This window comes from Dasypus novemcinctus, chromosome 24 (assembly GCF_030445035.2).
Source record: "Dasypus novemcinctus isolate mDasNov1 chromosome 24, mDasNov1.1.hap2, whole genome shotgun sequence".
NCBI lineage: Eukaryota > Metazoa > Chordata > Mammalia > Cingulata > Dasypodidae > Dasypus > Dasypus novemcinctus.
In genome coordinates, this window is record NC_080696.1 from 47,160,511 (window position 1) to 47,273,235 (window position 112,725).

Below are 112,725 nucleotides of genomic sequence, written 5' to 3' on the forward strand. Positions count from 1 at the left end.
CCAGAACTCCCACTTATAGGAGTTTATCGGACAGAAATACTAGCACAAGGACACAAAGATATTAAGGTGAAGATGTTCTCTGCAACATTAGTCAAAGTATTGTGGACCTGGAAATAACCTAAATATCCATCAGCGGAGGAATAGCAAAATCAATCACTATAAGAGCAACATTAGGGAATGGGACACAGCGACCAAAAAAAAAAATTTGAATCTATGTGTTGACATGGAAAGATGTGGGTGATCCATTGTAAAATGAGAAAAAGTGAGTTGCTGAACAATATGTAGAGTATGGCTCATTTTTCTGGAAAAAAAAATAGATATGTAGATTAGGCATGGATAAAAGACTGGAGGAATAGTCACCATTTAGTTAGCAGCAGTTACTTCTAGAAGTTGGGGAGAAACTATCACTTTTTATTTCACATTCTTCTGTATGTTGGAGTTGTTGGATACAGATTATAAAACACCATTGTGTGTGTGTGTTTAAACCGGTTTGGGGCATACAGAGGAGGAGGAGCTTGGTGGAGCTGCAGCAGCAGCTCTGGAAAAGGGCAGGCCCCTGGGCTCTGCCCTGATTTGCTCTGTGCACTTGGGCCAGCCACCGCCCCTCTCTGGGCCCCCGCCAGACACGTGTTGACAGGGTCGGTGGAGGTGGGGAGTGTGGGGTTGCAGTGCTCCTCCAGGGCACAGTAGAGCAGCCAGTTTTTAAGGCACTATAAGGACCAGAAAGTTCTGGCAATGTTAATGAAAAGGCGTTGGGGGAAGCAGTGTGAAGGTCAGCCTCTGGGTTGCCTCCTGATGAGCGGTCACTGAGCGGGCTGTTCTCACCCATCTCTCAGGCCAGGCCCTGCCTCTGCCCTAAGTTAGAAGCCCTGGCCTGGGCAGCTGCTGCGTAACTTTGAAACAGCCTCCCTCTCCACTGTGAGCTGGGAATCGCCTAGCCCTGGTTCCTAGGTTTCAGCTCTCCAAAGGACAGAGCGGGACCTGGGTCTAGAATCAGCGGTGACTCTCCCCTGGGGCAGTGCCAAAGTAGGTGAGCTCTGGGAGGCAGACTTTGACTCAAAAAAAAAAATAAAGAAAAGGAACTGCCAGAGGTGTCAGACAATGGGGCAGGCTCAAGAGAGAATGAGCTGCTCATCTCTGGGGGGCAACTTAAGAGGAAGTGTCCAAGATAGGGCCTCCATCAGGGAGCACGCAGAGGAGAGAGTTGGGTGAAATGAGCCCTCCCGGCTCATGGTTTTATGAAAAAAGGAAAGTGATTTAGTTGATGCAATCAAGGAAGTCAGCCTTTGAGCTGGCCCTTGGGGAAGGGATTTCAGAGAATGGAAACACGTGACAGCATTGAAAGGGATTTCAGAGACCCTCCCTTCAAGGCAGGAGGCACACCATTATCCCCAATTCACAGGAGGCTCCTGGTGCTGAAGTCACTTGCCCAAGGACACACAATTTATGTTCTGCAGAAGCTTTAAAATATTGAAAGGGTCCCCAGGGCAGGGCCCTTCCAGGAGCCATTGGGTGCAGCCAGCATCGACTTCAGGTCCAGCGGTTAATTAGTAACTGGAAGGGCCGAAGCCAGCTCCCAGCCAGTACGGCTGAACCCAGAAGCTGGGAGCCGATTTGGCAGCCCTGTTGAGTGCGTGGCTGGGAAGGTTGCTGGACAAGTCAGGATTGGGTTTCAGGTCAGAAGGACCATGCAGAGAGAGAGGAGGGCAGAGCTGTGCGCGGGGCTGCTCCCCAGAACCTGAGCTGGGACCCAGAGCTTTCAGGTGAGAGGCTCAGCTGTGAGCAGGACACCTGCCAGCAGCATGTTGCTCTGTCAAACTCACTAGTTACTTAGCTAACTTCCTTCCTAACTTCTTTCTCCTCTCTCTTTACCTGCCTTCCTTCCCTCCCAACTAATTTTCTGCCTCCCTGGTTTTTGTGGGGTTTTTTTTTTTTCATTTTTTTAATTATCTTTTTTTAAAAAAAAAGATACATAGATCACACAAAATATTTAATTTTCTTCCTCCCTAACTAACCAACTTACAGCCTCACTTTTTTTCCACTAACTTCATTCCATCCAATCTTCCTGATATCCTAGGCCATAGGCTTTGGAGCAAGACTGCCTGGGTTCAAATTCCTGTTCTATCATTTATTAGCTACGTGTCTTGATCAAGTCACTTCGCCTCTCCCTGCTGCAGTTTCCTCCTCCTTAAAATAGGGATGATAACAGTTCCTAAGTCATGGAGAAGAGGAATAAAATCAGAGGGAGCTGACACTTGACTTGTACAGGCAGTGATATGTACTGGGCACCAGCAGGTGTGTAAATGAATAAACTACCATAGCATGAAGACAAGTGCAACAAGAGAAGCAAGTACAAGGATAGGAGTGAGGGTTCGTGGAATCGGGAGGTGGTCTGGCAAGGCTTCCAGGAAAGCTAACGAGAACAGATGAAAAGGATTAGCCAAGTAGACCAGATCGGTTGGGGGACTGTTCCAAGGAGAGGGAACTGTGTGACATTCCAGTCAGCAGATCCAGGGGGATCTAAGCAGGTCTTTGTAGTGGTGGGGCAGAAGGATGCAAGTCTAGGCTGGGGCAAATTAGGAACAGTCTTGACGGTTCCTGAAGGGACTTGACTCTTCCTCTGGGAGGTCACAGGGGTCTCTATTTATGGGAAGAGTAAGGGGAAGGTGTTGATGCCCAACCTCTGCCCAGAAGATCACAAGACAGTGGTGCAGGAGAGAAAGAAAGCTTAGGCACTGAGAGATGCTCGGGTGTGGGGGTCATAGTCAAGGTGATGGGGGAGAGTTGGTGGTGGTTGTTGGGGATGTCAAAGTTCCCATCCAGTCTTAGTATTTCCTGAATAGCAGCATCTTGAGAAATTTCACACCATAGTACAAAGATAAAAATTAAAATAAGCTGACCGAAGATATCCCCTGTTGCCATGGGTCATGGCCCTCCAGCCCTTTGTTCTGTGTCTATACATAAATGTAACTGTGCATGCATAAGTCTTTTTTCTTTGCAAAATGGTACTCTGGTACACCTACCATTTTGAAACTTGCTTTCTTGCTTGACAGAGTATTATATATATGTTCCCATTTCTATTAATATAGGCTTATGTATCCATTTTTATTACCCTTTTTATATTTTGCTAGATTTTTAAAAATAAATTTTATTGATACATATTAATAAAGCATACAATCCATGGTATTTGTGTACCATCATTGGTATTTGGTATAATCACGCTGTTGTGCATTCATTACTTCAATCATTAGTAGAATATTTTCATTACTTCAATAATAATAGTAATAATAAACAAAAACTAGACAAAAAACAAAGAACAAAAACAAAACCTCTACCCCGTAATAGTCCCCTTTTAATCTCTTCTGTCCTTCCCCTGTCATACATTGCTGTTATTCTGTTTCTGTCTCCCTAATTTATTGTATTTATATTTTGTATAGGATGGAGTCAACCAATATGTAGTAACTTTTGTTTAGTTTCTTTCATGTAATATATTTCCTTTTTGTACCCTTAATGGAAGATTATTAGTATATTACTATACACCACTGTCCATAGTTTGCTTTGGTTGTATTTTTGCCTGATATTAACATCTTGTAATATTAGGGTACATTTGTTCAGTTTCAAAGAAAAGCAGTCTTATATATACAATATTACCCATACTCATTTCACTTGAGGTTTTGCTATGCTATACAATTCCATGTTACACTTTTTAACTTTCCTCCTAGTAATATACATGACCTTAGACTTTCCCTTTCAACCACTGTCATACCCATATATTAGCACTGCTAGTTACAAACACAATGATGTTCTTTCACCATTCCTATTCATTTCCAAAGATTTACAAACAACCTAATTCTGCACAGATTGATCCTCAGCTTTCCATTCTCTAACCTCCTTCTATTTTCTGGTGACCTATATTCTAGTTACTAATTCCATGAGTTTGCACAATATATTTATTTCATAATAGCGCAGTCATACATTATTTGTCCCTTTGTGTCTGGCTTGCTTCACTCAACATGTCCTCCAGGTACATCCATGTTGTCATATGCTTCACGACTTCATTTCTTCTTATAGCTGCATAATATTCCATCGTATACCACAATTTGTTTATCCACTCATTAGTTGATGGACACCTGGGTTGTTTCCATCTTTTGGGAATCTTGAATAATGCTGCTATGCCTTTGTAGTTTTCTGTCTTTTTAATAGTGACCATTCTAATAGGTGTGAAATGATGTATCATTGTAGCTTTGATTTGCATTTCCCAAATTGCTAGTGACGTTGAAAATTTTTTTCATTTGTTTTTTTGCCATTTGTATTTCTTCTTTGGACAAATGTCTATTCAAGTCTTTTGCCCATTTTTTAATTGGGTCATTTGTCTTTTTATTGTTGAGTTATGGCATCTCTTTATATATCATGGTTATCAAACCCTTATCAGATATCCAAATATTTTCTCCCTTTGAGTTGGCTGCCTTTTCACCCTTTTGACAAAATCCTATGAGATGCACCAGCGTTAAATTTTGAGGTGATCCTATTTATCTATTTTTCCTTTTGTTGCTCGTGCTTTGGATGTAAGGTCCAAGAAACCACCACCTACCACGAATGAAGATGTTTCCCTACATTTTCTTGTAGTAGTTTTATGGTCCTGGCTTTTATTTTTAGGTCTTTGATCCATTTTGGGTTGATTCTTGTATAGGGAGTGAGATAGAGGTGGTCTTTCATTCTTTTGGTTATAGATCCAGTTCTCTAGGACCATTTGTTAAAGAGACTATTTTGTCTCATTAACATGGGCTTGATATGTTCGTAAAAAACCAGTTGGCTTTCAATTTCACAAGAAAAAATTCATAAGTACAACCATCAGTGTCAAGGGCCTGGTGTAATGATCTGTTCTTCACTAGGTACTGCCCTTCTCCTCGGGGGATTCTTACCGCTTTATTAGAGAAAGTAGCAAAATTTCCCAGGATTGGGATTCAATATTTTTTTGATTATTGTGTGGGTCTCCACCCACCAAGACAAAGCTCCATGACCATTTGAACACATTCATATGCCATAGAGGTATGCCCCAGGTGCACCCCTCCATGCACATCCTCCCATCACTGACACCTGCTCCAGTGATCCTTCCCTGCTTCAGTTGTGGCCCTTCTGTGAGTCAAAACCTCCCCAAAAACAAGGCCAAAAAACAAACAAATAAAACTAATAATAAAATTTAAAAATAATAAATAACAAATAAAATACAAAAATTAAAAGTTAAATAATAATAAAGTAAAATTTTTTTCATTGTGTCTTTCATCACCATAATATGTTACCTTTTATGTACAATGACAGTATCTTCTGTATGTTCCCCCAGTACCTTTATTTATTTATTTATTTGCTTTATCTTCAAAGAAGCTTTAGGTTACAGAGAAGTCACATAGAAATATAGGGGATTCCCATATACCCAATCCCCTCCCCTCTCCCATTTTCCCCTATTAATAACATTTTAGGCGGCGGACTTGGCCCAGTGGTTAGGTCGTCCGTCTACCACATGGGAGGTCTGCGGTTTAAACCCCAGACCTCCTTGACCGTGTGGAGCTGGCCCATGCACAGTGCTTTTGTGTGCAAGGAGTGCCCTGCCACGCAGGGGTGTCCCCCGCGTAGGGGAGCCCCATGCGCAAGGAGTGCACCCCATAAGGAGAGCTGCCCAGCGCAAAAGAAAGTGTAGCCTGCCCAAGAATGTTGCTGCACACACTGAGAGCTGACACAACAAGATGATGCAACAAAAAGAAACAAGAGATTCCCATGCCGCTGACAACAGAAGCGGACAAAGAAGACGCAGCAAATAGACACAGAGAACAGACAACCGGGGTCGGGGGGAAAGGGGAGAGAAATAAATAAATAAATAAATCTAAAAAAAAATAAATAATATTTTACACGTGTATGATACATTTGTTACAATTGATGTACAAATATTGAGGCATTGCTACTAACCATGGCCAGTGGTTTACATTATGTTTTACATTTTGCACTGTATACTTTTATAGATTTTGAAAAAATTTAAGATGGTCTGTATCCATCATTGCAAGATATTGCAGCACAATCCCAATGCCTAAAAATGCCTATGCTCAATCTATTCTATTCTTCCCTCTCCCTCCCCTTGGAACCTATGGTAACCCCTAGGTTTTAATTTTTGAAGAGCAAGGGTCATAGTTACATGCAGAAATATTGAGGGCTCAGCATATTGGTCTGTTTTAATATACCACATACTTGCTATGTTCTTAAGAGATTCTTGCTCCTGTAATTGAGAATATAGCAGTACTCCCCAGGATAGGGGTTTAATATTTTCTTGTTTATTGTGTGGGTCTTCACCCACTGAGATAACACACTATAGCAAGATCATAGTATTATATATTGCCTAAGAGTTATCTCCTGAGAACCTCTATGTTGCTCAAATACGGCCACTCTCTAAGCCAAACTCAGCATATAAATGCACTACCTTCCCCCCAGCATGGGACATGACTCCCGGGGATGCACCTCCATGGCACCAAGGGATTATTACTAAGGGTAAACTAGTGATGCATCTGGAAAAGACCTTGACCAAAAGGAAGAAATATTAAATACAAATGAGTTTTTATGGCTAAAATATTTCAAAGTGAGTTTAAAAGTCATTCCAAAGGTTACACCTATGCACATCTCAGGAAGATCTCACTGACTGCCACTGTAAATAGTGCCTCAAGCAGGGGTGCTCCTGAGGGTGCTAAGGACACCTAGACACTACAGGCAGGGCAGACAATCTCAGGAATTTGGCACCCTATCAGTGGGCCTTATTTTGGAATTTATGCTCCCCAGTGTAACAAAGTTAGACTCATTTATAATTTCCCTACACATGGCTCTTCTGCCCCTTTTATTTGAACGTATAATTAGCACTATACTTGTTAAATATATGTTCAGAGACTTAAATGTTTGGTCTTTTCATATGCTGCTTGAGCCCTGAATCTCAGCAGAGTTGCAACACTTCTTTCCAGTTCATTGGACTCACCCAGGACAACTAATAAAAGGATGATGAGAGACAATGCCCATCCCAAAGAACAGAGAATATATACAACTCCAAGCAAGACAGTTCCATCTGCCCCATGGGATTTAAGTTTCCTCTCAGTCAAAAACAGAATGGGCATCCCCATTCTAAAGTTCTCAAGATTGAGGAATGAACAAACATAAGGGGGAATGCAACTAAGGTCTTAAGGAAACTTATTATCGTTCTAGCAGTTGAAAAACTTGTATCATTGATGATATAAAGGCAGTGACCACCAGAGGTTCTGAGGGGAGGGAGAGGGAAGAATAGGTGTAGCATGGAGGCATTTTTGGGACATTGGAATTGTCCTGCATGACATTGCAATGACAGATACAGGCCATTTTACATTTTGACAAAACCTATAAAATGTGTGGGGCAAAGTGTAAACCATAATATAAATTATATTCCATGGTTAGTAGCAATGCTTCAATATGTGTTCATTAATTGTAACAAATTTACCACACTAATAAAGGATGTTGTTAGTGGAGGAAATTATGGGAGGGAAGGAAGTGGGGTATAAAGCAATACCCAATATTTTTTATGTAATATTTATGTACTCTAAAGCCTCTTATGAAATAAAATAAAGTAAAACCAGTTGGCCATAGAAGTCAGGGTTTATTTCTGGACTCTCAATTCTATTCCATTAACAGTGTCTAGCTTTATGGCAATATCATGCTGCATTACCCACTGTAGCTTTGTAATATGATTCAAGATATGGCAGTGAAATTCCTCCCACACTGCTCTTCTTTTTTAGGATGTTTTTGGCTATTTGGGTGCCCTTTCTCTTCCAGATAAATTCATAATTGCCTTTCCTATTTTTGTAAAGTAAGCTATTGGAGTTTTGATTGGTATTGCATCGAATCTATAAATCAGTTTGGGTAGGAATGACATCTTCATGATACTTAGTCTTCCAATCCATGAACATGGGATATCTTTCCAAAACATGGAATATCTTTCCAATTGTTTAGGTCTTCTTTGTTTTTGTTTTTGTTTTTAGCGTTATTTTGTACTTTTCTGCCTAAAGGTCCTGTACTTCTTTGGTTAAATTGATTCCTAGGTATCTGAGTCTTTTTGTTGCTATTGTAAATGGATTTTTTCCCCTGATTTCCTCCTAGATTGTTCAATATGAGTGTACAGAAACATTACTTGTTTTTGCATGTTGATCTTGTATTCTGCCACTTGGCTAAACTAGTTTACCTCAAGAAGCTTTGTCATAGACATTTCAGAATTTTCTAAATATGGGATCATGTCTTCTGCAAATAATGAGTTTTACTTCCTCTTTTTTTTTTTTCTTTTCTCGTTGATCTAACTAGAATTTCTAATACAATATTAAATAACAGTGGGCATTCTTGTCTTGTTCCCAATCTTAGAGGGAAAGCTTTCACTCTTTCCCCATTGAGTATGATGTTGGCTGTAGGTTTTTCATATAGGCCACTTATCATGTTGAGGAACTTTCCTTCTATTTCTATCAAAATTTTGTGTTTTTTTTTGTCAAGAAAGGACACTGAATTCTGTCAAATGCCTCTTCTGCATTGATTGAGATGGTTGTGTATTTTTTTCCTTCAATTGGTTAATGTATTATGTTAATTGATTTTCTTGTTTTGAACTACCCTTGCATACCAGGAATAAATCGCTCTTGGTCAGGTGAATAATTCTTCTGATATACTGTTGGATTCTATTTGCAAGTATTTTGTTGAAACTTTTTGTGTCTGTATTCTTTAGAAAGATTGGCCAGTAATTTTCTTGTCTTATAGTATCTTTATCTGGCTTTGGTATTAGGGTGATGTTGGTTTCATAGAAAGTGTTGGATAATTTTCCCTCCTCTTCAGTTTTTTTGGAAGAGTTTAAACAGGATTGGTGTTAATTCTTCTTGAAATGCTTAGTGGAATTCACCTGTGAAGCCATCTGGTCCTGGATTTCTCTTTGTTGGGAGAGTTTTGATGATTGATTCAATCTCTATGAATGTGATTGGTTTGTTGAGTTCCTGTATTGCTTGTAGAGTCAATGTAGATTGTGTGTTTCTAGGAATTTGTCCATTTTATTTAGATTGTCTAATTTGTTGGCATACAGTTTCTCATAGTATCCTCTTGCAATTCTTTTTACTACTCTGGGTTCAGTCTGGGTTCATTTCTGATTTTATTTATTTGCATCTTCTCTCTCATCTAACTAAGGGTTTGTCAATTTTACTGATCTTCTCAAAGAACTTTTGTTTTTTTTAATTTTCTCTATTGTTTTTGTTGTTCTCAATTTCATTTATTTCTGCTCTAATCTTTATTATTTCTTTCCTTCTGCTTGCTCTGGGATTGCTTTGCAGTTCTTTTCCTGGTTCCTCCAGATGTTCATTTAGGTCTTTAATTTTATCTCTTTCTTCTTTTTAAATTTAGATCAGCACTACCTTCACTGTATCACATACGTTTTGATAAGTAGTGTTCTTGTTTTCATTTGTCTCAAGATATTTAATAATTTCTCTTACTATTTCTTCTTTGACCCAATGATTGTTTAGGAGTGTGTTGTTTAGCCTCCATACATGTGTGAATTTTCCCCTTTCCTGTCTATTATTGATTTCTAGCTTCATTCTATTATGATTTGAGAATGTGTGTTGAGGGAAGCAGACTTGGCCCAGTGGTTAGGGTGTCCATCTACCACACGGGAGGTCCGTGGTTCAAACCCCGGGCCTCCTTGATGCATGTGGAGCTGGCCCATACACAGTGCTGATGCATGCAAAGAGTGCCATGCCATGTAGGGGTGTCCCCCGCATAGGGGAGCCCCACGTGCAAGGAGTGTGCCCTGTAAGGAGAGCCACCCAGTGCGAAAGAAAGTGCAGCCTACCTAAGAATGGTGCCGCCCACATGGAGAGCTGACACAAGATGATGCAACAAAAGAAACACAGATTCCCATGCCGCTGACAACAACAGAAGTGGACAAAGAAGATGCAGCAAATAGACACAGAGGACAGACAACTGGGGTGGGGGGAAAGAGGAGAGAAATAAATAAATAAATCTTAAAAAAAAAAGAGAATGTGTGTTGTATAGTTTCAGTGCTTTTAATATATATTGAGACCTGCCTCGTGACCCAACGTGTGGTTTATCCTGGAGAAATATCCATAGGTACTTATAATCCACTGATTTGGGATGCAACATTCTATATATGTCTTTCAGGTCTAGCTCATTTATCACATTGTTCAAGTTCTCTGTTTCCTTGTTGATCTTCTATCTAGTTGTGATAGCCAGTGATATGAGTAGTGTGTTGAAGTCTCCAACTATTATTGTAGAGATGTCTATTTCTCCCTTCAGTCTTGCCTTGTATATTTTGGGGCACCCTGGTTAGTTGAATAGATATTTATGACTGTTATATCTTCCCGGTGGATTGTCCCTTTTATTAATATATAATGACCTTCTGTATCTCTTATAACTTTTTACAGTTTTTATTATTTATTTTTCCCCACCTTCTTGTTTTTCACTTGCTGTGTCTGTATGTCTTGTTTCTTTAGGAGGAACCAAGAGCCAAACTTGGGACCTCTGATGTGGCAGGGAGGTGCCTAATTGCTTGAACAATCTCCACTCCCTGCTTTGTTGGGTCTCTCATTATGTTTTTCCTCCCCATGTCTCTTGTGTCATCTTGTTGCGTCAGTTCACTGTTTTCTTTAGGAGGCACCAGGAACCTCTGCTCCCTGCTTTGTTGTTTCTCTCATTATATGTTTTATTCTTGTGTCTCTGGTTGTGTCAGCTTGTCATGCCTGCCTGTCACACCAGCTCATGGTCTTCTTTAGGAGGCACCAGGTCTGAACAGTGACCTCCTGTGTGGTAGGCAGGAGCCCAGTCACCTGAGCTACATCCACTTCCTGTATCTTTCATAACTCTTTTGCATTTAAAGTCTGTTTCTCTGATATTAGTGTAGCTACCCTTGCTCTTTTTTGGTTACTGTTTGTATGGAATATCTTTTTTTAACCTTTCACTTTCAGCTGATTTGTATCCTTGGATATAAGGGGAGTCTCTTGTAGACAGCATATAGATGGCTCATTTTTAAAAATCCATTCTGTCAGCTTATATCTTTTGATTTGGAAGTCTAATCCATTCACATTCAATCATATTACTGTAGGGAAGTGGACATGGCTCAATTGATAGAGTGTCCACTTACCATATGGAGGGTCCAGAGTTCAATCCCCAGGGCCTTCTGACCCGTGTGGTAAGCTGGCCCACGTGCAGTGCTGCCACATACAAGGAGTGCCATGCCACGCAGGGGTGCCCCCACATGGGGTGCCCCATGCACAAGGAGTGTGCCCTGCAAGGAGAGCCACCCCGCATGAAAAAAGTGTAGCCTGCCCAGGAGTGATGCCACACACACAGAGAGCTGACAAAGCACAATGATGCAACAAAAAAAGAGATGTAGTTTCCCAGTGCTGTCTGACAAGGCAAGCGGACACAGAAGAATACAGTGAATGGACACAGAGAGCAGACAATGGGGGGAATGGGAGAGAAATAAATAAAATAAATCTTTTAAAAAAATCATATTACTGTAAATTCATTATTTACTTCCACTGTTTTATTTTTTGGCTTTCATATGTCATATCTTATTTTTGTCTCTCTTTTTACTCTTTTGTTTGTTTGTTTTTAGAAGGCATCAAACCCAGGATCTCCCATATGGAAACTAGGCACCCAACTGCTTGAGCCACATCTGCTCCACACACACACATTCACACACAACAATTTTTTTTTATTTTACTTTTTTAAAAAGTTTTTATTTCTCTCCCCTACACTCCTCCCCAGTTGTCTGCTCTCTGTGTCCATTCACTGTGTGTTCTTCTGTGTCCACTTCTATTCTTGTCAGCAGCCTGGGAATATGTGTCTCTTTTTTTGTTGTTGTTGTTGCGTCATCTCGCTGCATCAGCTCTCCATGTGTGTGGCACCACTCCCGAGCAGGCTGGACTTTCTTTCGTTCTGGGTGGCTCTCCTTACAGGGTGCACTCCTTGCGCATGGGGCTCCCCTACGCGGGGGCACCCCTGCATGGCACAGCCCTCCGTGTGTGCATCAGCACTGCGTGTGGCCCAACTCCACATGGGTCAGGAGGTCCTGGGTTTGAACCGCGGACCTCCCATGTGGTAGGCGGATGCTCTATTCATTGAGCCAAGGCTGCTTCCCTCTTTTTACTCTTTTGATCATCCTTTCTGATAGTCTGCCCTTCTATACTGTCCTCCAAGCCTCTCTCTCTTGTCTTCTTCTATCATGCTGTAAGGTTCCCTTTAATGCTTCCTGCAAAGCTAGATTCTTTTTTATTTTTTTAAAAATTCTCTTAGTTTCTTTTTATCTGTGAGTATTTTAAACTCACCTTCATATTTGAAGGACCATTTTGCTGGATAAGGAATTTTCAGTTGGCAATTTTTCTCTTTCACTATCCTAATTACATCATACCACTGTCTTCTTGCCTCCATGGTTTCTAATAAGAAATCCACACAAGGTCTTACTGGGCATCTCTTGTTTGTGATGGTTTATTTCTCCCTTGCTGCTTTCAGAATTTTCTCTTTATCTTTGGCATTTGATATTCTGAGTAGTATGTGTCTTGGAGTAGCTCTATTCAGATTTACTCTGCTTGAGGTGTGCTTCATTTTTTGGAATGTAAATTCATTTCTTTCATGAGAGTTAGGAAATTTTCAGCCATTATTTCCTCTTTCTGCCCCTTTTCCCTTCTCTTCCCCTTCTGGAACTCTCATTGCATGTATGTTGTGGTGCTTTGTATTATCATTCAACTCCCTGTGCCCCTGCTCAATTTTTTCTTTTCTTTTCTCTTTCTGTTTTTCTCTCTCTACAACTTCAGCTGCTCTGTCTTCTTCATCACACTGTTTTTCAAAATAGATTTATTTATTTTTATTTCTCCCCACATCCTTGTTGTTTGTACTTGTTGTACCTGTTCATCTTCCTTATTTCTTTAGGAGGCACTGGAAACTGAACCCAGGGCCTCTTATGTCGGAGGAAGGAGCCTAATTGCCTGAGCCACTTCTGGTCCCTGCTTCGCTGGGTCTCTCATTATGTTTTTCTTCTTGTGTCTCTTGCTGCGTCATCTTGTGTTTGCTTGCTGCGCCTGCCTGTCACATCATCTCCCTGTCTTTCTCATCTTCTTTAGGAGGCACCAGGAACCTCCATTCTCTGCTTTGTTGTGTCTCTCATTATGTTTTTCTTCTTGTGTCTCTTGCTGCATCATCTTGTTGTGTTACCTTGCTGTACCTGCCCATTGCGCCAGCTCACTGTCTTCTTTAGGAGGCACTGAGAACCAAACCAGTGAGCCTCCTATGTGGTAGGCAGGAGCCCAATCACTTGAGCCACAACCACTTCCCCTTTGTTTCTTTAGGAGGTACCGGGAACTGAACCCAGGACCTCTGATGTGAGAGGGAGGCACCCAGTCACCTGAGCCACCTACATTCCCTACTCCATTGTGCCTCCTTTAGCTTTTCTTCTTGTGTCTCTTGTTGCATCATCTTGTCACATCAGCTTGCCACACCTGCCCATTGTATCAGCTCGCTGTCTTGCTTGTCTTATTTTTATCAAGAAAGGATGCTGTATTTTGTCAAATGCCTTTTCTGTGTCAGTTGATAGGATATTGTGATTTTTCTTCTCTGATTTATTAATGCAGTGTTTTACACTGATTGACTTTTTGTGCTGAACCACTCTTGCATGCTGGGTATAAAACCTACTTGATCATGATCAATAATTCTTTTAATGTGTTGTTGAATTCAATTAGAAAGTATTTTGTTGAGGATTTTTGCATCTGTATTCATTAGGGAAATGGGTCTGTAATTTTCTTTCTTTCTTTTTTTTCAATAGTATCTTTACTTGTCTTTGGTATTAGGGTGAAATTGGCTTCATAGAATGAGTTTGGTAGTGTTCCTTCTTGTTCAATTTTTTGGAAGATCTTGAGCAAGATTTGTACTAAATCATCTTTAATGCTTGGTAGAACTCACCTGTGAACCATCTGGTCCTGGGCTTTTCGTTTTGGGGAGTTGTTTGATGACTATTTCAATCTCTTTACTTGTGATTTGTTTGTTGAGATCTTCTATTTCTTCTAGGGTCAGCACAGGTTGTTCATATGTTCCTAGGAATTTTTCCAATTTGTCTACATTGTCTAGCTTTTTGGCACAGAGTTGTTCATAGTATCCTCTTATCTCTTTTATTTCTGTGGGGTCAGTAGTAATATCCCCATTTTCATTTTTTATTTTATTTATATGCATCTTCTCCTTTTTTGCTTTGTCAGTCTAGCTAAGGGTTTGTCAGTTTTGTTAATATTCTTAAAGAACCAACTTTGGTTTTGTTTATTTTCTCTATTGTTTTCTTTATATCTTTGTTTCAAAAATAAATTTCATTTATTCTGCTCTGATCTTTGTTGTTTCATTCCTTCTACTTGCTTTGGGAATCATTTGCTGTTCTTCTTAGAGTTCCTCCAGCTGTGTAGTTAGGTCATTGATTTTAGCTTTCTTCTTTTTTAATATAAGCATTGAGAGCCGTAAATTTCCCACTCAAGACTGCCTTCCCTGCATCCCATTGGTTCTGATATGCTGTGTTATCATTGTCATTCATTTCAAGATATTTAATGACTTCTCTCAAAATTTCTTCTTTGTCTCACTGATTATTTGAGTGTGTTGTTTAATCTCCATATATTTGTGAATTTCCTCCTGTTGTTGGCTTCCACCTTTAATTTATTCCATTAAGAGATGTGATGTGGGCATTTTTGGGACTTGGAATTGTCCTAAATGATATTGCAGGGACAGATGTTGGACATTATATATCCTGCCATAATTCACCGAATGGACTGGGGAAGAGTGTAAACTACAATGTAAACTATTATCCATGCAGTATAGCAGTGCTCCAAAATGTACTCACCAAATGCAATGAATGTGCCACACACACACAAAAAGATCAGAGAAAGTGCTTTGTATAATTTTGATCTTGTTGAATTTATTGAGATCTGTTTTGTGATCCTACATATGACCTATCCTAGAGAAAGATCCATGAGCACTTGAAAAGAATGTCTATCCTGCTGTTTGGGGGTACAGTGTTCTGTATATGTCTATTAGGTTTAGTCCACTTAACATATTATTTAAACTCTCTGTTTCTTTATTGAGCCTCTGCCCACGTGTTCTGTCCAATGCTGAGGGTGGTGTATTGACGTCTCTAACTATTTTTGTGGAGATATCTCTTTCTCCCTTCAGTTTGTCAGTGTTTGCCTCATGTAAATTGGGGCATCCTGGTTAGGTGCATGTATGTTTATGATTGTTATTTCTTCCTGGTGAATTGTCCCTTTTATTAATATATAATGTCCTTCCTTGTCTCTAATAACAATTTTGCTTTTAAAGTCTATTTCATCTGATATAAGTATAGCTACTCCAACTTATTTTATTTTTTATTTTTTGGTTACTGGAAGTGTGGAATATCTTTTTTCAGGCTTTCACCTTTAATCTATTGGTATGCTTGAGTCTAAGGTTTGTCTCTTGTAGACAGCATATATTTGGCTCATATTTTCTTATCCATTCCACGAGTCTGTATCATTTGATTGGGGATTTTAATCCATTAACATTCATTGTCATTACTGTAAAGGCAGTCCTTATTTCACCCATTTTATTTTCACCACTTTTTTTACACTTTCAGTTACTTTTACTCATATAATCTTCATTTCTAGACTCTCTTCCAAGCCTCTCTCACCTGTCTTTTCTTTTCAGGATATAGCATTCCCTTTAATATTTCCTGCAAAGCCACTGTCTTGGTTACAAACGCTCTCAGTTTCTGTTTATCTGTGAATATTCTAAACTTGCCCTTATATTTGAAAAATCATCTTGTCAGATATGAAACTCTTGGCTGGGAGTTTTCCTCTTGCAGTATCTTAAATATTTCATACCGCTGCCTTCTAGCTTCCATGGTTTCTGGTGAGAAATCAGCACATAATCTTATTGGTGCTGTTATGTGTTGCTTTTCTCTTGCTGCTCTCAGAATTCTCTCTTTGTCTTTGGTATCTGACATTCTGATTAGTATGTGTCTCAGAGTTGCTCTATTAGGATTTATTCAGATGGAAGTATTCTGTGCTTCTTGGACATAGATATCTATATCCTTCAATAGGATTGGGAAATTTTCTACCATAATTTCTTCAAATATTCTTTCTGCACTTTTTCCCTTCTCTTCTCCTTCTGAAATACCCATGACATGTATATTTGCATATCTTTTGCTGTTGTTTAGTTCCCTGAGACCCTGTTCAATTATTTTTTTAAAGACTTTTTTTTTTTTTTACTTATTTCTCTCCCCCTCCTTCTGTTGTCTGTTCTCTGTGTCCATTCACTGTGTGTTCTTCTGTGACTGCTTCTATCCTTATCAGTGGCACCGGGAATCTGTGTTTCTTTTTGTTGTGTCATCTTGTTGTGCCAGCTCTCCATGTGTGCAGTGCCATTCTTGGGCAGGCTGCACTTTCTTTTGTGCTGGGCAGCTCTCCTTATGGGGTGCACTCCTTGCACGTGGGGCTCCCCTCCACAGGGGACACCCCTGCATGGCATGGCACCCCTTGTGCGCATCAGCACTGCACATGGGTCAGCTCCACAGGGGTCAAGGAGGCCTGGGGTTTGAACCACGGACCTCCCATGTGGTAGGTGGATGCCCTATCCATTGGCCAAGTCCACTTCCCCCCTGTTCAATTTTTTTCTATTCTTTTCTTCATCTGTTCTTTTGTATGGTCGCTTTCAGAAGCCATGTCTTCAAACTCACCAATCTTTTCTTCTGCCTCCTAAATTCTGCTGTTATATGCCTCTGGTGTATTTTTAATTTCATTTATTGTGCCTCTCATTCCCATAAGATCTGCTATTTTTATATGTATGCTTTCAAATTCTTCTTTGTGCTCACCCAGGGTTTTCTTAATATCCTTAATCTCTTTAGCCATCTCATCGAATTTATTAAGGAGATTTGTTAGAACATCTGTGATTAGTTGTCTCAACTCCTTTATGTCATCTGAAAGTTTATCTTGTTCCTCTGACTGGGCGATATCTTCCTGTTTTTTGGTATGTACTGTAATTTTTTGTTGGTGTCTTTGCATCTGACTTATTAGAAGTATTTATTCTGGGTGCAGTATCTCTCTTTCGTTTAGGGTTTTCTTGTCCTTTCTCCCTTGCTGGTTGTGTAGTAGGAGTCAAGGATGTAGTTGGTGCTGTAAGCTCTCGAGGCTGAAGCTGCTCACATTGCCCCAGGGACCGATGAAGTTTTTCCCACCTTTCTCCTCTGCCAGGGGTAGGGACAGAGCTGTTGCCATGTGTAATAATCCACATTGTGCAGGCTGAGACTATCCTGCCAGGAGATACTGTGAAACTACATGCCCCTTCCTCCTAGGGTGGGGATGGAACTTCAGGTGTGGGCATCAATCTATGCCATGCCCATCCAAAATGATCACAATTGCCCAGGTAGACTGATGCAGCCCTAGCCCACCTCTTTCCCTGCCAAGGCAGGGATGAACCCTCTGGAATGCCCAACAATCTAATTCGTGTGCCCTGAGAGGCTGGGGAAGTACTGTCCCTTCTGCCCTTTAGGAGATGAGGATGGAACCACAGGCACCCAACAGTTCTGTGTCAGCTGGAAGTGCCTTCCATTACTGGAGAGACTGAGGAAACACCAACCCCTCCTGTCCTATTATGCAATGGGGGTGGATCCACAGGTGCCAAATAGTTCAGTCCATGCAGGCTGAAAGTGCCTGCCATTGCTGGAAAGGCTGAGAAAACATGGCTCCCATCCTATCCTATTGGGGTGTGGGAATGGAATCCCAGGTGTCCAGCTATCCAATCTGTGCTGGCTGAAAGCCCCTGTAGTTACTCAGAGATGCTAGTGCAGGTCCCACCAGGTTCCTACTTCCTGGAAGTGGGGCTGGAACTTAGGCTAGGACTGAAATCTGATCTGGTGGAAAGAAGCAGGTCCCTACCTTCACTGTGATTTTCAGTTAGCTCTGCTTCCCCTCACGCCAGGAGCGGAGTTAAAATGGCATCTACTGGCCTCTTTCTGACTTGGACAGGTTGAAAATTTAGCTGTTCTTAGGGTTACACTTTAGCCAGCCAAATTTACTGATCAGTAGCCGAAGTTGGTGGCCAACCCTCTCTTCCTCCCCCATTTTTGGGAAATGGAGCTTCCAACTCCAGCCACAGGAAAACTCTGGAGATGGCTTGCACTGCCAGTAGAGGATGAGCACCGGCCTCCATGGCATTGTGAAGGATGGAGTGCTCTACTCATGCAACTTCACTGCAGATGGCTGGTCTTCTCTTTCCATTCTTTCAATGATGCTACAGGATGCTCTTCTGGTGTCCTGGTCCCCCCAAGCAGGTGCTTTAGATAGCTCTGGGTGATTACTACCTGCCCTTTAGGATGAGCTGACTTTTGGAGGTCCTTACTTGGCCGCCATCTTGTCCCTCCTACCCCCTGATTTACATTTAAAAGACTTGCTCTGGCTTTCAGGGCAGACAGATTATAAAGGGTCAAGGTAGAAGCAGGGAGACAGAGGTGTATTGATTTCTCGTGGCTGCTAAAACAAACTACTGCAACTGCAGTGCCTTAAAACAACAGAAATTTATTCTCTCACAGATCTGGGGGGACAAGACATCTGAAATCAGTTTCATTGGGCAGAAACCAAGGTGTTGGCAGGGCCACACTCCCTTCTCAGTTTGTAGGAAAGAATCCTTTCCTTGACTCTTCCAGCTTTGGCAGTTGTCAGCATTCCTTAACTTCTCCCATCTCTGCCTCTGTAGTCACACTGCCTTCTCCTTCTCTGACTGTCAACTCTCCCTCTGCCTCTTTCTTATAAGGACACCTGTGATTGCATTTTGGGTCCACCCTACTAGTCCAAGATAATGTCCCCCATCTCAAGATCCTTAATTTAATCACCTCTGCTAAATCCTTTTCCTGCCATACATAATAGCATTCACAGGTTCCAGGCATTAGAGTGTCAATGCCCTTTTTTGGGGAGAGGGAGGAGTATTATTCCACCTACCACAAGTAGGGAAGCTATTTCAATAATATATGCACGTGGTGATGTTAGCTCAGGCAGGGAGGTTGCAGCAGGATTGGTGAACAGCAGTGTTTTCTGGATTTATTTTGTAGGTAGAGTCTAATGGGATTTCATGATGGTATGGAAATGGAGTAAAGGGAGAAGCCAGGTCTCTAGAATGAATCCTGAGTTGCTGGCTTGAACTTTTTTTTTTTTTTTGAAGATTTATTTTTTATTTACATCCCTCCCTTATTTGCACTAACTGTCTGCTGTCTGTATCCATTTGCTGTGTGCTTGTCTTCTCTTTTGGCGGCACTGGGAACCAAACCTGGGGCCTCCCATGTGGGAGAGAGGTGCTCAATTGCTTGAGCCACCTCAGTTCCCTGCTTTGTTGTATCTCACATTGTCTTTCCTCTTTGTGTCTCCTTGTTGTGTCATCTTGTTGCATCAGCTTACCGTGCCTGCCCATCATTCCAGCTAGCTGTCTTGCTCGCCTTCTCCAGGAGGCAATGGGAACCGAAACTTGGACCTCCCATGTGGTAGGAGGGAGCTCAATCACTTGAACCATATCTGCTTCCCTGGCTTGATTTTTTGGTTGTTGGTGGTTTTACTTCCTAAGACTGGGAAGACTGAGGGAGGAGCAAGATGGGGCAGAGTAGGGGGAATGTGAGTTGTGACTTCTGTTTTGAACATGGTAAGATTTGTAGCTTGTAGGTATCTAACCAGTGAATTGTCAGGGAAGCAGTGGTTGGATATATGAGTCTGGAGTTCGGGAGAGGATCAGAACTAGAGAGAACACCATCCTCTCTCCATTCTCCATTATAGAAAAATAAATTTGGAAATTGTCAGGTGTAGGTTTATTTAAAGCCACTAAATCAGTTGGCATCACTTAGGGAGCAAGTGTACATAGAGACAAGTTCCAAGGCCTGATCCCTGAGACAGGCCAGTATTTAAGGGAAGAGAAAGGAGGAGAATCCAGACTAGGAGTCTGAAGATAGAGCAGTCAGTGAGGTAGAAGGAAAACCAACAACTCCTCAAGGCAGGTGGGAAAGTGAATGTGTCAGAGCCTTCAGAGAGGTTGAGTAAGAGGACAGAGAAGAATTTAGCCCTGGATTTGGCTCATGGAGGTCACTGGTCCACTGTTTGGTTGGAGTATTAGAAGGAAAGCCTGACTGGAACATGTTCAAGATAGGAAAGGAGAAAAGGGAGTGGACACAATGAGTCCAGTCAACTTTAGGAGTTCAACTAAAAACAAGGCCAGACTAATCAAAGGGGGAGCTATTTTTGCCCATGTGTTCTCTGTGGTGCTCAGGATTGGACATTTAGGCTGTTATTACTGTCACTTTTATTTTGCTGCTATAAGCAGTGCTGCTGAATGAAGGTCCAGCTGGGTCTTATTATTGGGGGAAGAAATGCCCTTGTTCTGGGTGTGTGTTTTATCAACATAACATCCCACCGATGTGTATTAGTTCAACATTTCTGTTTTGTTGAAAGATGGAAAGCTCAGATATTGTTCACTGGGGTTTTCTTTGGCCAGCAGTCCCAGGTCCTCCACATTACAGGACCCCTCTCTACCTCCCTGCAGAACCCCGGAGGCTGCTGGCCTCAGTTTCCTCCCCCGACCAACACCCTCTGCCCCAGCCTCTTGGGTGATTTGCTCTGCGGTGATTTGCTGGGGTCTGGAGGTGATGGTATGGTAGCCACACAGAAAGCTTCAGGAAGGTGGAGCTGGGCCTGGCTCCTTCACCCACTTCATTCCCCAGAATACCTGCCCAGTCCTCACAAACTCTGGGGCACAGGAAGGGACCTTGCAAGTACTTAATTAGTGCCCTGGGCAGCAAGGCCTTCATGAGTTGGGGTGCAGGCCAGGGACCCTATTTCCTGTTCCTTGTGCAGCAGGAGTGTAGTTGGCCAACCAGGCCTGCCCTGGGGACATTGAGAAAGGCTGGAGAGGCCAAGTGCTCAGCAGTCAGAGGTTGGGGCCAGCTGGCCTGAGCCAGGTACCTGGGCTCCAGGTTCTTCTGAAAGCAACTGCAGGTTCTTGGAAGGGGGAGATGGCTGCCATAGCCAAGGTCTCTGGGATCCCATCGTCAGCCCCCAGATAGTTCACATGGGGCCTAGATAGGCTTGGGGTATCATACTTGTTATAGGCGACCCCCTACACACACACACATGAAATATACCATATACACACACATAAGCACTACGACCTATCTGTGCACCTGTGCTTACACACTCACACACATATACTGACACCCACACTCTCATGCAGACACACATACCAACACCCATATGCACTCACGCACAAGCACATTGAGACAAGCACATTAATATACATAAAGTTACACACTGACACACTGAAACATACTACACCAAGAGACACATTCACGCACATCCCTATCCACACTTCATGCCCACACACTGAGAATGCACCAATGCACAGTCACAGGTGCACACACACCCACTGCCTTGGTCACACGGACACACAAACACATGCCTTGATAGACCCCCCCCATGCAGTCATCTACACACAGACTCACACACACTAACTCACACATGTGGACACGGATTGTTCAACACACAGAGCCACAAAGACACTCACATCACACAGACATTGAAGCGCATCTATGCACAAGCCACAGGCACACACACCGCTCGCCCCCCCACAGTCACACACATTCTAGCAAACCCCAAGGGTGGTCTCCAGGGCTCTGCTGGGGCTGATGTCCACCGCCCTCACCTCCCGGGGGCAGGTGATGTCCCCGAGGGAACAGAGGTCTCCGGTCCCATCTTCAGCTCTGCCAGATCCCGCGTGACATCGACCAGCCAGTCCCGTTGCTGCTGCCGGGAGTTCTGAGCTCTGCGCTGGGGCCGGGCCAGCACCAGGCACGGACACTTCAGCCCTTGTTGGGAGAACAGAGAGAGGCTCTCTTGTCTGCTGCCTGTCCTCCGGCTCCGCCTGCTGCTTCTCTCAGCTGCCTCTCCTCAGGTATGCAGGGCTGGGACAGCTGGGGCCTGGCAGGGGGTCAGCCCAGGAGAGGGTGTGGCAGTGCTGCGGGCAGACCTCAGGCTGCATAGATCAACGGGCACTGGCTGGAGCCAGGAGGAAGCCCCTGTTCTGGCAGTTCTGCTGCTCACTCCCTAAAGGCTTCGCAGGGCTGGGCCTCAGAACAGCCTGGACTGGGGGCTCCTTCCCTTCCCCTGTGATCACTTTCTCAGCTTCCAGGCAGGTCATGGGGTAGTGCCACCAGGGCCCCCCTTGAAGACTCGCATGGTCCCTGCCCAGAGAGGCCTGGTCACAGTCCAGTCCCCAGAGGGCCGAGGCTGTGGCCCTGGGATATACAGTGCCCAGCAGCCCCAGGAGCATCTAGTCTCCTGGTGAGATCCCCATTCTTGGCCTTGACCTTCCAAGCAGGGGTGGGGCCGTGGGGCCCTGAGCACCCTGTATCAGGGCCTAGACACCCAGGCCTCCTCCCCACTGCAGAGCAGGGGCAGGGGCAGGGGCAGGGAAGAGACTGTACTCCTGGCTGCATAGATCAGCTGGTCACACCCTCCAACGTTTGCCCTCAGATACCAACCTGCCGTGGTCTCTCAATAGTGCTGGCCCGAGACAGTCCAGGGCACTGGGCAGAGGTCCTTGTGGCAGGGAAATGAGATGATAGTTTGCACAGAGCCAGTCCAGGAGGAATTCGGTGGTGCCAGCATGCCTGAATGGAGGTCTGGGGCGCCCAGCCTGCCACTCACAAACTGTGACCCTCGGCATCTCCCTCTCCTTCCTAGCCTTCAAGCTCCCCACCCATGACATAGGGGGAGGCGGTGGGTGTTCAGACTTTATGTTCTGCAAGCGTCCTTCCAGCCCTGGCCTTCCTGGCCTTCTGGAGCTGTGCTGGGGTCTCCTGCTGGGGAAGGTCTGAAACGACTTCAGGGCGGCGGTGACCTGACCATCCTCTCTCCATTCCTCCCGAGATGTTTGGTTTAAAAGCCTGGGTTCAGGAGCCATAATTTCTTGCCCTATGCAGGGGTTGCTGGCCTCTGGGGTAGGAGATGCTCAGGTTGTGGCAGGTACATGCTTTAGCGAGGAGTGGGAGAAGCCCCAGCTGACACAGAGGGGAGAGTGGCAGTGCCTGAAGCCCTAGATGGATGAAGCTCATAGCCTCCCGACACCAACCCTCTCATGTCTGCTCTTCCCTGTGCCCACAGAGCCCACCTGATCACTCTTACAAGATGGACGCTGGCCCCGCTGAGAGCCCCAGTCCACAGGTGGGTGGTTCTTGGTGCCCCATCTACCCCCATGGGTGCTCACTTCCTCCCAAGGCTGAAAGAATCTGTGGAAGCCCTGGCCAGCCCCATGGGCCACCTCAAGCCAGGGCCAGAGGCCGATATGGGTGGTCACTGTGAGCTCACAGAAATGAGCCTTTTGTAGGGTAAAGACAGACAAGATTTGGGCAAGGGCTCCAAGCACTAGATGGGCTAGAAAATTGTGGGGTTGGTTGTTAAGACACTTAGCTTCTAATCTCAGCCAGCTGCCAAGTCTCTCAGGGCCTCAGTTTCCCCATCCTTAGAGTTGGCACAACAGCCAGCAGCCTCCTGAGGCTGTTGTGAGAAACAGATGAGATGGTAAATGGGTAAATGGATGGGTGAATGGATGCGTAGACAGGTGGGTGGATGAGTAGATGGGTGGAAAGAAGTAAGGAAGGCCCAGCAAGGAAGGAAGGGAAGGAAGGAGGGAGGGAGGGAAGAAATCTAGTGGAGATGTTGGACAAGGGATCAGGGCCTGGGAAGAGGGAGGGGGCAAGAAGTTGGGGCCTGCTGATCTTAATCACCTGTTTCTTTAAACGTCTGATCTTAATCACCTTTTTCTTTAAATGCCTTTAGCCCTCAAGGGCCAATGGAAACATCAATCTGGGGCCTTCAGTCAACCCAAAGTGAGTTCTGGTCTCTACAGCAGCTCTCTTACCTGGCTCCCCTTGTACCTGACTTCCCTTTCCTTGGGAATAAAATCCAGGTTCTCTAGTCCAGCGTATAGAGTTCAGCCTGGAATATTCCCCAAACATCTGCATTGTTAGCAACTCCCTACCCTACCCTTCTCAGGGATTTGGAACCAGATCCTCACCTTCTCTGCAGTTCACCTAGTCTGTCAACTTGATTGTGAGCTCCCCGGGGGCAGGGATGAGCCTTCTCTTAGCTATGAGAGCTTGGCCTCCTTCGGCCGTGAGGAGGCTCTGGCTCCTGGAAAGCTCCCCATATCTTCCACCTTTAAAGTTAAAAAGAATCCAGGGTTTGGTCTCAAACACCGGGTTTCCCAAGTTGCAAATGCTGACCTGTGTTCTTTCCTCTTCTTCCAGTGCCCGGCCCACTGACTTCGACTTTCTCAAAATCATCGGCAAAGGGACCTATGGGAAGGTGAGTGACATGGTGAGGATGGGAGGCCGGGGTCTCCCCTTCTCCAGCCTGTCCACCCCTTGCAGAGAGGGAGCCCACATACTGGCAGAATTCTGGAACCAGGACCAGGCTAGAGGAATTGGGGAATCTGAAGATTGGCAGGTAATTGGCCCAGTGACCACAAGGCCCTACAACTGTGCTTCTACTCAGGTCTTGCTGGCCAAGCGCAAGTCAGATGGGGCATTCTATGCAGTGAAGGTGCTGCAGAAAAAGTCGATCTTAAAGAAGAAAGAGGTACCAGAGCTTGGGCACAGGCATTTCCTCTCCTGTCCCTCCATCTAGGGTGGCCTCTAAAGATAGGCGCCAACTCTAAGGGGTCCATGGAGCTGGGTACAGAAATTTCAGAGGTGGTCACAGTCGGCGGCTAGGTGGTGCCAGGATGCTGACCTTTCTCAAGGTAGACAGGCCACGTTGCCTCACCCAGAGGGCCTCCAGGAGGACCCAGTCCTGCGATTCTCCCGTTTCCTGGGAAACAAAGGACTCCTGGCTGGGCAGGTCTTCTGTCCTTTCAAGGTGCCAGTCACCCCATCCATGAAATGCAGGGTTCACACTTCCCAAGCCTTCAAGCCACAGTCATCCAGGACTTCTAGATGCTTCAGCTCTCTTGAGTTCTTGTAACAAGAACTCCTAACTCCCGTTAGAAGGGCAGAGTAACCCGGGAGAGAGAACTGAAAATCCAGTTGGGAGACTCAGCTGAGGGAGTGATTAGTATTGATAGGGACACCACAGGGATGGGGGTGGGTGGGGTAGGGTGGGGGTTCTTCCCAAGGTGGGCAGCCTTGCAGCTGGCCTTGAAGGTGGGATCCTCTGGTCTGGAAAGAGGGCTAGAAAACCCAGGCAGGGGCAATAGCAGGAGTAAGGCACGACTGTGGGTAGTGCATGGCTTCTTTTCTCTTAGAGATTTTCCCTGGGACTCATTATGGGAATTAATTATTATATATGCTTTGCTTAGCACTCTGGGGCAGTGGGTGTCTGATCCAGGGGCTGGAGCTGTGCTCACATGGAATAGCTGGGGATGAGGCAGGCCATGCTGAGTCCTAAAAACCAGGCAAGGAGCAATAGGGAGGCATAATGGGTGTTTGAGCAGGGGTGTGAGGAGGTCCTGGGTGGGGCAGTCCTACCCCAGCAAGGCCACATGGACTGTGCCAGGGTGAAAGGGGCTGCAGCAGGCTGTGACTTGGACCCTCTCTGTGACCCCACAGCAGAGCCACATCATGGTGGAGCGCAATGTGCTTTTGAAGAATGTGCAGCACCCCTTCCTCGTGGGCCTGCACTACTCCTTCCAGACACCCGAGAAGCTCTACTTTGTGCTGGACTATGTCAACGGGGGAGAGGTGGGTGGGCCCACAGGGAAGCCCCCCTGGGCCGGCTCTTGGCTGGGAGCTATCCATCCCGCGTGCCCACTGTGTACTAGGTTCTGGATTGATCTCACCTGACCCTTATAGCAGACTCATTTTGTAGCTGATGAAAGGGAGAATCAGGGAGGCAATTCACTTGTTCAAGGCCACCCATTCTGTACCTGGCAGAGCTAGGGTTTGAATGCAGTTCTGTCTGACTCCCAGTCATAATCTGTTCCTGCCTTCCCCATGCACAGCTGGCCACGGGCTCACTTTGATGGACCTGGAAAGGTCAATGCTAAGAGGATCACCATGGCTGAACCTTCCAATGCCCCCATTTAACACCTTAGGGTACAAGGCTGGGGTGATCGCGTCACTGTTGTAAACAGTGACTTAAAGCTGACCCAGAAGCACAGCCAGTCTGAGCTGGGCTCCCTCATGAATTTCACTTTGTCTCTCTGGGTAAAATGGCAAAATTGAGGAGACCGCCCATCCCGATTGACCCCAGATTTAACTTGGGTGACCTTATGCTTGATGCCTAATACCTTGACCTGATGCCAAAAGGGGAGTTTTTATCCTCTTATACCCCTAAGATTCCTTATGGGGGTGTAAGCCCTTCCATGCCAGAAAAGTAGATCAAAGTGATTGACCCCTGAGTAGATCTAACCTGGACTCAGTTTGATAGCCATAATCCTTTTATTGCCTGGGTGGGAGGAAGAGCATCCAGGTTCAAATCCCAGCTCTGACAAGTACATGCTATGTGACCTTGGGCAAGTCACGTAACTGCTCTAACCCCTCCCAGTTTCCTCTTACATTAAACTGGCATAATATTTGCTACCTGGAAGGCTGTCATGAGGAAAATGAGATAAGAGATCTGAAAGGGCCTGGCTTGGAGCCTGGGTCACAGTAACTGCTGAATAAATGCTAATTAATCTCGCCTGCTGACACACTGGACAGCTGCGGCTGCTCTCTGGGCAGGGGCTGGCATATACTTTTTCCATATGAGTACACTGCAGCTCAGAGAGGAGGCGCCTCGACTAGCTGCACAGGGTGAAGGTCATGTGGGACCCCCACACTGCACTCTAGAAGCTTGGAGCACCCCAGGAAAGCCTCTCACACTTCCGCCCCCTTCCCCCCAGCTCTTCTTCCACTTGCAGCGGGAGCGCCGCTTCCTGGAGCCACGGGCCCGGTTCTACGCCGCCGAGGTGGCCAGTGCCATTGGCTACCTGCACTCCCTCAACATCATTTACAGGTGAGGCCTGCATGTGGTCAGAGCCAGGCCCAGACCCTTTCTGCTCCAACAGCCAGGGGGATGCAGACCCCTAAATCCTGACGTGATCCCAGTGAACTTGGTGCTTTGAGGAGGAAGAGAGCCCACCAGCTGGGGTAAGGCTGGAGCCTCCTCTTCCCTAGACCCAAGTACCTGTCCTCCTTGGGTCTTCCCTTCCATCTCCATGGGCTCCATGAATGGTCCTCCAGCCTGGGCCCTATGTCCCCCCCTGTCTTCACAGCATGGCTGAGACACCACAGGGCTCTTTTATTTTCTGCAGGGACCTGAAACCAGAGAACATTCTCTTGGACTGCCAGGTTGGTGTGTCTCTGTGTGTGCGTGGGAATGGCTGAATGTGTGTACTATGTGCCCACAAGTGTGGTGCAAGCACTGTACATGTGTGCATATGGTTGGAGGATGCGTTCAAATATGTGTATGCATGTATATGTATGCCTGTGTACCCACATGCACACTGTACCATGTGCATGAGACTATGTGTGCACATGTAGTATATGTGGGGCAGGGGTGGAGCCACGTGGAGGCCAGTGGATTTTTAAGTCCTTCCATGTCTTAGCTTGGGTTCCTGGAAACAGACTCTGAGATGCAGAGTTGGGCACAGAAGGTCTGCTGGGGAACACTAAAGCAATACACCTCACCTGTAGGGGGCTAAGGAAGGCAGGATTGGGCAGAGGGAGAAATTTACCTGCATTGTGTTGCAAGGGAGGCCTCAGCTGATCTTATAGGGGTGGGAGGGCCTGGGGCTGGGGTGGCTTTTCAGTACTGTCCCAAATTGAGGCAAGAAGGCTGGGCCTCTGCGCCCCTGAATCTACCAGTCACTGGATATGGACTTCCCCAAGGGAGGGACGTGGCTTTGGGTGAGGCAATGCCTTGGTAGCAGGAGGGTGGGTACATCAGCCCCTGAAGGAGGACTCTGCGCCGAGCCCTGCAGCATCCACTAACCCCACCGCCTCCACCAGCCTCCCTCCTGCCAGGCTGCCCCAAGGTGTGGTTGCTTTCCAAGTCCCCTGCCCTTTGCCCAGTGGGTTATTGCCACCAGGCCCTTCAGCAAGGGTATTCTGAAGCTGCCACTGTCATAGGGGTTGGGTCTGTGTCTGTGATGAGCTGGGGCAGACAGTGGGATGCTATCTCTCGCCCTTGCCCCTGTGGTATTCTTGGCAACCAGACCCAGGAGCCCTGGGTCTCTGAGTGGACCCTCCAGCCTGTGCCTGGGGCATCAGGCCCTGTGCTCCTGCCCTGGGGTGTGGCACGTAGGGTTTGGGGTTAGGCCTGGCCATACCCTTGACTTAGCCTTACTTCTGCCCCTGCCTTCCCCCATCCTCAGGGTCATGTGGTGCTGACGGATTTCGGCCTCTGCAAGGAAGGCGTGGAGCCCGAGGAGACCACGTCCACGTTCTGTGGCACCCCCGAGGTAAGTGTATGGCTCTTGGGAGGTCAGGCTGTGATGGTTGAGGCCACTGCTCCTGACAGAACCAGCAGATCACAGCTGAGGGGCTCATGCCTTCCACCCATGCCCTCCCCTTGCTGGCTGTGCCCAGGGCCTTTGTTTCTTTGTCTTTATAAGGGGGCACCTGCTCTTGGGGATCCTGGGATGCAGGTCAGCTGCTGGAGGTGCTCTGCAGCAGTGCTGACAGAAACAGAGATGCAGACCATGTTCACAATTTGCAGTGTTCTAAAAACTACTCCAAAAAGTGTAAAGAGGGAATAGGTGGGTGATAGCTAAAGGGTACAGAGTTTCTTTTTGAGATGATGAAATATTTTAAAATTAACTGGGATAATGTTTGCACACATCTATGAATATACTAAAAACATGGAATTGTAGTCTTTAAAATTGTATGGTATGTGAATTATCTCTCAAAACTTTTGAAAGGTAAAAAGAAACAGATGAAAATAATTTCAATAATGTATTTTCATTAACCCGCTAAATCCAAAATATTCTTTCAAACTATAATCAATATAAAATAATTTTGCATTCTTTTTTTTAACTAAGTCTTCAAAATCTTGTGTGTCTTTTATACTTAGAGCCCATTTCAGCTCAGACTGGCCACATTTCAAGTGTTCAAAGTCGCATGTGGCTAGGGGCTGCACATTGGGCAGCACTGCTCTACAGACTGAAGTCCGTGGGCAGCATGAGGGCCTGGCCTGAGAATTAAGATCAGCTCCACCTCCCTCTCCCAGCCATCAAGAGCCTGGAGGGTTAATATTTGTGGGTCTCAGCAGTAAGGTACACATCTGTCTGTCCTCCTAGGGCCTCCCTGCAGCCTTGGGGTTAAAACCCTTCCTTGAGCTCCTACCAGTGTTGGAACTGGGCCCCGAAGTGGTTCTGTGTGGCTTGGACAGATATTAGAGCTGGGGTCAGGGAATGAGGGTGCAGAACTGGGAAGTTCTCTCAACCTGATGTGGGGCAGGCCATTAGGTGGCCTGCTTTTCCCTGTACGCTTGAAAAACTGGGTCTTGGATCTCAGCCTCCTCAGTTTGGTTGTAGGGGAGCTGACAGATGACCTCTCTGAGCAGGAGTCAGATGCTGTTTATGCCTGGGCCCCCCCCCCCCCCCCCCCGCCAAGCCTGAGAGCTCAGCCATCTCTTTCTTGGACACTGCCAGGATGGGGAGCAGGGGATGTGGAACCTCAGCTGGTGCAGGATACGTGGCCTTGACACGTCACCTCCTCCATGTCTCGGCCACTCCAGTGGTGCTGGGGTGCGCAGGCCAGAGTAATGGCAGTTCCTCCTTGTTGGACGGATTGCACATGTACTAGCATATAGCCCTGAAGGAGCTCCAATTTTAGGGATGAGGAAACCATGGCTCTGGGAGATTAAATGACTTGCCCAGGACCCTGAGTAGGGCTTGATGCTGTGGGACGCTGCCTTCTCCCAGACCCACACAGTTCCTCAGGGTGGCTTGCCCGTTGTCAAGCCTCCACTCTTCAGTGCAGGGAGAGCAAGCTAAGAGATCACCAAGCCCTTGGCTTCAACAGAAAGCACAGGCTCTACCTCAGTTTCTCTCCTCTTGTGAGGCATAGATGCACGGTACCACTCAGGGGTAAAAATGACTCATACCTCCTCTCATCTGACCCTTCTATCCTTCTATCACTAAGTTTTCCCAGACAAGTAGGTGCCACATTTACTTATACTTGACCTATTACTATCCCCCACTAGAACTCCCTGGGTTGACACTGATGGACCATTGGATGCCTCTGTACAAATTAGGAAAAGGCAACCCCTCAGGGCAGACTAATTAGAAAAAATACACTTTAAACAAAAATAAAGTCAACTGATATAACTCTATGCAAGGGTTGTGGCTTCGAGAATAGACCACAGCTAGGATTTCAGCCTCTTTTGCCCCTATGGTTGGTACTTCTGTGCAGTGCACAGCATTGTTCAACTGCACAGGGCAGTGCTGCCCCATCTCTTCTTTGGCCCAGGCCCATGGCAAAGGGCCCTGCACAAAGCAGGCCTTGGCTGAGTGAATGCTGAATGAACACATGCACAACCAAGTGAATATCACAGCAGGACCAATCCCTGGTGACCTCTTCTAGGTACGTTTTTTTACAGATGGGGAATCTGAGGCTGGAGGTCTTTCAGATAAATTGTTTTCTCTCAACAGTACTTGGCTCCTGAAGTGCTTCGGAATGAGCCTTATGATCGGGCAGTGGACTGGTGGTGCTTGGGAGCAGTCCTCTACGAGATGCTGCATGGCCTGGTGAGTGGGGCTATAGCCATCTGCCAGGGACAACTGGCTCTGGGAGAGCTGGGGGTGGGTCTTTGCCTTGTACAGCATGCAGAGGTTCTTCTCAGGGAGCTGAACCAGCTATCTTGTCACTCCAGGCAACAAAAGATGGTGCCCAAGTAAATATGAGTATTATACATATTTTTTTCAATAATGTTATTTCAGCACTGTATAATTTACAACATGTTATCTTGTATGTTACTCCTTTGAGGTCTCAAAACTGCCTTGCAGGAAATGGAAATTATCTTATTTTACTGAGAAGGAAACTGAGTCCCAGAGAGGAGAGGTCACAGCACTGGTAGAGTATGGCATCAGCCCCTGAACCCAATCCTAGGCTGCTTGCTTAGATGGAGGCTTGTGTTTTGGCCCAGGCCATGCTTTACTTGGGTGTTTTCACCAACACAGCTTGGTGGATATGAAGAAACAGGCTCTATAGAGTCAGCAGAAGGACTACCTGGCAGAGGAGGAGGGAGAAGAGCATCAGGAAAGAGAACTGGGCCCTGGATGCAGTTTGGGGTCTGGCTCTCAACTTAGCATGTGACTTAGCCTCTCTGAGCCTCAGTCTTTTCATATGAAAATTACAACCTGTGTTAGAGAGAGTGTGAGGCTGGATGGAATGATGAAGCTGAAAGTGTACATTTTGCAAAGTGCGAAGTGCTGTACCTAAGCTGGCTCTGTGTTAAGGAAGGTGGGCCAGCAGATGCTTCTTGGGGCTAATTCTAAGGCTGTCAGGGGAGAGACTTCCTGGCCTTCCCAGCAGCCATCTCTGCTGTGCTGGAAGCCCGAGGTCTCCATCTCCAGTCTGCTATGAGCCAGTGCACAGGACACAGGCTCAATTTTGCTCCAAGACTCCCTGAGACCTGTACCTACATCAACATGGATGGTTCTCCAGCTTTTCTCCCTCTCTCATCAGCCACCCTTCTATAGCCAAGATGTGTCCCAGATGTATGAGAACATTCTGGTCCAGCCACTAAAGATCCCAGGGGGCCGGACGGTGGCTGCCTGCGACCTCCTGCATGGCCTTCTTCACAAGGACCAGAGGCAGCGACTGGGCTCCAAATCAGACTTTGTAGGTGAACGGCCAGCTGAACACTGGCCCCACGTGAGGCTCTGGCTTCCCACAGAGGCTGCCCAGAAGCACATTAACACACCTCCAGCTGCCCTCTAAAACCAGGCACTGCTACCACACTCATTGGGAAATTCATTGCTGCTGCTATTTTCTTCAGTCCAGTTCTTTCACTCAGCCACTACTTACTGAGCCCCTGCTATGTGCCAGGCATTGAGCTAGGTGCTAGAGTTCCAATAGACTGGGTCTCAGCCTTCATTAAGCTTATGGGGTGGGGGGCAGACAACAAACAAACATTATATACAATTATTACGAAGTATGACATGCGTCAGGAAGGAGGCAGGCAATAAAGGGAGGGGGCTAATTCACACTGCCATGGGCAGGGAGGTCCTTTTCAGGGAAGTGACAATTAAACTGAGACTTGAAGGACCAGAAGGTGCTGCTCACACCGCAGCAGCCGGGAGGGCACATTCCAGACACAGGGCTACGCATGTTCAAGGTCCTGCAGTAGGAAAGGGGAAGAGAGTGGGAAGTTTGAGGGTGTTTTGTGCAAGGGAGTGGCATGACTGATTTAAATTTTAAGATGATTCTTCTGGCTTCTGTGCAGAGTGGACTGGACTTGTTTTCACAAATATCTGAGCTCTCATTCCTTGCCAGACCCCAGGCCGGGCACTTGGTTAGGGATGAATATTCAGTCTGTTCCCTTAACACGTTTGTGATATTTAAGTAGAACTTAAAAAAAAAAGAGAGAATTTATATTTATAAATACTATGGGGTGGGGGTGGGGGGGAGGGAAGAGGTGTGGTTACAGAATGCCCCTGCCCACCTTGTCCCAGGAAAGCAGCCAGAACTGCAAGTTACTTTCCCAATCAAGATTTTGGGGCTGGACAAGGCAGCTGTGGAGGGAGATGGAGTTAGTGGGGGCACTTATGGGAAAGGCTGCTTCTGATCAGAACCTTCTTCCTGCAGCTTGAGATAAAGAACCATGTATTCTTCAGCCCTATAAACTGGGATGACTTGTACCACAAGAGGCTGACTCCACCTTTCAACCCAAATGTGGTAAGAGGTCATGGCATTTATTAAAATGAGGCTGTTTAATCTTGTATCATGAGTCATTACATATAATTGAAGCAGACTCGTCTTTTGTTTGACATAGAATATACTATGCTAAAAACGATACTATTTCCCCCATGTCATATAGAACTTTATATTATTTGTAGTGGCTGCCCACAATTCTAATTTTATGTTGGTAACATAATTTACTCAACCATGATCTAAAGATGGGCTTTAGGTTACCTTTTTTTTTTTTGTTTTTTTTTAAAGTATACATTTTTAAGTGTATATCTTTACCCAGAGTTCTATTTCCTTAAGGTGGATTCTAGATGAAGAATTACTAGGTCAAAGAATGTGAACATTTTTAGGTCCTTGATTCATTCTGCCTGTCCACTATGTGAAAGGGAGGACAATCTACTTCCTACCAGCAAGGTCTGCTGGAGAGTTTTTACTCCATCCTCTGCAGCATGTCCCATCATGTTGTTTACTTCTCAAAGAAGTAAAATATGGCATAGCTTATATTTTAATTTATATTCTTTTGCTTTAAGTTTAAAGGTAGATTATTTTTAAATGTTAATTAGCAGAGTGGCACAAATGAAAGGAGCCCACTTGAGATATTTGAGGTTCTTTCAGCCACCTGTATAAGCCCTCTCAACCCAAGCAGTGTGCACACCTAAGAACTGCTAGTGTTAATTAGCTATTTACATTTTTTTCTTTGATGAATTACTTCTTTATGAACATATCTTTGAGCACCAGATTCTTGACTACCGTTGTTAGATAGGATGCACTCCATCCAGGTATCTCAAAAGTAGCTTTATTGGGATTTTAAATATAGGGTAAACTTGAATACACATTCCGGAAAGAGAACCAAACTCAAAACACTAGACAGGGGGAGCAGATGTAGCTCAGTGGAGAGCCTGTTTCATATGTATGGGGCCCTGGGTTCAATCCCTAGTACCTCCAAAGAAAAAAAAATTAATAAAAATTTAAAATTAAAGTGCCAAAGTTAAAAACAAACACACACACACAAAACACTAGACAGGGAGGCAATATAATGTAATGCATGGACTTTAGAATGAGATACTGGAGTGAATACTTGGTTCTGCCACCTACCACTTGTGTGACCTTGAGTAAGTTTTTTAAGCATCCATTTTATTTTGTCTAGGGCCACACAGCTAACAAGGGCCAGGACCAGGATTTACATTCTGGTCTTGGAATTCTGAACCCTGGGTTTGGACCACTTCACCTCATGGCCTTTTTGAAAAGCTGGACATCATGAACTGTTTGGTGCCATAGCCTAAGGTTTCCACTTGCTCACCTGTTTCTTCATAAAAACCCAGGTGGCACAATCTCCTTCACAAAGAGGGTGTATCAGTTAACTCTTGCTGCATAACAAATCACCCCAAATCAACAGTTGCTTAAAACAACAATCTTTTATTTCGTCCACTTTTTACAGGTCAGAAGGCTGGTTTTCTGGTCTGGGCCAGGCCAGTTGGTCTCCTCTGGTCTTCCTCACATCTCTGTTCAGCTAGCTCATCAGCTGGCAGGTGATGATCTAGAATTGCCTCACTCACATGTCTAGCAGTTAGCAGGCAGCTGGCATAACTGGGTTCTCTTCTATGAGGTCTCTCCTATCCCAGCAGGCTAGCCTGGGCTTGTTCACATGGTGGCTTCAGTGTTCCAAGTACAGCGAGAACAAGTTCCAGTGTGCATTTCTCAAGCCTCAGTATGGGTCACATTTGGAATGTCCCATTGGCTTAAGCAAGTCATATGATTAACCCCTATTAAAGGAATGGGAGACAGAATTTGTGGTCATTTTTGCAATCTCCCACACAGGTCTGCCCCTCACATGACAATTTGGTCCCATTCATTTTATATTACCCTATTTTATCTTCTTCATATCACCCATTGATACCCTAAATTATCCATTTATCTATTTGTACACATACTTATTATAAACTCTCCTGTCCCCTGCATAGTATGAGCTCCCTGAAAGCAGGGGTCACTCTATCTTGTTCATCTGTATTCTCAGGACCTTGAACAATGCTTGATAAGTTCAGTAAAGGCATGTTGACTGACTGACTTGCCTGAGGGTTGGTGTGAAGCAGGCAGAGTAGCAGGGGGTTAGAGGACTGGGTATATCGTTAGTGGAGCATGTGTAATAAAATGACTAATTTAAATGCATGGGTGAATGATGGTTAGTAAGGGTGTCCATGAGGCACTCAGAGGGGAGGCTGCTCCAAGGCTTATGGGCTTGGACAGCTGTGATAGTGTTCCTTTCTCACTGTTGGTATATATTCCCAGGCAGGACCTGCTGACTTGAAACACTTTGACCCAGAGTTCACCCAGGAAGCTGTGTCCAAGTCTATTGGCTGCACTCCAGACACTGTGGCCAGCAGCTCTGGGGCCTCAAGTGCATTCCTGGGATTTTCCTATGGTCCAGAGGATGATGATGTCTTGGATTGCTAGAGAGAAAACGCCTATGAAACCACTGGAGTGAGCTGGTATCAGTTAGGAATTATCTTCAGCTGCTAGTAACAGAAACTCAAAATAACAATGGCTTAGACAAGAAACAGGTTTATTTTTTCCCATCATATAAAAGAAGTATGGTGTTAGGTGGTCCAGGGCTGGTGTGACAGCTCCATGGTATTATTTCTGCTCTGCCACCCTTGGCAAACGGCTTCTGAAATTAGGGTTACCTCATTGTGGGACAACTGCTGGCACTTTAGCTATCACATTTGTGTTCTGGGCAGGGAAAAAGAAGAGGGGGAAGAGCAAAAGCGGACCTTTAAAGAAAGTTCCTGGAAGCTCCACCCAATACTTTGCTTACATCTCATTGGCCATTCAACCTTATCTGTAATAAGTTTAGGATATGAGGTTTATTAGCTGGGAACATTGCAACCCCTAATAAAATAGTGGTTCTGACACTAAGGGAGAAGGGGAGAATTTGGGGTAGGCAACCAGCAATCTTTGCCAGAGGGTCTTTTGGTATTTGGATTTTGATCTCTATGCGCAAAAAGAGAGAGGTAACAAGCCTGTAGGGTATTACCCAACATCCCTTATTATTCTGTTAATGGAGACTTGCTTTCTTATGGATAGTGTTGGACATTTGTTATTTGGTTTGGCTGCCCAGCATCAGAATGCCTTTATATATTCAGGGAATACCCTACTTTAAGAACCTTGATGAGGGGCAATAACTACCTCTACTTAGGAGCTGAAAATGCTAGATATGGACGTCCCTAGCCTCCCCTGTTTCTAGGGCCAGGCATGTGGCCCAGGGATGCTCCTGTGCCAGACTTTGGCTCAAGACCTAGTGACACAAGGAAGGGGCTGGGGAGCTCTTGTTTATGTGGTAGCAGTGGTAACTAAACCCACAGAACTGAGTTCCTGGTGCAGAAGTCACAACAGTGCAAATTGTAGCAAGTGATATTCAGCAGCAGCAACAGCTGCAGTTTCCTCATTAAACCAGCCTGGTGGTCATTCCTGGAAGTTTAGTCTTGAGCCGGATTCTCCAACTTTCACAATGATACTGAGAACTTCTGATCCTTTTAACACACTCCTTTTCTACTTAATTGGCTAAAGTTACCTTCTGTGGTCTGCCATTCAGAACACCTGCTTATGCCAAGTCAGTTGTTGGGCTTAACTCTTCCCTGTGCATTATCAATTTTCATTCCAACAACCCCAAATTAGGAACTATTACCAACCCCATTTTACTGATGAGGAAACAGATCAGAGAAGTTGTTCCTTGTTTGAAGGTGACATAGTTAATAAGGGCAGAGCTGGGACTTGGAGCCATCTAAGCTGGCCCCCATGCTCTCACATTTAACCCTTGGGCTGGTCTACCCCTCAAACTGGCTGGTAGGTCCAAGCAGAATGACTGTGAAAATCTCTAATATGAGCCAAGTCAAGAATTGTCTGAACAAATGAGGTACTGGGAAATGGGCTCTTGAAAAGGAGATATTAAAGCAGACACTTATGGTCTGAGCTTGGCTGCCAAATTCATGCTATGCTCCACCTCACATTGTCCCCATATGCTTGGCAGATCTAAGGTCCTGGGGGAGCTTGGGCCTGACACAGCTGGAGTCTGGGGCAGGCATGGTGACCAGAGCTTCCAAGCTACCTAAAGAGCTCCATCTGTTGAAGATTAGTCATTTCTAAAGGTAATTCAGACTGGATGGAATATAAACACATAAGACCACATGAACTTGGGGCACTCTGCACTTGTGGGATGATCACAAACATCACCCAAGACTTAGGAGGCTTGGGTGCTTCAGTTTGGAGGCTACAAGTTTAATCAGACTCATAGTCTGGGATGCTAAGTCAGCTGACTAACTCTTCCCTATTTTTCCTAGAACAATGGGTAGAGCTTCTCTAACATTTCAGCAGACTCCCCATTTGGGTGTCTTCTCAGGAATCAGGACAACCTGCCTATTGATGATCTTAAAAGGAAGAGGCTAATCTTTTCTTGCCACACCATGTGGCCACAGTACCACCAAGCACGGCCTCTGTGTGGGATCCTGAATTCCAGTAAACCTGTGTAAGAAGGAAGGACAAGACAGATCTGAGGGTCAGAGACCATGTGGTCATGTCTCCTTAAAGGGATGAGGAACTGCACTACCAAACCCGTCAATTTTAAATAAACTCAGGGAAATTACTCAGAGGCAGAACCTAGAAACCCAGCCTTATTTCAAAGGAAGCTGGTAGAGGCAATAAAAATACCCTCTTGTAGATCTTAAATCTAGAGAAGGACAGATCCTCCTAGGAACTCCAGTCTGCCTTGGATATCCATAGAAATGTTCCCTGGGCCCCAAACTTTCATTAACTCCCTTTTAGAAACAGCCTTCGCAGTTTTCATCAAGACCAAGTTGTCAAGGAGAAGCAGGTGAGGGGGGCAGGCATAGGGCCCAGAAGCAGGCTCACCTTTTGGCTGTAGCTGTTAAAGCCACCATCACCTCAGGGTTACCTGAATCCAGGCTCCACATCAGCAGGAACCTGGTCCCAAGTTGCCTCACCACCCCATCAAAAGGACCTTGCCCTAGGGAAGGATGGAAGGGACCTGAAGCCATGCATGAACCATCAACCAGAAGAACCTCAAGTGACCCTTGACGTAGCAGGTTGAAGCAGGCTAGTAAGACAGGGAATCAAGAGATGTATTTGGAACCTGGCAAGAAGTCCACGTGGACATCAATAACCCCAAGATGGCCGCTGGAAGACCCTCCCCAGGATTCTGCCACTCATAAGAGGACTTCCTCTGGAAGCCAGAAGAAACCCCAGCTATTCCTCAAGGACTTTATCATTGGGCCCTCACAGGAGATTGATGGGAGAGATAATCAATCACAATGGTAAAGAGCTGGAACTCCTCCCCTGCCTTTAGCAAAGGGGTGGGATAATTAGCAGTTCAAAAAGGCAGGCACCAGGCCTGAGCACTCTCTCTCATGTGCTCTCTAGTTTGTGGACCCATTCCTGCCCTCTGCATACCAGTCTGGCCACATGTGGCCATGCAAGGAAACCTGAGGATTTATAATCTACAATGGGAAATTGCAGCCTGTAAATCAGCCCATTTGACCACTTTCTAACCCCTTCCTCTCTACCTGGGACTTCTATTTTCTCCCATTTCTCAGCCCTACCTGAATAAATTTCTGTGCTAACACACCTGATGTGCTCTTGAAATTCATTTCTGCAGCATAGTCAAGAACCTAGACAAAATCCAGTAACAGGTGAGATTGTTAGTTTCTTATAATTAACATAGGAACCACTTACTTGGTCCTTGTCTACACTCCAGACCTAACTTTGGTTGTGCCTAATGAAAGGTGTGAATGGGGACTTAAAATCTAGGCTGTTCACTAAACATCTCCCCTGCCTCTGGCCCATGATTTAAAAGATTCCTGGCTATTCCTAGCTCCCTGCCTATTCCCTTGTAACACTTCAGTCCTTCCAGTGAAAATACCTCACAGGGCTTTACCCCTTGCAGGAGGTAATTAATGGGACACAGCCCCAATTTGTGTCTCATTGGGGCAGGGCTTCTCTGGACACCTTAGTTCTGTACCTAGCAACTGCCCAGGGATTTTCCTGGAGGAATGAAGCTGGAGGGTCCTGCATAAAGTTGCTGCCATGGGCAGATACTGGGAGCTTTGTGTTAAGGTGATTATAAAGTCAGGTCTTTCCCTAAGCTAAGTAAGTGTAAAATTCTCTCTTCTGTTTTAATCTGTGCTTGCTTTAACTTTGTCAGTCAGCTCGTTGCCTAGGAACTCGTAAATCAGATTTGAGGTTCACCTGTTACAAAATAATGGTGAAAGGTAACCTAAAAATGTGTCTTTAAATGTCAATACTATCTTGCAATTGGATTTGATGTATAAAAGAAATCACGTGGAATTAGTCCAACTGCTGGAAAAGAGGGAAAACTTAGCAATGTTGTTACTAATAAAATTGTTTTAGTTGCTTAGTTAATAAATCAAAGTGCCCAAATTGTTTTTAAGTGGAAACTTATTTGAAACTGTAACTATGAGTTAAGGTTATTATATATATGCCTTTATTATAAAACAGCAGGACAATATCTGAAATTGCTATAACTGGGTGGATTTAGCCTAGACCTACTATTGTGGTGTTAATATTAGGTTATTTACCTTTGTTTATGGTTACTTAAGGTCTAGCCACACCTTGTTTATGCTTGCTATAGTAATGGTAATTATAAACTGAGTTTGCCTTTGTTTATGGTTACTTCAGATCTAACCGCACCCTTGGATATGCTTCCTATTGTGATGATAATCCTAAACTGAGTTTGCCTTTGTTTATGGTTATTTCAGGGATGGCCTCACCTCTGTGATAACTACTCTATTCTCCCATTTGTAACATGACAACTTCTATCCCCCCATTCCCCCAATGGCTCAGGGGAAGGCAAATTTGAGATAACCCTATCTCCTGTCCTTTCACTGATGAGAGTAATCCTGCTTTCTCTCATGACTCCAGGTGTAGACTCTGATTTACCTACTCTGGGCAAGGGCCCAGAGGGATCCCATGACCATTGAGGTTTGTGTGATGGGAATCTTTGGCCCTCCGGGTTGGACGGCCACTCTTCCAATCCAGCAGCTGCCGAAGTCCTATTATCTCCAAGGACTGGGTAGTGGGAGGATCTACCACCTTGAGTGTCAAGAATTCTGAAAGCAGCAGGTCATGAGAAGAAACCAGTTCTCCTTGAGACCTCAGTGAAGTCAGTGAGTATATACTGGAATTAATGTTGCTCATCCAAGGTCTGCCAAAGCCAAAATGGGAAATAAGCAAAGTTCTGAAGTAAAGGAAAATGTAAATTGTATTTCAAAGCACGGGGAACAATTTGTTATACACCAGTAATTAAAAGGAACTAAATTCTTGTGCAAAACTACACGGTCACAGTGCATATTAATTAGATATAGTCTTCAAGGAGATCTTTTAAACGTTATTTTATAGTTAAACTTATTTTGTAAGAGAATAAAAATTCTAAGTAACATCAGTGAGTTGTGTGTTTGTCTAAACTCAGTTTGTGTCTGCCTATTTACTCAGCATAATTTCACACATCAGGATGGTAATATCAAATTAATAAATGAAAATTCTTTTTTTTTTTTAAGATTTATTTATTTATTTAATTCCCCCCCACCCCCACCCCTAGTTGTCTGTTCTTGGTGTCTATTTGCTGCATCTTGTTTCTTTGTCCACTTCTGTTGTCGTCAGCGGCACGGGAAGTGTGGGCGGCGCCATTCCTGGGCAGGCTGCTCTTTTCACGCTGGGTGGCCTTCCTCACGGGCGCACTCCTTGCGCGTGGGGCTCCCCCACGCGGGGGACACCCTTGCGTGGCACGGCACTCCTTGCGCGCATCAGCGCTGCACATGGCCAGCTCCACATGGGTCAAGGAGGCCCGGGGTTTGAACGCGGACCTCCCATATGGTAGACGGATGCCCTAACCACTGGGCCAAAGTTCGTTTTCCAGTAATGAAAATTCTTAAGAGCTTTATTCCAGTTGTTAAAAATTAAATATGTGCTTATATATGTGAATGAATATTCTAGAAGCCCAAATTAAGCTAAGCAGGATGGAAAGGTCACATAGAAAACCAAATATAGAAACTATTGGGAAAGGGAAAAGGTTTTTCTTGAACTCTTTGACCTACCCAGCCCCCAGGCCCTTCTATTTGCAAGAGCTATGAGGGAAGGGCTAGGTATAGCATATTAAAACTCTATCATCTAGGCCGGGGAATTAAAAATCAGTTTGTCCTGTAATTCCCCAATTTATTTATGTATTTATTTATTTTTTAAAGATTTATTTATTCATTTAATTCCCACCCCCCACCCCCCCCCCGGTTGTCTGTTCTCTGTGTCTATTTGCTGTGTCTTGTTTCTTTGTCCGCGTCTTTTGTCGTCAGCGCCATTCCTGGGCAGGCTGAACTTCCTTTTGCGCTGGGCGGCTCTCCTTACACGGTGCACTCCTTGCGCGTGGGGCTCCCCTACGCAGGGACACCCCTGCGTGGCACAGTACTCCTTGCACGCATGAGCACTGCGCATGGGCCAGCTCCACACGGGTCAAGGAGGCCCGGGGTTTGAACCGCAGACCTCCCATGTGGTAGACGGATGCCCTAACCACTGGGCCAAGTCCGTTTCCCGTAATTCCCCAATTTAAACCTTTTGGCAGCCTTATAATATATTCTAGAACCTAGCAGTCAGCCTGCTTTTAAGATTATACATAGTTCTAAAATTTTATTAAAGAAGAGGTTTTAGCCTTCTGTGAAGGAAGGAAAAAAACATTTCCTGCATAGACTTATTTTATTTAGTTGGGATGTAATCTCCCTAGGTTTATAGGATATCAATTAAATAAATTAACATTATATATATTAGATCTTTAAGATGATGGAAGTTTTAAGTTCATGTCTAATGAAATAATGTTAATGAAGAAAATGTTTATCTGTCCTCTCTTAAATGGATAAAGTAAATTTCACTGGTTGCTAATTGTAATTTAACAAGCTTATTTAAAAGTAAAGTAACTAGTCTATGTGGTTATGGTTAATTATAAGGAGTTTGTAAAAGCATCTTCTAAACTGAAGCATTTAAAGGCTAATTCCAGGAAGGCATTATTAATTAGAAACCTAAATTAATGTTAATAATAAAAAGTAACTTCATAATAGGGAAACCTGTCAGATGCTACCTTAGTTTGCATATCTTGATTCCATTGGGAATCTCTGATTTTCAGAAAATAATGGAGAAAGTAGTTTCTCCTGTACTGCTAAAGTAAAATAGCTGTTAATGAACGTAATCATGGTAGAAGGGTAGAAGGAAAAAGTAAAATACTAAAATAGTTAAGTTCATTTGGTATGTTATACTTTGCATTAAAAGTATTTACAAAGTGTATAAAAAACAGGTAAGACTTCAGTACTGTCAAACTTTCTTGTGCATTCATACCAGGTCTCAATACCTTACAAGGTGCCTCTCCATTTGAGTTATCGGCTAGGTTGGTCACTGACCCCTAAAACAATAATGGTATCTACCACATCTCTGATTATGTTCATAAAGTAGATGGAAAAGTATGTTGCTGTTTTGGACTCCAGCAGTAGCTGGTAGTACTCGATATGGCCAAATTTACAATAGACATTGCCTCCAGACTGCCTTTGTTTCACAGTGCTGAAAGGGCACTATGTACCTGGTCGGTGAAATACTGGAGCCCACCTTCCTAGCTTCTCTCTAGGGCCAAAAATGCTGCAACATGCAGGCTATGTGAAGGATATACCAAGTGGAACAATGATTACCAGAGTGATGTGAGTAGAATTTAAACACAATTGGCATTATGGCCTACTACAATGGAGAATAACATGTATGGAATTGCAAACCTGGAGCTTATATCTATTAACTGCAACTCAGAGGAACTTGTGCATTGATTAGTATTAAGTACTGTTCCTATATACCTAATGAATATAATATCTCTTCTATTCTAGATCATGTGCAGAGGGATAGTGAAACTGTTAAAAGTCCTAGTATATTTAATTCATTTTCTAAGTAATTAATGAATGTGCCTATAAGATAAAGGAAAGACTCTCTTAAGTACTGTCTAATTTTTGCTTGCCATATGCTTGTCTTATTACCATACTGTCTTTGTGTGTTCATGTCTAGGGCAGTGCCTCTTTTTATACCTCTCCTAGCTGTTCTAAGCATAATCACGACAGTGGGAACTGTGGTTGGTAGTTTATACCAAACCCAGCAGGTCTACCACAATCTCTCCCTGGAGTTAACCAACAGCTAAAAGAACCCAAAGAAGAATGCTGTTTTCCATCAACTTTGGGAGGATGCAGGCTCTAAAGGCACTGGACTTTCTTACTCTTGTGTTCCAGTATGTCACTGCTGCTCCCATCCTTTTTGGGCCTGCTTACCACCATCTTCTTTATCGTTTTAGTGTGACCACGTATCTTCAAAATTCTAAGTTTATTTCTTCCAGAATCAACGCCTTATTAGTCATGTGGAGGTTTCATCCAGCTCCAATCACAGTGCCAGACTCAACCATGGTAGAATAGCCAAAGGGTTTTACACCTTGTCAGATAGGGCCTACTCTCCCTAACCAGCAGGAAGAAGCTATAGAAGAATGACCATCGCCCTTCAGCTTCCCCTTAAGATAAGGGTGTAAACTCTCTGAGGCAGGAGTTGAGGCATGTTAGTATAGAGAAAGGGAAGTCTTAGAGGTCACAGCTGAAGACCAGGCAGACCTAGCAAATCCTGCCTGGAAACCTCCTGAGGGGAAGGCTGCCAGAAAGACTCCATGAGATTCTGATCATGAGATCTCATTTGGAACTCTTTCCAGGGTAAAGGGGAAGCTCTGAATACCTTTAAACAAAAACATCACCATTGGCCTCCTGAAAATTAACAGGTGTGGCAACCAATCAGAACAGCAAACAGCTGGGGCCCCTCCCCAACATTATGAAAGGAGAGAAGGAAAGACTTTAAAAAGGCCTGACCTGGGGCCCCACACACATAACTCATTCTGTAGCATGCCTGAAGTCCATGTCTAGGACTGTGTAGTCTTTTCTTCTTTCTTAATAAAGTCTTAACTCCCTTGCCTACCCTATGGCATGTCTTAAATTCTTTTATGTGACGCAAGCCTAGAATCTCTAGAAGCACAGAACCCAGAGTCTTCTGCTAACAGTTTGTCACTTAATTCATGGTGGCCATATTTTTTGGTTTAGGAACAAAAGGAGACTTTCTGAGAGGATTAGTGTGTGCTAGTGACTTTACTGCCTTTTTTGCCTCACTTAGGCTCACTCTCTTTCCCTCTATTTTTGCCCACCAGCCCATGCCCCAGGAATTATGGGATGAGGCTGGGAGATCATGGGAAAAACGCCAATGACACAGACCTATCAGAGATTAAAGCTAGTTTAGGAAGTACTGATAACCTCCGATATGTGATGAAGAACTCTGAAAAAAACAACAACTCTGATTTCCACCTTCATAACATCGGTTAATTGACAAATGTGGAACATGACCAGGGAGAGGCCCAAGTTCCAAACCACCCCCTTCCAATAAAAGGGAAAAAAAAGTGGAATCATCAGGATGTCAAAAGTACACAATCAGATATGGGTTGTGAAACACATAATGAATATCTATTCTAAGACTGTAAAATCACTAAAGATTTAACCAGGATAGCAAATAAACATGAAAAAAAAACCCACTGCAGTTGAATTGATCATGCTACGCCTATATTTATCGAGTACTCTCTTTTATATGCATTATCTATAATCCTCACAATAACCCAGCATTTAAGAATTATTAACCTCACTTTATAGATAAGGAAACACTAGCTTAGAAAAATTAAGCAACTGTTTAAGGTCACGCAGCCGGTTGAGGCAGAACTGGAAACTGAACTTAGTGGCAGCTTTTTCTAAAGTCCTTTCCCTTTCTATGACCTCCAGCAGCAGAAGTGCTCAGGGCAGGAACTCTTTTGGTCTTCTAGTAAACACTGATGACTGCATTATCAGGCAGAAAAATCCCAGGCACTGACTGCACATGAGGCAGAAGGATCCCCAAGCCCTGTCCCAATCTTCAAGGGGCAGTGGGAATATAGTACTACTTCATTTGTATCCCTGCCTGCAAGTTATATTTATCCAAATGTGCACCAAAATACAGCATCTCCAGGAAGAGAACTCTATCACTCTGCTCTCCACTATCACTCTCCAGTGACAGTAGTTGTGAAAAGGCAACAAGAGTTGTATAATATCCTACAATTCTTTGTACATGTTGAAACTAACAAAGGTAAGTCAAAATCGTCAGACGTCCGCTTCATCGGTATGGGCTAGCTAGCGAGGCTGCAGGAGCATTGCACACAAGTCCACACCTCTCTAAAGGCTGGCACGGAGCACTTTACAAACAGTGGCTTGTTTGTGGTTACATGCGTCCAATGCCTTATTTTCATGGCGATGGCAAGGCAGTCTGTATGTGGCAAATGCCCTTCCTCAAGCCTTGCCTAATGAATACCGCTCTTCCTTCAGATTCCTACCCAATAAAAGCGCTTCCTTTCAGATTTTCTGCCCAATAAGGGTGACTTTCCTTCCCAGCTCCGGGGCCTGACAGCTCCCTTAACAGAGTTTATATTTTTACATTTCTGTAGGCTCTGGCCAAGGTCTAACTTCCCGCCCGTGGACGCCCAGGGGGCAGGTTCACCGCTTATCCCTGGTACTCCACAAGGGCCTGGAACTGTGGGCGCTCAATGATGCGGAACTAATAAAAGAAAAAGAACTATATCGTATTACCATTTAACCTGTCCATCCTTTTCCTCGTCAGCCTCCTCAGGAAGCCTTTCTGGCTTCGCAGAGCGCCGAACTCCTCACTACGCGACTCACGTCACCCACAGCGGGTCCTCTTCCCAAGCCTGCAGCTCTACGCCTACGTCCCTCTGCTCCTTGCTAGTTTCTTTGGGGCGTAGCGGAGTTTGGGCCTTTGGTACATACCAGGTTTTTATCAATTTTTAGTGACGACTTATATTAATGGACAAATTAAATGTCTTTGGCGAAAAGTTAATCTTCTTGTCGTTGGATTTACCTCCCAGCCAAAATAATGGTACAGTCCAACCTTAGTCCCGCCCTCTATTCCTCCTTCCGGCCGTCAACCCCTGTCGCAGTTCCGTGGAGCGAAAGCAGGTGTCGAACTGGTGACCGTTCGATGACGTCATCACGCCGCTCCGGATGTAGATCCGCGTCCGGGTCACGCTCTCCCAGCGCGTCTGAACGCCTCTAGGGTTGCTAAGCGGTCCTTGGATACCTGGCCGCGGGATGCTGGGTGGCGTCAGGTGAAGATGGTGGACACTGGGCCTCAGGTAAGAAGGGCTTTGACTGGGATGTGCCGGTCGGCCATTGGGGCGGCGTCGGAGCCGATGAGGGCCTCGCCAGTCTGCCTTCGTGGCCTGTGGGCCTGTCTTGTGGAAAATCCGCTGTACGCCGGGTCTACTAAGGGGGGTGCCAGTATAGGCCTGGATGCCAGAGCTCGGACTGGGCCCGAATCTCCGTTGCCTCGGGTTGCACAGAGGCTTAGCCGTCCTGCGGAGTGTGAAAGACGGTTTGCATGAAGACTCCTAAAGATCTTGGTCTCTGTTGTGTCGTTGCTGCTATCCATGGTCTTTCCATCCATCATCTGGGAAATTATCTTGACCCGTGGAATTATTGAAGAGAAAGTGAGAGGATAGTGCTATTCCAAATATTGGTCTTTTTTTATTTTTAAAATTGTTTTCTAGCCCCGAGGAAACCCAGTTCTGGGTAATTCTGACAGACCAGAAAGCCGGATTTGTTGCTTTTACTAGAGGCTGGTCTACAATAAGCTGTTTACTTTAAGTGTAGCTTTCATTACTCTCTCCTTTTAGGAGCCATGAAAGTTCAAAAGGAGTTTATCCGCCTTTCCTAGGAATCCTGCTCCTAGCAATCTGTCCAATGGGAATAAGCCATTAGTGGCAAAATGCAGAAATATGTAAATTCCAATAATATTTATCATGGAAAAAAATTGCAAAGATGTCCAGTGAAATCAATGGTTGAATTCGTTATGGCATAACTACACAACAGATCATGCAACCCCTAACCTAATCACGAAAGCTTCTTTTAGGAACTTGGAAAAGCAGAATATAATAGTGTAGGTACACAACATGAAAACAAGTGTGCATACGAATGGGAAGGAACATAAAAAGACAGCTGTGTCGGTGGGATCATGAGGGGAGTTTTTTTTTCACTTAGCTTGACAAAATGATTTTAAAGTTTATCTGGTAGAATAGATATGTGAGACTAGGCAGGAAAATTACGAAAATTAAGGATGATAAGGGAAATTATAATGCCACCAGATATTATAATATTTTAAAGTGATAGTAATTAAAATAGTGTGAAACTGGGCAGGAACTCATAGGCAGACAAAGCATAATGGAGTTCAGAATAAGACCCAAATATATATTAGATTTTATAGAGTCATGGTGGCATTTCAAATCAGCATAGAAAAGGTGGATTGTTGTTGTTCAGCTTGCTAGTAATTAAGAAAAATCATAATGTAGCTCATTTTGAGCACAATAATAAATTCTGTGTGGCCTTAAATTTAAATGTTGAAAAAGAGTTACATGAATGTACTCAAAGAAAACATTGTTGGATGTATTTATAATCTAAACATGGCAAAAGCCTTTTCAAATATGTCACACAGTCCAGAAACCAGAAAGAAAAACATTTATACCTTGCTTTATAAAAGTTAAAACTTTCTGTATGGCCTGTAAAAAATCAAACCAAAGCAAAAGAGCTACCAGAAGCTGAGTCTAAAGACAAATAAAAGGAAGAAAGTATTTGTTTAATTATCAGTTAGAAAAATATGAAACTCAATAGAGAAAAATGACAGCAGGGTACGTGAGCAAGAAACTCAGAAGAAATACAAAGGCCCAATATGCATAGCAAAGAAGGCTATCACACTAATTAAAAATGCAAACTGTACTATAATGAAGGTTGTTTTTTGGCCTGTTTTATTTGCAAAAATGAAAAGATTGAGTGGAAACAAATTATATTGTGTCAGTGGAAATATAAATTAGTACAATATTTTGGAGGTCAGTTTGGAAATAATTTACTTAGCCATTCAACAGGTAGGAATTTACAGATAAGCAAAATGCACAAAAACATGTTCAGGGATGTTTGTAGTATTGTTTGATGGGCAAAAAGTTTTGGAGAAAAAACAAGGTGCCAGTCAGTACATGATTGGTTAAATGTGTGTTGTGAACAGTGCATATAGTAAGATCGTAGTTCTTAAAATATAGTTATAAGTTAATAAATGCAATTAATAGTAAGGAATCAGGTTGAAAACATGGTCTGAGGACACAGGGTAAGTGATGGCAGGGCAGGGTCATGGAGGTGGGGTGGTGGGAACTGAGAGCAAGAGACAAAAGTTCGGGGTGGGCTGGGTTTAGCCTTAGATTTTTGCAGCTATGATTATGCATTTCTCTTTTAACTTTTGAGAATTATGGGGTTTCACAGCTAGGTTGCCCCAATATATTTTTTCTCCATAAAATAGAGGAAGTGCAAGGCAACTATTCCTTTTGGGATCTTTCTTGTACAGGTTTTTTTTTTTTTTTTTTTAGATTTATTTTTTATTTATTTCTCTCCACCTCTCCCCCTCCCCACTCCCAGATGTCCATTCGCTCTGTGTTCTTCTGTGTCCACTTGTATTCTTGTCAGCAGCGCTGGGAATCTGTGTCTCTTTTGTTGCATCATCTTGCTGCATCAACTCTCCATGTGTGCAGCACCACTCCTGGGCAGGCTGCACTTTTTTTGTGTGAGGTGTCTCTTCTTATGGGGCGCACTCCTTGCGCATGGGGCTCCCCTATGCGGGGGACACCCTTGCCAAACAGGGCACTCTTTGTGCGCATCAGAACTGTGTGTGGGCCAGCTAACCACACTGGTCAGGAGGTCCTGGGTTTGAAACCTGAACTTCCCATGCGATGGGTGGTTGCTCTGTCAGTTAAGGCAAATGCGCTTCCCTTAGAATATTGTTTTATTGTCCTCTTTCTGATCCCTTCTTTTTTTCCTTAAGATAACCATGGAGAAAGAGCCTCGGAGCACCATTCTTTTCAATGCATCCAAAAAGGAGATATTTACTACCAACACTGGCTATAAATCCATGCAGAAAAGACTTCGGAGTAATTGGAAGATTCAGAGGTAACTGTGTGTACTCTTTTTCTAAGTGATGATAATAGCCTGCTGGTAAAACTGAGAAGTCTTTCTTTTACTTATGTAAGATAGATTGTTTAGGTCAGCAGAACTCAATTTAAATATCATTCAGAAGTAAAGAACATTATTAAAATATCTCTTTTGAAAACTGGCAATTAGCATATCATTAAATTGTTTCCCAAATCACAAACCAAAAAATTGTTTTAATTATATATATGCAGTTTTTTAAGAGGTTAGAGGCTTTTTCAGGTTCCTTTTGTAATTGATATTAAAGCCATGCAAATATATTAATTTGGGTCAGTAATTCATTTTAGAAAAAGGAAAAATGAGAATAAAATGCAAATATCTCACTTCTGGGAAGATGGCATCAGAGTAGGTAGGCAGGGCTCAATGCTCTTAAAAAACAACGGATAACTGTAGCAAATATAACATTCACATGTAAAAAGATCATTGCCGGGGAAGGGGGAAGAGGGTTTGATGTTGGGTATATGGGAGTCCCCTTTATTGTATATGTGACTTTACTGTGATCTAAAACTTTTTGAAGACAAAATTTAAATATTAAAAAAAAAACAGGATGTAGACATGAGGATGGAATGGAAGAGATTGCCTTTCCACTGTACATATGGGACAACACCTAGTACAGCGATCAAAGGCAAAACATAAAAAAAAAAGTTTTATGATATTTTTCATATTTTAATACCCCAATTTATTTTTTACTTTATTTTAGTTTTTTCTAAATTAGTATGTATTCTATTTCTAACCTTAAACCTGTCATTACTATTTCATTTTCCTACTAATTGAATTTGGCAATATGTTAGGCTTCATTTTTGAAGAAGTTTTGGATCACAGAGAGGTTCAACTGTGGCAGGGGAGGAGCACTGGTGTGGAGTGTGATTGATTGGGGACACATGGTTGGGAAGGACTTCTCCAGGGCATGTATATAAGATATGTAAAAATGATCAGATATTCGTTGGGTATTGTCATAGTAGCTAGAGTTACACACGACAACTGAGGGAGTACGGAGTTCCCAGCTCGGGGAGCTCTGTCTCATTCCCCAATGGAACAACAACAGTCCCCAAAGTGAAAGGGCAAAAAGCAGTGAAGAAGGATGGTCTGATGATGGGCCCTTGATACTGATGACTATGCTTATGAGCCTTTGTGCTTGAAATTTCAACTAGGCCTAGAGCTGCAGGGTGCCTAACAGTTATCTCCTGAGAGCCTCCATGTTGCTCAAATGTGGCTACTCTCTAAGCCAAACTCAGCAAGTAAATGCATTACCCTTCCCCCAAGCATGGGACACGACTCCCAGGGATGAGCCTCCCTGGCGCCAAGGGATTACTACCAATCACCAGCTGGTGATGCAACTAGAAAAAGACCTTGAATAAAAGGGGAAAAGTGAGCTTATATGGCTAAGAGACTTCAAAATGTTCAAAATGAATCGGGAGATCATCAGAAGGGTCGCGATTACGCATGTCTCAGTAGGATTCCAGAGACCAACAAAGTAGATACAACCCCAGGTACTGGTGCTCCTAAGGGCTACAGAGACACACAGGTTCTTTGGTCATGGCAGATAACTGTGGAGTACAGTGCCTTTTCAGTGGGCCCTACTTTGTAATTTGTGTTCCTGAGTGTGATGGAGTTGGACTCAGATGTGACCTCTCTACACATGCCTCTTCTTCCACTTGTACTGAACCTGTGGTTGGCGCTGGGGTTGGTGTATGCACAGGAGACTTGAATCTCTTGCCTATCCATGTGCCAGCTGGGCCCTGAACCTTAGCAGAGTTGAAATACCTACTCTCTGGTTGTTTGGACTTACCTAGGTCAGCTAACAGGGAGGTGAGGAAGGTCAACCACCACACCAGGGAACCAAGAGAGTCTACAACTGCAAGTAGGAGAATTGCAACCATCAGCCATGTGGGATCTAAGCCCCCTCATGATTTAGAGATGGAGTGGACATTGCCATCCAGGGTCCAAAGGATAGAGGAATAAAATTGGATTAGAATGTATTTACTGGTATTCTACTATAGAACTATTGTGATTTTAGCAATGGAAGAAATTGATGTGGAGATGGTGGTCACCAGAGTTGCTGAGGGCAGGGAAAGGGTAGAAGAGGTGTGGTGTGGGGGCATTTTCGGGACTTGGAGTTGTCCTGAATGATAATGCAGGGACAGATGCTGGACATTACATATCCTGCCATAATCCACTGAATGAACTGGGGGAGAGTGTAAACTACAATGTAAACTATAATCCATTCATTGTAGCAGTGCTCCAAAATGCATTCACCAAATGCAATGAATGTGCCATAATGAAAAAGAAAAGAAAAGAAAACAATGGAAGGAGGAGTGAATGTGGCTTAAGTGATAGAGCTTCCTCCTACCATATGGGAGGACCTGAGTTCAATCTCTGGGGCCTCCTGGTGAAAAAGAAGAAGAGAAAACGTGCCCACATGGCAAGCCAGTGCTTGTGCAGGTGCCCACGTAGTGAGCCAGTTCCTATGTGAGTGCCTGCATGGTAAGCCAGTGCCCACTTGAGTGCCCGCGTGGTAAGCCAGTGCTGCGCAAGTGAGTCATGCAGCAAGATGATGACTCATCAAAAGAGAGACAAGGGGACTGTCAAGGTGAAGTGCAGCGGAATCCAGGAGAGAAGGCGCAGTTGACAGGGAACCTTTCTCTACATCAGGGGTCTCCAGGATCAGATCCTGGTGAATCCTAGAGGAGAGAAAATGAGAAGAAAAAACAACACAGACAGCAAAAACAGCAGGGCAAGAGGAGGGGATGGGGAAGAAATAAATAAATCTTAAAAAAAAAAAAAAACAATGGAGGAAGGGCAAAAAGCTGTCCAAGGAAATGTCTTTGGGGATCTTAGGACAGGAGAGTGCTACACATTTCCTGGAGGGTCAGGGATGGAGAGATGAAGTTGAGGCAAAAACTATGAGTTGCTGGCTTCTGCAGCTGGGAACAGCACCTGTTCCCCTCTTCAAGGTGAACAGCCTGTGTAAAACCCATGGCTCCCTGCAGCATACTGAGACGGCAGCAGACATCTTCCTTCCTGGGAAGAGTGTGAGTGTGGGAAAAGGCAGAGAGTGGTTTCTCTTGTTTGAGTTTGGCCAGCAGAGACTGCTTTGAATCTTGGTTCTGGCCTGACCAGAATCCTGGGCAAGTGGGGGTTGAAAGAGATACTGCTGTGAAAAATTCACCAGAGAGTGCCATCTACTGTCAGGTTGGGAAATTGCAGGAAAAAAACAACTACACACTTTTTGGAGACTCTTAAGTCCCAAACCCTCTGGACCTGACCTGTGCCACATTAGTGGGCTCCTGGCTCTATTTTGATAACTTAAACTGGGCAAATATAAAAAACTTAGAAATAAATTGAACCTAAAATCAAAGAAGAGCTATGAAACAAAACCCCTAGGCAAGAAAGAGAAATTGACTATCAGATGAATTCACCAATATAATCAGATGCCTAGACATCAGCAGAAAATCACCAGCCATACTAGGAAAAAGGAAGAGATGGCCCAGCCAAAGGAACAAACCAAAAATCCGGATGCCCTAACTGCACATCTGAAGGAACTAGAAAAAGAACAGCAAACTAATACCAAACCAAGCTGAAGTAAGGAAATAATAAAGATAAGAGCAGAAATAAATGAAATTGAAAACAAAAAAACCCAATAGAATGAACAAAACCAAAAGTTGGTTCTTCCAGAAGGTCAACAAAATTGACAAACCTTTAGCTAGATTGACCAAGAAAAAAAGAGAGAAGATGCAGATAAATAAAATCAGGAAGGCTAAGGAGCCCCAAAAAGCCAAAAGTATCTTGAAAAAGAACAACAAAGTTGGAGGATTTTAAAGCATATTACTTAGCTACAGTGGTGAAAAACCTAAAAGAAAAACAGTATGGTACTGGCTTAAAGATGCATATTAACCAATGGAACTGAAATGAGAATTCAGAAATAGACCTTCACATCTACACTCAAGTGATTTTTGACAAGGCTGTCAAGCCCATCCAGCTGCGCCAGAATAGTCCTTTCAACAAATGGTGCCAGGAGAAGTGGGTATCCATATCCAAAAGAAAGAAAAAAGTCCCCTATTTCACACATTAAACAAAAATTAACTCAAAATAGATCAAGGACTTAAATATAAAAGCTACAACCATGGAAGTACTATAAGAAAATATAGAGAAACATCTTCAAGATCTTGTGGTAGGTGGTAGTTTCTTAAACCTTACACCGAAAGCATGAGCAACAAAAGAAAAAATGGATAAAAGACCTTCTCAAAATTAAACACTTTGAATCTTCAAAAGACTGTCAGGAAAGTAAAAAGGCAGCCTACCCAGTGGGAGAAAATACTAATATTTGGAAACCACATCTCCAATAAGAGTTTGATTTTCATTTGTGTAAGGAGATCAATTCCATGATAAAAATGCAAGCAACCCAATTTAAAAATGGGCAAAAGACCTGAATAGACATTTGTCCAAAGAGGAAATACAAATGGCCAAAAAAACACATCAAAAGATGTTCAATATCACCATCTATTAGGGAAATGCAGATCAAAACTACAATGAGATATCATTTCACACCTTACAGAATAGCCATTATTAAAACAAAACAAAAAACCAAAACTACAAGTACTGGAGAGGATGTGGAGAAATAGGAACACTCCTTCCCTGTTGGGGGGGGATGTAGAATAGACTGTAGAAGACAGTTTGGCAGTATCTCGAGAAGCTGAATATAGTTCTGCTGTATGATCCAGCAATCCCGTTACTAGGGGTATATTCAAAAGAACTGAGGGAAGCAGATGTGGCTCAACTAATAGAGCATCTGCCTACTATATAGGAGGTCCAGAGTTCGCTACCGAACTCTCGAGTGCTGTGCCACGCAGGGGTCCCCCATGTAGGGGTGCCCTGTGTGCAAGGAGTGAGCCCTGCAAGGAGAGCTGCCCCACGCAAAAAAAGGTCAGCCCGCCCAGGAGTGGCTCCGTACACATGGAGAGCTGACGCAGTTAGATGACGCAACAAAAAGAGACACAGATTCCCAGTGCCACCTGACAAGAATGCAGGTGGACACAGAAGAACACATAGCAAATGGACAGAGCAGACAATGGGGGGGAGGGGAGAGAAATAAAAATTTAAAAAACTGAATGCAAGGACGTGAACTGACATTTTCATACTGATGTTCATAGCAGCATTATTCACAATTGCTAAAATATGGAAACAACCCAAGTGTCCATCAACTGATGAATGGATAAACAAAATGTGGTATATACATATAATACTACTTAGCTGTGAAAAGCAATTAATTTGGAATGCCTGTGATAACATGGATGAAACTTGAGGGCATATTGTTGAGTGAAATAAGACATAAAAGGATAGATATTGTATTGTCTCACTAATATAAATATGATACTAAATATGCAAATATGGTAATACTAAATATGATGAGTAAACTCGTGGAGGTAAACTCTATAGAGTATAGGTTACTGGGAGATAGAATGTAGGTTGAGAATGGTAGCTGATGTTTAATGTATGTAGAATTTTTAATAAGGCTTATTGTAAAAATGTGGAAATGAATAGAGTTGATGGTAACACATATAGGTAGTATAACTAACACTGCTGATTTACAAATGTGATTGTGGCTGAAAGGGGTAGTCTAGGGGCATAAAAGTCAGTTGAAAGGAAGCTAGAGGATAATCTAGGGACTTACTGTATAATAGTGATTTCGGTGGTGGATGAAGATTTTGCTTAATAGTATAAATATAATAATGTTCTTCTTTTACCAAGTATTAAGAATATGGCAATACACAGGAAAATTACAACTAATGTAACTTTTGTATGATAGTTAACAGTAATATTGAATTATTTTTGCAGCAATGGCAAAGAAGAAATTATGTCAATTCTAAGGGACAACAATAAGGGGATATAGGGGGTATGGGATTTTTCCTTTTGCAGTAATGAAAATATTCTAAAATTGACTGAGGCGATGACAGCATAACTGTGTTGAAAATGAGGGCCACAGAATGTACAATTTAAATGGATTGTACAAGGCACGATACTATATAACACAATGAATCCTGTAGTGGAAGGTGGACTGTGGTTAAAACAAATAAAAGAATATTTTCTCATGAACTATAACAAATATATAATACTAATTCAGGGTGTTAATCAAGTGGATTGGGGGAAAAATACACCAAATGTAAAATATGGGCTATAGTTAGTAGTAATATTTTAATGATGTTTTTTCATAGTTTGTAACTAATGTTTGACAACAATGCAAGATGTCAGTGGTGAAGTGATGCATGGGAGCCCTGTATGATGATATATGCATGTTTGTTTTATAATTCACAACTATTACTATATACTTATTATGTATGTTTGTGAATATGAATGATTACTTCAATAAAATTTTTAAAATGTGGATATCTTCTGTGTGTGTGTTTACTGGGTCCTAGGGACAAGTATCATAGAAGCAAATGGTAGCAGTAATTAGGTCATTGGAGGACTTCCCTTTATTGTAGCATAATTTAATTTGGATGCCTAAATGGCTCTGGGACAGGCCTGTAGAGAGGATTCTCATTTGGGAAAGAGGACCAGTTACTTCTAAGCCCTTTATCTCTGGGTCTCTGGGACTTATAGTTCCAGATAGTTTACAGGCTTAAGTAATTCATAAATTGTTTTAAATTATGGATCTAACATTTGCTTTTGAAATCATATTTCCAGCTTAAAAGATGAAATCACATCTGAGAAGCTAATTGGGGTGAAACTCTGGATTACAGCCGGGCCAAGGGAAAAATTTACTGCAGCTGAGGTAAAAACTACTGTAAAGCATGAATATAGGGAGATGGTTAGGAGCATGAGCTCTGAAATCAGAGTTCCTAGATTCAAATCTCACATCACCACTTACTGAGTAGCCTGCCTTAAGGGAGTCAGTTCATCTCCCTTTTTTCCTTATCTATAAAAATGGGAAGTAATTGTAAATACATCATGGACTTATTGTGAGGATTAACCAAGATAATCCATCTAAAGTGTTAGCACAGTGTGCCAGACACATAATGAGAGCTAATTAAGTATTACCCATACTACTTTGCTATAATATTTTTGCTTGGAAAATAGGAAAATTCCATTTAAAATTAAGCTGTTTCTCTATTTCATGGAAGAGACAAGGACTGATAAATGCAGAACCCAAGCACAGCAAGAGCCTATCTCCCAGAGACTTGTACGAAGTGCCTTAATTTTCAGGGGTGGCTGTGAGGAGAAGGGAGGTTAAGGTGGGGTTGGGCCAGAGTAGCCCCTAGACTGAGACAGGCCAAGGTATCCTGCTGTTTCACCAGGCTGGACCATGAGAAGGAGAGCAAGATCCAGTCCTACATTTTTTTCCCTTCCCCAACTTTGTGAAAGAAGAGGAAGTATCCCAGGAGAGAAGCAGACAACATTTATTATTCACCATGATTTGGTCAGTCAGTGGCCTTGAACAGAATTCCCCCTTGGGGGTGCTATAAAATACTTTTATCCTGATATCCTTGGGGGCTGTGAGGAGAGAGCAGGAGAACTGTGAGCTTCCTCATTAGGAAAACTTCATGATAGTTTTCTGCTGTTTGCTTTTCATACATCAATTTAGAAATTATCAATTCACTTTTAGTATTTTGAAGCCTTATGCTTAATAACGTGTGGAAATTCTATGTAGAGAATAAATTTTAAATTATCCTACATATATTTGAATCTGAGTGCCTTATAGATTTGAAATATTTATTTTCCAGCTATCTAAAATGTCTCGTTCATAGTACTTCAGACAGTCTTTTGGGTATATTCATAGATTTTTTTTTTTTCCTTTGTATAGTTTGAAGTCCTGAAGAAATATCTTGATGGTGGTGGAGATATTCTTGTAATGCTAGGAGAAGGTGGAGAATCCAGATTTGACACCAATATTAACTTTCTACTAGAAGAATATGGAATCATGGTTAATAATGGTAATTTTAAAAAATAAATTTCCTATTTATTGCTCACCTCATAATACTCTCAGCTCAGTGGTACAATGGAAAAAGCTCTGGGCTGAGGCTGTACGGGCCTGCATCCTGGTCTTATCAGCAATCTGAGCCTTCTGGGCCTGGTCTTCTTCTGTTTATAAAATGACCCCATCAAAGAAAGTGAAGAGAGTGATCCCAGCAAGAGACTGAAAAGACAACTCACAGAGTAGGAGAAAATTTTTGCAGATCATATATCTGATGAGGGACTTTTATCTGTAGTATATAACTCTTACGACTCAGTAAAAAGACAAATGGCCCAATTAAAAACTGGGCAAAGGATTTGAACAGACAATTCTTCAACAATATACAAGTGGTCAGTAAGCACATAAAAAGGTACTCAAAATCATTAGCCTTTAGAGAAATGCAAATTGAAACCACATTGAGATACTCTTTTGCGTTCATTAGAATGGCTGTAATCCAAGAGACAGATCCACGTATTCATGAACAAGTGTTGATGAATATGTGGATAAATTGGAACCTTCATACACTGCTGTTAGGAATATAAAATGGTGTAGCCACTGTGGAAAGCAGTCTGGCAGTTTCTCAGAAGGTGAAACATAGACTTACTTTATGATCCAGCAATTCCATTTCTAGATATTGAAGAGGAATGTAAGCTTATGTTCACACAAAAACTTGTATATGAATGTTCGTAGCAGCATTATTTATAATTAAAATGTCGAAACACCTCAAATGTCTGTCAATTGATCAACAGATAAAAAGAGCTATAGCCTTACAGTGGAATATTATTCATCAATAAAAAGGAATGAAAACAGGGAGCAGATACAGCTCAAGTAGTTGAGTGCCTCTTTCACCTGTTCGAAGTCCTGGGTTCAGTCCCTAGTACCTCACCTTCTAAAAACAAACAAAAAAATGAATGAAAACGTTATGTGGGGAGTGGATGTAGCTCAAGTAGTTGAGTGTCTGCTTTCCATGTATGAGGTTCCAGGTTTAATCCCTGGTACCTCTTAAAAAACAAATGAAAAAACCCGCTCTCATTGGGGAGTGGAGGTAGTTCAGTGGTTGAGTGCCTACTTCCCATGTATGAGGTCCTGGGTTCAATTCCCAGTACCTCCTAAAAACAAACAAATAAATGAATGAAAATGTTATGTGGGGAGTGATGTAGCTCAAGTAGTTGAGTGCCTGCTTCCCATGTACGAAGTTCCAGGTTTAATCCCTAGTACCTCTTAAAAAACAAACGAACCAAAAAACCAACTCTCATTGGGGACTGTATGAGGCTCACTGGTTGAGTGCCTACTTCCCATGTATGAGGTCCGGAGTTTAATCCCTGTACCTCCTAAAGAGCAACAACATTACGTTAAGTGAAAGAAGCCAGTACCAAAAAACCACATATTGTATGGTACCATTTATATGAAATGTCCATAATAGGCAAATCTATAGAGACAGAAGGCAAATTAGTTGTTGCCAGGGCTAGGAGGAGGAGGAATGGCGTGTGATTGCTAATGGGATAGTGAAAGTGTTATAAAATTGATTGTGGTAATGGTTGTACAACTCTGAATATGCTAAAAACTCTTCATTGAATACTTAAAATAGGTGAATTTTATGCTAAGTGAATTATATCTCAATAAAGCCATTATAAAAAAATAAGAAGGATTGGAACAGAGTTCCAGGGTTCCTTTCAGTTCAAAGTTTGCATGAATTTAAAATCAAATGTATTCCTAATCTAAAATAAACTTTCCCCTTTTTTCCCCTTAAAGATGCTGTGGTTAGAAATGTATATTACAAGTATTTCCATCCTAAGGAAGCTCTAGTTTCCAATGGAGTTTTGAATAGGTAAGCATGTTGAAAGCAGAAATGTATTTTTCATCTTTCTTACATTTTCTTCATTGTTCTTACTTGAATCTTTCCTTATTTCCTTGCATATGTTCTTTTCTCTGTTCCTTTTTCCTTTCTTGCCTTTTTATGATTGTATTACTTTTTCCCAACTATCAAATTACATTCTTCAAACTTTTGAAACCTTCCTCCACATTCACCTTTTTCATCAGTTAAGATACTTTCCGTTGCAAGTAACAAAAAGTATTCAAGTGGAATTAAACAATAAAGAGACTTTATTGATTCATATAATTGACAAGCCCAGAAATAGAGCAGGCTTTGAGTATGGATTGACCAAAAGATTCATGGTGTCATCAGGGCTCCAGTTATATTTCTTTGCATTTCTCTCTTTTTTTTAAAAAAGATTTATTTATTTTTTTAATTCCCCCCCCTTCCCCCGGTTGTCTGTTCTCTGTGTCTGTTTGCTGCGTCTTGTTTCTTTGTCTGCTTCTGTTGTCGTCAGTGGCACGGGAAGTGTGGGTGGCGCCATTCCTGGGCAGGCTGCACTTTCTTTCACGCTGGGCGGCTCTCCTCACGGGTGCACTCCTTGCGCGTGGGGCTCCCCTACGCGGGGGACACCCCTGCGTGGCATGGCACTCCTTGTGCGCATCAGCACTGCGCATGGGCCAGCTGCACACAGGTCAAGGAGGCCCGGGGTTTGAACCGTGGACCTCCCATGTGGTAGACGGTAACCACTGGGCCAAGTCTGTTTCCCTGCATTTCTCTTGATTCTCCTCTCCTCTGTGTTTGGGCTTTATCAAGTTTTAATATTTCCCAAAATCACATCCATATGCCACACCATCTAGGGCAAGAGAGATGCCTTGATCCTAGCTTTCCCAGCAACAGTAGTCCTGATATTTACTCTGCTTGGGCTGGCATAGGTCACATGTCCATCTTGAACTGGTTACTGTGGCAGAGAACATAGGATGCCCTGATGGCATAGCTAGGCCTTGCTCTCCACTCTTGGAACCTGGGATAGAATCCATTATTTCTGAACCCCTGGATCCTGAAACATAATTAAGGGGCTTTTGGGAAGTGGGACATGAATACAAGAGAGAACCAACACCAGATGCCCTTTGTCAACTTTTTCCTGTATCTGAAATTATTCATTCCATACTTGAATTTGCTATATGCCAAGCACTCTATTGGATCTAAGGATACAGAGATAGCTAGAGTATAGAGTTTGCTCCCAGGATCAAGAAAGAGGAACTGATCCTAATATTTTTTAGGGAGGTGGGTACATTGTACTTTATTGATGGTACATGATAAGATAGGGCTCTCTGAAGTCCTCCCCTTCTTGAGAGGGTCTCGGATAGAAGCTGTGGAGGATGGTTGAATCTCAGTGTTGGGAGATCACGTTGGGGTTAGGACTTCCCAGCAGCTGACAGCTTTTTTCTTCCTCTCATGCTGTTGTTGGGGCTGATGGTCCAGGGGGCTTTTACTTCTTGTAGGCCATGTGGACCATAGGTCTTCCACTCTGTTGCTGTAACTAAATTCATTTGTCATACCAGGAAATGAGCTTGATGAAGTGATTTTTGAGGGCAGTGCCAGCTCCAGCATCAAAAGTGGAAGAATGGCATCACTGTTAAACTTGCAAGAGACAACCTGGTCTTCACTGTAGCCCAGGATGCCCTTTAGGGGACCCTCTGACATCTGCTTTACCACATTCTTGATGTCATCATATTTGGCCACTTTCTCCAGAAGGCAGATCAGATCTATGATGGACACATTGGGGATGGGAACATCGAAGGCCCTGCTAGTGAGCTTCCCATTCAGCTCTAGTATAATGTTGCCTGTAGCCTTGGCGGTGCTGGTAGATGCAGGGATGATGTTCTGGGCAGTCCCATGGTCATCCTGCCACATTTTCTTGGAGGGGCCATCCAGAGTCTTCTGGGTGGCATTGATGGTGTGGATGGTGATCATGAATCCTTCCATGATGCCAGAGTTGGTGGATGATCTTGGCCCATCGTCCCAGGCAGTTGGTAGTGCAGGAAGCATTGCTGATGATCTTAAGAATCATACTTCTCATGGTTCTTGACCATCACAAACATGGGGGTATCTGTGAAGGGGCAGAGATGATGATTCTTGGCGCCACTCTTAAAGTGAGCCCCAGGCTTCTCCAGGGTTGCGAAGACACCAGTGGACTCCACAGCATATTCAGCACCAGCAACACCCCATTTGATGTTGATGGGATCTCGCTTCTGGAAGATAGTGATGAGATTCCCATCGATGGCTTCCTGTTCTCAGCCTTGGCGGTGCCTTTGAACTTGCCATGGGTGGAATCATACTGGAACATGCATGCAGACCATGTTCAATGAAAGGGTCATTAATGGCACCAACCCATACTTTGCTGGAGTTTACAGCAACCCTGGTGACCAGGTGCCCAGTATGGCCAAATCCTATTCCAACTTTCACCATCATGTCTTATTTTTTTTTAAGATTTATTTATTTATCCCCCCCACCTCCAACCCGTTGTCTGTTCTCTGTGTCCCTTCGCTGCACTCTTCTGTGACCGCTTCTATCCTTATCAGTGGAACCGGGAATCTGTGTTTCCTTTTTTTTTTTTTTTAAGATTTATTTATTTATTTCTCTCCCCTTCCCTGCCACCCCAGTTGTCTGTTCTCTGTGTCTATTTGCTGTGTTGTCTTTGTCCGCTTCTGTTGTTGTCAGCGGCATGGGAATCTTTGTTTCTTTTTACTGCGTCATCTTGTTGTGTCATTTATCCATGTGGGCGGCGCTATTCTTAGGCAGGCTGCACTTTCTTTGGCACTGGGCGGCTCTCCTTACGGGGCACATTCCTTGCGCGTGGGGCTCCCCTACATGGGGACACCCCTGTGTGGCACGGCACTCCTTGCGCGCATCAGCACTGCGCATGGGCCAGCTCCACGTGGGTCAAGGAGGCCCGGGGTTTGAACCATGGACCTCCCATGTGGTAGACAGACGCCCTAACCTCTGGGCCAACTCTGCTTCTCCTGTTTCTCTTTGTTGCGTCATCTTGCTGTGTCAGCTCTCCATGTGTGCGGCGCCATTCTTGGGCAGGCTGCACTTTCTTTGGCGCTGGGCGGCTCTCCTTATGGGGCGCACTCCCTGCACGTGGGGCTCCCCTACGCGGGAGACACCCCTGCATGGCAGGGCACTCCTTGCACGCATCAGCACTGCCCATGGGCCAGCTCCACACGGGTCAAGGAGGCTCAGAATTTGAACCGCAGACCTCCCATGTGGTAAGCACTCACCCTATCCTTTGGGCCAAGTCCACTTCCCACCATCATGTCTTGAGGATGTGGCTGACACTGTAAGAAAGCATGCGGCTGTCAAACTGGGAGGAGCAGAGAACCAATCCCAATTTTTTTTTTGATCCCCTCCCCTTGCAACATTTTGCATGCTTGCTGTGTCCATTTCACTGTATGTTCTTCTGTGTATTTATATTCCCCTCCCCCCTTGTGGCTTGCTTGCTGTCTGCTCTCTCTGTCTATTTGCTGCAGGCTCTTTTGTCTTCTGCTTGTCTCCCTTCTTTTGTTGCCTCACCTTTGCTGAGTCAACTCTCCACAGAGCACCGGCAAGCCTGCCTTCACAAGGAGGCCCCGGGATGCGAACCAAGGGCCTCCCATATGGTAGATGGGAGCGCATCTCATTGAGCCATAGACGCTTCCCCCAATCCTAATATTTTAATACTAACTTTTGTGAACTTCCCAAGGGAGGCGTGGATGTGTAACTGTACCCTTATTTCATTTCTAAAACTTGTATCATGAAGACAAGTCCTTGCATGCATCTGTTTATACTTACTATTAATGAATGCAGTGTGAAATTTCCAGAATTTCTTGTTTATCAGATTTTCACTTTTTTCTTCAAGGGAAATTAGCCGAGCTGCGGGGAAGGCTGTGCCTGGAATCATTGATGAAGAGAGCAATGGAAACAATGCACAGTGAGTGTGCTTTCTAAGGCTCCCTAAAGAGGACCTATTTGTCATTTTGAAGAGTTTTCTTTTTCATAATGAAAAGAGTTTTCATTCTGGTTTACAGAATGAAATTTGTAAATAGGATACAGAGAGGTTACTTGTCCAAGCTCACACCACTAATAAGTCAGACTTAGATTCAAACCTAGGTAATCTCCTCTAGCACTTATACTCTGAACTTTTGCTCCATATTGTTATTTTAAATAATATTGTGTTTGCTATTATAAATAACAAAGCACCAGTGAACATTTTTCTAGGTACAATTTTTGTGCCCTTGTCCAGTATTTTCATAGGATAGATTCTTAGCATTGGAATTTTGGGGTCAAGGATCATTCAGTTGATGTGCTGCCAAATGTGATATGTTGCAAAATCACCCTCCAGACAGGTTTTACCACTTACAGTTCTGTGAACACATCCCTTTTTCTTCTTGTCAGTGTGGAATATTCTAGTGAAAATGCTAGCTCTTTAATTTGCATTTCTTTGATTATTAGTGGATGGGGCAACCTTTAAAGTCTGTTGGTCAATTTTATTTCTTCTTTAACTTTTCTGTTCTCTGCTTTGCCCATTTTTCTATTAATAGCTTGTCTTCTTATTTAATTATAAGGCTCGTATATGTTTTGCAAGTATTTTTCTTTTCCTACTTTGCAACACGTTATCTTAAATATTTTGTGGGATTTTTTTCCCTGTGGAAATTTTTTTCCACACTTTTGCATAGTTAAAGCATAGTATAAAGCTCTAATAATTAAAATAATGTGATATTCACACAAAAACAGTAAAAAAATAAAAGTCTAGAATCAGATCCAAAACATAAATTGATGGGAGTTAGTGTATAGCAAAAGTAGTAGCATATCAAATCTTTGTGGAATGAATGCGATAATTTTGGATAATAAAAACACATTTCCTTTTTCATACCACACCCAAAAATACATATAAATTAATGATATAAATGTTAAAAATGAAACCATACAGTAATGAAATATAGGCAAGTATTTTATAATCTTACAGTAAAGAAGACCATTTTTAGTATAAAAATGTCATAAAGGAGAAAAATAAATAGTTTTCACCACCTAAAAATCAAAACTTCTATATAACAACATGTAGTCACAGTGTGTCAGCACATCTAGTTGGTGTAGGTGAAAGGGCTGCAGATTGGAATTAGAAGTTTTGGGTCCACTTCTTGACTCCATCTCTTACTTGCAGGGTCACCTAGGGCAAAATAACTGTTAGCTTTTCTTTCCATATCCATGTATTGGGGACAATATTACACTTACAAAATTTTTTTGGAGTGATACTTAGTGAGGTGATAATTATGGAAGTGCTTTGTAAGCTATAAGGTATAGATTCCTACCTTTTGTTGTATTGTTACTTTACTTTGTAGTTAACTGTAGTGAAGGGCAAACTTCTAGTTATTTCTTTCCTGGATCATGCAGGAAACAGTTCATCCTCCTAGTAAGTAGTTGTCCTTAGAGCTTTAGATGGTTAACTGGTTCTCCATTGCACTTTGAAACCTATTAGCCTTTTGGAATCTCAAGTTCCCTTTTAACTTTGTAGTATTTCCTTTTTCTTTCCCCACATTGCTGTTGCCACACAGGCTTTATTTTATTTTATTATTTTTCAAAGAATTATTTATTTCTCTCCCCCCACCCTCCCCACCATTGTCTGCTCTCTGTATCATTTCTCTGTGTGTTCTTCTCCGTCTGCTTGCATTATCCTTGCAGAACTGGGAAACTTCGTCTCTTTTTTGGTTGTGTCATCTTGCTGCGTCAGCTCTCTGTGTATATGGTGCCACTCCTGAGCGGGCTGCACTTTTTTTTCATGCATGGTGCACTCCTTGCACGTGAGGTCCCCCTAAACGGGGGTGCCCCTGCATGACAGGGTACTCCTTGTGTGCATCAGCACTGCGTGTGGGCCAGCTTACCACATGGGTCAGGAGGCCCTGGGTATTGAACCCTGGATGCTCCATATGGTAGGCAGACGCTCTATCAGTTGAGCCACGTCTGCTTCCCCTGACTTTCTTTAAATTCTTTAAATCTGCTCAGGTTTTTCTCACTTTGGGGCTTTATATATTTTATTCCTTCTTCCAGGAATGCTGTTTTCCAAATTTGTCACCCAATGAATCTTATTCATTCAAGTGTGGTTTGGAAAAGACCTGTTTTTGTTTTGGGGCAAATGTTTTAAGTCTTATGCCTAAAGTTTTATCAAAATGTCAGTCTGGTTGATTTCTTAGTAATAATAAAAGAAATAGATGAGTGTAAGTAATAACTGAGAAGTTTTTATTGTATAACTGAAGTGTCCATTCTTCTATGGGCAGCTCTTGATTTCCTTCAGCTCCTGGCCTGAAACTCATGGGCTGCACTTCCCCTTACTGGGAACTGCATTGAGAGAGATGGAAAGGGGGAGAATGGAGATTGTGGGACAGGCACTACCTCTCTCTCATGGTGTGATGACAGAAGTCATAGGGATAAATGAAACTTTACTGAAGTACTGGGAAAACTGACATTAGAGGGAAGTAATTTTAAACTTATGTTAAAAAGAATTTTCCTGAGAACTTAGGGAAGAGGGAAATTGAAATCTTTATAGGACATTCCTGATGAATGCCCCTCAGTTTCTAACATTATTTTCTAGTCCTTATATCTCTGTGTACTTCCTTCAAACCTCTATCTTTGCAGAGCTCCATTTTTTTTTCAGTAAAACCCTAGCCCCTCCCACATGCTTTGGACTTATCTCAAGACTGCTCACATGCCCCCAGGAGTAACTGTTCTAAGTCAGGTTGAGTCAATATGGATTCTCTAGGTTTTTGTTAGGACAGTGGAGAGTAAGTGAGGGATTCCAAGTCAGGTCTTCAAGGAAGTGGCCTCACCAATGTGGGTAAATATACTTATTTATTCATGTAATTCATGTAATCATTTACCTGACAATACATCCTTCTAATCATAGACATTAATTCTAAGAGAACATCAGCCAGATCTATAAGGAGGAGGAAAATATTTACCTCTAAGATATTATTACATGGTGCAATTAGAGTTCTTTTACTTCCTCCCCACCCTACCTCACTTTTTTCTTTTCTTTCCCAGTTGTGGCCTCGGGACTAACTCAGAATAAGAAGCTGGTATCCTGAAATGTCTTTTGTATAGTTCTGATTCAGTTCTTAGATGAGGCCCCTATCTCACCCTCTATACCCCAAAGGGGCTAGTTTAGTTCTTCCAATTACAGTTATTTATACTTTCCTGTTAATTTACATCCATATTTCTTTAAATACTTTGATACTTGTAGCTAGAGTTATCCCAGTTTCGGGGTTAAAAATTGAAGCTTAGAGGAAATTTTGTGTTTGGTGAATTGTTCAAGAAACACTTAGATTATCTTCAGAATTTTTTTAATTCATTTTTTTTAATTGCATATGTGTTTTTAATTTCTTACAGGGCTCTCACCTTTGTCTATCCTTTTGGTGCCACATTGAGTGTCATGAAACCAGCAGTGGCTGTTCTGTCCACAGGCTCTGTCTGCTTCCCACTTAACAGACCCATTCTGGCTTTCTATCACTCTAAGGTACAGCCTTTCTTAGCTCAGGGGTGTTACTGAAATAGTAAAAACTACTTTACCATTTCTAGAATAATATTATTTATATTCTCATTGGTCTTCATGAAAATTCTGTGAAGTATTATTTCTATTATCCACATTTTAAAAATGGGGAAACTGACTTGTCCAGTAATTGATGGAGTCAGGGCTTGAACTTAGGTCTTGTTATTCTGAAGCTTTCCCACTACGGCACAAGACTACCTGTTTCGTAATTCTTAAAATAACTTTTCATCTTGACTAGGACCACACGTTCTCACTCTCAGTATAAAGGGAATCCATCCATTCAGGGAAAAGTTGCGTTAAACTATACCAAAGTACACAGAATCATGTTGCTATTATTTTAGTTTATCACAGAAAGACCTTACCTGAAGACCATTTGTCCAAGTTCTCATGCCGGAGACCCACAGGAACAGTTTGTCCCAGAATACATGCCTCTCTCATTATGACCCTTCTTTTCCACTGCCTTTTAATTCATGTTTTGCTGAATTTACTCTCATCTGTCCCCCAAGACTTAGAATTCCCTAGCTGACATCCCAGTTTTCCCTCAGAGACCTAAATGTTTCTAGTTCTTCACAGTTCTCTTTTTCTTTGTGAACCTGGGTATTTTCTTTCCCTCTTTAAAAGCTCTGCCCTCTTTTTTTTTTTTTTTTTTCATCTCTTTTTGTGTGTGAGAACACTATCTTATTTAGTCAGAGTGCCATACCATCTACTTCCTCTGTAAGACCTGAAAAAGATAAAAACAGGATAGCTGGTGGTGAAGGTGTAAGGTAATTCACATGCTTAGACAGAATTTCCCTTGCATCTCTTTCACAAGAGCAGAAGAATAAAGTATCAAAATTCATGTGAGGCATACATTTGAGAAGAAAAGTGTTCCTCTGGCAAAAGAGGGTATGCAGCCCACAGAGACATATGATGGCTCGGATTCAGGAAAGGCATCTCTGGTTTTCAACACCTGGACAAATAGTTTGCTTTCCCAAGTCACAATTGAGTTAATCTTTCCAAGCTTTTCAAAGCATCTTTCAGTTTCCCCACGAGGTCCTGTAATTGTTCTGTGGTACAACTAGAACTAGTTTCTGGCTGGGATCCCGAATCAGTGTTCTCTGTATTTAAGGTTACCAAATATGCATCTTAAACGGTTGATTGGTCTTTATCTGATATTCCAAATGCCTAGAAACCTCAGTTACGTGAGGGAGAGATCTGCCTAAGATTCTACTATGTGCAAAACAGTTCTATCAAATTTAGTCTTCTAGATAAGTGCTTAGAGTTGACTTGTCAGCTCTTTGCTTTCCTACCTCCAGTATACAAGTGGCATTTGCTGCATGACAATGTTTTAATACCACTGGGTCAATATATTTTGTTTTAAGCTTGGATGATCTAGCCTGACCTCGTCAGCCTGTGCATGCAGCAGGCTCTGGGAGGCTGTGCACAGCACGAGTGCAAAGGTGCCAGGCCCAAAGGCACTAGGGTCAACCAGCAGCTGGAAACCCTTCTGCATGCCCTCCATGAGCTCCCTGCCCTCATTTTATAAGGAAGTACATAAATGTCTGTGCAGTGTTTGAAAGATGATAGTTAAATGCAATTCATATACAATTATTATGGTAATTAGCCTCTCCCAAGACAGCTGGAAATATTTTGTTAAAGTTAGGATAAAAGATTATTAAATAATTCAAGATGTGGAAATAAATTGTTCCTATCAGTTTATAGGGACAGAAGTAATGAGACATGACTTTAAGGGACATTAGTTTAATGCTGGAACTATAATTATCTGATTTCTTAGCTGTGCACAGAGGTTTTTTTCTACTCAATCAGTAGACTGTTGGGGCATATAGAATTCTGTGCTAAGTATGGTGACACTCCTAGAACTCATAAGATTATCATCTGCCCATTTATTAGCTATTTAAAACTCATTTTCTCCTCCTGATAGGCTTTTAGTCCAGTCTTATAAACACAATCTTTGAGGGAGATTGTTGCCTGTCCCTCTTAAGTTCATGAGATTTATCAGTGCTAGCAGAGAGAGGGGACCACTCTCTATCCTTCTAGAAACTCTGAGCAGCCCTGGCTAGTACTTGGGGGTTTTGCCCCCTTGCCCAGTGCCACTGCCTTCATTGCACTTGTCGTGGATTTATTGTGATCCTTTTGAAGTCTGTCTTTTTTGTTTTAATTTATGGAATTGGTGTATTTGCATCTTTTGACAAGTCTGGCTTGGATGTAATTCTTTTTCTAGTGCCATTATAACTATGCTTGTTCCCTGAATGTGATATAACTAGAAAAGCTGCTATCATTTTATATTTTTAACATTGTACTATTTTCATTGCAAAAGTACATGATCATCATAGAAAACTTGGGAAAATAAGAGGTGAAAAAGGAAAAAAAGCTTCCCTCATGTTATCTAAGGCAACCTAAACTGACATTTTAATGATTTTCTCCCACTTTTGCTTGTATCTCATTTTTATTTGTTTTCTTCACAAACGTTAAACTAAGATAGCTGTACAATGTATGGTATCCTTTTTTATTTTTTAACTTAATGTTGTGATAAAAGCATTTTCCCATGTAACTGCGAACCTTTTTAATATTTAACTGAAGGTGGTTCTGTATTTTTTTAATCATTTTTCTGTGATTGAACATTGGATTTATTTTTTATTTTTGTGATTAAAACTATAAAGTTGTGTATAGAATTTCTAGTTTATTTCAGACGACTTTGCTGCAAATATTGACACTTGAGCAGCAATATATAAAAGAACTTACTTCACAGACTCCTGACCAACACTCCTTAGTTATTTTTTCATACTTTTATGAAAAATACTTTTTGTTTAAAATTAGTAATAATAGTAAGAAGTTTCCTTATTAGCCAGTTACTTCCTTTGTGAAGTTTTCATGCTCATAGCATAGCTTCATGTTTGGATCTTAGTTTAACACTGTTTTTGGTATTCATAAATGTCTTTATGACTTTATGACCTTTTCATTTAATTTTATAAGTCTTAACTCTGGAAAGATTGTTTTTGGGTTTATTTTTTCTTTTTCCTTTAAGATATGGTCTTTATCTGTAAGATAGCTACAATGGGAAATGCTGTAGAACACAATCTGCATTACTTTTCATAAAAGTCAGAAGAATATCGAAGTGTCTAAAATGGGAGGCTGATTGGAGTGTAGTTGTTGTTTCTAGGCTGCTAAAACCTTGAATGTGAATTGGCACTTGAACAGTATATGCTAACATGATTCCAATTATAAGTGTTTGAGGACTAGGATGTATGTGCCACATTTTGGGATCTGAGTATCTGACAGTGCTTTGATTGTCATTGATAGAACCAAGGTGGGAAGCTGGCAGTGCTTGGCTCATGTCACATGTTCAGTGACCAGTATTTGGATAAGGAAGAAAACAGCAAAATCATGGTAAGCTTTTTTCTTTCATATTAATGTCTAATGTGTAGATATGATTTTAATGTCATTGATACATTTATCATTTAAAAAATACTGGTAAGTTAATTTATTTATTCAAAACCAGCTATTCAGAGCCCATTATATGCCAAGCACTAAGAATACGAAGTTGAATTAGACACACTCCCTGCTTTGAAAAATGTTATAGCAATATATTGAGAGAGAGTGCACACAAGAAACAGATAAGTAAACTCAGAAGGATGTGTCGAGTGTTTCTAAGCATACCAAGTTGGGGTAGGAGCTGACCTTGGAGAGGTAGTGAAGAACGAGCTCAATAAGGGCTCTTGTGCAAAGCAAAGGAACTTGAACTTTATGCTGAAAGCCATGGGGAGCCTTTGTAGCATTTTCAGCAGGCATGGGCAATGGGCATCATCAGATCTGTGTTTTAGAAAGTATCTCCTCTCCAAGCTATGTGGAAAGTCAGATGAAGGAAGCAGCCTACAGCTGATTAGGAGGCTGGTAGGCTCAGCCAAGCAAGAAGGCATGAGAATCTGAATGAAGGTAGTAAAGGTGTGGATGGAAAAGAGGGGTATGCATAAGTGATATTTAGGTGGGCTTAGGGTGGCAACTGACTGACATGGGGAATGAGATGAAGGCACTGCAATTGCTCTGTCAGAATAGTGCAAAGGGAATATGTGGTGTGAAAGATGATAAAGTAGGAAGCAAATGTCTTTCCAGTATGTGCCAGAGCTCTATGATGTTGTGATTCTAGTGAGTCACTTGCCAAAGGAAGAAATGTCCACTGAGCCTTTTCATTAATGAAATTAATTTCTTCAGCTTTGTAAACTTTAATTGTTGTATTGAGAGATTTGTTAAGATCTTGTTTCTGTGGAATCCATATGAAGTTCCAATGCCTATAGACATATTCTAGAAAGTAGATATACTCTATTTTTTAAAAGTTTTAAGTTTTGGCTGTCATCAACACTTAAACAGGTATTGCTTCAGGATTGTAAACAAGTCTGAATAATGTTTTGTGGTTAAGAGATTAGAGTATCCTGTTACAGTGATGAAAGGCAAAACGTCAAAAACAAAGTTTTATGATATTTTTCATTTTTTAATACCCCGATTTATTTTTTACTTTTTCTAAATTAGTATGTATTCTATTTCTAATTTTTAAATGTATTATTACTATTTCATTTTCCTACTAATTGAATTTGGCAATATATTAGGCTCCATTTTTTAAGAAGTTTTGGACCATAGAGAAGTTCAAATATGGCAGGGGAGGAACACTGGTATAGGGTGTTATTAATGGGGGACACATGGTTGGGAGAGAGTTCTGCAGGGCATGTATGTAGGGTATATAAAAATGTTCCAATATTCGTTGGGTATTTTCATAGTAGTTATACTTACAAACAACAACTGAAGTGCTGAGTTCCTAGACAGGGGAGCTCTGTCACATTCCCCAGTGGAACAGCAACAATCCTCCAAGTGCAAGGGCAAAGACCAGTGAAGGATGGTCCAATGATGGGCCCTTGATATTGATGACTATGCTTATGAGCCTGTGTGCCTGAAATTTCAACTAGGCCTAGAGTCGCATTATGCCCAAGAGTTACCTCCTGAGAACCTCCATGCTGCTCAAATGTGGCCACTCTGTAAACCAAACTCAGCATGTAAATGCATTACCTTCCCCCCAGCATGGAACATGACTCCCAGGAATGAGCCTCCCTGGCACCAAGGGATTACTACCAATCACCAGCTGGTGATGCAACTAGAAAAAGACCTAGAGTAAAAGGGGGATAATAGTGAAGACAAATGAGTTTATATGGCTAAGAGACTTCAAAAAAGAGATGGGAGGTTATCAGAGGGGTCATCAGACGCTCTTAGGCATGTCTCACTAGGATCCAAGAGATAGCCAAATTAGATACAACCCCAGGTACTGGTGCTCCTGAGGACTACAGAGACACACAGGTTCTATGGTCATGGCAGATGGCTTTGGAGTTCAGTGCCTTTTCAGTGGGCCCTACTTTGTAATTTGTGTTCCTGAGTGTGATGGAGTTGGACTCAGATGTGACCTTTCTACACATGCCTCTTCTCTCACTTTTACTGAACCTGTTTTTGGTGCTGGGGTTGGTGTATACTCAGGAGACTTGAGTATCTGGACTGGCCATATGCCAGCTGGGTCCTAAACCTCAGCAGAATTGCAACTCCTATGCTCTGGTTCATTGGACTTACCCAGGTCAGCTAACAGGGAGGTGAAGATGGTCAACCATCACGCCAGGGAACCAAGAGTGCTTATAACTGCAAGCAGGAGAATTGCATCCATCAACCATGTGCGATCTAAGCCCCCTCTCGATTTAGAGGTGGAGTGGACATCACCATCCCAGGGTCCACAGGATGGAGGAATAAAATATGGAGTAGAGTGGACTTACTGTTAGTCTACTATAGAACTGTTGTTACTCTAGCAATTGAATTGAAGAAACTGTATCATTGATGTGGAGACAGTGGCAACAGTAATTGCTGAGGGCAGGGAGAGGGAAGATGAGATGTGATGTGGGGGTGTTTTTGGGACTTGGAGTTGTCCTAAGTGATATTATAGGGACAGATGCTGGACATTATATATCCTGCCATAACCCACCGAATGAACTGGGGCGGCGGGCGCAGAGGGAGTGTAAACTACAATGTAAACTATAATCCACGCATTGTAGCTGTGCTCCTAAATGTATTCACCAAATGCAATGACTGCCACAATGATGAAAGAGGTTGTTGATGTGAGAGGAGTGGGGTGGGGTATGGGGTGTATGGGAACCTCTTTTATTTTTTTAATGTAATATTTTTTGTGATCTATGTATCTTTTTAAAAAAAGGCAATTAAATTTAAAAAATTTTAAAAAAGAAAATAAGAGTACCCTAAGATAAATTATAAATGGCTAATAGTAATAGTGGCTTTAGGGTAAAGAAAACCTTTATACTTTCATATGCTTTCACCAAGAGACAGCTTGCTACGCTTTTCCATATAACTGTCTAGTCTTTCTCCCTTTATCATTTTTTCTGGATTGATTTAATTCTATAGTGTTGACCCTCTGTTTTCTCAAATAACCAAGTGTCTAACTTTTGTTTTTTGTTTGTTTTAAATCCAGGATGTTGTTTTCCAGTGGCTCACTACAGGAGATATCCATTTAAACCAAATTGATGCTGAGGACCCTGAGGTAGGAGATTATATGTTATTAAAGAACTTTTAGATGAAAATGAATCCAGCTGCTCAGCTTCTCTTCTGACAGTATAGAAATTTATATGATTTCTTTTATCTGTGAGACAGATGGATTAAAGTGATGTTTTTTGGGGAGATGAAGTCCTTATTGTAAAATATAAAATATGAAACAAATTATATAAATAGTTGGAACTTAAAATATGATTCCTCGCCCAAACTTCCAAAATTGGTATTTATAGAGAAACACTTCTTTCTTCTTTCTTTGAAGACTTTATTTTTTTTCCTTTTTTTTGTCTTTATTTTTTAATGTTACATTAAAAAAATATGAGGTCCCTGTATACTCCCCCACCCCCTCACCCTACTCCTCCCACAATAACAACTTCCTCCAACATCATGGGACACTTACTGCACTCAGTGAACACATCTCTGAGCACTGCTGCACCACATGGTCAATGGTCCACATTTAAGTTTACACTCTCCCCTAGTCCAGCCAGTGGGCCATGGGAGGACACACAATGTCCAGTAACTGTCCCCGCAGTACCACCCAGGACAACTCCAAGTCCTGAAAATGCCCCCACATCACATCTCTTCTACCCACTCCCCACCCCTGGCAGCCTTCATGACCACTTTCTCCACCTCAGCGCCACATTTACTTCCATCACGAATGACAACAATTCCAGAAAAGAGCATCAGCAAGTCCTCTCCAATCCATACTCCACTCCTTCATTCTGTGGACCCTGGGATGGCTATGTCCACTCCACCTCTGTATCAAGAGGGTGCTTAGATTCCACTTCAGTGATGGATGCAGTTCTCCTGTTTGCAGTTGTAGGCACTCTTGGCTCCCTGGTGTGGTGGTTGACCTTCTTTGCTTCCCTGTTAGCTGTCTGGGGTAAGTCCAGTAAACCAGAGGATAGGAGTTGCAAGTCTTTTGAGGCTAAGGGCCTGGCTATCACATGGACAGTCCAGAGATTCAGGTCCCCTGAGTATGCACTAAATCCCAACACCAACCACAGGTTTGGTAAAAGTGAACAAAGATCACATCTAAGTCCAACTCATCACGCTCAGGAACACAAACTCCAAAGTAGGGCCAGCTTGATGGCACTGAACTCCATCTGTCCCATGACCATAGAACCTGTGGGTCTCTGTAGCCCTCACAAGAACCAATAACTGGGGTTGTATCTACTTTATCTGTCTCTGGGACTCTGTTCAGGTGTGCGTAAGGGCAACCCCTCTGATGACCTCCTGGCTCTTTTTTGGAGACTCATAGCCATATAAACTCATTTGTCCTTTCCATTTCCCCCTTTTATTCAAGGTCAAAAAGCACTTTTAACTCCTGATATTAGATGTAGGCTGAGATATTCTGCTGGTCTGAGTTGACCCTTTTATTCAAGGTTGTTCTCCAGCCACATCATCAGCTGGTACTTGGTAGTAATCCCTCAGTGCCAGGGAGGCTCATTCCCGGGAGTCATGTCCCATGCTAGGGGAAAGGCAATGCATTTACATGCTGAGTTTGGCTTCAAGACTGGCCACATTTGAGCAACATGGAGACTCCCAGGAGGTAATTCTTAGGCGCCCTGCAGTTCTAGGCCTAGTTCTTATTTCAGGCACACAGGTTCATAAGCATAGTCATTAGCATCAAGGGCTCATTGTTGGACCATCCTTCCTTATTGTACTTGGGGGAGTGTTGCTGTTCCATTAGGGAATGCAACAGAGCTCCCCCAGCCAGGAACTCAGCACTCCCCCAGCCGTTGTACCCAACTGTAACCACTATGAAAATATCCAAACATTTTTATGCACCCTGCACATATACCCTGGAGACCTCCCTCCCAATCATGCGCCCCCCCACCAATAACCCCCACACCAGTATTCCTCCCCTGCCACCATCGAACCCCTCTGTGGCCCAAAACCTTCCTGAAAGTGAAGCCCAATATATTGCCAGGTTCCATTAATAGTAAAATGGAATACAGTAGTGGGTTTAAAGGTTAGATATAGAATACATACTAATTTAGAAAAATTAAAGTAAAAATAAATTGGGGTATCAAAAATTAAAAAATGAAAAAACTTTGTTTTTGATGTTTTGCCTTCCATCACTGCAATAAGTGTTTCCCTGTATGCACACTGGCAAGGCAACTTCTTCCATCTCTTCCTCAGTGTCTACATACTTTCTTTTTCTTTTTTTTCTAATTATTAAGCTTGTCTTCACAAAAGTTTTAGACCACAGTAATTCATATATACAATATACGGTACTCCCACATATTCAACATCAGACACTTTGTCCCTTCCCCAGCAATAATCTTTTTACATGTTCATGCTATATTTACTGCAACTGATGTACAGATATTGAGAAAATAGCTTTCAAACAAGGTTACACTTGGGTTTACATTATGGTTTATATTTTAGACTATACAATTTTCTAAATTTTTAATTACGTTTTACATTATGATTTACATTTTAGCCTATAGGCCCCTATACATTTTTGGTATAATTTAACATGTCCTATATCCATCCTTGAATAATCTTGTGGAACACTTCCATTGCCCACAGTTATACTGATTCCACCTATTCAATACCTCTTTCCCCCTCCCCTCAGGGCCCACAGTGACAATCACTCTTCATTGCTTGAAGGGCCATGTTCAGAGATACTTGGAAGAAAGTTGAGGGCTTGACATGCTCGGCTGCCCTAATGCATTGGGAGCCACCATTTCTCTCAAGAGATAAAATTCCCTTTATTTGAGAACATCAGTCCTCCCCAGGATGTGGGTATACCTTCACTCTCATTGTATGGGTCTCCATCCAATTATATAACCCACTATGACAAGATGAGCACTCACATACTCCCTAGAAGCCTGTTCTGTGTCAGATTCTCCCCTTTAAGCATCTTAAACAGGTAGCCTTCCTTATTATATTTTTGAAAAATTTTTCTCAGCCATATATTCTAAACCCCATACCTGACAATCTCCTATGTTCATATGTTCCCCCACCCTCCCCCCAATTTCTTGGGCCATATTACCCATCCTCTGCTCCCTAGCCCCCCTCAAGCCCACAAAGCCCCACCCAAAGGTATCCCCATGTCCCCATTTTATCCCTTCGCTATACAAATAGTTACCTCCAGCTTTAAAGATCATTTTTTCAAGATGAAACAAAGATCATCAGAATTTTAAGTTTTAAATTATAATTTTGTTGCCCTGAAAAATAAAAATTCTAAAGGTATTATGATAATTTATCATACAAGAGTGGAAAAACAGGCTCTGGAATAGGAACCAAATAGCCTGAATACTTGGTCTGACTCTGCCACTAGCTCTTTGACCAAATGAGGCTATTTTTTTACTTTTGTGTCCTTTCCCCCCATCTTCAGGACACTAATACTTGTGCTCTTTGCCTCACAGGGTGATTGTGAGACCTAAATTAATAAATGTGAATTTACTTACTGACCTGAAAAGTATAAAAAGTGATTTATCTATAAGAATTTTTTAAACATTTGTACTTGTATACCAGCCATTGTAAATCATATGCTTCCACATAAATCATCTTAATCTTCAGAACAGCCCTGTGAGGTAGGTGGTCTTTTCCCCTATCTTATGGTGGAAGAAACAGAGATTCTGCAAAATTGCGATGTACTTAAATTGCAACTAAGTGCAGAGCCAGTACCACGCCCAAATTTCCTGATTCGAAGTCTGCTTATTCTCCATTTGCTTCTCTGTTGCTTAAACTTGGTAGTGTTAGGAAAATGACTTTTTGGAAAGACAAGGCAATCAGAGATGGTGGTGCAGTATCTCCTGTAGACAGGGGAGTCCCTATCTACAAATTTTGCCTTATAGAGAAACTTTAAGCATGTGGATATTTTGCTTAAATTCCTCATGAAAAGTGATTTAAGCCCCAAGAATAAAATTTGCTTTTCAGATCTCTTAGAACCCAACCCTGATTAGAGAGCATTTTTGGCAACTGCCTATCCTAACTAGAGTGTTGTATGTCAAGGAAAGCAGCGCTAAAAGATGCTGCAGCTGTCCCTGTTCTGGGTACCACTTTGCTCCTGCTAGGTTTCTGTCATTCCTGCTTTATAGTTGAGAAAATAGAAATAAATTCTTCAGGGTCCCTGCTTAGATTAATATGTGGCCAAGCCATCATTAACATGTCAGGCTGATTCTGGAGCCTTTTCTACTTTTCTGTTTACTGCCCACCACATACAGCCCTGGACTAGTTCAGGGGGAATGCATCAGCAATGGAAGACAATAAAGTAGTGTTTTTAAGGCCTTTCTCTAAAACTGTGCATTTTCACCTATCTTCCAGCCTTGAAACCTTACAAAAAATGTACCTTGTATTTTAAGGTTCTGGAACATAGAATGCCAGATCCAATAATAATGCAAAGGAAGAAAATCTGAACTTCCTAAATATGATTTCAGATCAAATCTTGTTACATCGGAATGGTTTTCAAAACCAACCCACCAGGGAGTCGATGTAGCTCAAGTGATTGAGTGCCTGTTTCCCATATATGAGGTCTCATGTTCAATCCCTGGTACCTCCTTAAAAAACAAAAACAAAACAAACCCCCCAAACCAGCTAACAGTTCAGTTTCAAACATTATTTGGTAAAATTAAATGGCAACTCAATAGAGTGCTTAAGGAGTTTCTATAACAAGATTAAACTTCAAAATCTACCAGAAAATGAAGAAAACCAGTGGTGCCAGGAACTCTGTTATGTTTTTAGCTGGACTTCTAAGGCTTTGATAGTCTTCTGAACTAGGATTTTGTAGAAGGTCTCTGTGCAGAGAGGTAAGAGAGGCACCCTCAGGACCTTGGACTTGCTGAGCCCATTACTGATTTCGGTGCTCTCTTCTAGGTGTGTATCCTGGTGCAATGTCTTTGTTACTTGCTCTCACCTGCAACCCTGTCATATTAGAGAAAAACAGCCAAATACTGTTGGAAAGGATATTTGTGTATTCTCCTGTGTTTCCTGTCTGAAAAAGAGTTTGAGGATTGAGGATACAGATATAAGTGAGCCTGTTTGTCTTGACTTCTTATTATCTTTGTAATGCTCAAGCATGACTCACCAGGTGCTGGAACTAGAGAATGTAGAACAGTATGTTGCAGGTGACTTCCGAGGACCAAGTTTTAAAATATTACCTGAGTTGACCTTCTCAAAAGAAAAGGCTAAATGCCATTCAAAGGGTCAATTAGGAGCATCAATTTATTTAAATTAGAATTTAATATATATTTTAAATCCTTAATGTAAAAACATAATTCAGCATTCGAAAGTACACACAGTGAAAATTCTTCTTATCTTTACCCCAGCCACTTTGTTCCCCTCCTCAGCGACAACATTAATGGTTTCTTATATGTTCTTCCAAATATTTTATACATATATATGCAAATATGTGTGTGTGTACTCTCCTTCCCTCTTCTTTTACACGAAAGGTACTTATATGCACTGGTTATATAAACTGTCCCACACCTTTTTAACTTACCAGTATGTCTTGGAGATTTTTCCATATTTGTACATCAAGAACTTTCTTGTTTTGTTTCGAGGCTGTATTTTCCACTGTTTGAATGCAGTATATTTCAACCAGTCTCCTGTTGATACACAGTTAGGTTTCTCTGGTCTCTTACTATTCCCAACACTTACCATGTGTCATCATTAAGGGCTCTACTCATACTGGAGGAATATCCTTGTCTAGGTGAGAAGGCTTGGCTTGGCTCGCATCTAGTGTACAAGTGGAAGGGTTGCCTTTGCTGGGGCCCACAAGGTTCATACATATAACAGGAGAGAAGGCAGAGTGTATGGCCCAGATGGTGGTGGTGGGTAGATGTTGTGAGAGCTTGTGGACTTTCTCTCATGATTGCTTCTGTTTTCTCTCTGTAATGGAAAATAAGCTTATTTAAAATTGAAGAAGTACAAATGGTTTTGGATGTTTGAAATGAGAAAAAGAACTTATTGCCTAGAAGAGTGGGAAAATGAATGGACTAGGGAAGTGCAGTAAGTTTGCTAAGCCTTCTCAAGATCAGCAATCATAAAATTAAAGGGAGACTAGTCTGCGAGGTTATGTATTTTCTTCTTGCTACATTTAGCTGTGTGAAGATAGGCATGGAGTAACTGGAGACATGTATTTAGCCAGCTTTGGGGATTACCAAGTTCATTTTGTTTCTCTTTTCACATAAAGTTGATTATTTAAAGCTTAGTTGTCTGTGATCTTGAACAGTGAAATCTCTTGGCAAGGGAGTATAAATATTACAGATCTAGACCTGAGAAAGTGGAGACATTACAGAATAAGTTCTTCTTCCTGCTCTGCTGAAAGGAACCCTCTTGTGGCTTTCAGATTTCTGACTACATGATGCTGCCCGACACAGCCACCCTATCAGAGCGCCTTCGAGTGTGTCTCCAGGAGGGCGATGAGAACCCGCGGGACTTTACCACCCTCTTCGACCTGTCCATTTACCAGCTGGATACCACCTCCCTCCCCAAGGTTATCAAGTCAGTACCTGCAGCTCCCTGAGCTGTACTGCACTCCATTCTGAGTGTTTGGTTTGAAAACATGAGCCTGGAGACAGGAGCTAGGGTCACAGCAAATGTGATATGCAAAGCATGTACTCAGATCTGTGATGAGGCCAGAAAAGACAGCTGATAAATTGGGGTGGGGGAGTTGATGCAAAGGAAACTGCTAGGATTTGTTAGCACTTACTGTGTCCTAAACTCTGTACCAGGCATTTAGGGTGACTAACTTGTACCACTTTGCCCAGGAAAGTCTCACATCGTGGAAACCCTCCAGTAAACTGGCATGGTTGGTCATCCTGCAGGCACTTCACTTAATAGTTTCAATAATCCTTTGAGTTACTAGTCTAATTTTCAGACTGGGAAACTGAAGTTTAAAGAGGGTAAGGTTCTTTCCCAAGGTGGGAGCAGGGATTTACTAAGTTACTTTCAAGTCAATCTTTATATTCTTATTTTGCTGCTTTGTTGCTTGCAGTTGTCCATCCCTAATAAAAGGGACAAAGAGTAACTTTTTTTTTTTTTTTGAGGTACCGGGGTCTAGGGATTGAACCTGGGACCTCGTGTATGTGGGAAGCCAGCGCTCAACCACTGAGCCACAACAGCGCCCCTGAGTTGGTTGTTATACTTGTTTGCTTGTTGTTTACTTTTGTTTTTAGGAGGTACCAGGGATTGAACCTGGGACTTCCCATGTGGGAAGTAGGCACTCAATCACTTAAGCCACATCTGCTCTCCAGGAGTAATATTTTGGAGCATCTGTGGACTAGCACAGGATCTACATAAGCTGGATAAAGCAAAGACTGAGGGCACAGCTTCTAGTGATTGTCTAACTTCCCCACACTTATGCTCATATTCAGCAAATACTTTCTGAGCACCTAATGTCCCAGGCACTCTGCCTGAAGTTTACAGTTCTAAAACACACATTTTTCCCATTTTAATATTTACAAAATTGGGATGAATCTTGCAATGAATGATATGTCAGCTTAATTGGCAGCCTTTTTCTTTCTCATTAGATATTAAATAATGAAGAATTTTACCTTTGGTGATTTCTTAGATTCAGTGAGATACGACAGATAGTATTTTTAAAGCCATGGCTGGAGATAAGCTCACTCAGAGTGCAAGTATTGAGGGCAAAAAAAAAAAAAGACTCAGACACTGAGCTCTGGGGCACTCCAAAGTTCAGAATTCAGGAAGAAACTGAAAATCCAGAAGAGGAGACTGGAAAGGAGCAGCCTGTGAGGTAGGAGGAAAACCAAGAGTATAGTGTCATACAAGCCAAGTAAAGAAAGTGTATCAGAGAGGACAAAATGATCAGTTGTGTTAGCTGTTGCTGATGGGACAAGTAGACAAAGACTGAGACTCTACCATTAGATTTAGAAACATAGAGGTAATTGGTGATCTTGACAAGTTTTGGTGAAGTGAGGGTCGTAAAAGCTTGTTTGTAGTTGGTTTAAGAAAAAAATGACAGAGGAATTGGAGATAGTAGATAGAGACAGCTCTTTTGAGGTATTTTGCTACAGAGGAGAGCAGATCAATGGGAGGAGTAGTACTTGGTTGGAGACAGTAAGGTCAAGAAGATGGAAGAAAGCATAGAAGGTTTTTATACTGGTGTGAATGTACAGTAGAGAAACGGATACTGTAGGAGAGAGGGAGGAGAATGACTGAGGGAAGCAAGAGAGAATGGGATCTCTCTTGTAAATGGTGAGGGTTTGGCTTTAGATAGGAGCGTGGATTGTTGGTGTAGTAACAGATGGGAAAGCATTGTATGTGGGTGCAGATGCTGGTGGATGGGAAGAGATGTAGGTTGAAGACTGGAAGTTCTTTTCTGATGGGCTTCCTTTTTTTTTTTTTTTTTTTTAAATGAAATAGGAAGCAAGGTCATCAGCTGAAAATTACAGTGGAGATAGTAGAGGTTTGAAAGAGAAGATACAAAAGTTGTCAAGGGGAGTGGATAAGGGAGCTATTGAAAACTTGCCTAACAGTGTTAAGGACCCATTTGAAGATAGTGGCTATGGATTTAAAGTTAGACAAGCTAGCATGCTTGTGTTTTCCTCTGTTTCATTAAGCTGTGTGGCTGCAGGCATGGAATAGGCTGAAACATGGGTTTACTCACTGGTTTTGTCAAACAAGTGGGATACAAAGAGAGAGGCAAGTTCTTTTGTAGTAGCCCAGAAGTTATATAATTGTATGCGTTAATATAATTAGTAAGTGCTATTTTTATTTTTAAATTAGTAAAGCCATAACATAACTGTTCATAATATCTTGCCTGTTTTGTAAAACCTTTGCTCTGTTCTTAAGTCTTAAAATTTATTTTATTTTTTTATTTTTTAAAATTTATTTTATTTATTTCTCCCCACCCCCTTGTTGTTTGTATTTGCTGTGTCTGTTTGTTGTGTGCTGGTCTTCTTTTCAGGGGGCACTGGGAACAGAAACTGGGACCTCAAATGTGGGAGGGAGGTGCCTAATCACTTGAGCCTCCTCTATTCCCTGGTTTGTTGTGTCTCTCATGTTTTCCTCTGTTTATCTCTGTCTCTTTTTTTAAAGATTTATTTTTTTTATACCCCCCCTGCCCCGTTCCCCCCGTTCCCCTTGTTTGCTCTCTGTCCACACACTGTGTGTTCTTCTGTGTCTGCTTGTATTCTCATTAGGTGGCTTTGGGAACTGATCCTGGGACCTTCCGAAGTGGGAGAGAGGCAATTACTCTCTTGCTCCACCTCAACTCCCTGTTCTGCTACATCTTCTTATTTTCTCTCCTCTGTGTCTCTCTTTTTTTTTTCCTTAAGATTTTTAATTTATTTCTCTCCCCTTAAGATTTTTAATTTATTTCTCTCCCCTTCCCCGGTCCCCAGTGGTCTGCTCTCTGTGTCCATTTGCTGTGTGTTCTTCTGTGTCCATTTGTATTCTTGTCAGTGGCACCCGGAATCTGTGTCTCTTTGCTGTGTCATCTTGCTGCGTCAGCTCTCCATGTGTGCAACGCCATTCCTGGGCAGGCTGCACTTTTTTTGCGCTGGCAGCTCTCCTTATGGGGCGCATACCTTGGCGCATTGGGCTCCCCTACATGGGGGACACTCCTGCGTGGCATGGCACTCCTTGCATGCATCAGCACTGCAGTGGGCCAGCTCATCACATGGGTCAGGAGGCCCTGGATTTGAACCTTGGACCTCTCATGTGGTAGGCAGATGCCCTATCTGTTGGGCCAAATCTGCTTCCCTCCTCTGTGTCTCGTTGTGTCATCTTACTGTGCCAGCTCTCAGCGTCGGCCAGCACTCCTGCGCAGGGTGACTTTCATGTGCTGGGTGGCATTCCCACGCAGGGGGCAGTCCTGTGTGGGGCAGCATTCCACTGTGGGCTGGCACTCCACATGGGCCAGCTCACCACATGGGCCACTTGCCCTCACCAGGAGGCCCTGGGCATCGAAACTTGGACCTCCTATGTGGTAGACGGGAGCCCAATTGGTTGAGCCACATTCCTTTCCCTCCATTTATCTCTTGTTGCATCAGCTCACTGCGCCAGCATGTCACTTCAGTTTTCTGTCTTGCTCATCTTCTTTAGGAGACACCAGGAACTGAACGTGGGACCGGACCTCCCATATGCAAGGCAAGTGCCCACTCGCTCGAGCCACTTCCACTCATTGTAGCTCGTGGTAGCTCATCTTCTTTAGGAGGCACCTCCTATGTGGGAGGCGGATGTCCAGTTGCTTAGGCCACATCCACTCCCCTACCCACTTAACTTTAAAGGAAGCTGAGGTTTGAGTAAATTTTATTCAAGGCCACATCAGCTACTAATAAAGCCTCAACAGACAGGATTGTCCTTAGTGTCTCACCTCACTTTCCCTTCCCTTAATAATAGCTAATATTTATTGAGGACCTCATGTGGCAAGTATCATGTTAACTTTTTTTTTATGTATACTGCATTATCATGTAAACTTCATAATGAGGTTATTATCATTTACATGTTAGGACACTGAGGTACAGAAAAGTTAGATGACTTGTTCAAAGTTACACAGTTAGTTTTTGGTGGGGCCCAGATTTGAATCCAGGCGATTTAACCCCAAACCTGTGAAGAAATTATCTGGAGATTTGTTACTGTAGAAGGTGAAGGTGCTTTAAAAAACCTGAGAACAGGGAAACGGACTTTGGCCCAGTGGTTAGGGCGTCCGTCTACCATATGGGAGGTCCGCGGTTCAAACCCCGGGCCTCCTTGACCCGTGTGGAGCTGGCCATGCGCAGCGCTGATGCGCGCAAGGAGTGCCGTGCCACGCAAGGGTGTCCCCCGCGTGGGGGAGCCCCACGCGCAAGGAGTGCGCCCGTGAGGAGAGCCGCCCAGCATGAAAAGAAAGAGCAGCCTGCCCAGGAATGGCGCCGCCCACACTTCCCGTGCCGCTGACGACAACAGAAGCGGACAAAGAAACAAGACACAGCAAACAGACACCAAGAACAGACAACCAGGGGAGGGGGGGAAATTAAATAAATAAATAAATCTTTAAAAAAAACAAAACAAAACAAAACAAAAACCTGAGAACAGCACCAAACTCCTTGGAGCTTCCAGGTCATCTCTGAAGCCCCTTAGTACCTAGAGCCTTCTGCAGGTCACAGCCAGGCCACAAATCCATTTAATCTGGCTGCCTGTTTGACCCATTGCTTGGTTTCCAGCTAGCTCTGTTGTTCCCCTCCCCCTTTGCAGTTCACGGTTTTTCTTAGAATAACAAAAAGGTAAATCAGCTGCCCCACTAGCAGTTGTAGTTCAGCCAACATCTGCTGATTTAGCCTCATTCTCTCCTGATGTGGTTTGAACCCAAGGTCCTAGGAGGCGGTCTACAACCCATTACTGGGTCCAGAGCCCAGTTTTGAGCAACTAACAGGGACATTCCCAAACACTGTGGTTGAACCAAGAATCAGCAGTAACACACAGCCTCCTGCCACTAAATCTGTATGAAAAAGAGAGAAATTGAGCATCTGAGTAAACTCATCATCCTAATCAGAAACCTAGGCATCAGCAAAAAATTATGAGCAAGAGGTAGCGGATGTGGCTCAAGCAGTTAAGTACCAGCCTCTCACATGGGATGTCCTAGGTTTGGTTCCCAGTGCCTTCTAAAAACAAACAAAAACAAATGAAAAAACCAACTCAGGGAAGCCAATATAGTTCAGTGGTTGAATGCTGGCTTCCCAAGTATGAGGTCCCAGGTTCAATTCCCTGACCCCTGAAAAAAAAATGTGAGCCATACTAAGAAAACAGAAGACACGGCCCAAGAAAAGGAATTTATAAAAGCCCCAAAATAGACAAAGGATATGAGAAATAATTAACAAGATGCACAAAAATTTCCCTAATCAAATTAATGAGGTGAAAGACAATATGGCTAAAGAGAGAAAGGACATCAAGAAGACACTGACAGGAAGTGGATTTGGCCCAACGGATAGGGCGTCTGCCTACCACATGGGAGGTCCAAGGCTCAAACCCAGGGCTTCTGACCTGTGTGATGAGCTTGCCCACGTGCAGTGCTGATGCGCGCAAGGAGTGCCATGCCACGCAGGGGTGTCGCCTGCATAGGGGAGCCCCACGTGCAAGGACTGCGCCCCGTAAGGAGAGCCGCCCAGTGTGAAAAAAGTGCAGCCTGCCCAGGAGTGGCGCTGCACACACGGAGAGCTGACGCAGCAAGATGTTGCAACAAAAAAAGACACAGATTCTGGGTGCCACTGACAAGAATACAGGTGGACATAGAAGAACACACGACAAATGGACAGAGAGGGCCGACAACTAGGGGAGGGGCATGGGGAAGGGGAGAGAAATAAATAAAAAATAAATCCTTAAAAAAAAGACACTGAGTGAGCACAAAGAAGAATTTGAAAACCTGTATAGAAAAATAACAGAGCTGATGGCAATGAAAGACATGATAGGTGAAATCAGAAGCACATGAGGGGAAGCGGATGTGGCTAAATCAATTGGGCTCCCAACTACCATATGAGAGGCCCTGGATTCGCTTCCTGGGACCTCCTTGTGAAGGCAAGCTGACCTGTGCCTGAGGAGAGCTGATGGCCTGGGCCCGTGGAGAGTTGGCACAGCAAGATGACGCAACAAAGAGAGACAAGTAGACACAGAAAAACAGGCAGCAAATGGACACAACACACAGCACACAGCAAGAAGCGGCAAGGGGGGGTGTGGATAAATAAATAGATATATTTAAAAAAAAACAAAAACACATGAGGCATACAATAGCAAACTAGAAATGGTAGAAGAGAGTGAGTGCTAACGAAGACAGAACAACTGAAAGTAGAGGGAGAAAAGAATGGAAAAACTTGAGCAAGGGCTCAGGGAATTGAATGACAATGTGAAACACAAGAACATACATGTCATGGGAGTTCCAGAAAGAGAAGAGAAGGGGAAAGGGGCAGAAAGTATTTGAGGAAATAATGGCTGAAAATTTCCCAACTCTCACGGAAGAAATGAACTTAAATGTCCACAAAGCGCAGTGTACCTCAATCAGAATAATCCAAATAGATCTATACTCTAAGCATATATTACTCAGAATGTCAAACTTCAAAAATAAAGAGAAAATTCTGAGAGCAGACAATGGAGGGAGGGGGGAGAAAGAAGGGAAAAAGAGAGAGAGAGGGGGAGAAGGAGGGGGTGGAGGGAGGAAGGGATATTATGAGAAACTGTATGCCAACATACTAGACAACCTAGATGAAACAGACAAATCCTGGAAATGCACAACCACTGCTGTCACTACAAAAGTATAAGAAGTTAACAAACCAGTCACATTTATAGAGATTGAATCTATCACCAAAAATCTCCTAACAAAGAAAAGTTCAGGACCAGTTGGCTTCATAGGTGAATTCTGCCAAGTATTTCAAGAAGAATTAACACCAATCCTGTTTAAATAATTCCAAAAAATTGAAGATGAGTGAAAGTCACCCAAAACATTTTATGAAGCCAACATCACCCTAATACCAAAGCCAGATAGAGATACTACAAGAAAATAGAATTGCAAACCAATCTTTCTAATGAGCACAGATGCAAAAATTCTCAACAAAATACTTGCAAATCAAATCCAACAGCATCTCAAAAGGTGTATACATGATGACCAAGTGGGATTTATTCCTGGTATGCAAGTCTGGTTCAACATAAGAAAATCAGTCAATGTAATATACCACATTAACAAATTGAAGGAAAAAAACCACATTATCATCTCATCAATGCAAAAAAGGCATTCAACAAACCAGCATCCTTGTTCGATAAAAACGTTTCAAAAGATAGGAATAGAAGGAAAATGCCTCAATAAGATAAAGACATATATGAAAAACTCACAGCCAATATCATGTTCAATGGGGACAGGTTGAAAGCTTTCCCTCTAAGACTGGGAAGGAGACAAGGATGCCACTGTCACCATTGTTATTTTAGAAGTTCTAGCTACAGCAATTAGACAAGAAAAAAAAATTAAAGGCATCCCAATAGGAAAAGCCAAGGAAAACTCTCACTTTTTGCAGATGACATGATCCTATATTTAGAAAATTCTGAAATGTCTACGACAAAGCTGCTTGTGATAATAAATGAGTTCAGCAGAGTGGCCGGATTCAAGATCAATATGCAAAAATCAGTAATGTTTTTGTACAGTAGAATTGAACAATCTGAGGAGGAAATCAGGACAAATTCCATTTGCAATAGCAACAAAAAGACTCAAGTACCTAGTAATCAATTTAACCAAAGAAGTACAGGACCTTTATGTAGAAAACTACAAAACAATGCTAAAAGAAATCAAGCAAGGACCTAAACAAATGGAAAGACATTCTGTGTTCATGGATTAAAAGGCTAAATATAGTGAAGATGTCAATCCTACCCAAACTGACTTATAGATTCAATGCAATACCAATCAAAATTCCAAACACCCTACTTTACAGAAATATAAAAGGCAATTACTTAACTCATTTGGACTGGAAAGTGCGCCCAAACAGCCAAAAGCATTCCGAAAAAAGAAGAGCAATGTGGTAGGAATTTCACTGCCTGACCTTGAAACATTACAAAGCTACAGTGGTCAAAACAGCATGATACTGACCTAAAGATTGACACATCGATCAGTGGAGTGGAATTGAGAGTCCAGAAATAAATCCTCACCTCTACAGCCAACTGGTTTTTGACAAACCTATCAAGTCCAAGTTAACAGTACAAAATAGTCTCTTTAACAAATGGTGCTGGGTAAACTATTTTTATAACCAGAAGAATGTAAGTGGACTCCTATTTCACTCCCTGTAGAAGAATCAACTCAAATGGATCAAAGACCTAAATGTAAAAGCCAGGACCATAAAACTACTAGAAGAAAATATAGGGAAATATCTTAGAGACCTTGTGGTAGGTGTAGGTGGTGGTTTCTTGGACCTTACACGCAAAGGACACACAAAAAAAGAAAAAATAAATGGGACTGCCTCAAAATTAAACACTTTTGCACCTCACAGAACTTTATCAAAAGAGTAAAAAGGCAGCCGACTCAATGGGAGAAAATATTTGGAAATCACGTGTCTGATAAGTGTTTAATATCCATGGTATATAAAGAGATGTTACAACTTAACAATAAAAAGACATCCTGATTAAAAAATTGGCAAAAGACTTGAATAGACATTTGTCCCAAGAAGAAATACAAATGGCAATAAAAATACATGAAAAAATGTTCAACATCATTGATGTTTAGGGAAATGCAAATTAAAACTACAGTAATTTGTCAATTTCACATCTATCAGGATGACCGCTATTAAAAAGACTGAGAACTACAAGTGTTGGAGGGGAAGAGGAGAGATAGGAACACTTATTCACTGTTGGTGGGAATATAGAATGGTACAGCCACTATGGATGACTGTTTGGCAGTTCCTAAACAAATTGAATATAGAGTTGCCATGTGACCCTGCAATACTGAGGAGGGCTAATAAGATAGAGAATCAATAGATGGATCTGGAACCTGGCAAGAAGTCCATGTGGACATCAATAACCCCAAGATGGCTGCTGGAAGACCCTCCCCAAGATTCTGCCACTCAGAAGAAGACTTCCTTGGAAACCAGGAGAAGCCCTGGATATTCCCCAAGGACTTTATCATTGGGCCTTCCTGGGAGATTGATGGGAGAAATAAACAATCAAAACGGTTAACAGCTGGAACTCTTCTCGTGCCATTAGCAAAGGGGTGAGATAATTAACAGTTCAAAAAGCCCCGCCAGGCCTGAGTTTGCTCTCTTGCCTCTGGACCTGGACTCTGGCTGCCTTCTCCCCTGCTTGGATCACTATAAAAGTTAACCTGGGGATTTATAATTTATAATGGGAAATCGTAACATGTATATCAGCCTGCTTTATCACTTCTCAACCCTTTCCTCTTTACATGGGACCCCTGATCTGTTATTTTCTCCAATTTCTCATCCCTCCCTACTTGAATATATACTGGCCTAACTCACCCGACATGCTCTTGAAATTCATTTCTGCAGCATAGTCAAGAACCTAGATAAAATCCAGTTAACAATATCACTCCCAGAAGAACTGGGAGCAGTGATACAAACAGACATCTGCACACCAATATTCATATTGGTGTTATTCACTAATCTTGCTTCTGTTACTTCTTAACCATTTGACCTTGGGAAGCAACTTAAAATCTCTATACCTCAGCTTTAAGAAATTATACCCACTTTCCAAGGTCGTTTTGAAAATTAAGTGAAATAAGTTTTAAGTGTATAGCACATAGTAAGGCATAACACATGGTATATAGTAGGTACTCAAGAAAAGTAATTTATCTTCCTCCATGGAGATCATCCACTTATTGCTAGGGAAGATACTCCCCAAGCATCTGGGAATGGTGGAGAAGGTAACAGCAGTAGGCTCAGCTGACACCTTTTTTGCAGCCAAAGACCTCACTTCTTTGTGAAATCACTCATACATAGAAACTGGCATGAACTTTTCCATACCCATTGGCATTTACTTTTCTACCTTAATTTTTAAAGGCCACAGCTATGTATGAAATTTAAATTGGTTAAGTCTGTTTTAATTTGCCTCTTTCCCAGATTTCAGCCAGCTTACAAAAGTATGTACAATACAAAAGGATGAAATGGAAATTTGAGATAATGGAGGCAAAAGGAAAGCCACCATAGAAAACACAGGAGTAAGATTAGCGCTTAGCTCTGTAAACTCATTCCTATTACTCTCCTTCAGCTGTAGCCTCTGGTGTCCTGCTGTTCTTTGAAAATGTCTCGTTCCCTTTTGCCTGTTCTCTTTTTTCTTGCCTGTGTCTGGGCTCTTGTGAGTGTAACTGCAGGGCTCTGTCCCTCCCTGCACTCAGGCCTTCTCTGACAAGCAGCAATCCCTGCACCTTCTCTGCCTCTATCCCTGTCTCCTAATTTGGTTTACTTTTTAGTCCTTATCCATTCCTGGTATCTTACTGGGGCTTTTTTTTGTTGGTGGCAGTGTTCATTGTTGTTTATTGTGTGTCTTTCCTCTACTGGAATGTAAATTCCACCAAAGAAGGGAGTGGTCTCTTTTCCACTGCAGTGTACTGGTATGTAAAACTACCTGGTCCATAGTAGATTTTCAGTAAATATTTGTTGATGAAATGTATATCATACAGATCTGCTCAGTAGCCGGAGGCAGGCTTCAGATTTGGCTCTTGATTTTTGTTGGTGGAAACAAATAAAGAGAACAATTATGGAAACAGAAGATTCAGAGTGTCTATTGGGTAAAAACAAAAAATCTATTTAGTATTCTACCATGGTGTGGTGTGTTGATAGAGGGGTGTTGTTTGGGAATTCTGTACATGTGCATGATTGTTTTGTAAGTTTACAACTTCTGTAATAAAAATATATTTAAAAAATAATAGAGTGGGTTGGGGGAAAAGTATATCAAATGTAGGATAAGGACTATAATTTAGTAATAAGAGTTTGACACTATTTTTTCATAATTTGTAACAAATGTCTAACAACAATGCAGGGTGTTGGGGGAGGGTTGATGTATGGGACCCCTATATGATGTTATGCATGTTTGCTTTGTAAGTTCACAATTTTTACTATACACTTAATGTTTATATATGTACATATATAAATGACATAAAAATAATAATAGGGTGGGTTGGGGGAAAAATACTTTGGTTAGTAGTAAAATGTTTGGTAGTTAAAAATGTTTAAAAACAATGCAAGGTATTGGTGGTAGGGTGAGGTATGACAGTCCTGTATGATATCATGTATGTTTGTCTTGTAAGTTCACAACTATTACTATATACTTATTGTTTATGTATGTTTATGTATGAGTGATATACTTCAATAAATTTTTTTTTTAAGTCTATTTAGGAGAAGCCTGATAAGAAACTTGAAGAAATTTTCCTCAAGTTCTCAATGAGTAACTACTGTATGATAACAGTAGAAAAGATTCCTGGCAGAATCACTGCTTTCCATATAACAACACATTTTGTATATTTTTCTAGTGTTGAATCCCATTATTTGATGGAGAACAGCACGCTGTGATGAGCTGTATATACTTTATCATTGTCCCTTGTCTTAATCCCACTTTTAAAATTTATTATTAACACAGAGCTCATGAACAGCTGAACGTGAAACATGAACCTCTGCAGCTCATCCAACCTCAGTTTGAGACACCACTGCCAGCCCTTCAGCCAGCAGTGAGTAGGTGTGCTTGGGGGACTCCCACTCTGGGGTCCCTCTGCTTGCCCTTACTGTGCCAGCTGGGCCCCTCACTGTGGATCTTCCCATGTGCTGTTTGTGCCCCTCTTCATGGGGTCACATTTCTCTGGCACTGAACATGCTCAGAGACCAAACCTCTTAATGTTCTTTAGGGACTTCTGTACAGTATAGTTCCCAACTGAGGAATCAAGGACATGGACTTTTCTAGCTATTAAACATTTCCCATGTGAGAATTAGAGGGCACATGTGAGAATTCCTAGGTAAAAAAAAGAGGAAAAGCTTTGTGTTGCAGCTTTCCAGGTATTAGACCCTCAGATTAATAGCACATTTCTAATAGCCCAGGGGCTATTCATGTGTATATGGTTATTTTTCAACATTTCAATCTAGTATTAACTCAAAATTATACTTTTATAAGTCCACAGATGTATAAAAAAGGGAGCTAAGCCTCCATTCTGCTACTCCTGTTCCACCACATTCAGGAACCTGGTTGGGTTCTTCTTGGTAGATTGAAATCGATTATGGTGGGATAACTTACAGAACTTGACAAATGCTACAAATCAGCTTTTATTTATTTATTTTTTATTGTGGGTTTTTTTTCCCCCTAAGGTGGCTCCCTTGTTTGCTCATTGTTTGTGCTTGTTGGGTTTTTTTGCATGTTGTCTATTTGGTAATTTTTTTCTTTAGGACGCACTGGGAACCGAACCTGCAACCTCTCATGTGGGAGGTGGGCGCTCAACTGCTTGAGCCACATCCATTCCTTGCTCATTTTTGTTTTTGTTTGTTGTCTTGCTCATTGTTTTTAATTTTTAAAGATTTATTATTTATTTATTTCTCTCCCCTTCCCCATTGCCACCCCTGCCACCCCCCGGCCAGTTTTCTGCTTTTTGTGTCCATTCGCTGTGTGTTCTTCTCTGTCCGCTTGTATTCTTGTCAGTGGCACTGGGAATCTGTGTCTTTTTGTTGCGTCATCTTGCTGCATCAGCTCTCCGTGTGCGTGGTGCCACTTCTGGGCAGGCTGTACTTTTTTTGCGCTGGGCAGCTCACCTTGCTGGGCACACTCCTTGCATGTGGGGCTCTGCCTGGCATGGCACTCCTTGCGTGCATTAGCACTGCATGTGGGCCAGCTCATCACATGGATCAGGAGGCCCTGGGTTTGAACCCTGAAACTCCTATGTGGTAGGCAGACACTCTATCTGTTGAGCCAAATCCACTTCCCTTGCTGATTGTTTTTGCTCATTTTTTGCTCCTTGTCTGCACATTTTTTTTTTTTTGTTATCTCATCTTCTTGTTGTTTTGCTTGATGTCTGCTTGTTGTTTGTTTGTCTTCTTTAGGAGGCACCAAGAACTGAAGTTGGGACCTTCTGTGTGGGAGGTGGGCGCCCAACTGCTTGAGCACATCCACTCCCCAGGCCTTGTACTTTGTTTTAAAAGCTGGCAGTTAAACATTTACCAGCACACCAGTGATTCATACCTACAAATTCTGGCTCCAAGTTCAGCAAATCTGTGTTACCTCCCCAGACAATTTCTGTTCCTAAACAACTCATGGTTAAACAAGAAACAAGTTATAGAAATATTCAACACAAACCTAAATCTCAAGCTTTGCATCTTTCCACTGAGCTAACTGGCATTGGTATGTCTGGTTGGTGGTATAGTTGGAGCTGGTTTTTCTTGGTTGCTTACAAAGGGGCTTGATATAGGTCTAATGGGTGAGAACAGGAGGAGATAATGGGAGTTCAGGGTGGTTCATTGTAGGGGGAGGGCTGAATTAGCCTCTCAAGTCTTTGTGCTTTATCCCTGTCAATTATGACTTTGGAAATGCTCTTCAATGAAAGCCCTAATTTCCTTTTAGGTTTTCTCGCCTAGTTTTAGGGAATTACCGCCTCCTCCCCTGGAGCTGTTTGACTTAGATGAGACATTCTCCTCTGAGAAGGCACGGCTTGCTCAAATTACAAATAAGTGTAAGTTTGGCCAATATTTTTTTTCTTTCATGGGTTTTATTTAATTATGAACTTCTGAGATTGGCTATGAGAGAAAGTTTAGGAAGAGCAAAATAGGAACAGCAGTATAAAATTAGTTTTTGTTTATTTCATGAAATTGACTTTGGTTGTGTTTCTCCAGGTCGTTTAGCTCAGTGAGTAAGAACAGGATGCTAGGCAGAAGCCAAAGGTCTCAATATAATCCCTTAGGCCCTTCTTTCTGATCTGTTGAGTGATCGCAAGATGAACTCTGACACTGGCCAGCCACCTAGCAAATCTGGGTCATTGGTCATAGGAGCAGTTAATTAAGAAAACTGAGTCAGAGCTAAAAGAATCATAGAGACTCCAAATTGGAAGGAATCTTAGAGCCATGTCTGCCCACTTTGACATGAGGAAGTAAGGCCCCAGGCCACACAGCTACCTTGTGACACTGTGCTTTTGATTTCTGGTCCAGTGCTCCTATGATATGCACTGCCTTCAGTGCAGCAAATGGATCTGCATACGTAGGCCCAGAGGCATAAGGTGAACCTCCATTTTGCGACAAGTGATCTCACTCCTGAGTCTGACCTAAGGAGATGAATGAAAGTACAAAGATAATTACTACATTATTTATTAAAAAATAGGGAAGAGCCTTAGTGCCTCCTAGCAAGGAAATGGTAGTAAACTGTGTAATATGGATGTGGCTCAATTGATTGGGCTCCTGTCTACCATTGGGAGGCCCTTGGTTCACGTCCCAGGGCTTCCTTGTGAAGGCAAACTGGCCAGCATCCGCGGAGAGCTGGAGCAGCAAATGAAGCAACAGAACAATGTGCAATGAATGGACACAGAGCAGATAGCAAGCAAGTGGCAAGTGGGAGGGATAAAAAAACCTTAAAAAAAAATATGTAGATCATAAGCCTTAACATGTAATTGTGCCTATGATACATTAAATGACAAAGGCAACTTACACAACTGTCATAGTTTGATTCTATTTTTGCAAAAACTTGAATTTAGGGAAGCAGCTCAATTAGTTGGGCTCCCATCTACCATATGGGAGGCCCTGGGTTCATGTCCCAGGGCCTCCTTGTGAAGGCAGGCTCACCCGCACACTGCGGAGAGCTGCCTGGCCTGCAAGCACTGCAGAGCGCCACCCGGCCTGCAGACACTGCAGACCGCAGAGAGCCAACTCAGCAAGCTGACACAACAACAAAAAAAGGGAGACAAGCAAAAACACACAGAAGAGCACACAGCGAATGGACACAGAGAATGGAGAGCAAGCAAGCCGCAAGGGGGGAGGGGAAATAAATAAATACAGACGCAGAAGAATGCACAGTGAATGGACACAGAGAACAGACAGCACACATACACACACAAAAAAGCCACAAGGGGGGATAATTAAAAAACACAACAAAAAATAACCTTGTATTTACCCATGTATACATTCATAGCAGTAATTACCCTAAATAGGGGTGGTAGATAAGGAGTGAGGGTGAAAGATTGTTGCCCCTGTATGGTTTGAGTATCTTAATAAAGAACGTATATTTCTATCATAACTTCAAAAAAATGTAAATCTGTGTGTGGGGGGGAAGTGGCAGTACAGTATAAGAAGGTAAAGAACTACTGGGAATGGCTTTGCACAGATACGTTGTTGGGATTATTGATTTTTTTTTTATAATGTTATAATAATGCTTTCTTAAAAAAAAAGGATCAGCCCTTCTCATAGCAGTCCTTGTTGCTTTCAGAGAACCGTAAATTGACTTCCTGCTGGCTGTTGCTGTTCTTTGTAATGTAGAAATGCTAGGTCTGAGGAGTAGGAAAGCCAGAACCTGTCCAGCCTTATTCTTTTTTTTTTTTTGGTTTTTATTAAGGGTATTTATTTAGGGTAAAAGCTTATAGTTACAAGGCCCTAAAGAGTCCAAGTCAAGGTACCAGAAGAGGTATTTTTTCACCAAAGTCTGTTGCCATGTGTTGAATCAAGATGGTTGCCAATCTCTGCAAGTGTTCAGCCTTACTCTTTCTCTTAAGGCTCTGTGTGCCCAGTTTCTTCTTTTTTATTTATTTATTATATTCAGAAAATATGAGGTCCCAATATACCCCCCACCCCCCTCACCCCACTCCTCCCTCCATAGCAACAATCTCCTCCATTATCATGAGACAGTCATTGCATTTGGTGAATACATCTCTGAGCACCACTGCACCTCATGGTCAGTGGTCCACATCATAGCCCACACTCCCCCACGTTCCATCCAGTGGGCCATGGGAGCACCTGCAATGTCCGGTAATTGTCCCTGCAGCACCACCCAGGACAACTCCAAGTTCCGAAAATGCCTCCACATCTCATCTCTTCCTCCCATTCCCCACACCCAGCAGCCACCATGGCCGCTTTCTCCACACCAATGCCACATTTTCTTCGATTACTAATCACAGTAGTTCATGAATAGAATATCAGTAAGTCCACTCTAATCCATATTCTATTCCTCCATCCTGTGGACCTTGGATTGGTTGTGTCCACTACACATCTATATCAAGAGGGACCTTAGATTCCACCTGGATGCTGGATGCAGTCCTCCTGCTTTCAGTTATAGGCACTCTTGGCTCCATGGTGTGGTGGTTGACCTTCTTCAACTCCATGTTGGCTGAGTGGGGTAAATCCAACAAACCAGAGTGTAGGAGCTGAAGTCTGTTGAAGCTCAGAGCCTGGCTATCATATGTTCAGTCCAGAAATTCAGATCCTCTGGGTATATATTAAACCCCAGCACCAACTACAGTTCTGGTAAATTTAACAGGAGAGGCTTGTGAAAAAAGATCACTTCTGAGTCCAGCTCCATCACACAGAAACACAAACTCCAAAGAAGGGCCAAATGACATGGCACTGAATTCCATCTGCCATGACCATAGAACCTGTGGGTCTCTGTAGCCCTCAGAAGAATCCATACCTGGGGTTGTATCTACTTTATCTGTCTCTGGGACTCTGCTGAGGTGTGCATAAGGGTGACCTCTCTGATAACCTCCTGGCTCTTTTTTGGAGACTCATAGCCATATAAACTCATTTGTCCTTTCCATTTCCCCCTTGATTCAGGTCAAAAAGCATTTTTAACTCCTGGTATTATATGTAGACTGAGATATTCTGCTGGTCCAAGTTGACCCTTGTATTCAAGGTCATTTTCTAGTTACATCATCAGCTGGTACTTGGTAGTAATCCCACGGCACCAGGGAGGCTCATCCCCGGGAGTCATGTCCCACTCTGGGCGGAAGGCAGTGCATTTACATGCTGAGTTTGGCTTCAAGACTGGCCACTTTTGAGCAACACGGAGGCTCTCAGGAGGTAACCCTTAGGCACCCTGCAGCTCTAGGCCTTATTCTTATTTCAGGTGCACAGGCTCACAAGCATATTCATTAGTATCAAGGGCTCATTGTTGGACCTTCATTCTTTTTTGGTCTTTGCCGTTGCACTTGGGGGATTGTTGCTGTTCCTTCAGGGACTGTGATAGAGTTCCCCTGGCTAGGAACCCAGCACTCCCTCAATTGTTGTTTTTAATTGTATCCACTATGAAAATAATCAAACATTTTGATGTACCCTGGATATATGCCCTATAGAACTCCCTGCCAACCATGTGTCCCCTGTCAATAACATCCCACACCAGTATTCCTCCGCTGCCATTGTTGAACCTCTCTGTGATCCAAAACATCCTGAAAAGTGAAGCCAAATATATTGCCAGGTTCCCTTATTAGTAAAATGGAATATAGCGATGAGTTTAAAAGTTAGATACATATTAACTTGGAAAAATTAAGGTAAAAATTAATTGGGATATCAAAAAATTTAAAAATGCAAAAGCTTTGTTTTTGATGTTTTGCATTCCATCACTACAATAAGTGTTGCCCTGTATGCAAATTGGCAAGGCAACTACTTCGGTCTTTTCTTCAGTGTCTACATCCTATCTTTTTCTTTTCTTGTTTCTTATTATTAAGCTTATTTTCACAAGAGTTTTAGACCACAGTAATTCATATATACAATATACAGTACTTCCACATATCCAACATAAAACCTTTTCCTTTCCGCAGCAATAATCTTTTTACATATTCATACTATATTTACTGAAACCAATGTACAGATATTGAGACAATAGCTTTCAAACAAGGTAACTAACATTTGTGTTTTACATTGTGGTTTATATTTTAGACTATACAATTTTCTAAATTTTTAGTTATCTTATGTTCCACATTATGATTTATATTTTAACCTATCAGCCCCTATATATTTTTTATGTAATTTTACATGTCTTATATCCATCCTTGTGTACTCTTGTGAAACACTTCTATTGCCCACACAGTTACTTTGGTTCCATCTATTCAATACCTCTTTCTCCCTCCCCTTAGGGCCCACAGTAACAGTCAGTCTTCATTGCTTGAAGGGCCATGTTCAGAGATACTTGCAACAATGTTGAGGGCTTGACATGCTCAACTGCCCTATTGCCCTGGGAGCCACCATTTCTCTTGAGAGATACAGTTCCCTCTATTGGAGGGCATCAATCCTCCCCAGGATGTGGGTATACCTTCACTGTCATTATGTGGGTCTCTATCCAATGATTTAACCCACTATGGCAAAATGAGCACTCACATACTCTCTAGGAGCCTGTCTTGTGTCAGATTATCCCCTTTTTTTTTTTTTTTTTTTTAGATTATCCCCTTTAAGCATCTTAAACAGGTAACTTTCCTTATATTTTTGAAAAAGTTTTCTCAGCATTATATGCTCAACCAAATACCTCACAATCTCCTATGTTCATATGTTGCCCCACCCTCCCCCCAATTTCTTGGACAATATTAGCCATCCTCCCATCCCTAGTCCCACTCAAGCCCGCAAAGCCCCACCCAAAGGTAATCCTATGCCCCCATTTTATCCCTTCCTTGTACAAATACTTACCTCCAGCGTATCATAGATTTCACCCATGTAGGTGTCAGCTTACATCCTTCCTCTATCCCCCGATTTCCTGTAAGCCTATCATCCAGTCTCTAGCTCTCTGAGGCAGCTTGGTTTACTTATTTCATATCATTGAGGTCATGTAGTATTTGTCCTTCAATGCCTGGGTTGCTTTTCTCAACATAAGGTTCTCAAGATTCATCCATGTTATCATGTGTGTTTGTAGAGTATTCTTAAAGCCAAGTAGTATTCCATTGTATGTATATACCACATTTTATTTATCCATTCATCTGTTGATGGGCATTTGGGTTGATTCCAACTCTTGGTGATAGTGAGCAGTGCTGCTGTGAACATTGGTGTGCATATATCGGTTTGTGTCCTTCTTTTCAGTTCTACTGGGTGTATACCCAGCAGTGGAATTGCTGGGTCATATGGCAAATCTATGGTTAGTTTTTTGAGAAACCGCCAAACTGTCCTCCAGAATGGTTGGATTCTTCTTCATTCCCACCAGCAGTGGATGAGTGTTCCCATTCCTCCACATCTTCTCCAGCATTTGTAGTCTTCTGTTTTTTTCATAGCTGCCAATCTTATGGGAGTAAGATGGTATCTCATTGTAGTTTTGATTTGCATTTCCCTGATAGCTAGAGATTTGGAGCATTTTTTCATGTGCTTTTTAGCCATTTGTATTTCTTCTTTGGAGAAAGTGTCTGTTTAAATCTTTTTCCCATTTTTTAAATGGGTTGTTTATCTTTTTATTTTTAAGATATAGTAGTTCTTTATATATGCAAGTTATAAGTCTCCTGTCTGATATATGGTTACCAAATATTTTCTCCCATTGTGTAGGCTCTCTTTTCACTTTCTTGACAAACTCCTTTGAGTTGCAGAAGGCTTTAATTTTGAGGAGGTCCCATTTATCTATTTGTTCTTTTGCTGCTCGTGCTTTTGGTGTGAAGTTCATGAAGCCATTTCCTATTACAAGGTCTTGTATATGCCTCCCTACACTGCTTTCCAAAATCTTTATGGTCTTGGCTTTTATATTTAGGTCTTTGATCCATCTTGAGTTTATTTTTGTATAAGTTGTGAGATGGTAATCCTCTTTCATTCTTTTACATATGAATATCCAGTTCTCCAGGTACCATTTGTTGAATAGGCCATTCTCTCCCAGTTGAGAGGGTTTGGTGGCTTTATCGAATATTATATGTCTATATATATGAGGATCTATATCAGACCTCTCAATTCGGTTCCATTGGTCTGTGTGTCTCTCCTATGGCAATACCATGCTGTTTTTGCTACTGTAGCTTTGTAGTATGTTTTGAAGTCCGGTAGTGCAATTCTTCCAATTTCATTTTTCTTTTTCAATATGTCTTTGGCTATTCGGGGCCTCTTTCCTTTCCAAACAAATTTCATAGTTAGTTTTTCTAGTTCCTTAAAGAAGGCTGTGTTGATTTTTATTGGGATTGCATTGAATGTGTAGATCAGTTTTGGTAGGATAGACATCTTAATAATATTTAGTCTTCCTATCCATGAACAGAGAATATTCTTCCATTTATTTAGGTCTTCTTTGATTTCCTTTAACAGTCTTGTGTAGTTCTCTGTGTATAAGTTTTTTACATCTGTAGTTAAATTTATTCCTAGGTATTTGATTTTTTTTATTGACTATTGTAAATGGTATTTGCTTCTTGATTTCCTCCTGAGCTTGCTCATTATTGGTGTACAGAAATGCTACTGATTTTTGTGCATTCATCTTATAACCTGCAACTTTACTAAACTCATTTATGAGTTCTAGAAGCTTTATTGTAGACCTCTCAGGATTTTCTATGTATAGGAACATGTCATCTGCAAATAATGAAATTTTGACTTCTTCCTTTCCAATTTGAATGCCTTTTTAATCTGGTTCTTGCCTCAGTGCTCGAGCAAGTACTTCTAAGACAATGTTAAATAGAAGGGGAGAGAGTGGGCATCCTTGTCTTGTTCCTGATCTTAGAGGGAAGGATTTTAGGATTTCACCATTGTAAACAATGTTGGCTGTGGGTTTTTCATATATGCTCTTTATCATGTTCAAAAAATTCCCTTGTCTTCCAATCCTTTGGAGTGTTTTTTATCAAGAAAGGGTGCTGTATTTTGTCAAGTGCGTTTTCTGGTCATAGTGTATAATTTGTTTAATGTGTTGTTGAATACGGTTAGCAAGTATTTTGTTGAGGATTTTTGCGTCTAGGTTCATTACAGAAATTGGTCTGTAATTTTCCTTTCTTGTGGTGTCTTTGTTTGGCTTTGGTACTAGGGTAATGTTGGCATCATAGAATGAGTTCGGTAATGTTCCTTCTGTTTCGATTTTTTGGAAGAGTTTCAGCAGAATTGGTGTTAGTTCTTTCCGGAATGTTTTGTAGAATTCAACTGTGAAGCTGTCTGGCCCTGGGCTCTTCTTAGTTGGGAGGTTTTTAATGACTGATTCTATCTTTACTTGTGATTGGTTTGTTGAGATCATCAGTTTCTTCTTTCGTCAATATAGGCTGCTTATGTGTTTCTAGGAATTTGCCATTTCCTCTGAATTGTCATTTTTTTGGAATATAGTTTTTCAAAGTATCCTCTCATGATAGTCTTTATTTCTGCAGGGTCAGTGGTCATATTACCTTTCTTGTTTCTTGTTTTGTATATTTGCATCTTCTCTCTTTTTTTCTTTGTTAGACTCGCTAAGCATTCTCAAAAAAACAGCTCTTGGTCTTGTTTATCTTTTCAAGAGCTTTCTTATTTTCTGTTTCATTTAGTTCTGCTCTTATCTTCATTATTTCTTTCTTTCTTCTCCTGTGGGGTTACTTTGTTGTTTTTTTTACTAATTCCTCCAAATGTGCAGTTCTTCAATTTTTGCTCTTCTTTTTTGATGTATGAATTTATGGCTATCAATTTCTCTCTCAGTACTGCTTTTGCTGCATCCTATAAATTTTGGTATGTTGTGTTATCATTATCATTAGTTTCAAGGTAGTTATTAATTTCTTTTGAGATTTCCTCTTTGACCCACTGTTTTTCTGAGAGTGTGCTGTTTAATTTCCATATCTTGGAGTGAAATCTGGGCCTCTGGCCCTTGCAGATTTCCAGCTTCATTCCACATGGTCAGAGATATTATTTTGTATGATTTTGATCTTTCTGAATTCATTAAGCCTTTCTTTGTGGCCTAGCATATGGTCTATCTTGGAGAATAATCCATGTGCACTTGAGAAAAATGTATATCCTGTTGTGTTCAGGTGTAATGCTCTGTATATGTCTATTAGATCCAGCTCCTCTAATATACTGTTCAAATATTTTGTTTCTTTAGTGATTCTCTTTTGAGATGTTCTGTCCAAAGTTGATAGTGGTGTATTAACATCTCCCACTATAATTGTAGAGGCCTCTATTCTTTCACTTAGTTTTTCCAGTGTTTGCCTCACATATTTGGAGGTGCCCTTGTTAGGAGCATAAATATTTATGATTGTTCATTCTTCTTGAGAGATTGTCCTTTTCACTAATATGTAGTATCCTTCTTTGTCTCTCACAATTGAATTGTTCCACATTTAAAGTCTATTTTGTCTGATATTAATATAGGTACTCCTGCCTTTTTTTGGTTATTGTGTGGTTGTAAGATTGTTTTCCAACCATTCACTTTCAACCTCCATGAATCCCTGGGTCTAAGATGTGTTTCTTGTAGACAGCATATAGATGGGTAATATTTCCTTATCCAGTGTCCCAGTCTGAATCTTTTGATAGATGAGTATAATCTATTGACATTCAGTGTTATTACTTTCAAGGAATTATGTATGTTAGCCATATTTTGATTGGACTTGTGTTTGTCATATTTTGTTTGTTTTTTTCCTTCTCTTTTTGTCCTTTTTTTTTTCCTCTTACACTCTCCTCCAACTCTGCCTCTCCTGTTTTTTCCTTTCTTCCTGCAGAACTCCCTTTAGTATTTCTTGAAGGGGAGGGTTCTTGTTGGCATACTCTTTCAATTTCTGTTTATCTGTGAATATTTTGAACTCTCCATCATTTTTGAATGCTAGTTTACTGGGTAGAGTATTCTTGGTTGGAAACTTTTTTCTTTTAGTACCTTGACTATATCATACCATTGCCTTCTTGCCTCCATGGTTTCAGATGAGAAATCAGCACTTAATCTTATGAAGCCTCCCTTGTATGTGATGGTTTTTTCTTCTCTTGCTGCTTTTAGAATTTTCTCTTTGGCTTGAGCATTGGGTAATTTGACAAGTATATGTCTTGGGTGGGCCTGTTGGATTTATGATGTCTGGGGTGCATTGTGCTTCCTGAACATGTACATCCATCTCTGTCAGTAGATTTGGGAAGTTTTCAGCTATTATTTCCTGCAGCATCCCTTCTGTCCCTTTTCCCTTCTCTTCTCCTTCTGGGATGTCTATAATACGTATGTTTGTACGTTTTGCATTGTCATTCAGGTCCCTAAGTCCTAGCTGGATTTTTTCTGTCTTTTTATCGATCAATTCTACTATCTTTTGATTTCAGATATATTGCCTTCCATGTCGCTAATTTTCTCCTCTGCCTCTTCTAATCTGCTGCTATTTGCTGAGAGTGTATTTTTGATTTCTTGAACTGTGGTGTTCATTCCCATCATATCTGTTATCTTTTTGCGTATGTCTGCAATTTCCTCTCCCGAGTGTTTTCTTCATATTGTTAATCTCTTCCTTTATTTCATTAAGTTGGTCTCTAATATATGTTTTGAGATCTTTAATTACTTGTCCGATGTTCTGCTCCCCTTCCTGGTTTTTAGTTGGTTCATTGGATTCAGCCATGTTTTCCTGATTATTGGTTTGGTTTGTAGTTTTTTGTTGCAGTCTGGTCATCATTTTATATTGACGGGTTTAATCAGTTCCTTAGCTTCTTTGTCTAGTCTTGGGGATTAATTCGTTGTCGTTCTTGTGTAAGTGTTAGGTCTTCTCTTTGTCACTTTTTTCTTCTTACTCTAATTTCTTGTTGCTGGCTAAATTCACTTTGAAGGAAAATATTAGGGCCAGGGAAAGGAAAATGTGTAAAGTAGTATTGGTAATAAGTGTTAACAGAGCAACAATGTGAGATCTGGAAGAATGGATATTAGACTCATGTAAGTTGTGTAGAGTTATAGCAGTAAGTAGAGTACCTATAATGAGATAGTCAACTGAATATGGGGAGGAATATAGTATGAATTAAAAAACCAGTGTTTTCCTGAGAGAGGGAAAGAGAAAAGAAACAGTAATATCAAGAGTGGATAAAAGAGAGAAAACAGAACAAAGGTATTAGAAATTAAAAGTTAGGCAATTTAGGGGCCAAAGAAAGGGAGGTGGAATGTAAGAGAGATAGTAGATGATGGAGAATAGCAAGATGTGAAGGAAAGGGGATAGTGTAGGTGGCCAAAATCAGTTCACACAGAAACGAGGAGATGGAGGATGAGGAAACAGCAAATGTGAGGCAGTCCCTGCAGCACCTATTGTATAAATAAAATAAATAAGAAGAAAAAGAAAAGAAAAAAAGAGGGGTGAGCAAAGAAAAGGGAGGGAAACAAGCAAGAAAAAGAAAAGAAGAACCTAAATAAACAAAAAAGGACCTTGGGGGATAAAATGGGAGGAAAGACCAGGAGATAATGCAATATTAGCAACCAAGACAATAAAAAAAAAAAAAAAAGAGAAGGAAAAAAAACACAGATGCCGAGGGCTAGGATAATCAAGGACCTCAGTTGGACCTCAGGGCGCGGTAGATTTAGAAATGGGAAGTCTATGATATTGCAGACTCAAGAGGTGTGAGTCTCTGGAGTGTGGGCCACCAGGATTTAGGGGACACAGACCTAGGAACCACACATCTGGTTAACATGGAGCCCGGGAGCACCACAGCGCAATACAGCCTTCAGGGATCCCTGCAGCTGGGCGCCAGCCCTAGGGGGAGGGGTCACGCCCGCAAACTCTGACCTCCATGTCAGAAACCCAAAATTCCACCTCTCACAAGAATCTCTTCTGTCACTGTCTCACCAAATCGACTTCCAGAGATCTCCCGCCCTGCAAGCCCCTGAAACAGCCTGCTCGGGGCACCGCTGCACTACAGACAGTTCAGGGACTGCCGCAGATGGGGGCTCCAGCCAGAAGCTCTGACCTCCGTGTCAGAAACCCAAAATTCCACCTTTCTCAAGAATCTCCTCCGTCATGTCTCACCAAATCTACTTCCAGACACCTCCCACCCTGCAAGCCCCCGAAGCAGCCCCCTCAGAGCTTGGGAACTCCCCAGTGCAGCAAAGCCTTAAGAATTGCTGCCGCCAGGCCGCCAGTCCCAGGGGGAAGGGTTCCGCGCGCAGCCCCATCCTCCGTGAAAGAGACCCAAAATTCTGTCTCTTAAAATAATCTCCTCTGTCACCGTCCCACTAAATCGATGTCCAGGCACCTCCTGCCCTGCAAACACCCGAAACAGCCCAATCCAGCAGGACTCCAACCCTACTCAGCCACTTCTTTGGAGGAGAGATTATAAGGTGCACTCACTCAGACGCCATCTTGCCCTGCCTCCCCCAGCCTTATTCTAATTAGTAGTGTCACACTTTTGTCCCAATTTACAAAAGCAGCATGTCAGAGTTTGTCACTATTAAGTGGTATGATCAAATTACCCCAAGAAGAGGTGAGTGATCTTGAGAGCTATAGGGACTTGGCAGCACGTATGTAAAACATAGTAAGTCTGTATTTGGGGAAGGGCAGAAGGCAGGGATTAATCAAACGTCCCTATCTGTGCTTAGGTACTGAAGAGGATCTGGAATTCTATGTCAGGAAGTGTGGCGACATTCTTGGAGTGACGAGTAAACTACCAAAGGACCAACAAGATGCCAAACACATCCTTGAGCACATCTTCTTTCAAGTAGTGGAGTTCAAGAAACTGAACCAGGTACAGAGCCTAGGAGGCCCACTCAAAGAGAATTCCTTAAATTGTGGTAGCATCCGTAAGCCATACTCCTCGTGTTTGATGTCATTCATTCAGTCTGCAAGGGTTTTATTAAGTACCCACTAGGGAACAAGACAGATGATCCTGCCCTTATGAAACTTATGTTCTAGCTGGAGGAACAGACAGTAAACAATAAACATAATATATAAGTAATTTACAGTGTGCTAGGTGATAAGTGTTATGACATAAAAAAAAAAAAGTAGAGCAGGGTAAGAGGAGTCACATATACTGAGGGTGGTTGTGGCAACTGAGAGTTTAGGGAATACAGAATTAAAGAGGGTGATCAGAGCAGGCCTCATGGCAAAGCTGATACTGGAGCAAAGACTTGAAGGGATTGAGGGGGATTTAGCCTTGGAGATAGCTGGGGGGAGGAATATTCCAGGCTGAGGGAAGATGCATGCAAAGCCCCTAAGGTTGGACTCAGACTGGCATGTTTGAGCAATATCAGTGGTGCTCATATGGCAAAGGGTAGAGCAGCAGGGCATGAGGTCAGCAACTATGTTAGAAACCATCTTTCTCTAGACAAAGATCAGGCACTTTAAAATTATGCCTGACTTTTATTTTTTCTATCCCTAGACAAATTTTCTAAAGTTAAATGCCCAACCAGTGTTGGTAAACAGGCATTCATATACTACTGATAGGAGAATAAATTGGCTCTACTTTTCTGGAGATATTTTTTGTAATACCATTCAAAAGGTATATAAATTAAAATATATAGGGAAGTGGGTTTGGCTCAACTGATGAGTGTCCGCCTACCACATGGGAGGTCCAGGGTTCAAACCCAGGGCCTCCCGACCCATGTGATGAGCTCACCCACACACAGTGCTGATGTGCTCAAGGAGTGCCATGTCACACAGGGGTGTCCCCAGCATAGGGAAGCCCCATGCGCAAGGAGTGCACCCTGTAAGGTGAGCCACCCCAAGTGAAAAAAGTGCAGCTTGCCCAGGTGTGGCACCACATACCGAGAGCTGACACAGAAAGATGACGCAACAAAAAGAGACAGCTTCCAGGTGCTGCTGACAAGAATCCAGGTGGACACAGAAGAACACACAGCAAATGGACATAGATAGCAGACAACAGGGGGTGGGGGGAAGGGGAGAGAAATAAAAATAAATCTTAAAAAAAAAAAGTAAATCTTTTTTAAAAAAGTATGTAGGGAGTGGATGTGGCTTAAGCAGTTGAGCACCTGCTTCCCACATGGGAGGTCTTGGGTTTGATTTCTGGTGCCTCCTAAGGAAAATGAAACAAGCAACAAGCAAAAAGTATTTTAAAAAAACAACAACAACAACAACTCAGGGGGAGCTGATGTGGCTCAGTGGTTGAGTGCTGGCTTCACACGTACGAGGTCCTGGCTCATTCCCCAGGCCCTGGTACCTCAGGAAAAAAAAAGTGTATATATACCTTTGACTCAGCAATTCCAGTCCTCAGAATTCATCTTAATAATATAATCCAGAATGTGTGTTGATTTTTAACCAGGATACTCACTGCATTTTTGTTTTGTTTTGTTTTGTTTTTCTTTAAACCATTTTTATGCAATATTTTTTTAATAGAAGAAAAATTTTATAACTAAGGAACTGGTTAAGTGATTTGGGGTATGTATATTCATAGAATTTAAAATGTTTTAGAAGAATGTTTAAGAATTGGGGAAGACTTCCATGATACAGTAAGTGGGGGGAAAAGGCTTTAAAATGGTATAGAATCCTTTTTTCTTTACAAAAGCTTATATGTATTGCTTAATGAAAAAGAGCATTTATTCATGTAGTGTTTGAATGATTTGTGTTTTCTTTTTCTTAAAATTTCTGTAATGAATAATGACTATGTGTCATTCTGGGAGGCTTTTTAAAGTTTTAAAATTTTTTTCACATAAGCAGGTAAAATACAAATTTAGGATTTTAGAAGTTTAGTGGAAAGACCAGTTAAGGCAAGAGCCTTTACTAGAAGAGGGCTGGGTGTGCTAGGCATTTTGGCAGTGTTTGCTGTGTACCTCGCATGTGCCAGGCATTGTGCTAGATGTTGGAGGTAAGGCAGTGAACAAGATGAATATGATCCTTGCTGCCTTTCTCAGGCAGTGGGGGAGACAGCAGTTGTATAGGCAATTGAAGTGTTTTAAGATACATCCCATGAAAGGAGCTGTAGACGGGCTATGCAAACCCAGAGGTGGATGTTGATATGGCTGTTCAGCTCTGAAATGTGGCATGGGGGTGCAGGTAGATTCCCAACGGTACTATCCCTGGTGGTATTCCCAAGGCCAGTGTGAGAAGTTTGGTGTGGTTTTTGCACTAGTGCCTTCAACTGTATTTATTCATCACTTGCCATGGTGGGTCATGGGCAGTCGTCAAAAGCCCTGTCCCAAGTAGTAAAAACTTGATTTGGGTTGGAGTCAGACTTAGAGCTAGAGATTACTTGGCAAATAATAATAATCTCTAATCAAATAATACAGAATCTCTAATCAAAGTCCAAGATATCAGAATTCACATTTTAGATATTATACTGAAATACTAAACTTTTTTGTCTTATTCCCTCATCTAGGAACATGATGTTGACACAGGTGATACAGCATTCCAGAACAATTTCTGAAGACCTTGCTTCTTGAAGGATTTTCTGTCTCCTGATTCTTTTGTAAACTATTTTTTTAATTGTTCCTCAACTCCTTATCAAGATTGTCTATACACTCTTTCCTTTATCAGCTATGGAAGGTCTGTGCATCTTCTGTAGTGCCCAGATAGGTATTAGATTTCTAACTTTCAAAATTCTAATGTAAGATAAGTTCCTTTTTATTTTTAAATTGAATCTATGATTGAATCGGTACTTTTATAATTTATGAAATAGTCTTTCATTGAAGTATTTTCTTTGAACTTTGGTTCTGGATTTGAGCCTCTTTTATCAAAGACATAACTCTCAACTTTATTGGGAGAACTGCATAGCTTTCTGAACTAGTTCAAAAGGACACAAAACGAACTTAACCCACACAGTCTGTTTGTCCCCTGTACCTATCTAAGGAAGAAGATAAAATAGTAACTAGATATCCTCCCATCCCCTTGCTGCCCATAGGACACAACCATATAGAGCCTACATTCTCCACCCTCCACCTCTACTTTCTCCTCTGAACTCCTGAGCACTCAGTTATATCATCATTTTGAGTAATGGTGCAGGGCAACATGTAATCCTCTGCCCCAAGGAGGCAAGAAGTAGATGATGCTGTCATGAGAAATAAGAAAGATTGTACCTGCCTAAATTAGGCACCTGATACTGTGGAAGTGCAAGCAGTTTTTGGGGAAACACTGGGAATCAGCTTTGGGGAACCCTGAAAACCAGGTAGAAGATTGCAGAGCCAGTGACGGTCTATAAGGGATGTGGCACAATGTGAATAGTTGAGCTGGTGGGTTCTATAAGGATGAGAATGGAGGATGGAAGGCCATTTAAGGTGAGAGTGTGATATAAACCTAAGAAATAACAAGGTTGTGGACTAAGGTGCTAGTATAGGAACGGTAGCATTTTTTTTTTTAAGATTTATTTTTTTATTTTTATTTTTTTTTAAAGATTTATTTATTTATTTAATTTCCCCCTCCCTCCCCTGGTTGACATTGGTGTCTATTTGCTGCGTCTTGTTTCTTTGTCCGCTTCTGTTGTCGTCAGCGGCACGGGAAGTGTGGGCGGCGCCATTCCTGGGCAGGCTGCTCTTTCTTTTCACGCTGGGCAGCTCTCCTCACGGGCGCACTCCTTGCGCGTGGGGCTCCCCCACGCGGGGGACACCCCTGCGTGGCACGGCACTCCTTGTGCGCATCAGCACTGCGCATGGCCAGCTCCACACGGGTCAAGGAGGCCCGGGGTTTGAACCGCGGACCTCCCATATGGTAGACGGACGCCCTAACCACTGGGCCAAAGTCCGTTTCCCTAAGATTTATTTTTATTTATTTCTCCCCACCTCCTCATTGTTTGCATTTGCTTTGTATTTGTTGTGTACTCATCTTCCCTTTTTAGGAGGTACCGGGAACCAAACCCTGGGCCTCCCATGTGAGAAGGAGACACCTAATTGCTTGAGCCATGTCTGTTCCCTGCTTTGTTGTATATTTCATTATGGTTTCCTCCTTGTGTCTTCGGTTGCATCATCTTGTTGCATCAGCTTTCCACGCCAGCCTGTCAGGTCAGCTCGCTGTCTTGCTTGTCTTCTTTAAGAGGCACTGGAAACTGAACCCAGGAACTACCGTGTTCAATCACTTGAGCCACATCTGCTTCCTGAAAGGTGACATTTTGAAACAGATTTGGTATAGGGATTTTGAGCATGCTTGCCTGGGAAAGTGGTGGGGCTACTCAAAGATGGCGAGGCTGAGGGTGAGCTCTTGTATAGGATGAGAGTCCAATTTTGCATTTATGTGTAAGACAGTGGCAAATCATGCAAGTGGAAATGAAATAAACAGTAAATAGTTGAAAATACCTAACTGAGGCTTAGGAAAGATGTCAGGTCTCAGGATGTGAATTGTTCATATGGAGTTGATAAATGAAGCCATCAGAATAAAACCTTGGGAAGAAAGGCTCAAGTCAAATCCTGAATTTCAAATGATTTATTCATGTTCAAACTCTGTCTATGGGTTTTCTTTCTTTCTTTTTTTTTTTGAATTTATTTATTTCTCTCCCCTTCCCACCACCCCTCTGCCCCAGTTGTCTGTTCTCTGTGTCTATTTGCTGTGTCGTCATCTTTGTCTGCTTCTGTTGTTGTCAGTGGCACGAGAATCTATGTTTCTTTTTGTTGCATCATCTTGTGTCAGCTCTCTGTGTGGGCAGTGCCATTCTTAGGCAGGCTGCACTTTCTTTCGCGCTGGGCAGCTCTCCTTACAGGGCGCACTCCTTGAGCATGGGGCTGCCCTACGTGGGGGACACCCCCGCGTGGCAGGGCATTCCTTGTGCGCATCAGTACTGCGCATGGGCCAGCTCCACACGGGTCAAGGAGGCCCGGGGTTTGAACCGTGGACCTCCCATGTGGTAGACGGATGCCCTAACCACTGGGCCAAGTCTGCTTCCCGTCTGTCTATAGGTTTTCATTTTCTCACACACTCAAGCCCTAGTTGAAGTCTTATTCAGAGTCTCCAGCAAGGGCAGAGATGTTGGGGAAATCGGGGAGCCCACTTTGTGTAGTGGGCAGTTGGGAGAGCAAGCTGAGAGACAGGCAGCTATAGAACTGAACTTTGGGGAATGCTGTGGCAAAGTGTATTTTCCAAAAACGGATTCAACAATTATCTCCCACCCTATAAGCTCCTCTCTTACAATGTTTGATGCTCCTGATCCATTGAGAGGCAGAGGAATGTGTTCTCTCCCTGGTACTGTGGGGGAAGTGACAATCTGTGATTTCTGAATCTAGGCTATAAAAGGCTATACAGCTTCTGCCTGGTTCTCTTGAGACATTCACCTTCATATCCAGCAGCCTCTATGTAAGAAATCCAACATCACATGGAGAGGCCATGTGTGGGTGTTCTGGACAACAGCCAGAGGTCCCAACCTATACCAGCATCACTTGCCAAACATGCGAGTGAAGATGCTTCCAAATGATTCCTGCCCCCAGCCATCAAGTCACCCTTAAGCCTTTGAGTCCCTCCAGCTGAGGCCCCAAACATCATCATGGAGTAGTAGAGACAAGCTGACTCTGTTCTTTCTGAAATCCTGACCCAGAGAATCCCCGAACATAATAAAATGGTATTTTTAAGTCACTATATTTTGGGATAATTTGTTTATGCCACACAGTAGATGATTAGAACAAATACCTACAATTTTAGAAGGAACTTTCTGGATCTATCTGCATCTTGTCCAACTCTATTTTCCAAAGGGGAAACCGAGGCCTATGGGTGGAAGAGCACTGACAGCCTGCCCAAGGCTTCTCCCCACACTCTTCTGACCTGAGAAGGTGCATTAGACGAAGCAAGGCCTGTCCCAAGGATGACTTCTGGTAAGAATGTATTTTTTTAGGAAAATTTGAACAGAAAAGTTGAAAAAATAGTACCATAAATGCCAGTGTACATACCACCTACTTTTTCAGCAGCTGTTAACATATTGCCCTCTATGCTTTATATGTGTGTGCAGCTTTCTTGTGAACATTTGAAATTAACTGTAGACATAATACTTCATCCTTAAATACTTCATTATATAACCATTATCTTGCCTATCTGATTTTTTAAAAAGATTTATTTATTTCTCTCCCCTTCCCCCCCCACCCCAGGTGTCTGTTCTCTGTGTCTATTTGCTGCATCTTCTTTGTCCACTTCTGTTGTCAGCAGCACGGAAATCTGTTTCTTTTGGTTCCATCATCTTGTTGTGTCAGCTCTCCGTGTGTGCGGCACCATTCCTGGGTAGGCTGCAGTTCCTTTCATGCTGGGCGGCTCTCCTTACGGGGCGCACTCCTTGCGTGTGGGGCTCCCCTACGCTGGGGACACCCTGCGTGGCACAGCACTCCTTGTATGCATTAGCACTGCACATGGGCCAGCTCCACATGTCAAGGAGGCCCAGGGTTTGAACTGCGGTCCTCCCATGTGGTAGACGGACACCCTAACCACTGAGCCAAATCCGCTGCCCCTATCTGATACTTAATGCACATTCAGATGTTCCTCAATTGTCTCCAAATATGTCTTATAAATGTTTTATCAAGTGAGGATCCAATCAAGGATCTCTCATTTCATTTAATTATCTCTGTCTCTTTTACTCTACAACAGGTCTCCTACTTCATTCCTTTGTTTCTTCTTAAATGCCATTCACTTTTTTTAACTTTCTTTTTTAATACTGTAATTACAAGTATTTAACATTGAATTTGCCATTTTAACCATTTTTAGTGTACAGTTCAGTGGTGTTATTTACATTCATAATGTGCTACCATCACCACCATCCATTTCTAAAACTTTTTAATCCAAACCCATTCTTTACCATTAAGCCCTAACTCCCATCCTCCCCACCCTCCAGCCCCAGATAACCTCTAATCTACTTTCTGTCTTTATGAATTTGCTTATTCTATATATGTCATTTAAATGGAATCATACAGTATTTGTCCTTTTGTCTCTTGACTTATTTCACTTAATATTTTCAAGGTTTATCCATATTGTAGCATGTATCAGAACTTCATTCTTTTTTATGGCCAAATAACCATTGTATGGCTATACCACATTTTAAAATCCATTGATCTGTTGATGGATACTTAGATTGCTTCCACCTTTTGGCTGTTGTGAATATTGCTGCTGTAAACATTGGTGTACAAGTATCTGTTTGACTCCCTGTATTCAGTTACTTTGGGTATATACCTAGGAGTGGAATTGTTGGGTCATATGTAATTTTTTTTTAAGATTTATTTATTTCTCTCCCTCTTTGTTGTTTTGTGCTCGCTGTTTGTTCTCTGTGTCTGTTTGTTCTGTGCATGTCTTCCTTTTAGTGGGCACTGGGAACTGAACCCAGGACCTCCCATGTGGGAGGGCAGCGCCCAATGGCTTGAGCCACCTTACTCCCATATGGTAATTTTGTTTAACGTTTTAGGACAGCCAAACTGCTTGCCAAGTGGCTATACCACTTCATATTCCAACAATGCGTGAAGTTTCCAATTTTTCTGCATTCTCACCAACATCTGTTTTCTGGTTTTTAACTAATATCCATCCTAGTGGGTGTGAAGCAGTATCTCATTGTGACTTTGATTTGTATTTCCCTGATACTTAATGATTTTGAGTATTCT

General features: G+C 42.4%; 2 protein-coding genes and 1 pseudogene across 4 annotated transcripts; 2 read left to right on the forward strand and 1 right to left on the reverse strand.

Moving 5' to 3' along the window:
* The first annotated feature begins 21,827 nt into the window (after positions 1 to 21,827).
* SGK2 (serum/glucocorticoid regulated kinase 2) lies at positions 21,828 to 40,427 on the forward strand. Of its 2 annotated transcripts, XM_058287123.2 has the most exons (13): positions 21,828 to 22,020; positions 23,232 to 23,291; positions 23,907 to 23,956; positions 24,377 to 24,434; positions 24,624 to 24,707; positions 25,676 to 25,807; positions 26,950 to 27,062; positions 27,361 to 27,397; positions 28,423 to 28,509; positions 30,703 to 30,798; positions 31,739 to 31,894; positions 32,861 to 32,950; positions 35,249 to 40,427. In XM_058287123.2, exons 2-13 carry the CDS (start codon positions 23,256 to 23,258, stop codon positions 35,411 to 35,413), a joined length of 1,104 nt encoding a protein of 367 aa, XP_058143106.1. In that variant the 5' UTR covers positions 21,828 to 22,020; positions 23,232 to 23,255; the 3' UTR covers positions 35,414 to 40,427. The 2 variants fall into 2 exon arrangements, with proteins under 2 accessions (XP_058143106.1, XP_004474687.1); XM_004474630.4 differs by lacking the exon at positions 31,739 to 31,894 and having other exon boundaries at positions 21,890 to 22,020.
* A 5,632-nt stretch (positions 40,428 to 46,059) lies between these two features.
* Positions 46,060 to 111,171, forward strand: IFT52 (intraflagellar transport 52). 2 transcript variants are annotated; one of them, XM_071211723.1, is made up of 15 exons: positions 46,111 to 46,256; positions 48,983 to 49,107; positions 55,831 to 55,918; positions 56,948 to 57,077; positions 58,850 to 58,925; positions 62,815 to 62,886; positions 66,336 to 66,462; positions 69,796 to 69,882; positions 73,004 to 73,072; positions 79,385 to 79,539; positions 91,099 to 91,186; positions 93,058 to 93,166; positions 104,824 to 104,969; positions 107,556 to 107,645; positions 110,845 to 111,171. In XM_071211723.1, exons 1-14 carry the CDS (start codon positions 46,236 to 46,238, stop codon positions 107,601 to 107,603), a joined length of 1,341 nt encoding a protein of 446 aa, XP_071067824.1. In that variant the 5' UTR covers positions 46,111 to 46,235; the 3' UTR covers positions 107,604 to 107,645; positions 110,845 to 111,171. The 2 variants fall into 2 exon arrangements, with proteins under 2 accessions (XP_004474688.1, XP_071067824.1); XM_004474631.4 differs by having other exon boundaries at positions 46,060 to 46,256; positions 107,556 to 111,171.
* Positions 67,471 to 69,387, reverse strand: LOC139437566 (COMM domain-containing protein 3 pseudogene; annotated as a pseudogene).
* Positions 111,172 to 112,725: the final 1,554 nt, after the last annotated feature.

Excerpts from the sequence above, each read along its gene's own strand:
- SGK2 (XM_058287123.2), top strand. The coding sequence starts at position 23,256 with ATGGACGCTGGCCCCGCTGAGAGCCCCAGTCCACAG. Across the intron at positions 23,957-24,376 it reads GGGCCTTCAGTCAACCCAAA|TGCCCGGCCCACTGACTTCG; the intron begins GTGAGTTCTGGT and ends CTCTTCTTCCAG. Across the intron at positions 27,063-27,360 it reads TCCCTCAACATCATTTACAG|GGACCTGAAACCAGAGAACA; the intron begins GTGAGGCCTGCA and ends TATTTTCTGCAG.
- IFT52 (XM_004474631.4), top strand. The coding sequence starts at position 46,236 with ATGGTGGACACTGGGCCTCAG. Across the intron at positions 49,108-55,830 it reads AGTAATTGGAAGATTCAGAG|CTTAAAAGATGAAATCACAT; the intron begins GTAACTGTGTGT and ends TCATATTTCCAG. Across the intron at positions 66,463-69,795 it reads TGGCTTTCTATCACTCTAAG|AACCAAGGTGGGAAGCTGGC; the intron begins GTACAGCCTTTC and ends TGTCATTGATAG.